Source organism: Coenobita brevimanus, chromosome 93, assembly GCF_032717465.1.
Source record: "Coenobita brevimanus isolate Jiangsu-jjx chromosome 93, ASM3271746v2, whole genome shotgun sequence".
Taxonomy (NCBI): domain Eukaryota; kingdom Metazoa; phylum Arthropoda; class Malacostraca; order Decapoda; family Coenobitidae; genus Coenobita; species Coenobita brevimanus.
In genome coordinates, this window is record NC_137046.1 from 46,177,625 (window position 1) to 46,321,803 (window position 144,179).

At 41.8% G+C, this 144,179-nt stretch overlaps 1 protein-coding gene across 1 annotated transcript; it reads left to right on the forward strand.

Moving 5' to 3' along the window:
• The first annotated feature begins 13,800 nt into the window (after nt 1-13,800).
• LOC145412423 (lachesin-like) lies at nt 13,801-120,108 on the forward strand. Its single transcript, XM_080282308.1, has 10 exons — nt 13,801-13,879; nt 44,836-44,954; nt 67,583-67,790; nt 70,855-71,031; nt 82,029-82,256; nt 86,124-86,261; nt 89,438-89,587; nt 93,645-93,746; nt 96,968-97,045; nt 119,909-120,108. Exons 1-10 carry the CDS (start codon nt 13,801-13,803, stop codon nt 120,106-120,108), a joined length of 1,479 nt encoding a protein of 492 aa, XP_080138434.1.
• Nucleotides 120,109-144,179: the final 24,071 nt, after the last annotated feature.

Sequence of the window (144,179 nt, forward strand, 5' to 3'; positions counted from 1 at the left end):
TATTATTTATCTTCCAACCAAATAATTATATTCTATTCTTTTCTCTCAGTTTCCACGAGTTGGCCAAATAGGAAGAGTAAGATTTTCATTTTTTTTTTTTCCTATTGCTGCCACATGATATTACTCGGTGCCTCTCTCTCAGTTCCGGCGCGGTTGGAGGTTGGCGAAATGTAAGCGAAGGAATATTTCTGTTTCTGTTATTAATCTCTTTGCTCTCTAGACATCTTTTAAATAATATTCTTGTTACGGTCAAAGGATTCTATTCAGTTTAGGAAAGACTTGGGGACCGAAAGCGTAAGGAACATCCTCCACCGACCCCCTTCACAACCAGTTTGTTGCTGGTGAGTGACGCCTTCCCGTGCTGGCACTGATATACCCGAGCCGCTCTGCTGCCAGGTTGTATAAACGTCCCTCAACTCCTCTGTCGTCTGGAAGGAGGATGGTGGACTCCGGGAGAAGGCAATTTCAGCCTGCTGTTCACCAGGCTGACATTCAGCTGAGCCTAGTGCTGCAGTAGAAACAACAGCAACAAGAGCAACAACAACAACAACAAAATATTTCTCCCCAACAGGTGAATTACATCGTCTGGGGAAAGTAGGTATTTCATTTTAAGAACTGATTTTACTGTACTGAGAGGGTAATTTAATCTAGTACAACCTAAATATACAGCGTAATATACTGAGTGTATGCAAAATAATATATATACCGGTATATATATATATATATATATATATGCCCTAAGTTTACAAACCGGCTGTTAAAAGTACCGGTAGTTCAAATTCCGCATGGCATCCGCAGTGTACAGTTGGTGATCAAATAAGTCTGACGGAACCTCAAAACGGATTTCTAAACATGCCAGTGGGTGGCGCTCCCCCACTCATATTATATCCTCTCACGTTTTGGATACAAAAATATTGTGAAGTTGGACGGATATTCCTTTGATCAGGTTATCTGTATAGTCTGTATTAAGACTCGCTCGGCTCGTATACGGGAACATCGGTGTGGTACAAGGACATGATTCTCTACACGCCCCACACGCTGCCTACTCTGTGCATGAAGAAAGTGTTGCCATCATCCAGTAATGGGTTTATCTCTCCTGGTTGACGGGGTGGCCCTCAACAGAATCAAATCGTGCAATAAGGTAACCTAAATAAACTTCGCAAGTGCCATCCCCGTACTCAAACACTTGATGGGGTCTGTATGGACTTAAACGAGATTACCCAAGATATATCAAGTAGATGTCATACTCAGATAATGTTGTTCCTTTCGAGGATGCTACCACCACCACCACCACTAACATCATCAGTATCGACACCATCACTATCATCATTAGTATCATCACCACCACTACCATCATCAGTATCACCACCATCACCACCATCATCACTATCAACAACACTTTTCATCGCCATCACTATCATCATCGAATCACTATTATCAACCTTCTGCTGTTGATTATTTCAAGAGATAAAATAATCTTTGGGTTGGTTGTCGTTTCTTTCCTTACTCTCCATCACGCTGTTTTGCAGCCTTGAGGTTCCTAGTATCGTCTGAGGGGCGCCGGCCAGACAGAGGGGAGGGGGGTCAGGGGATGGGGGGAGGAAAAGGAGGATGGGGGAGGATTAGTGGGCGCCGGTGATATACGCGCGTGGGAGGATCTAAAGGGGGGGGGGGAATAGAGGGGCTATAGGGGAGTCTGCAGGGGACGGGGAAGTGGGGAGGGTATATGGAGGATGGAAGGATCAGGAATGGATAGGTTACGTGTTCCAAAGGAGGAGAAAGGAGTGAACTACGGTGAGAGGTAAGCAATACAGGGATAGTATATGTTGGGGAATATGTGAGGGTATAAAGTAGTGGATACGTGAGGAAGCGAGGGAGAATGTAGGGGGTGGGAGTAGCGCAGGGATACAATACACAAGGCAGGGAAGTGTAGCGTGAAGGTGAGGAAGTATATACCGATGCACGATGGAGGAATATGTGAGGGTGAGGGTGAGGGTGGGAAGATTATGTAAGGTGGTGGAGAGGAAGGCATGATATAGCTGTAAAGGGCTGAAATAGACAAGTCTGTAGGATGGAAGTAGGTACAGGGGTGCAGGGTGGAAGGAGAAGGACTGATGGCCGGATTTTTTTTTTTTTTTTTTTTTTTTTTTTTTTTTTTTTGCGTGGGGGGGACTGTGACTGAAATATTCGCAAGCCTGAATGTTGAGTGGAGTTGTGGGTCATTTCTACTGGGCACTAATGATATTTCTTCTCCATATTTGCTGGACTTTTTGCTGTCTCTGATCATACAAACCTCATTTAGTACAGTGGGATTGTTATGGCGATGATGACGACGAGTGGGGACCGCAGAGAGAGAAAGAGAGAGAGAGAGAGAGAGAGAGAGGAATGGGTGAGGATGAGTGGTAAAGGCAGTAGCGAAAGGTAAGCAGTTGTAGGGCAAGGGGGATAGAGAGTATGGGACTTGGGCATTACGGAATGGGGCAGTATAGCCTAGTGTGGAGTGGTGTGGGGGGAGGTGGGAAGTACAGAGGGGAGGAAATATAAGGAGTATGAGCATGTTGGGGAGGTCGTGTAGGATGAGGAAGTTTACCACCAACATTAGCTATACATTACAAAGTGTGTGAGAAGGGTGGGGAAATATGTGAGGAGTGGGGGGGGGGTTGTATGGAGTAGGGAATATGTGAAGCTACTGGGTGACGAAATGTGTCAGGGGGTAAGGAAGAGTTGGATGGGGAGTGTGTGAGGGTGTAGGAGGATTTTCTGAGGGGTATGGGTATGGGGTGGAAGACTACGTGAGGAGGGCTGTGTAGGAAGAGGGAGTATATGGGCGGGATTGTGTAGTCTAATGCAGGGTGGAGAGGGTATTTGAGGGGGTGAATGCAGTATGGGGTGCAGGAGTACGTAAGGCAGAGGGAGAGTAGGATAGTGTGTGTGTGTGTGTGTGTGTGTGTGTGTGTGTGTGTGTGTGTGTGTGTGTGTGTGTGTGTGTGTGTGTGTGTGTGTGTGTGTGTGTGTGTGTGTGTGTGTGTGTGTGTGTGTGTGTGTGTGTTTTAGGGGGAGGGGGGAAGGGTTTGTGTAGGGTACGAATAGGTCAGCAAAAGGGACCAGTCAGCACCAGGACATGTCACCAGGAGCATCACCATCTGTCAGCCATAAACACGGCGACGTGGCCCCGATCACCAGCACCACCACCACACCACACCACCCGTCTCCCTATTTCCTAAACTTCCCGACTTAAGCATTCACCCAGCTCACTGAACCTGCTATTTACGTGACACCGGCTCCACACCTCCCCACTCCCTTACCAAACTCACTACCAATCCCCCTTTTCCGTCGGCAAATGTTAAAGGAACTAACTTGAAAAAAAAAAAAAAAAAAAAAAAAAGACAGTCCAAGCCAGTCAGCGTTTCTCCTCCTGTCAGCACCTGAAATACCACCTCGGTCAGTCAGGGAAATTAATTATATTTTTCTTACATCGTTACTATTACTACACATAAATTCTCTTCACCGCCAATGCCTCTTAATAATTCAATTCCTTCTTCTTTTATTATCACTGCATATAAAGTCTTCAAAATTAAACAACTATATGGTGTAAACAGTTGTTGGGTTACGAGGGGAAGATCGACAGTAGGATGGAAAGGTGAAATGCAGGAGTGCATGATGAAGGGAGGCTTGGAATGGCGAGAGGGAAGCCTGATATATATAATGGAGGCGGCTTGGAGTGCATGATGGAGAGGGTTTGGAGTGCATGATGAAGGGCTTGGAGTGCATGATGAACGGCTTGAAGAGCATGAAGGAGTAAGGCTTGGAATGTATGATGAAGGGAGACTTGGAGTAGCCTATATGAGAGAGGAAACCTTAGCGTGGCATGGAATTCTGATGGAGAACCTGGAGACATCTTTGCTGCGGTCACAGGAGTTGAAGTCTAGCGATGTGCGTCTGGCAATGAACAGATCGACGAAATATTGCTTTGACAGACGGGTATAATATTGCTTTGGGATAGACTGGTAGAACACTGGTTTTGGAGAGACGTAGAATAATGCTTTTGGACATTTACTCGTAATTTTAAACTCCTTCACTAAGAAAGGTCTTCCCTAAAATGAATAGTCTCTGGCGTTGGCTGCTATGGTTGTGAATTTGGTAGACCGTTCTAAATACTTCCCCATGAAAATGTCTCCTCCCTTAAGATGAAGATAGTATGTTGGTGGTGACAAAAACAGAATAAGAAGTTATCGTACTGAACGACTGAAGGAGTGAAATCTCTGTAATTCTACCACATAACTCATTTCAAAGGTGTATCAGACTCCATGGTATTATATTACTCGCCCGCGTCGCTAAATCTCTGCTGCCTTCCGTTTGTAGATAAATTTTAGCATTTATTCCACTTTACACTTCAAAGAATTATTAGACTTTGAGATGACTAAAAGAATGTACCGATGAGATGGTACAATATCCCTTAGCTAACCTATCAATTCCATCGATATCATTTTTTTTTCCCCGCCTACAAGTTATCAGCTTCGTCGCTATAATCCGTCCCTCCTTCCATCATTAACATCCTCCACATTCCAGTTCAATCTTTATTATCTTCAGATGTCTCCAAGAAAGCATGAATGATTAAGACGGAATGATATTGCTCACTCGATCTTTCTATCTTCCCGGCAAATCTTTTTCCCTTGGAGTTGATGGCCTAGGCGATCTCTTAGCCTAGCCCTGCATAATAGAAGACCCCCGGCCACCATCTCTATTTATATGCAAATTTCTTTACCTCTCGACCTCGCCAAGCATCCACATGTTGCTGGGAGGGACACAGAGTTTTTTGATGAGCTAATTTACTATTTTTACCCACATTTAAAAATTTACTCTGTTTACGCTTATTTATTCATCTACTCTTATTAATCTACTCTATTTACGCTTATTTATTCAACTAGTCTGTTTACGAGTATTTCTTAATCGATTCTCTACGCTTATTGATTCATCTACTCTGTTTACGTGTATTTTTTTAATTTACGGTTTGTACGCATAAATTTCAGTCTACCCCATTTACGCTTAGGTTATTTCTCACTCTACTCTGTTTAGGCTTATTTATTAATCGACTCTGCCTGTGAATATTTTTAATCCACCGTGTTTACGCAAATTTTTTAACTCTACGCTAATACACCTTTACTCGTACTTTATGTTACTCAGTCTATTTACATAATTTATTTAAATCCTCACATGCCAAGGGCAACTCAGATAATACGATGTAGCTAATGCCAGACGATTTATTCAGCTGAGTGAGAAAGGCCCGAAAGTGTTAATACCGCCCCTTTAAAGCTCTCACGGTCAAGACAACTCTAGTATTCTGTACCAACTTACCCCAGACGATTTTATTTAGCAGAGTGGTATATAGAAGCCCGAGAGTGTTAAGTAAGCGAACACAACTGGGTTGGGGTGATATTCTGACCTGAAATAAAGCGTCTGGCGTGGGCTGAAATGAAATACACATCTCTCGATTCTCCAGTCAAGTAAAACAAGATAATATGCTCTTTTCACCTTAACCTGGCCCAGATTTTCGTCCTGAGGTTTACTTCACGAGCTTATTAATGGTAAAAGATCATCCTGCGGCCCTACATCCTTTCCACAGCACTTCTTCGTGACAAACACCATATTTTTTCAAGATATGACAATTTTTTCTCAAGTAAATGTGATGCCAATTGTTCCTGTGGCAGGTTTCTATGAGCTCAATTGTCTGACGTTAGCTGGAAAAAGTCACAAGATTTGTAATTCGCGGTCGCAAGGTTTGTATCACTGCCTGGCCATAGAAGTAAACGTAGGCAAACAAGAGTTGTTGTTGTTGTTGTTGCTTTTGATAACCTACCCCAATCCGTCTGGCCGAGTAGACCCTTTAACCACATGCAAGCAACCGCTTCTGCATGGCCATCCCGTGTAGTGAACCGAAGTACCTTTGCGGCTTACAGTGCCTCGTTGCAGCGAATAATAAAAGTGACAAGAAGGAAAAAGAGACATAGGAAGAGACGAGATCAGACACAGAGACAGAATGATAAAGGTGAAGGAGAAAAAAAGACAAATATGGGAACAAAGAAAATGTGAATTATATAGGAGATCAATGAGAAACTTAAACAACGGTACAAAAAAAAAAATGGAGGAACAAAGAACTAGAAAAATAAAGCAACACACAAGAGGAAAACCGAAGAAAAAAGGAAAAATAAAGAAAATAGAGGAACAAAGAAATCGAACGTGAATAATACAGGAACAAAGGCAAAGAGCACAAAGCTGAGGAGCAAAAGTTAAACAGGAAGTGAAAATACAAGAACGATGTAAAAGAAAAGAAATCTGAAGAACAATGAAAAAAGAACAAGGAAGTTAAGTATGGCAGAGCTGCTACTTATGATTGGCCTTATTTTCATGGCAACTTTGTCCGTATTCTCGTAGCACCTCTTCCTTAGCGATTTATTTTTGGATACAGCTGGTTAATATCGCTTTGTATGACTATGCTGAAAATGGTGGTATCGGAATGATTTAAATGACTCTGAAGAGGATAGTAAGAAGTAATGAACAAAATAATTCGCTTAGAAAGAGGTGTTAGGGAGCTTCCTTAACAGACGAGACTGGACCTTGGACGCCTGTTTTCGTACCGTGAGAAATTTCGCCACACACGCTCGGTTTTTTCTCCCTAGGATGATAAGCTCACTCTGTTCATCTTCCTCACATCGTACCTAACATTCATAGCCTCACCTAACCCAACATAACCTAAACCCAACAGTCTCGTTTAACCAGACCTAACATAATCTAACATCCTAACTTAATGTAACCTAGCCCAGCTTATCGTAAAGTAACGTAACGTAACCGAACACTACCAGCCTCAACTAACTTAACTCATCCTAACCTAACCTAATCTTAACGGCTTTATTTCATCTAACTTGCCTAACCCAACAAAAATAATCGAACAGCCTAACTAGCTAAATCTAACCTAACCTTGCCTAACTTGACCTAACCTAACCTAACAATAACAGCCTCAGCTAACTTAACCTAACTTATCTTAACGTAACCAAATCTTATCAACTTTACTTAACCTGACCTAATTTACTTTAACCTAACCTACCTAACCCAAGCCAACCTAAGCTACAGCGTCTTCTAACCTCACGTCATCCCACCTCACCTCATCTCACTTACCCTGGCTTATCCAAGAGTTTCACCTAACACAGCCACACCCCACTTCGCTCCACCTCACCTAACCTAACAACACAGCTTTACCTAACCTAACCTAATGACCTCGCCCAACCTAACAGCCGCATGTAACCTAAACTAGACCCCCCTCAGAAAAGTAAATACATAAATAAAACCATAAATAAAATAAAATAAAGGTAAATACAAGATTAATCTCCTATCTCATCCACCCGGGGCATTCCGTAACTGTGAGAAGCCAGAATATAGCCATGAAACTGGAAGGAGTGCCAGGCGCCATCCCAAGACATTCATTATAGATTGAGAGAAGTTCACCATTAATGTTGTAGGACCCCCCAAGGCACGCCAGACTGGGTGTGCGGGGCGGGGGATGAGAAGCAGGCCAGGACAAAGGGTGAGATAAATATGGTAAAAATAATAATGTGTAGCAAAAGACTTATTCACTGGCAATAATTTGGGTGATTTTTTAGTGTGTGGGGGAGGGGTTTTGTGTGTGTGTGTGTGTGTGTGTGTGTGTGTGTGTGTGTGTGTGTGTGTGTGTGTGTGTGTGTGTGTGTTCTATCTGACGTATGTTATATTAAAGAACGACCGATTGATAGCTTAATACTAAATCCAATTGATAATACAAGTACAAAGGTATTTAAGAACCTTAGGTAACAGTCACACTTCTTATAACACCGACTGCCTTCATTTGTATTAGCACCACAAACGCAAGAAATTAAGAGTATACGAGCACACGCGAAGGTGAAAATCTTAGTCACTGCTATCATACCAATCCCCGGTGGATGGCTGAGAGAATTAACAATATCATTCAAGCTCATGAACAAAAAATAAAGAAAGAAAGCACCCCGACAAGAGAGAGTTAAGGAACGCGATGCTCTTGTTTGAATATAATGCACCTGAGCGTAAGCAAATGAGTAAAACGTTGCCATCGGGGGGCCAATAAGGGTTTACATCTGAGGATAGGTTGGGGGTTTATTGCTCACATAATGCCACTCAGGGCAGGGTGTGGATGATCAACTTTGCTTTAAAGGTTGGGACTGAGTTTCTAGCCGCGGACCCCTACGATTCTGATGAGGTAGAAAAGGCCTGGATGACGGATGGATGGAACTTCACGAGGATGATCTCTTTCTTATCTTTATTCATGTTGCTGCTTAATGATTTCACTCGGCCTGGGAGAATCCCGTCAAATGAACGATATAAAAAAAAAGTTTCTCCTTACCTGAACACAATCATGTACGGTAACTACAACAAGAAAAATATATACTGCAGACCATCGTACCGAAAGGTTAATATTCACACACTATATAGTAAAAAACAATAGTGACCTCTAAACCCACTATAACGAAGGAATTTCACATAGCTAAAACGAAGCTGGATAACCTAATACTGTATTATATATTATTTATTTATTTATTTATATTGACTCCCCACCCCAAGCAGTCTGTCCTTTCACTACAGTGATGTCTTTTTAGTTCCAATTTGCTGCTTCCAAACTTGGGGAAGACTCCCTTGCAGTGCAAGGTGTTGCCCTGATTTAAGTAAAAAATAATTATCTTATTGAAACTACTGAACACAAAAAGTTTGGTTCAGGTAACATTCAGTACATCTAATTAAAACAAGTATGAGGGTAAGCACGCTGGGAGAGAAACGGAAATGAGGAAATACAGAATTAAGGAAGCGGGGAGATGAAGCGACTGGACGTACTGTACAGCAGATAAAATAAAAACGTGCGTGTGTGTGTGTGTGTGTGTGTGTGTGTGTGTGAGAGAGAGAGAGAGAGAGAGAGAGAGAGAGAGAGGCGCACAAACTGACTGACTGGCGCACACACACACACACACACACACACACACACACACACACACACACGGTGTCCGAACAAAAGCTCGCGAGGAGAAAAGCGCCCTAGGACAAAAGCCCCCTAGGATAAAAGCCCCTATAACAAGACCTAAAACAAAAGCCCGTGAGGCTAGGTTAGATCAGTGTAAGGTTGCTGTTGGTTAGGTAATTTTACGTTAAGTTACATACGTTTTGATAAGTTAGTTTGATCTGGTGAGAGTGAGTTGTTCTGTAGATTAGGTCAGGTTAGGTGAGATAAGGTAAGCTTAGTATAAGTTAGATTAGTTTAGATTGTTAAATAGCCAAGGTACGGCTAGGTTTGGTAAGGTACAGTTAGGTTACATTTGGTATGGTACGATTAGGTTTGGTTAGATTAGGCAGGGTTAGTTAGGTTGGTCTAGGTTAGGTTTCATGAACGGAGCTTATTTCCAAGGGGCTCTCGCCCTAAAGGGTTTTTACCTTTGTGGGCTTTTGTCCTACACTCCAGACAGACAGACAAACGAAGAGACAAACAGACAGACAGACTCTGACACGGAAATGTAAGGAAAAAGAGAAACAGAAGAAGACAGTTAATTAGCGACACAGGGACACACGGAGGAAAAAAAAAAAAAGATAGACACAGAGAGCTAAGGAGAAAGAGAGGGAGAGAGAATGGAAAGACTAGCCCCAGGGGAGGGCCTGAGGCTGAGAGAGGGGCAAATCAAATTACTGGCCAATAAGGGAGTGAGGGGCGCTCTCTCTCCCCCTAGGCTTCAAGGGGGAAGGGAAAGGGGGAAAGGTGGGGGTTGGGTATGTGATATGGGGAAGGATGTGACAGGGGTGGGGTGAGAGGGGGAGTGAGTGGGAGGATGTGACTGGGGAAAGAATGAGGGTGTGTGTGACTGGAGTGGAGAGTGAGATGGGGGATTATGTGGCAAGTGGAAGGATTGGAGAAGGAACTGAAAGAGGTAGAGAGTAAGTGACATTAAGAAAAGGAATACCGTATGCCTGTATTTATTACGAAAAAAAAGTACTGTTCAGTGTTATTCTCATTTTAATCTATGAATCAGTAAGTTGATTTTGGAACTCAAACTTTAATGGAAAATGTTAAGTAAAACATGTAAAGCAGATACTGACCAGGCAGAGCAGATCATCCTTCCAACTGGTTACACAGACGGTCATTCAGTAGGTCACAGAGGTAACTCAGACAAGCGCGAGGAAGACAGAGAGCGACTGAGGTGGCTAGAAATTGCTGGTATTACATGAACAGGCTAACAGTCTAAAGTCAGTGTGGAGAAAGTATATAGATGATGATGACAGTGATGAAGATAATGGATGTGGTAATTGAGAGGGAATGAGGACAGTAAGAAGTAAGGGTTGGGATGTGGAGTGAGTAGGGGAGGTAAGTGAGTGATGGGGGCTAGGGAGTGAAGGAGGTAGGGAGTAAAGAATTATTTAATGAGGGAGATGGGCAGTGGGCGAGGAAAGGGAGTGAGGGGTAGGGAATGAAGGATAGGGAGTGATGGGTAAGAAGTGATGGGTAGGGAGTTAGGGGTAGGGTGTGAGGAGTAGGGAGAACAGGGGTAGGAAGTAAGTGATACATCCTCTAAGGTTCCAAGGAGCAGCAAGGAAGGCAGGAATGTGGGCGAAGGAAGCGACGGGATAAGAAGTGAGGGAAGAGTAAGAAATAAAGCGGGGGAAGGGATGAGAGAGGCCGAGGTAGGGGGTTGTGAAGCCCGGTACCTCCCGTGGGTTCCTGACGAGAGAGAGAGAGAGAGAGAGAGAGAGAGAGAGAGGGGGGGGGATGAGAATGGAAAAGAAACAGTGAAGGGGAGTGAGACGAGGGAGAGATGGTGGGGGGGGGAGGAAGGTGGAGATGAAAAGAGTGGGTGAAAGAAGGGCGGGTGAGGGTGTTGATTTCATTTCCATCCCACCACCGTCTTCATTATCACCGTCCCGACCCATTCCATCCCCCCTCTCCCGCCGGCTTGTTTCTCAGAGTAAAGCTTTGATTGATTCTGCCCCTTACTGGTTGCGAGGGTTGTGCCATTTTCTGCCATTACCTCTGGACAGCTTAATTCATACCGTACACATCGATGGGACACTCCGAAGCGGTGTAAAATCATCCGGCGGTAACCAAAATTATAACTATATACTATAAATTCAATCACACACACACACATACACACACACACACACACACATATACAGTATATATATATATATATATATATATATATATATATATATATATATATATATATATATATATATGAATCCCAATACATTCCTTAAAACTAAAGCAAACTAACTTACGGTGATTAGAATGACAGTTAATATTGATGAGAGTAACAACATTTCACGCTCTTTTATTAAAAAAAATGCGATACGATAATGACGATTTAAGAATAGGTAGTATAGAGTAGTTATGGTTATCAGGAATCAGATAAATATCGGGATTTTATAGTGATTACTCAAGAATTTCAGTACTGAAGACGTACCGGTATCAAAATGTCACGGTAATACACGCGAAAAACCGTTTAAAGATTATAATATACCACTACGGTACGTCCGGATTCGTCGCTTTAGCAAATTACCCTACATCTCTCAAATGTGACTCTCCATCTCCCTAGTATCCAGTCACTACCTATTATCCAGTCACTAGCTACCTACTACTCAGTCTGTTATCGAGTCACTACCTATTTTCCAGTCACTGCCTATTATCCAGTCACCGCCTATTATCCAGTTTTTATCTATTATCTTGCCGCTACCTATTATCCAGTCAGTACGGTACCTATTATCGTCACTACCTATTATCCAGCCAGTACGGTACCTATTATCCAGTCACTACCTATTATCCAGTCACTACCTATTATCCAATCGCTATTTTTTAATCTGCCTATTATCAAGTCACTACCTATTATCGTCACTACCTATTATATAGTCACGAAAGGATTAAACAGTCGACCGTGTGTGAAAGTGTACGATCGTGGATTAAAAATATTTCCCATAATAAGATTAGCACCAGGACCACAAAACACGGCTCCAGTGTCTCTGTTGATCGTCCACTTAAATCTGACAGTTTCGTATTTTTGCAAATCAGTGGCAGAATAAGACTTTTTCTGTAACATTTTCATACCCTTTTTTACTAACACCATACTTCCTTGATTTATATTTTGGTACAACTCAGCATTTAAGATAATGGGAAAGCAATGCTAGGTCAAATTAAAGTGGGCAGGGCATAGAAGAAAATAATGGTTGGTTAGTCATATTAAGGCACCCTTACACAAAAAGTTTCGAAGCATGTGTCGAAGCAGGATGAAGAAGATGCAGTAGCTCGAAAACCGGTCATACAGACACGTGGATATATTCAGCAATTTAAGTAATTCGACGCGTCCATATGTTGCACACACGCACCAGCACCACGCCTCAAAACTGACCTTGTAACCTGTCCTTTAAAGCTGGTTTACACGACCCGCTTGGAGGGTTGGTGTTGAGGCGTGTGTGTGGCAGGTGGTCGCTCTCGATTATTTATCTCACCGAACATCCCGCTCGAGCAGAGGTGTTGGTGGTTCGGTCCGCCTGCCCACACGGTCAGTCATCGGGCTATCTTCGTCACCATGCGTCAACACATGGTTCGCAACAGACGAAACTGATCGTGTTGGCCTATCTTTTAACTAAGATGGCGTATGCAAGCCCTCTATTACATACATGTATACATTTATAGCCAGATGCCTTAATCTATAAGACTGTCATGACCATCAAATCCATATCGTCCTGTCCTCCACCAGCAAGCAGTCCTTCCTCCAACCCATACCACTCATTCATAACTGTGATTCCTCCCATTATTTCCGCCTGACTAAGAGCATCCCGCCGCTTGCCGCACTAAAAAATAAAAATAAAATAAAATAAAAAAAGCATTTGGCTGTATGGTTCACACTGTGATTTAAATGCAGACACACCCTTGATATTATTTAGCACTCCAAGTCACTGCATAGTACAACACGGTACAAGATAGTATAAATCTGGAGATATGTGAACTGCGGTACCAACTTAATAGACCTACACATACAAGGTGCACACATATACACCATTCCATGACACTAGGATGGATACTTATGATTCCAGTATTCGTGAGTTCCATTCAATATCGGAAGTGTTTTTGTAAATGTCTTCAAACTTAACTGAAAGTCTACTATGTATCTACATACCTAAGCTGCGTCCCCCGAAGAAAGGGCGGTAGCCGAGACAAGACGACACACTCCCAATATACTCATCCACACACACACACACATTTATTCATATCTTAGCCCCAAGGGATGTATACGTGGTTAAAAATAGATTATACGATAAGGCATGGGCTAATTTAACTCTGGTCAGTGTTACCCAAGGTTGCAGTATATGTGTTGCTGTAAGCTGCACTTATTTTTTTTTTTTTCCTTACAGGACTGACGGGGCCTACGAGTATCTTTCAGTAAAATTACGGCAAATAAGGAAAGCAGACACGCAAGCTCTATGTCCTTCAAAAAACTACGTTGCGAGTCCCTGCATCACCACCTCGCCGCAATCCCCAGCCACAAGGATGCTACTCACGGAAAACAGAGAGGTGACGCATTCGACTCTAGCCCCAAGGCAGTGTATACCTTGTTTCTGTTGTGCCTAAAGTGGGACTGGGCTATAGATGAACACCACGGACACATGACGGACGTGAGGATCGAGGAGGACTCGTGAGAAGAGAGAGAAAGCGGTGAAGAACGGGGAGCGTGAAGCCAGGAGAACAAGTAAACAAACACAGACATGCGCAAGCCTGCACTGCGTCGACTTCCTGCGGCGATTTCGGCCTATCTCGCCCTCGGGACCATAGCATCTCTAGCAAGTAAGTCACTCTCAGTAACTTCATTATTACTGCTACTTTCATGAAAGCTACTCTTATGCACAGATCTGTACTGTATTTACTATGTATCTCCGATTTCTGTTGTATTGTATAGCTCTGTTTAAGAGCTGAATTCTTTCCATTTGATTGCGACACTCCTCAGACTGAATCGGCGCTTGATGTGAACTGACGACAAATTGATTATAAAATCTGAATTCGTAACTGTAGGTTTCTACAGGAATAGACAGTATTTTACAAGAATGTGTGTGTGTGTGTGTGTGTGTGTGTGTGTGTAAAATGTACCGCATAAAGTCTGAATTAGAACTTTTCTGACGACTGTAGCTTGACCAGGTTCTTGCTAGTGCGAAATATTGCTGAAAACAGAAAGAAATCGAAATCTATCTTTCATTGCTTATACTTTAACAGAAAACATTATCTTCGAAGGAGTATATGCTAATTGTTCTTACGAGTATGAGTGTTCGATATCTTTCCTTTATTATTATTATTATTATTATTGTTACTGGCAGTAGTCGTAGTAGTAGTAGTGGCAGCAGTAGCAGTAGTATAGATCATCTGCATTTATTGAAATACATAGGTTTTATTTTTCTGAGCTATTAACCTGTCAAACGAAAAAATATATATACCGCCTTCGGGCAGTCAATAAGCACTGATCCTAAGCCTTCTTCTCTGAGGAGCTAAATCGACACTTTCAGACTCCTTCACGACGAGACTTATTCCATAAGTTGATGGAATTCGTCTGGCGCCAGCAAAAATAAGATATAAAAGCACGACATCTTTGTGAAAGGATTTGATTTCCCGTTATTTTTTTTGCAATATATATTTTTTGCCATTTCTTTGTTTTTTTTTTATTTTTTCCTTGTTACCGCTTTGTGTCCTAAGAGTGGTTTTTCTCAGACATGTTTGTAGAATTTTTTTTGAGAATAATCTTTAATTTCTCAGACTCATTTACATTTTTTACTGGTACGACAAGGATCTCTCTCTCTCTCTCTCTCTCTCTCTCTCTGCCATTGTCCCTCGTCCTCCGTTTCTTCTCTCCATCCGGATTCGCTGTTTTTCTCACTTCTATCATTTTCTATATTCAACCGCTGCCAATTCTCTCTCTCTCTCTCTCTCTCTCTCTCTCTCTCTCAACTTTTCCTCATCTGTTTTTTTTTCATTCCTCCTTTTTTCCTACATCTGTTTCTAATCATTTTCTCTCTCTCTCTCTCTCTCTCTCTCTCTCTCTCTCTCTCTCTCTCTCTCTCTCTCTCTCTCTCTCAGCTTTTCCTGATCCCGTTTTTTTTCCCATTCCTTTTCTTTCAACTTCAGTTTTCTAATCAAACACTCTCTGTCAACTTTTCCTGATCCCGTTCTTTTTCATTCCTTTTCTTTCAACTTCAGTTTTCAAATCAAACATTCTCTCTCTCGCTCTCTCTCTCTCTTTCTCTCTCTCTCTCTCTCTCTCTCTCTCTCTCTCTCTCTCTCTCTCTCTCTCTCTCTCAACTTTTCCTGATCCCGTTTTTTTTTTTCATTCCTTTTCTTTCAACTTCAGTTTTCTAATTAAACATTCTCTCTCTCTCTCTCTCTCTCTCTCTCTCTCTCTCTCTCTCTCTCTCTCTCTCTCTCTACTCCCTGCCTCACTCCCTCCACTTTCCACTCTCTCTTCCTCCCTCACTCTTTCCTTCCTCTATCCCTCTCACACTCCTTTCTCTCTCTCTTTCCCTCTCTCCTTTCCTCCCTCCTCTCTCCCGCCTCCTCTCCCTTCCCCCAAGTCGGCGCCGTACCGTGTGATCAAGATGTGACTGGTGCAATTTGTATGAGAGAGAGAGAGAGAGAGAGAGAGAGAGAGAGAGATGTGTGTGTGTGTGTGTGTGTGTGTGTGTGTGTGTGTGTGTGTGATTAGAATTAGAAACAGGAATAAATGAGGAATGAAAAGAAAACCAAATGAGGAAAAGTTAAGAGAGACAGACAGACAGACAGACAGAGACAGAGACAGACAGAGACAGAGACAGACACATTGGGGGGTGGAAAGAATATTGAAGGGAGTGAAAAAGGAGGTAAGATGGAGGAGGAGGAAGAAGTTAAAATGGAGCTATGGAATTGAACTCTGACGTATGCAGACATATTATTTAAGGGGGCAAGACAATACCCTAGAATCTAACCTCGAACAGAGTCATAAAAAAACCATAAGACCTCCATATAGAGTCAAAATCTGCTCACCATCTTCTTTAGACACAAGAGACTCGGCTTTATGGTGAAGTGGAAATTGTGGTTGTACAGTGAAGGGAGTATTTTAGATGTATAGTGAGGGGGTTATATCGGATCTATAGTGGGTTCTTTTTTTATATATCTTTGATTAATCTCCCTATTTCGAAAAGCCTCTCATGATGGAAATAGTGAATCATCTGAGGCAGCAAGTCAATCAGATACTATTAAGTTCTTGGTCTGATCGGCTTAAATAAATGTTCATGCCACGGATTATGGTCATTAAAATATAAATTAACGCCCCTCCCCCTTCCCCACTCCCTTCCCCACGACACTCTTCCCCAAGCCATTCCACCCAGCTTCCCTTCCCCCACTCCCCTCCCTCCCCAGCCTCCTTTCCCCTTCCTACTTCCCTCCCCCAAGTCCCCCCTTTTCCTCCAGTCCTCTCCTCCCCTCAGTCTCCTTTTCTCTTACTTCCACTCCCCTTCCTGCACTCTCTCACACCTTGTCTCCTTTCCTCTCTTCTCCTCTCCCTCTCCCCCACTTTCTCCCTCCACACCCTTCCCTTCTCCCCTCCCCGTATCCCTACTCCCTTCTCCACAGTTTCCATCCTCCTTTACCTTCCCCATCCCTCCTTCCTATCGCCACAGAAAGGAGAGATGAATAAAGGGAGGGACGGGCGTATGTTTGGCTAGGAAGGGAGGGAGGAAAAAGCATGGAGGGAAAAGGGAAAGGAGAATAGTCGAGGGTTGGAGGAGAGGGAAGGAAGGAAGACAAGGGCAGAGAGAGAGAGAGAGAGAGAGCGAGAGAGAGAGAGTCTGGTTAGAAAGAGAAAAAGGAAGGAAAATGGAGAGGGAGCATGGAAGGACTAAAATATAATTCATCAGAAAACGGAAAAACAGAAAAAAAAAATATATAAATAAAAAAGAAAAGTCTGGAAAGGGGTTGCAAAGGGATGAGGGAAAGAAAGGCAGAAACTGGGAGGGGATAGGGCAAGGTGGAAATCACAGATGGTTAGGTGGGAGAGAGGGATGAAAATGGAAGGAGGAAAAGGGAGGGATTGCACGAAAGGGAAGGATGCTGGCAGGGAGAACAAGGAATGGAAGAAAAGGGAGAGAAGACAAGAAAAGGGAGCAAGTTGGAAAGGCAATGGGCTGGGAGTAAAGGAAGGGGAAATGGAGGTGGGGGGTATGGGGGGACGTAGGTATAGATGGTTAGGATGGGAGGGAAGAAGTGGGGAAAAAAGGAAGGAAAAGACGACTGGAAGGGAAGCAGGAAGAAAGGAAGGTAAGTAGTAAAGAAGGTAGGGAAGAAACAGAAGGTATGAGAGAATGAAAAATGGAGATTTACTGGAGAATTAAAGACGAGAGATGGGAAGGAAAGGTATATGGCTGAAAAGAGAGGGAGAAAGGAAAAGTGGGAGATAAAAAAAATAGCAAAAGAAAGGGAAAGAAAAAGGAGAATGATACAGGAGAGGAATGGAATAGGAGACAGAAAGAACGGAGGATGAAAAAGAAGAGGAGAAAATAAAAAGGGAGGGGTGACGACAAGGAATGAAATAAGGGGAGTGGAACGAGAAGGGGTGTGGTGAAGAAGCGCGGAAGGTTAGAGGGGAGAGAGTAAGCGAGTCTCTCTGTGTGAAAAAAGAAGGAAAGGAAAGAGGGCAGAGTGTGACAAAAGGAAAAAAAATATGAATAATGAAAGCATAATGGAAGGTTGGGGAAAGGGAGGTTAGAGTATGGAGGAAGACGGAGGGGTTACGTGAGAGGAGAAGAAGAAGAAGAGGAGGAAGAAGAAGAGATAGTAGTAGTAGTAGTAGTAGAAGAAGTTAAATATGAGGGGGTTTGGGGAAAGTAGGTAAGAACAGAGACGAGTATGAAGGGAGGAGAGAAGGAAAGCTTGGGTAGGGATGGTGATGGAGGAGGGAGGGAAAGAAAGGAGAGACGAGAGTGGGAGAAAGCATTGAAAAGGGATGGAGGGAGAGGAGGAAAGGAGAAGAGGGAGGTAGGAGGGGAGGAGAGGAAGGCGGTATGACTGATAAGGCGGGAGGAAGGAAGGAGAGAGAGAGAGAAAGAGAGAGAGAGAGAGAGAGAGAGAGTTGATCTGTAACACAGGGAAGAGAGGCAGGGGGAGAGCGAAATAATGTGTTCAAGAAGTAAAGATAATGGGAAAAAAGGGAAGACGATGGAGCGAGAAAGAGAAGAAGAGGGAAGCAAATGACAGGAGGGGGAGGAAAGGAAAAAGATAAAAAACTGGGAGAAGATAAAGGGGAAGAAAAGGGACAAAGAAAGAAGATGAGGAGAAGTGAAGAAATGAGAAGGGAGAAAGAAGTTAATAAAAGAGCGAAAAGGGAGGAAGAGGAGGAGGTGGAGGAAGAAGAGGAGGAGGAGGAGGAGAAGGAAGAGGAGGAGGAAGAGGAGAAGGAGGAGGAGGCATGCATACGAATCAGACAGACAGACACGGAGACCGACAGACACACAAACAGACAGAAAAACACAGGCAGACAGACAGACAGGCAAAGAGAGAGAGAGAGAGAGAATATGGACCCTGGAGGAGGAGGAGGAGAGGAAGATGGAGCGAGGGAGAGAAAGCATCCACCAAGACAAGTTATCAATCACACACTCCACAGAAAATCGCAATAACTCAAATAACTCGATAACGCCTTGCACGACCTCTCTCTCTCTCTCTCTCTCTCTCTCTCTCTCTCTCTCACTTCCTGATATAAACTCTCGTAAGTCCCTCTCATCAACCCTCCTGCCCTGCTCCTCACACACACACCATGGATCAGCGGCCAACTTACACACTTTGTTATATACCTCTCAAACTCACAAGGGAGTTTACAAATTTTACAGCACTGGATCTTTCTGTTGCTAAACTACACTTTTGGACTTTTGTGTTCTTTCCGTATTGACCTCATTTTTTTTTTTATCAGAGACACAGGAGTAGATTGTTGATGATGATGGATGACGGATTTATTTATCTTGACTTTTTAATGAGGCAAATGATTCTACTCTGCTGTGAGAATCGCCTTGCTGTCCAAAGAAAATAAGTGAAGAACGAATAATTTAGTAAAGCCAAAAACTTCAACTAAAATCAAAACAAATACTTCCCTCAATTAAAAAGCTCAAAGAAAAATGCCAGGAATCATGCTTTGTAACTAGGAGGATTTTTTTTTTTTTTTCAGTTTAGTTGGCCTTTGGGAATTACTTCTTTCATTCTTCAGTATTAAGTGAGAGGTGGGCTGAAAGTTCGTACTGTAGTTCAAGATGTTTTTCAGAGTATTTTCCATTTTTTATTACCTATTTATGTATATATGTATGTATCCTGGATTTGTTTTTTGTTACGTGCTGGACCATGTAATACAATGTGTTGTGAGAATGTGACACTTCAGTAACATGAAGAAAAGTTACTCTTATTGATGAGTTCCTTCTTGATGTGGTAGGCCAGTGACTTCAATACTGACCTACGTGTGCACAGAGAAAATGACACACACACACACACACACACACACACACACACACACACACACACACACACACACACACACACACACACACACACACACACACACACACACACACACACACACACACACACAAGCCAAGTGGGTATGTTCGTATGCCATAAAATTTCACGTATTTCCCCTCACGGACCAGGATTCCAACCCAGCCCCTCCGACCGATTACAAGAGCCTCCTATTGTCCCTTTATCAGACCACGCAAAACCACTACCCTGAGAGAGAGAGAGAGAGAGAGAGAGAGAGAGAGATGGTTAAGCTGATACACAGTAACTTAGATACACAAATACGCACTTATTATTCTGGCGAGGTAATCTGGTCTCACTCTGAAAGAAAACTCATGTCCATGTCACGGGAAAAGAAATGGTAGAACGGAGAGAGAAAGAGAGAGAGAGAGAGAGAGAGAGAGAGAGAGAGAGAGAGAGAGAGAGAGACCCCACGAACGAACCTTACCTACCGATGTCACGATAACTTTATCATTGCCCACTTGTAAATGTCGCCTCGACCTGCTGACCTCTTGACCTATGACCCCGGATTAGGTGGGGTCAAAATCCACATCATGTTAAGAGGCTGGAGGACACGAGGAGCACATTTATCTCCGAGTTCCGGATGATATTAATGGCAAACTATTCAGCGGATATTTCTCCTCCTCGCGTTTCAATTGTCCCATATTAACCCCTTCAGACTCAGGACGGCCTTTTGTTTTTGTTGTTATTCAGACCAGACTGTTTTATTCATCTTTGGAGACGCTTCACCACTCCATACCCTCATTTAAGGAAGGTGTTAATGATGACTACATGTGAACCCTTTAATAACTCTTATTTCGAAGTGTGTTTCCAAAGTTAAATACAGTATAATCGTCTTTGGATAGCAAGATTTGGACAGAATTATGTGTCGTCGAAGGAAGGAGGGTGAGAATGGGAGTGACTCAGAGCCGTATTTGTTTATCTATATAATGCAACTGAGAATGACATAATAGTAGGGGAAATGGCAAATAGATATTAACGATTCATAAGTTGTGCTGATGTGTGGGGAATACGATTTCAGTGTTTTTGTTCCCTCGCTTTGTTGATTTTCTAGGTACTGACGAAAAAAAAAAAATCAAGGTCATCGAGAGGCAGAAAACGCTCACCTCTCTCACGGTCACAGTTTTTGCGATGGAATGTGTATGGGTAGACTTTTCATTTTTCTTGCATATCACTGGGTTTATTTTGAGCTAAATATGTGAGTGAATAGGGGATGCTGTAACGCTCCTGCTGCTAGAGTCATAGAGTTAACAGAAGCAGCATTTTGGATTTCGTCAGCATATGATGATAAACTGACCTCCTAGGATAAAATGACTTCGTTAGAATGTTACTTTTTTTTTTATTATGGCCTCATCAGCCTTTAGCTTTGAATGACCCGCTTTGTATCATGTATCTGGGAATGCCACGTAATTTTACTATGCCCGGGAGAAACCACAGAAAAAAATAATGCAACAGACTTTCACACCTAACGTTTCGGTTGAGAACTCTGCATTGTATTTCAGCTTACGACGGACAATTTTATTCAGCTCGCAGAACTCACCGCGACCAAAAGAGTGTAAAATTATAGAGCTATCTGGTAATGCTTACAATGGTGTTCATGTCCCACTAAATGCTGTGTCAACTATCGTAACGAACTATAGCATGTTCATTGGAATAATTAATTTGATCTTGCACCACAACCACCACCCCACAATAACAAACATCCTACTGCAATCACCATTCCACAGCAACCATCCTACCGCAACCATCACCCCAATAACAATCACCATTCCACCACAACCACCAAACCACAAGAAATATCATCCCACCACAACTATCATCCCACCATAACCACCACCCCTACAGCAATCACCATTCCACCACAACCATTAAACCACAGGAAATATCATCCCACCACAACCACCACAGAAACGCAACTACATTCTCACCACAGTCACCACCCTACCACAATCACCACCACCACAATCACCATCCCACCACAATCACCACCCCACCACAATCACCACCCCACCATAATCACCATCCCACCACAATCACCACAGCACCACAATCACAACTCTACTACAATCACCACCCCACCACAGTCACCATTCCATCACAACTACCACAGCCACCATTCCACCACAAGTTCCACCCCACCACAACTACAACCACTGCCACCACCACCACCACTACCATCACCACCACTACCATCACCACCACTACCACCACCGCCAACAACAACAACAATAACCAGGCAAAGAATTTCATCACCACCACCATAACCACACTTTCACCACCTCCACAGCCACAAAACCAAAATTTCATTACAACCAAAGCTTAGCCACCAATGTTAATGTTGTCTTTAAAAAATCCCATAGCTACCACATATCACCACAACCACAACCAAAATTTAACCACAACAACTAGAATTCAACCACAGTCCTATACCAACACCACGGCACCCCAAAATCACCCACCACCACAACCAGACTCCCTAACGTATAACCATCTCTCAGCATCCACCTCACCACCATCACTAAAACAATCCAACACCCATACAACCAAAATTCAGCCATTATCACAACAAACCCTCTAACAATAGCCATTTTACAGCAGCCACACTATCAATATCGCTCCAGTCTCACCACCACAACAGCAGTCCCATAAACACCACAGCAAAATTTAGCCACATTTACCACAACAGTCTCACTACGTCCAAAATCCCACCAAAATCCCAGCATCACCACAAGAACCATAATCTCACCACAGCCAAAATTCCACCACAGTCTCACTACAACCAAAATCCTGCTACAATTCTGCCACCACCACAACCACCACATGCATACAACAAATAATTCCACCACAGTTCCACCTGCAGCAAAACAACCACAATCACACTACAACCAAAATTCTACCACAGTCCCACAAGCACCACAGTCAAAATCAATCCCCGCCACAACCACAATAACACCACAACCAAAATCCACCACAATCACACCACAACCAAAATTCCACCACAATCACACCGCAACCAGAATCCGACCACAATCACACCACAACCACAATTCCACCACAACCAGAATCCCACCACAATCCCACCACCACCACCACACTAATGCGTCCGCTGAACCTCCCAGCCGACACACAATTCCATCAGCACATTTCCGATCCGGGGCCCATGTGTTTTTCTGAAGTTTGGCTGAAGTTAGGCGAGGTGTCCCTGAGAATATCTGAGGTGTTTGGTGCTTGTTCTGAGTGTGTGTGTGTGTGTGTGTGTGTTTGGGGGTTGTTTTGTTAATGTTCATAATTTCTTTTACGTGTCTTTGTGTATGTATGTTTGTTTTGATCTTGTTGTTGGTGAGTCTATGTACCGGTATATCTGAGAGCCTTAATGCATCTCTCTCTCTCTCTCTCTCTCTCTCTCTCTCTCTCTCTCTCTCTCTCTCTCTCTCCAATAATTGAGAATATGTTAATACGTGAAGGGTCGAAAATCCCGAAGCTGAACTATTAATATGAACTCTCTTTCTGGCAGTTCAAATATGGTGTCGAAGTTTTTTATTTTTATTTTTTCCTTTATATTTTTGCCACGTAAGAAAGTAGATTCATGGGCCATATATACTTTAAATTTGCAGTCGGCCTCAGAAGTCATGTTACCTGCCCTGCCGTTTTTTACCACAAACTTTTGAAAATTGGTGTTGTGATTCGGCAGGCGACAGTGATGACAGTAACCAAAAAAGTTATCAGTGTCGCCTGCTTCTCATCATCCATACTTGTTTTCGAAATCCAGAGAAAGAAAAGCTGGAGATGATGACGAGAGAACTTTTGGTGACGACCGTACATGCTTCATAAAAAGACACGATTCTTTGTATAGTAATGTCAGTTTCTTATGTTCTCCTTGTTTTTCTTAGTATTAGCGGGCAGAGTTTTGCGAGTTATTATTATTATTATTATTTTTATTATTATTATTATTATTATTATTATTAGCATGACGTAAAGGCAGGTTATAGAGCTCGATAGACCGGGATGTAGGTGTGATATTACCATGCTCCGCTGCGTAATAAATTTAAGGCAGAACAAACTGGAGTGTGTGTGTGTGTGTGTGTGTGTGTGTGTGTGTGTGTGTGTGTGTGTGTGTGTGTGTGTGTGTGTGAGGGAGAGAGAGAGAGAGAGAGAGAGAGAGAGAGAGAGAGAGAGAGAGAGAGACGTTTCTTCATTCTCGAGAAGCATAGGCAGAGGTTGAGCAGTCCATCTCGGAAAAAAGGAAGTCCCCTCCCTCCACACTTATCGAGGGCCTCCAACATCTTTCTCACGTCACCACTTTGGCACTAGTACCCACCGTCTTTACCGTGATATACTAATGTAAGTTATTAACTGATGATAATTATATATGAGGATGTGTCTAGGATGTATTGGTTGAGCCTTGTGGAAGAGATAAAAACTGCTTTAATATAATTTTTACTTCCCTGTTATTCAAATCAAGGAACCCAAAATCTTATGAACAAAAGTCTTCTGCTTACCGAATTTTAAAGATTTCACTATACCTATATTATTCATTTGGTCTCACTTTCATGTCAGTCTTATGATTTACCTTTGCTTATACATATACTGATTTTAATAATTTCAGTGTTATTCCTCGTTAATATCAAGGGACATACTAAAGTGCAACATATCTACATCATCTCAGAGATACGTGTTCATTATTAAAAACCCAACTTGACGGAAATGACAAACTTACGCTAAACACCAACAGGCGTCAAGTTTCGCCATCCCCAAGCAAAGTAATTTGTTTATATGATACAACATACGAGCGGCAGTAAAATAAAGAAGACTAGCTTTAAAATAAATGTCGTGGGTACGTGTCATGAAATGTTTACAATCAGACGCCAAAGGAAAATGAAAACCCTAATAATTTTTCACGTACCTGACGGAGTTATTGGAATGACGAGGTGTAACTTTGGGCGGATAGGGTGAAGTAGTGGGAAATGGGGGGTCGGGAAATGGGTTTGAGGGTGTGAAATGGGGTGGGAAAGATGAAAAAGGGAGGAAGTAGGGACTGGGAAATAGCATGGGGTTTGGAGAAATGGGATGAGCAGGATGAGAGGGTTAGGGATGAGGGATTGTGTAATGGGGAAAATAGGATGACATGGGAATGGATGAGAGACTAGGAAATGGGATGGGATTTCTAGATGGGATGAGTTGGGCGTAATGGTAAGGGATGAGGGCTACGTAATGCTTTAGAGGATGCGATGTGGAGTGGGTGGGATGATACGGGGAGAACTATTGGGCTGTGAAAAGGGTGGGGGTTGGGTAGGGGGGGGCGAAAGAATAGTGGGAGAATTGGTTGAGAAATTAGGCCGAGGAATAGAAATCTGGAAAGGGTAAGAGAAAGGCAGTGAAATGTGACGGTAACGGTGAAATTGATGGGTTACGCAAATCGGAAAAATATGGACTAAAAATTGGGATGGGAGTGCAAAATAGGGATAAGGCTGTTGAGGAATGAGATAGTCTGCTGCAAATTTGGTTGGATCTGCGAAATGGTGTGGTGGTCAGCTAAACAGTAGGCTGCTGGAGAATGGTGGAGGAGGAAGGGGGAGCGTGATAAAGGAAGGGGGTGATATAGAGATTGGAAGAATAATGGAAATGGGGATAGGAGTTCTGGGTAATGGAGAGAGGGCTGCGAAGTGTTTGGTGGGGCTGGGAAGAGGGAAGAGAAAGGGCTGTGAACGGGAGAATGCTGTTAAGTTATGTGGATTTTGTAAAGCGGAGTGGGATGAGTGAAATGAGGTCATGCGATATACTGAAGGGGTTGGGAAATGGTGTGGGTGAGGCTTGGGGAATTGTAAAATGGAATGGGAGCTCCGAAAGGGGATGGAGGTGTGAAACTGGGTACGGGTTGTGAAATGGGTTGAATTGCGAAATGGGATTAGGCTGAAGAAATCGGTTGGGGTACGAAATGGGCTGGGAGCTGCGGAATGGATGGGACTGCGAAATGGTGGGGGACTGTGAAGAGGTCCGGGCTGAGAAATGGGGCTGAGAGATGGGGTGGGAATGTAAGTGGTGTGGGTCTCCGAAATAAGGAAGTTGTTAGGAAATGGGTGGTAGGAGAGCCTTGAAATGGGCAGAAACAGAGGACTGAAATGGTGGAGTCCCTTTCCCCAGTTAGAGGGATTAGGGTTCAGGGAAATGAGGACGAAAACGGCCCACTCCGAAACGGGTGTGGGAAGCTGCGACAGTGTGAGAAATGAGGGGGAGGGTTGAGGGGAGGGGGGGCTGGGAAATGAGAGGGGGTAGGGATGGGGGGTAGATAGCTGCGTGTTGACATAATATAGCTGGGATATAATTTAGCTTTAGAGTGGACACAGCAGGCCAAACTGGGAGTAAATTTTAACGAAGGGTGTTTTTGAAGAGAACGGCAGGCCAGGTGAGACGGGGGTAGTGAACGGGGGAGCAGGCTGGATTGTTATTTACCTTTTTTTTTTTTTTTGCTAATTACTTTTATGCATATCATCATCATCATCATTTACTTCTATGCATATTTTTGTCATCATCATCATCATCATCATCACCATCATTTACTTCTATGCATATTTTCGTTATCATCATCATCATCATCATCATCATTTACCCTTTTCCCACCTAACAGGTAAGTTTTGTATATTACTGTACCTACATTCCTATTAAACTGCCACATAGCTGTATCATTTCATTAACTTGCCTTTGTGTATGTCTTTAATGATTCTCTCTTTCTCTCTCTCTCTCTCTCTCTCTCTCTCTCTCTCTCTCTCTCTTCGAATACCACCATAACCTTCAGTCCAGTGACTTCATCTTTTCGCCCTAATTCATCCAATATATCTCCCACTCAGTATGGCTGTCAGTATATCTTCACCCTTTCACTCCGATGACGTCTTTTCAGTTGTATTCATGCTATCTCTAGACGATTTAAGCAACCTAGGAAAGACACTACATACAGAAAGGGGGAAAAAATAAAGCTATCTCTAACTTCCAAAGAAGAAAGAAAAATCTGTCTGCCACTGAAGAAAATCGTCTGGTGAAATAACGGTGAAAATATAAAACGTCAATGGCCTGAAGGAGTTACAGGTGGGTTGATTAATCTGTGCCCGCATGCTCTCTCGTGTGATTTCGGGAAGAACTGATCGTAATTACAGGATCACGCTAGTCTTTGTGTGTGTGTGTGTGTGTGTGTGTGTGTGTGTGTGTGTGTGTGTGTGTGGTTTCATAGCTTTTTTTCTTTTCTCTTGTATACCTTTCTTAGTACAGGTGTTTCTGACGTAGGTGATCATGCCTCCCACTTATGCAAGATTTTGCTTATCAAAGAAGTAGACGTCTTAAGGTTTTTTGCCGGAATTATCCACTCCTTATTTATGATTCTCGAAATCCTGTACACAGATCACCCAGCAGCTACGCCCATTTCCGTATTTATTCGTATTTAACTTCATAGCATAGAGTACTGTAGAGTTTCCTAGTGTTATAAGGTAAATGAATACCTTAATACAAGCTACTGTATACATAGACCGATAGTGTAGACCGCACCCTACCCTTGTCCTCCTCTGACTCTGGCATTCATCTTTTTTATTCTCTTTGGCCTGTAAGTCGATCTGTCCTCCCACCTGGCGTAAAAGTCCAGAGATTTACCCCGCGTCCCACACATTTTTTCCCTCGCGTTTTCAGGCTAGCCCCACACTCCAGATTCTGCTACCGTTGGGTTCGTATGTACGTGTGTGACCAGACTGATCTATTTCCTCTAATTTTATTCTTTTTCGATTTTTATTATCACAAGGTATATGATGTCTCTCTGTCCTTGATGTAGAATTATCATGCAATTTGTTCAGAAGAGAGAGAGAGCGCGCGCTAACCAATCCGTCAAGTGAAGCTCAACTGTACACCTAAGGGAGAGCGGCAAAAGTTGTACAGAGGGGAGCAGTGACTGTGCAACCCCCCTTCACCTTTCACTCAACCCAATATCCGTCTCCCATTCCTCCTCTCCGTGATTTCAGCCCATTCCCCTTTCCCCTAAACTCCCTTTTCCCCTTCATCTACACTCATCTCTCTCCCCCTCCCCCCTCCCCCTCTTCCCCTCCCTTTCCCCGTTCTCCCCTCCTCACCTTCCCCTCCTCTCCCTTCCCCTGCCCTACACCAGCAACCTGACACAACCCATTACACTCCCACTGAGCTGGTTTTTCCCCAGCCACTGCCATTTTTGCAATCCAACTACCCCGACCTGTGACTGCAACGTGAAGATGTGAAGATGCCTCATTTAAAAATACGTGGAGATACGAGTACATACACTATACCGTACTGAAAGCGTGTTACTCTTATAAGCGATGTTATACACACACACACACACACACACACACACACACACATATATATATATATATATATATATATATATATATATATAGAGAGAGAGAGAGAGAGAGAGAGAGAGAGAGAGAGAGAGAGAGAGAGAGAGTTAAGGATTTATATTCCGTACAAAATCATGTCAAGGGGTGGCTCGGAAAGATGGCCCAGTGTCACAAGAGCTGTGAATTTTACACAGTCAGTCATACAAGATGCCCTCCCTCCATCTGGTAATGAAGGTACCTGGAAGTGAAGTGAATCAAAGGGTAAGCGGTGTGGGAGAAATGAACTGTGAGGTTAAGTGAAATAAGGCGAGAGAAGATGAAATGAGATGAATGAAGAAGAATTTGTGACACAGGAGAAGTAGGTGCTGGAGGTGATTTGATGTAAGTTTAGGTGTGGAAAATGAGGTGGCGAGTGCATAATGAAGGAGAGGTGGAGCGTGAAGTGAAATGAGGTGAGATGAGGTAAGAAATGCCGTGGGATGCAGACTATGTTATGCAGGAGAGGTGGGGTGTGAGGTGCATTGTCGTGAGGTGAGGAAAATTGTGGTGAAAATGAGGCAAGACTGAGTAGTATGTGTTCTAGGAAATGTGTGAAATGGTGTGAGAAATATAAAGGTAACGAGTATGTTCTGTAGGTAAGAGATGAGATGAGATGAGATAAGAAATGAAGTGAGATAGGAGGACGTGATGTGCAAGAGGTGAGGTGAGAATTGAGGTGAGATGAGGTGAGGAGTTTGTGATCTGAGAAGTGAGAGGAGAGGAGCTGTGGTGAGATGAGGAATAATAAGTAAAGCAGGGCAGGAGTGAGATGAGGTGAGGAATAAATTGATGAAATGATTACGTGATATTTGAGAGCTGGAGTGGGAGGTGAGGAAAACTTAACGCAGGAGAGAAATGACGTCTGATGTAAGATAAAAAACAAAGTAATGGGAGAGTGTTTCGACTTTTAGATGGAGTAGAAGATAGATGAGGTAAAATTAGGTGAGCCAAAAGTATGATGAAACAGAAGAGATGTACGGTAATATTGGCAGGTGAGACATGAAGTGTAAGGTGAAGGTAAATTGTAATGATGTGAGAAGTTGATGAAAGAGAAGAAAACGAGACATGATGTGAGATGAAAACTGAAAAGAGAAAAGGAAAATCAGATGCGTTGTGAAAGAGTGAAATGGAGAGGCTGGTGAGATGAAAAATGAGGGTATGTGAGAAGTGATGTGTGTGTGTGTGTGTGTGTGTGTGTGTGTGTGTGTGTGTGTGTGTGTGTGTGTGTGTATGATGTAAATGTTGAAGTGACAAGTGAGGAATGAGGTGATTAGAGAGAATAAATGAGGTATGCATTACATTGCTTAGGGAAATACGAGGAAGGCATGAAGAGAGAGAGAGAGAGAGAGAGAGAGAGAGAGAGAGAGAGAGAGAGAGAGAGAGAGAGAGAGAGAGAGAGAAGAATGAGGCTGGAAAGGGACAAGATAACGAGATCAGGCGGAAGTAAAGCATGACTGACGTATGGGGAGTGAAAATAAGCAAGAAGAAAAAAAATTGATTCGAGAGACTGGAGAGAAAAAAGAACTGGCGATTTGTGAAGAGGGAAGGAACAGGAAAAGTATGGCATGTGAGGGAAAGATAGTTATGAGGGAAAGTATGAGTGGCGATGCGGGTATTTCAGACAACAGAGGAAGTGTGAGGAGTGAGATAGCTTGTGTTAGAGGAGATGGGGGGTAAAAATGAGGCTTGAAGCAGCGGGAGGAATAAATTAAGTGAGAAGGTAAGAACGAGAGGCGAGAGGTTGGGGTGGAGGTCATTACTCATCTGACCTCCCTGCTTGCATCCCTGCCTCATTACGAAGAGCACGCACCGCCGGTCTAGCTACACACTCTTATCCCTTTTCTCTCCGACTCTCTAATGCAGGAGTTTAACGATACTCTCTCTCCCAGTCTTTCATGTTTGCAACCGTTCATCTCAGGTATTGTCTTTCTTAATCTGTCGTTTCTTTCCTACTGTCTTTGGCCTCCAATCTTTAAATACAATCTTTTATTTCCGTTCTTTTTTTCTTTTTTTTAAGGGATATTTTTTAAGGCTCTTAACCTTTTCCTTATTTACAATGAAAAACCGACGTGAGGAAGCCTAAGTTGAGAAGGGATTGGCAATATATGAGATGTGAAGGTTCAGAATGAGATGTGACGTGACGTATAAAGTATGCAGTGTTAGGAATGAGGCAAGGAATGAGGAGTAAAATACTGTAAATGAGGTGTGAAGTGAGGTGTGAGTGAGGTATCAGCTTTACACTGTGACCACCTCATTACACCGCCTGTCTGACGCATAATACACTCCCTCATGACACCCACACCTGCTGCTGCTGCCCTAGTCGTGGTGGTACCTGGTAGGGGATAGTGGTAGATGGTGAATGTGGTAGCTGTTGTAGCTAGTGGTGGTTGTAGTTGTTGACGATGGCTGTGATAGTAGTCCTTGGTAGCGTGTGGTGGTTATGATTGTGGTAGCAGCTGATGGTGGTAAGCTATGATGATAGGTGGTGGTGTTTGTGCCAGCTGGTAGGGCTGGTAGGTGATAGTGTTAGACGATAGTGGTGGTAGCTGATGGCGGTGGTAGGCAGTGTTGGTAGATGCTGGTGGTAATTCTAGTCCCCTACTCACTGCTCAGGTCAACCCACTAGTACCAGTAGTTATCTGAATTGTGGTAGATGGTAGATTAATACAAAGGTGACATCAGGTAACAAAAAATCACAATAACAACGGTACAGTTACACAAGCTCGACTTATCCAAAAAATAATAAGTATATGCAAAATCCCTCTCATTTCCAAAGCTAATATTTTCCTCTAAGTTCCCCCTATTAGAAGCGAATCAGCGTCCGCCTCCCTTCTTTGTTTTCTGACTTTTTTTACGTGACACATTTTCTTTTTTTATAACTTATTTTTGGCCGGGAAAGGAAGTGTTCGGGCTAACTTCTGCGGGCTGGTGTCACACGCAGTAGCCTCTCTCTCTCTCTCTCTCTCTCTCTCTCTCTCTCTCCCTCACACATTTATTTTCCTTCTCTTCATGTCTCCCTTCTCTTTGCGGTGCCTCTCTTTTTCGACTTGACACTCCTTAGATTTTTCGTCTCGTCTCCTTTTCTGGGGGTTCTGTATCTCATGCTTCCTCGGCCCGTCTTGCTCTCTTTCTCTCTTTCTCTTTTTCCTTCTCTTTTATTTTCTTTTATTTCCAGTGCTATTATCCTCAACGTGTTTTTATGTGCATTTTAATTAATCCTCATTATGCTCTCTCTCTCTCTCTCTCTCTCTCTCTCTCTCTCTCTCTCTCTCTCTCTCTCTCCATCTTTTTATTCTTTTATTCTTTATTTTTTTTATTTTGCCTCACAGTTATTCGTCCTGGGCTTTTATTATCTCGCTTTAAAAGTTTTCACATCAACAGAGGTGGTGAAAGTTTTTAAAGGTAATTTTGTGTTCGCGGGTATTTGTGTGTGTGTGTGTGTGTGTGTGTGTGTGTGTGTGTGTGTGTGTGTGTGTGTGTGTGTGTAAGCCAGCTTAATTCGCACCCACGTCAACTCGGCATCACGCGGGATTTAACATCTAATTTATTTTATTGTGGCCATCAGGGTTTGGGAATAAATTGAGGCCTACTGAACATCAACCCATGCACAACGACGACCTGATGTTCCTTTTTCGCTCTTAATATCTCCTACTATTTTTTTTCAGTTTAGGAGAGACTTCGAATTGGACGAAAGAGTTACGGTGTTCTTCAGTTCTTTCACCTAGAGAGACTTTTGTTTAAGCTGGATAAATATCTGGATAAGCTAGCATGAATAAAGTATGGAATGTCATTTTGGGGGGACGAGGGTACCTGTTTAAGGACATGATACATTTCCTGGGTTCATTTAATTTTGTAGAACGATAGCAAAACTTTTATTAACGTGGTAAATGGAGATGAAATGTAGGTAAGAGTGTCGGCTTCGAGAATATTGCCTTTTTTTTTTTTTTTACTGAGTTCGTCCTCTTCATGTTCATTTTCCTTATCACTCTTGGATCGCCCTGTACTCCATTTCCTTTGTCACTCTCAGCTCGTCCACTCTCAACTCTCAGATCCTGTTAAAAAAGTCTCATAGTTTGCACTTTTGGGGTTTTATTTCGCGCTTGTGGCTCGTCCTCTTCTAAATTGTCTTCGCCTCCTACGTCGTCCTGTTCCTCATTTTCTTCATTGTTTCTAGTTCTAAATTTTCTTTACCACTCCTCATCCTTCATGTCTCCTCACATCTTTATCCTTCATGGTTCATCTTTCACCAGTCTTAGTTCGTCATGTATTCTAATGTCTTTACACTCCTACATCGTCCTTCTTCACACCTAATTCATCTTGTCCTCCCAGATCCCTAATATACCCTGTTCTCCAAATTCTTTACCACTTCCAGCTCATCCTCTGTTACCACTAGCTCACCCTGACCCCCACACTTTGTACCACTCCATTATTGCCCTTCATCACGTCTAGTTCACTCCATTCTACAATCTCTTTATACCAGGTCTAGCTCGTCTCTCAAGGCGCCAAGTCCTTCCTTCCAAAATCTTTAACACTTCATTTTTCCCCTTAAGTCGCACCAAGTTCATCCTGTCCTTCAATATCTTTACCATTCCTAGATCATCCTGTTCCCCCAGTAACTTCCCCTACTCCTTTAACATTTCCAGTTCACCGAGGACTTCAAACTGTTTACCTTTCCCAGCTCGTCCCTCATCTTGCATAGCTCGTCCTATCCCCCTGATCTCTACCCTTGTTTCCCCAGTTCGTCCTGTCCTCCAAATCTTTACCCATGTTCACTCCCAGTTCGTCCTGTCCTCCAGATCTTTACCCTTGCCCCCCTAATTCGTCCTATCCTTCAGACTCTGTACTGTAGTCCTCCCTCACGCCTTATTTCTCCTATCCTGCTGACTCTTTATCACTCCTTCGTCCTACCCAGCTCTCTCGCCAGCCTCCCCGCGAATCTTTGAGTCGTATTCTCATCGGTTTGGGAGCTTTCGTAGCATCTCTTCCATGGCGATTTATTTTGATTATTACACCTGACTCCTCCGATACGATGACGAATTTTGTATCATAGTCGTGCAACCATCAGATGATTTTTGTCTCAGTCCTGGAGAGCCCGCCTGTTGTGAAGGGTTTAGAAAACAAGTCTTCAGTAAAATCAGTCTTATGTGGAAGTGGGAAGAATATACTAGGAGAAAGGCGTCGTCGTATTTAAAGGGCTCATCTCCTCTATTAAGCCATTTAAATCTTAACATTATCAAAGGTTACACGAAGCCCTTTACTGCTATGACGTCTGTTTCATTCGATTCCATGCCTGCAGACGATGTAGGTCAGCTCAAGTTAGACCTCTTCACCTGGACGCATTAAATACAGTCTTCATTAACCGCTTCACAACTAGGGTGAACTAACCTGAATAAAATAGCCTACCAGTAGCTAAATTAATGGAAAAAGACGCACTCTGGTTGAAGGCGGTATGAACATGTATGAGGAAAAAAAAAACGTAAAATATGTGCAAAATAAACTGGTAAGGAAAGGGTGATAGAGCCTCCTAAGCCTAAGAAAATTTAATCCACCAATCCGAGGACAGATTTTTTTTTTTTCTTTATTATTTTCGCTGGCTCCAGATGATTGTATTTTTCTCACATTTTGGACACATTATTAAAAGTTGTATCTAATCCCACCAGTTAGAAGAGGCGTCCCAGAGCTGAAGAAAATCGTCTGAAGGTAGCAAGAATAAAAATAGAAAAATGGGGTTAACTGGGTAAAAGACTAAACATGGAAAGGTAGACTAGTGAGTATGAGGTGCTGCTTACTTCTGCTCCCTAACCCACTACACACACACACACACACACACACACACACACACACACACACACACACACACACACACACACACACACACACACACACACACACACACACACACACACACACACACACACACACACACACACACACACACACACACACACACACACACACACACGCAAATCACAGCCTTAATTACCCACATCCCCGCTAAGAAGAACAACAAAAGGAAAAAAAAAAAAAACGAAAGCTACAAAAATAAAGGAACTAATCTGATTGAGCCAGCATCCCTAATAAAAAAGGAAAAAGAAAAAAAAAAAAAAAAAGAATCTCCCTGGCGTTTGATCAGGCTTCGGGCAGATCAGCTTTGCATTTGACTATTCATCCTCGGCGTCGTTCTTGTCTTTTTGTTGCTTCATTCCTTGCTTTGCCTCTGAATAAACGTTAAAAAAAAAAAAAAAAAAAAAGATCTGAGCCGTGCGTGTTAGAAAAATCTGAGTACAAAAAATAAGCAAGAAAAGACACTGAAGCAGAAACATTTCAAGAAGTTGTCTTTTCCAGGAACTTTGACTATAGGAGCGCCAAATTCAAGATCCGTCCATTTTGAGATGTCTTGACACGTCAAAGTTAAATAGCTGGAGGTCATAGGCAGAGGGAAATGAGGATTAAGGATGGAAAGTCCAGAGTTTTACCAGCTACACACATGAAGGAGAGTATCTGTTAACTTTTACATATGAGTGATGGAAAGTATTCGTATACTGATTGATGGGTACAGCGCCCGCCGTAACGGGAGAAGAATACAAGCGGACAGTTGAAAAAAAGTAACGACCATTGAAACAGTGATAATAGTGGGTGATAGATGCAACACTGCGGTAGAGAGAGAGAGAGAGAGAGAGAGAGAGAGAGCCTAAAGGGAGTTAGTAAGAGAAGGGTGGTTGATGAGACAAAAAAACTTCGACTCCACCCTGTTTAGAAGAGCTGCGCAATATGTAATGAGTCCCCGCACACATACATATATCAAGGATCTGTATTCCACTCACGGGCAAATGTGTTCCCTGTAAAACTGAGCAACTATGCAAGGTTCAAGAGAGTATGGAGTCGGTTAACCACATCCAATTTCTTGAAAGCAGATTTGAAAAGAGAAGTATTGTTATCACCATGGGTATTTAGCGATGATAAAGAAATGAGTTACGTGTTGTTGAAAATTAAGGGATATTCTTTTGAAGGATATTGGTAGGTTGAAAAATGGAAGATTTGACTTTCTGATGCATAAAAATAACAAGTTTTCTTTTACCCAATCAAAACAATAGAAAGGTCAGAAACCAGGTGTGCCGTGGCCTCATTCTGTCAAATTCTCGGTCAATGCCCTACAAGTGCATCTGTAAAATGACTAGCAAGAAACTTGAGGTGAATGCACAGATAGGAGAGATGCGGTAAGAATCTGATAATGAACGACTCGTACTAGACTCGGTCAAATGCCCTTGAAGTCATATACACGGGCAAACGCTTTCTCTCCAGTGCCGAAAGGAGGATGACCAAGAATCTGAATGGAATACGAGAAAATCGCCAGAGAAAAATTCGTGACAGTCCTTGTTGGAAAAAAAAAAAAGCAGGTTATGAGGAAGTGCCAGAGGTTACAGCCGTTAGATGATAGTTAGACTAGGGAACGGGTACCTTTCTTCGAAACAGACTGCATGAAAGCAAAATTTCAGCTAGACTGAAAGGTGCAACTTGACAGTGTAACTTAATAGACAAATGCAAAAGAGCGGCTTAGGCAAGGTTACAGCACGGAAGTACAGTTCTTGAAAACAGCAGGAAGTACCCCATCAGGATCGTACGCCTTGTTAATACTGAGGCCAAATGGGGCAGATTTTAAATACAGGCATAAGGAAGTCAGAGAGGGTAAGAGCTGGAGGAAGAACATTGGCATTGTTCAGAACCACGATTGATATACAATATATCTGAGAATAATTGTGATCCAATATTGCTGAGAATAAAGTTGAGGGGAAATCTGATCCACGTGTTATTACAATAAATCTGAGTCAAACTTTGATTCACTGGCAAGTTGAGATAATTTGAGAAAAAAGTTTATGTTTTAACTGAGAAAATAATTTATGTGCAGGAATAAACTTAAAAAAATAAAAATCACTGTCCAATGAGATAAGGATAAATTTAAGGTAGAAAGCAAATCCAGAAGCAAATGAAACAGATCAAGAGTAAATTGGATGCATGTGCAAGTAGAATAAATTTAAGGAAAAATAAGAACAAGGAAAGAAAGAAGTCGAGCACTTAGAAGTACAGTAGAATGTAACGAGCACTGGGTAGGAAATCTGATTCACGAGGATGGTACCGGATATAAATTTCATCTATCCATCCATCCATCCATCCATCCATTCATCCATCCATCCATCCATCCATTCATCTATCCACCATCCAATTCTATGTTGCCCCATCGGGAACGTAGGGGTCCAGGTCTAGTTTACTCATTCCAGACATGCAAGACGAGAATAACCAGTTGCTCTATATCGAAGTAGTACAGATTAGAGAAGAGCATATCTACGTGCAGTTAAATATATTTGAGGAACAAACTGGGATATGTAGTCAAAATACCTGTGAATGGAAAACCAGTCCCGTGAAATTTGTTGAAAAAAGAAAGAAAGAAAAAACAAAAAAACTTTAACAGCCGCACCCATCCAAACCGTATCCACCACCCCAACACAACCCAAAAGTTGTCCGCTGCACCCTTCAGACACACCACAGAGACACACCACGTTTTCTCCAGACACCCTAAACGCACACCAGACACACCACCACCCCCATTCCCTAACACACACCCCATTAGTGAGACGTTTGGAAAATTCAATGGTTAAAATTTACCAGATATAATCCTTCAAAAAAATGAAGTGAGTGAGTGAGTCCCATTGTTTGGAGCATACTTTGAATTTGACCGACCCTGATACAGCGGCAAAAAAACAAAAAAAGTTATTATTTTTTTAAGTATACAAACAAGCATATCCACGTGCATTCAAACGAAATTTTCAAAATGAAAAAAAAAATTCCGGTGTTCCTTATATTACCCCAAAAATGTGAAAAAAGAAATCCAATCCCTGTTAACTATTTCAGCAAGAACCTTTTCATTGTGTTTATTTTCGGTGTATCTGTAGAAAAATCCGTGGTGTGTACTTATAATGAATGTAAAAAAGATAAATAAATAAAATCCACCCGTGTTCAGACTAGACTTGCAAAAACTCCAAATCCGCACTGAAATTTTACACAGCGAATTTCTCCTCCCCTCCTCCCTCCTTTTTTTTAGTACTGTATATTATTGTGCTCCATTCCTGATCTTGTCACTGCAGAATGAAAATGGGTGGAAAAACATAATGGAATCGCATCTGTTTACATAAATCTGTCCTGGAGTTGTCCTTTCTTCTCTCTTGCCACTCAGTATATCTTGTCCCATTTTTACGAGCGATGAAGAGCACGTACAAAAGCAAACCCGATACCTGCCCGCTTTGAAAAAAATATAGGAGAAAAATGCAGCATATTCATCTTTCTGTAGCCTGTCCTTTTTTCTCTTTCTTTCTTTTTTTTTTCCAAGTCGAGGAGAAGTAAAAAAGTATTATCGAATCCCAGTGCACGTAAAAAAAATATATACGCAGATCGGTAGCTCTGGAAAACAAAAAAACAAAAGAAACTCAAATGCCAATACCAGGCCGGCGCGGTGCAGGTCGTTCTCCCGCCAAATTCCATCACTCGACGCAGCCCCCGCGATTACTTTCATTACGATGTTCCGCGGTTATTGAGCAGTACCAGCCGCCTCCTCATTTCCCTCCCACCCTCCTCCCTCCCCTGAACAATTTTGAGGATAATGGGGAAGAGAGGGGAAGCTGCGGTGGAGGGGGAGGAGGAGAGGTCAAAGGGGAGTGGATCGCAGTGAGGAATCACAGAGGGATGGATGGATGGAAGGGGGATGCGAGGTGTGTTTACGTTTTGTGTAGGGGGTACGTGCATACTTATAGTGGCAGATGTTTTTGCACTTAACGGAAGGCCCTTTATTGGACATCATCATCATCATTATCATCATCATCATCATCATCATCATCATCATCATCATCATCATCATCATCATCATGACTTTTATTCCCACCTAAAGATGGAGTGGGGTAGCACCGAGAACAAAGATGCAGGAATTTAAAAAAGTGGTAGATATAACACACACACACACACACACACACACACACACACACACACACACACACACACACACACACACACACACACACACACACACACACACACACACACACACGCTGGCGTCAGCATAAACTGGGAGTTGAAATAAAACGTGACTGGATGGATGGGTAATCTTGAGTGTATGCTGGAATGGCGACTATTTGTGTGTGTGTGTGTGTGTGTGTGTGTGTGTGTGTGTGTGTGTGTGTGTGTGTGTGTGTGTGTGTGTGTGACCAGCTTAATCAAAATTCATGCATTTAGTGTTTCATGTATCAGGTATTTTATTCCCAGTTCACAGTTGAATACTCTCACATTTACATAAAATTTAAAGCACAGAGGATGGACTTGCAGTGATGGGTTAGTTGTTCAAGCTTTACCCTGCGATACCAACTCTTCTCCTCCATGGCGATTTGTAAATGGAAGAAAAATTTACCCTTCACCCTACCAGTGTTTATTTTATTCCTCTTTTATTATCTACTGACGATTTTATTCAGCCTTTGATGCACGTCGAGCTGGAGGGGTTAGATACAGCCTTCATAAAACGCTTCATGTATTGGGGGTTCTCCTGTGCTGAGTAACGTAATCTGGTAGCAGCAGGAGAGATAACAATGACGCCCTCGAACCGAAGAGATACTTAAAAATTTGCGAATAAGGTGCTTGTGTGTGTGTGTGTGTGTGTGTGTGTGTGTGTGTGTGTGTGTGTGTGTGTGTGTGTGTGTATGTGTGTGTGTGTGTGTGTGTTAGAGAGAGAGAGAGACAGAGAGAGAGAGAGAGAGAGAGAGAGAGAGAGAGAGAGGGAGGAAGGGAGAGACTGACCTAAACAAAAACTCCTGCACTTTCAGAGCCATACCCAACATAACACTTGTTTCCACACCATCGCCCACCGAAGCTAATACCACCGAGATTACTCACAAGGACTTTGACACCATATCCCTGGAAAAGCCCCCCCATCCTCACTTCCCCCCCCCCAAAGAGCCCTGAAGCTCCAGAATTAATGTGCACTAGTTGGCTCACTCTGTCCTCGACACTCGTTCTCATCCACCTGGGCATTTTTATTTTCGTTTTTCTTTTCGGTTTCTCTTTTTTTTCCTGCCGGCCGTGATGTCGAGGTTAAACGTAGCAGCTTCGCACTTATGCTAATTTTCGTGTCTGGACGGAGTGGTGGCTGGCTGATCTTATTTGTGATTTTTTTTTTTTTTGGAGGGGGGGGGGGTTGTATTGGAAGGGAAAGTTTGGATGGTCTGTTTGCGAGAGAGAGAGAGAGAGAGAGAGAGAGAGAGAAAGAGAGAGTCGGAGATATTTTTCTAGCGTGTTTGACTATTTTTCTTCTTTGTTTGCGAATTCCCTAGATTTTATCTTCCTTTCTCTCACAGTCCCACACTTTCTCATACACCCACTCTCTCTCTCGTACATTCTCTCTCTTACTCACGGACTCACTCTCACTCAGAAACACTTTCTCGCAAGCATATTCCTGCACTGTCTTACGCACATTAACACAAACGTACATTCACACACACACACACACACACACACACACACACACACACACACACACACACACATCGATACATGTCTCCTGCCTCACATTCTCTTTACAACACATCCACGATCACTTACATGCAGTTTCTTTGTCGCTCACACTTATATTCACTCACATTCCAATTTTGACATTTGTCCACTGTCAGACACTTATCGACGTTCTAATTAACATGTCCTCACTCTCTCACATATTCTTTTTTTCTTTCTGATAATTCTTCTACCACACACATTTTTTACGGAACACACACACACACACACACACACACACACACACACAAACACTCCCTCCCCCCCTCTCTCTCTCTCTCTCTCTCTCTCTCTCTCTCTCTCTCCCTCTCTCTCACCGTGTATGCCTGATTTACTAATCTTCGCACACTCTACCCACCTTCAAGGATTGCATGTGGCATTGGTGATTTCCTAACACCTCTTTCCTTAGCGATTAATTTTGCACATTACACCAAGGTATCTTCTTGTTTTGTTTTGTTTTTTAAATGTGTCGATATCAAGGCGATTTAGAACAACACAGAAGAGAAAAAAAATCGCTTAGTAGAAGGTGCTGCGATGCCTTCTATGTCACTTAGTACTCGGCCATCATCATCATCATCATCATCATCATTTGCCTTTTTCTTTTACCTGGGGATGGCGTGAGGTAGGGTTCAGAGAGAGAAAGTGTTGCTGTTGTTGTTGTTGTTGTTGGTGGTGGTGGTGGTGGTGGTATTTATGCAGAAGTAGTAGCAGTAGTTAATTTTATCACTGTCGTTACCATGATTGCTATTGCTTATGTTGCTTTATTTAATTATTTCTTAAGGATGCATCACCACCACTACTTGACTTTTGTACATAACTTTCATTTGTCTTTTTCTTTTTCGGTATCTTGTTACGGTATACCAGACTTCTTTATACCTCTTTGGGTCTCTTTATAACTCTTTGCCTTCTTTATAATTGATTGAGAAAAGACTGTGTGTTTTTTTTTATGTTTCGTCAATATTTCTTTGTCACTACGCTGGGGCAGAGGTGATATTTTTAGGATATTGTTGTTTGTGGAAATAATGCTCGGCAGAAGTGAACGGCCGCGGCAAATAGTGCACACACACACACACACACACACACACACACACACACACACACACACACACACACACACACACACACACACACACACACACACACACACACACACACACACACACACACATAATGCTCGGCAGAAGTGAACGGCCGCGGCAAATAGTGCACACCCACACCCATACACACACACACACACACACACACACACACACACACACAGTACGCAGAAGGCAGATGAATGGAAATATAAACTAAAGCCAGTGCTGTGAGAGAGAGAGAGAGAGAGAGAGAGAGAGAGAGAGGCATACAAATAGGGATAAGAGGATTAAGAGTGAACGACATGTGTAAAAATCATTCCTATTTCAGTATCGCCTCCACCCACACCATCAGTGCATCATACATCCGTGTGCCTCGCCGCTCTCCCACACGTTCACCCACGCACTCTACTTTTTTTCCGCATCATCCTCCCACATTTCCACATTCTCTCAGTATTCGTTTGCACTCACTCATAGTCCAGATTCACTAAGTTACGATCAATCACTTGTCGCAATTGTAATATTCATTTTCTAGGAAGGATGACGAGGGTGTAGGATCTTGCCATGGCCCTTATTCCTCCCACAAAAAGCACAGATGAAGTTACGACCGGAGTGATCTAACGTTATTTTCAGCAGGATTGATAAGGAAAGGGAATGCTTAATCTTCTCATGTCTGTACTTCTTCCTGCACAACCAAATCAAAGTTACGCCAGGGAATATTTCATTACTATGCTTAAGAATCTCTACCCGGCTATATTTCTACTCTTGCCTGTTGACTTACACATTTTTTCCCTTTTAATTATCTTTTTAACTTCTTCAGCCAAATGAGGTGATGTTTGTTAGTTGCTTGCTGCTAAAAGACGATTTCATTCAGTCTAGGAAATATCTCTCGCACTGAAGGGGTACTGTATATGAACCCCGTATGTGACCTCTCCATTCCCAAAAATATCACCAAAAAGGAGTATCATCGCCTGGAAATATAAAGGAATAAACTGAATAGCATGTCATCGGACTGAAGAGGTTAACCTGCCACACGCACTCACACATTTCTAGTATTGTCTTCACTCATAAACGTCTTTTTTTTTTCTGTACTTTTTTTTTTTACTTGTTTACGCACCGTTGCACCCAGTCCGTCATGGCTGCCAGTGTCAACTCGGAAACTGTTTTCCTCAGCCTGTATTTCCCTCTGCCCATGTCCTGCAGTCTTTTAAATGGAACATGTGCAGGGGTCTCGAAAACGATGTCTTGAATGTGTCTCTTTTTGGTTTAATTTTTCCTGGCAATAGCAACTTTTCTTCACGCATCCTTTCTTTTTCTGAATTAGAAAAACAGTCATTCTCGTAATAACTCAGTAATTATGTGAACCTGCAACATTCACCCTCTTCCACAGCCACACTTCTTTATACACTCTTTTACGCACTCTGTCGTATTCCTGCTCACCCCTGTTCACCCTCGTATGCTTCCCACGCTCACTGATTTAACCTGCCTCACTCACCCACTGACCCTTGTTTATCTGCACTCACAGATGTACTCATTCACTCAGACATGCTCTCTCACTCTTACATCCTCCTTCCACGCCCACATATAGAGTCTTACCCACTCTCCCTCACTCACGATTGACATCCTCATAACACACTCGCATAATCATAACCTCACACCCACTGCCTCTCACTCACTCTTTCATCCTCCCCCTACGCTCACACATGTACACACCCACGCCCGCTCACGCACCCTTATATCCTACTCCCACACTCACACGTGAACTCAGGTAAGTTCTCTCACTCACACTTACATTCTCCTCTCATGCTTACACGCCACTGTTCACTTTCTTTTACGCACTTTCATACCTTTCTACCGTCACCAAGGGACACTCAGATACTCCAGTACTTATACATGTTTTCACCACTCACACTCACTCACTCACTTTTACGTTCTCCTTCTTCAGCGTATCATTTCCCACTCACTCAAACAAACTCATGTCTTTCTACACCTCACACCCTCATTTTCCTACATCAGCGTAACATTTGTCACTCACTTAAACACACTCATGTCGTTCTACACTACACCACACACCCTCATCCTCCCTTATTCTAACCCACACGCCCTATTATTATCCCTTACTCGCACACGGACTTAACAACATGTGCCCACTCACTCACTCTCTTTTACCCTTCCGCACTCGCACATCTCACTTGCTATTTGGTGACAGCTAGAGGGTTTGGGATGATCATTTTTCTTAGGGACTTGCCGAATAAGACCAAATTTTCAGCAAGAAGGAAATGTTTAAGTTAACAGACGAAGGTGAACAAATTTGCGTAGGTAGGATGTCATCACGGAGGCACATTCCTTGAGAACAACAGAAGTGACCTCATCGGAACCTCATGTTTTATGTTTTATTAGTATTGAGGCCAGTGGTGGAAGGAATTATGTGTTTTGAGGTGATTTTAATAACCGACATGTGAAAATCAGAGAAGGAGGAAATGGAAGAAAAGCACTGGAATCGTCCAAAATAGAGCTAGAGGAGAAAGTCTAAGCAAAGAGATCAGAAAAAGAAACAGCTACAGGGTCATCTGAGTGGAAAAGAGGAGAAAAGCAAAGAATTACAGTTACTGGGGAATTTTTTGTTACGATGCCAGATGGAATGGGAAGAATCTGAACAGGAAAAGTTCATTTCACATGGAATGGAGGAAACTTTTTTAAGTAAGACGAAGAACAATCATAACAGCACCCTTCCAGACAAAATGTAAAATACATTCTCGCGCTATCACTAATGTATCCTCCCACACTCAACAGCTCTTCCCTGTGCCTCTGTCCTTTCAAATTCACCAACACACACACACATTGTTGACACATTTTCACAATCTCACACACATTGTTACTCATACATTTTTACAATCTCACACACAATTTTTCCCACGTACATCTCCCGCTCATTCAACATCACACTCCTACTGTTACGATGCCACCACGCACACATATCCTTGATGTTCCCATACTCAGCAAATATCCGTCTTGTGTAGTAAAGGGCCTCGTGTGGTAGGTAGTTATAAATCAAGGCATTGGTCTCCTTCACACACGTTCTTTGTACCCTCGCACTTAAAACCCCAGCCACACTTTCATACCCTCACACTTACAACCTTTCTCACATCTTCACACACTCACTACTCACTTCATGCACTCACTGATCCTCATATCCTCACACTCACACTTTCCCACTTACACTTATATGTTTGCACGCACATTTTATACCCTCACACTCACACATTCATACTTACATTGCACCCTCGCATTTACACTCACATCTTCGTAGCCGCACACTCACACCTCATACTTTAATCTCATATCTTCACACTGTCACCTTATACCCTCACAATCGCTATCCCACTCACACCACACCAATCAACGCCTCCAGTCTTGGGTAATCCACATCACTAGGCTACTATTCTACATTCCTCCCTTCCCATCCTCATTATCACACTATTTTCGCAACATGCAAAAATAGTAAAATTTCGTGTGTAAAAAATCTCTCTCTCTCTCTCTCTCTCTCTCTCTCTCTCTCTCTCTCTCTCTCTCACACACACACACACACACACACACACACACACACACACACACACACACACACACACACACACACACACACACACACACACACACACACACACACACACACATGACAGCAGTGGTCTGTTGTCCAAAAGGAAGTGGGTTCGATCTCATGGTGGAGCCCAGAACATTTTGTGGATCTGAATGCCGCTACAACAACTTCTACTCTTCTTCCACAGGACACATCGGCGTGCCATAAAAACACCCCTAATACAGTAATACCACGACGTCATGCCCCAGTGAGACAATCTTAGTATGCATTCGGTGTGGACAATAGGCATTAGGGCCGATGCAATGACTTATGAAGGCATGGGTCACGTATAGGAGGACTGGTGGACCTCAGAAAGTGGATTGGTCAGTCTATATATACAAGAAAAACTAAAAATAACAACAATAATAACAACAAGGATCCCTCACTCTTCTCACCTTCCTCACCTATACCAAGCCTCTCCCCCCCGCACCCTTGTACCATTCCCCCTTCACCTCCCCCCCCCAAAAAAAAAAAAAAGTTTAGTAGGAGTTTACCCCCCATTAACCCCTCTCCCCGTCTCCTCCGCAGGCAGCCAGGAGGACGCAGGGACGCTTCCCAGGTTCCCGGAGATGGTGCCCAACATCACAGTCACGGTGGGCAGGGACGCTCTCCTACCCTGCACTGTCGAACATCTTAAGGGATATAAGGTAAGGAGGCAGTGTTGTTGTTACAACCTCGTTCGTAAAGCAAGAGCTGGTGTTTTGTCTTAACAGGTGTGTGTGTGTGTGTGTGTGTGTGTGTGTGTGTGTGTGTGTGTGTGTGTGTGTGTGTGTGTGTGTGTGTGTGTGTGTGTGTGTATGTGTGTGTATGTGTGTGTGTGAACAAAATAATTCAAATGATTGTCATCTCCAAACTTGGTGGAAGTGTGGAGGGGTAGCCAAGGGGTTGGCCCACTGTTTTTTAAAACAATAGGTCAAAGGTCAAGGCCACAGGGCTAGGTCAGAGTTTGACTTACCGAGATCAGCTTAATGTTTTTCTCCGATTTAGATGAAACTTGTTAGAAGGATTGAGGGTAAGGCAAGAATGCAATATATGTATTTTGAGAACAATCAGTCAAAGGTCAAGCTTACACAGCGAGGTCAACTTTCGACCAGTGCGTCGGTGTGTGAATAAATAATTCAACCAGTCCGATCCGATCTGGACCAAACGTGATGGACGGGCTGAGAACAATAGGTCAAAGGGCAAAGTCACATGACAAGCTCACCTTAAAACAGTGTTTGTCTGATTTAGACCAACCTTTTGGGAAGGGTTTAGGTGCTTTCAAATATAAAGGAAACAAGCAATCAAACGTCAGGCTCACAGGCAAAGCTCAAATGCCAAGGCCACAGGGCAAGGCTAACCCACTTTTTAACTGATTTTGACCTTACCTGGTGACAGTGTTACGGGTCAGGCACGAATGACGTACTCTAGTTTTCAGAACAATCAGTCGAAGGTCTAGGTCACAGGGAAGGCTGATGTTGGGTCCATAGACTACTTCCTGTACCATCATCATCATCATCATTGTCATCATCATCATCATCTTTATTATTATTATTATTATTATTAGTTGTTGATTTTGTTGTTGTTGTATCATTATTTTTACTGTCATTATTACCATCCGAATCATCAAAGTGCAAACATTGGTGCACTGAAACCGATATACACAGCATGTCGCTTTCCTTTTTGTGTTCTGATGATAAATTCCATACACCTCCAGAACAAATAAGAAATATATATATGATACATCCTTTTTATCAAGTTTAAAAAGGAGATTCTAGATTTTTTTTTTTTTTCAAGTAAATGTTAGCACTACAGACAGTGAAACTTGGCCAAGAGAAACCGTAGAGTTTTATCTCTATTTTATTTACACTCATATATGGAATTTCGGTATTTATGGCCGGCTTAAGGGAAAAGTTGGTGAAGAGAGATGGCGTGTGGGGATGAGACGTGTGGGGATGAGAGTGTGGGTACGCTGGAGTAGGGGTCGGGGTGGGTACGTGGTGTGCAGAACTGAGAGAGAGAGAGAGAGAGAGAGAGAGAGATTATGTTACAGACAAATGCACAAAGATACAGACTTTTAGGCACTGAGACACACAGACAAGCAGAGACACAAACAACCAAGCACAGAGACACAGATAAACAAAACAAGGTGTCACAGACACTCAGCCACTGAAACGCATACAATCAGACAAAAACACAGACTTTCTGACACAGAGACACAGACAAAGAAAAAAAAAAACAGAGATTCAAGTAAACAGAGGCAATAAATTAAACAAAGTAGACAATCAGAGACACAGACATGCAAACAGAAACGCAGGAATTCAGACACAAAGACAAAAGAAAAATGATGCAAACAATCAGACACAGAAACACAGATGCCAAACGTGAAATTAATAGAAAAAAAATCAGACAGAGACATAGACATAATATACAGACAGTGATAGAGACAAGGGTAATAAGAGAAAGACACAGACAGCGATACAGATAATCAGGCAGTCATTACCAGACAGATAAAACTTCTTTGGACCCTAGCTCACCCCATCCTCAAGTGGAAAAAAAAAGGCCAAGATGATGATGATGATGATGATGATGATGATGATGATAATGATGTTGATGATGATGATGATGATGAGACAGGTAGTGAACAGCTCCGTTTCACAGTATATTGGAATTAATTGTTTGGCGTGCACAATGAACAGGATGTGCAACTAGAGATGTGCCGCTTTCAGTGCTTTTGAGATTTTGAGGCTGCAGATACACTTAGGAGAGCAGGTTAGTGGCGAAGGAGTTAATGAAGAGTGCATCAAACATATCCAGTTCGAAAAGTCTCTCCTAAGCTGAATCAAATTGTCTAGTTATAGCAGAAAAGAAACATATAACACGTCGTCGTAGTGATGCAGTTCAAAACACAGTCAGGAACGATACGGGCCAATAGACATAAAGACAAACACTAGAGGCCGTATATACAGACCTACAGACATATATATACACAACACAATCACAACTTAGCTCCATGTAATCCCTCCACAGAAATCAGTTCCACTCGAGACAAATAAATCCCCTTTTCATTAGCATCCACTCCATTCTTACATCACCTCCGTTTTCTTTCTTCGCTTTCCGACAGCTATGCTCTCTTCACTATCCTTTCTTCCCCTCTTCCTTTCATCCTCATTTCTGTGCCCCTCCCTCTCACCTTAGCACTCGTCAATTCGCAGTTTCTCCAATTCCTCTACATATGAAAATCTCAAATTAACTGTCCTTACATCATAGAATATAATTAGCTCAATATCAAACTCTTTAAGTTTTCTATACCTGCATGTGCACCCTGACAGAATATAGGTATAACTTTAATAATTTTCCAGCGTACTCCTAAGACACACTCCTCGTGCCCCTTCATTCTCTCGAGTCTTTTCATCCCCTTTATAGATTCCTTCCTTCCCGGTTCTCCCTTCGTCTGTGGTATCCGCAATAAGGTATCTGCTGACACTCGGTTCTTTGCCTTAGTCTTTAATAATTCACATATTTTCGCGCCTCTCTCGTTCTTACTGCGCCCGGCTTCCCCTTTTTCTTGTGACTCCAGTTCCTTTTTTTTTTTTTTTTATGTCTCTATTAGTTTTCTTATTAAAATATAAAATTTTAAACTTTTCATTATTCCTACAGAGTACATGGGCTGTTTCTCGGTGATTTTGAACTCATATACCAATTCTGATCCGAATCAGACCAAAATTATATTATTTATTCTGTTCACATACAGACACACAGGCCGAAACTTGACATTGTCTTGTGACTAGACGTTTAACAGATTGTTCTCAAAATTTATTCTTTGCAGGCTTGCTTGACCCTTAACACTTCCACCAAGTTTGGTTTAAATCTTATTAAGATTGTTTGAGTTGAATTTTCCCTGTAACCTTAGCATGTGCCCTTACCCTGTGACATTAACCTTCGACTAACTGCTCTCAAAATTGAACCCTTTTATTTTTCCCTTGTCCTCAACCCTTCCACAAACGTCGCATGAAATAAAACAAACACTTTTCAAGCTGACTTTGTCGTGTGACCATGACCTCTGCCCTATTGTAAAAAAAAAAGTTTTTCTCGTTGGCTGACTGTCAAATCTTCCACCAAGTGTGACTACACTAGGATAAACAGTGTCTTATTTGTTCACATCCAAACACCCACCCACACTCACACGTACACGCGCGCGCGCCCGAGCGTCGCTCATAACATAGCGTCAGCTCTCGCTAAGCAAGTCATGGTATAAAGAAGCAAAAATTAGGTCGGAGTTGGCAATCTACATAATTAGCGAAAAAAGTAGGGGTATAAAATTTAAGATGAATGCAGTCAGGGACATTAGTGGCAATGGGTACGAAGGAAAAAAAAAGTCCGAGAAAGTGGCAGCGGTGGAAAAACAAGCTTAATGTAAGAGATTCCAGCTTAATGTAAAGGATCCTGGCTTACTTGAGAAGGGGTCCACTTGAGTCTCTTAAGTGGCCCGGGTTACACAGGAGGTTAAGTCCACAGTCGTGTTAGGCCATCCAAGTTGCTTCCTGACCCATCCTGTCTTTCTTCTATATTCTGTTCCTACCTCCTTCTCCTATTTTCTCTCCTCTTCCCCCTCCATTCCTTTCTTTTCTTCCTCTTCACTTTCGCGCCTCCTTTCATCCCTCTTCTTCCTTGTCACTTCCTTTTCTTCACCTTATTTTTGTCCCCCTGATTCTCTCTCTTTTCTGTTTCTCCTCTCTCTCTCTCTCTCTCTCTCTCTCTCTCTCTCTCTCTCTCTCTCTCTCTCACCTCCTTTCTTCACTTTTTTTTCCTCCTCATTCATCCTCCCACTCTCTCATTCTTTTTTGTGTCTCCCCGCTTTCTCATCTCTCCTACTCTTTCGCCAAATTAATTTTCTTTCTCTTACTTCTTCCCTCTCTTTTTTACTATTCCTTTTTCTCTCTCTCTCTCTCTCTCTCTCTCTCTCTCTCTGTTTTTTCCTCTCCATCCAGATAAAGAGATAAAGGAACACACACTTGAACACACACACAAGCAGAACTCTCTCTCTCTCTCTCTCTCACACACACACACACACACACACACACAAATAAGCCATATATGAAGGTACAGAACAGATTGTAGGCTAAAGGCAGTTCGCTAAGAGTTCAACCCCTGCAATGGCGTCCTCTGAGCTAAGTAACACAGACGTACAAACACTCACATATTCACAAATTCATACATATTTTCAGGGAGAGGCATAAAGATACAGAATTCATACATATTTTTAAGTTGGAGACATAAAGATACAGAATCACATATAAAGGAGACACAGGCGCAAATTCAGAACATAAGAGAGGACACAAACTCAAACTGTTAAATGTAAAAATGGAGAGAATAAACAAGACGCATGCACTGAGAGATTCACGCATTATCAGGCTAGACACAGGGGGCAGATATAACATGAATGGACACATGCATTCAAATAGATACAGATGATAAAGCTTTGGCACAACAGAAGCGGACGCAGAAGTGGGGGCATAAAAACACAGAATCATAGACCACGAAGCATAGACTCGGACAACACTGAGACTGACTGACGGCCCGATAAACAGAAAGACACCCACACAGAGACATTCATATTGGCGAATACAGACAGACAGACAGACATGCTCTCTCTCTCTCTCTCTCTCTCTCTCTCTCTCTCTCACACACACACACACACACACACAAGCAAATGTGTTCAAACAGGCACGACAACCACTGGACAGGCAGATAGAGAGGCAGAAAGCAAAATTTAAGATCCCAGACAGGATATGGAGGCACAGAAATAGACACAAGATAGGGCATACTCAGACAACCAGAGGAAGCCACATTTAGTATTCACATCACTCACCATGCACTATTATTTTCTCTTCTTGCTACCCTCAGACGGTTTTCTTCAGCTTAGGATAGGGTTTTCGAAGAGGAGGGGTTGGGTAAAGACTATTAACCCATTCGGGGCGGAAGGTCTTTGCGAAGCTAGTTAAAACTGTTAGGAGATAGAGAGATAATAGAAAGACACTGACATCCTCTGGCTGCGTGGATCAATACCTAACGTGCATACATTATAATTATAGAGATATGAACAAAAAGACACATGGACACAAAAACAATGGCTGACATACAGACATACTTTTAAAAACAGATAAACCCAAACCACAGAATAAACATACTGACATAGACAAAGTTTCTTGAATAGGTCAGACTACAAAAAAGGAGATTTTGTTGAAGAGACAGCATCGAAGAAAAGAATGACAGATTAGACATGATTGTATGAAAGGAAAATCTTCAGTAGCCAGATTGTAAACATGTATCAGAAGTGGCAGGATTGTGAGAGCGATTGGTAGAAGAGCTCTAAACACCTGTAGGGCTGTGTGGTACCAGTAGAGCTGTGTGTGGTACTTGTAAAAATGTGTGGTGGTACCTGTACAGTTGTGCATGGTTCCTGTAGAGCTCTTAATACCTAATACCCGTAGAGCTGAATCTGGTGCCAGTATAGCTGTGCCTGGTGCCTTTAGAACTTTGGATGCATACAGAGCCTGAATACATGTAGAGCTTGGTGTGACACTGGTAGAGCTCTCAGTGTTTGAAAAGCCGTGAAACCAAGCTGTCGATTTATGGTATTAATACTTCCGGTAGTTATGGAATTTTCATGACTGTAGCTTAAACTGAGATGACAGAAAATAAGGAGAAAATTGAAGTGAGTTGGTTATGTGAAAAGGTGGATGAGAGAGAGAGAGAGAGAGAGAGAGAGAGAGAGAGAGAGAGAGAGAGAGAGAGAGAGAGAGAGAGAGCATATAAGAGTAACTGACGTAAGAGACAGACTGAAAGGGGATGAGACAGAAAAAGTCCTAAAAATAGAAGAAAGAATAAGAGAAATAGATAGATAGATAGATAGAGAGAGAGAGAGAGAGAGAGAGAGAGAGAGAGAGAGAGAGAGAGAGAGAGAGCAAAGTTCCTTACGGCTTCTCAGTCATCGTCTCCTCCTCGCACTTCATGTGGAAAAAAGATGCTGAGTTGAGTTGTCGTAAGCCGAGATAATTGCCAGGGAGAGAGAGAGAGAGAGAGAGAGAGAGAGAAGAGGGGGTAGGGAATTGGGGGTCATGGAGACGAGAGGAAGGGTGACTGGGGTGGCAGTGGAGAGGGGTGAAAGAACAGAGTGAAAATGGTATGGGGTGGATGGACATGATGGAATGGGGTGAGGGTGGTAGTAGAAAAGAGTAATGGAGGGGGGAATAAATAGAGGCAAAGAGAGATAAGGGAGGCATGGAGGGGGTGAGAGGGAGCGGTGTCTATGGTGTGGTCGTGGGATGAGAGCGAGGGCGAGAGGTGGGCGAAGAGGGATGAGGGGACAGGGTGAAGGGAGAATGTAAAAGGTGAGGGAGTAAGGCGATGGAGGAAGGGGTTGAGAAGGGTGGGGAGGACTATAGTGGAAGAGGAAGATGTGATGGAATGGAGAGAGGGTGGGGGAGGGAGGGGAAGGTGATGGAAGAACTTAAAGTGCAATAGAAGTATGAGAAGTAAATGAAAATGGGTGAAGGATAAATGAATTCGGACTAATATAGGGAATGAAAGGTGATGAAGAAGAAAAGAAGAGGAAGGAGTAGAGAAGGAAGGATAAGGTAGAAATGGGAATGAAGGAGTGGGATGAGGAAGATGGAAAATGAATAAATGAAGAGACAGACAAGACAAGCTGCAGTGATGAAGTGAGGAGATATGAAGTAATGGATAGCGGAGGAGAGAAAGATAAAACAGATAAACAACCTGATATCGTAAAAGGTTGACGATAAGGGGGATAAGGAGAAGTGATAAGGGAAAGGAAAGGTAAAGTAGGAGATAGATATGAAAGAACGAGATATAGAAGTAGGAATGAGGAGATAAGATAACAATGACAGGGAAGAGGGATGAAAAATGAAAAAGTAATCCTGAGGGCGAAGGGCAGTAACAAAATAGTATAATAAAGGAATGGCGATGAAAATTTAAAAGGAAAAAGGACGATGAGGCAGATAGACAAGATGAAATACCGAACTAAGAATAAAGATGTGGAGTAAGGAAGAAGATACAAGAATTACACAGAAGAATATGATGAGGAGATGGGTAGGAGGTGTAAGGATGCGGAGATGAGAAGGAATGAACAGAGTAGGAGAGAAATGAAGGAGAAAAAGGGCAAGTAAAAAGACGATGAAAAGAGGAGGGGGAGACGAAAGAGGTGAATAAGAAAAGTTTAAAAAATACATGCAACTAAGATGAGGGATGTGAATGGTCAGGAGTGAGGCGAAGAGAAAGAATGGTGGTGTTAGAGAGAGAGAGAGAGAGAGAGAGAGATTGCAAGAAGACGATAATGAAGAGGATACACTGTGAAGGTGGAAGATGAAGAAGGGGAAAGAAAAAGCTTAAAACAGAAGAAAAAGATAAAGAAGATGGGATGGAGATATAAAACTGAGTCTAAGAAAAATTCCTGACAATATAGAAGAGATGAAAGAAAAAAAAAAAAAGGAGAGCGTAAGATAGAGGTAAAAAGAGGAATACCTGTTGAAAATATTAATGAGGAAGATGCGTAAGAAACAGAAAATTTGTGTGAGAGTGTAAGTGTAAGAGATATAAAGTAAGTAAGAAAGATGAAGCAACAGAAAGAAAGGTAGGAAGAGAAAGAGGAAGAGGGAGCAAGAGGGGAACGTGCCGAGAAGGATATAATTGAGAAAGATTAAGTAAAGGGAAAGAGAAATTAATGAAGGAGGAAGAGAGTGGCAAGAAGGGGAAATTGGTTAAGTCGGGGTTAATGAGGGAGAGAGAGAGAGAGAGAGAGAGAGAGACAGAGAGAGAGAGAGAGAGAGAGAGAGAGAGAGACAGAGACAGAGACAGAGACAGACAGACAGACAGACAGACAGACAGAGACAGAGACAGACAGACAGTCAGACAGACAGACAGACAGGCAAACAGATAGACAGACAAACACACAAAGTAAACGGGGAGATACAGAAAGTCAGGCAGACAGTTTTACACACACACACACACACACACACACACACACACACACACACACACACACACACACACACACACACACAGCAACAAAATCAAACATAAATTCCGCACATGCAGCCATAATAAACATGTCAGAAAAAATAATATAAAAAGAACATAATAAAGAGGATATGGAGAATTAAAGAAACTGAAAATGAAAACTGAATTAGGATCACTAGCAAGAGTAAAGGAGATAGTATCATGGGCGAGTTACTGGAGAGAGAGAGAGAGAGAGAGAGAGAGAGAGAGAGAGAGTGTGTAGGGGACTGCGGAGGTGGAGGAATGAAAGTTAAGGAGGGAGTGGGAGAGAGAATTTATGAGGGGGGACTCTACTTCTTCCCGGCGGGCCACGACAACCGCTACAGATTATTGGCTTTATATGAGAGAGAGAGAGAGAGAGAGAGAGAGAGAGAGAGAGAGAGAGAGAGAGAGAGAGAGAGTCTAAACTAAGAGAAGTGAATTAAAACTTAACCAGGAGGAGAGGAAGGCAGCGCTGTAAGAAACTGGGATGTGAAAGACTTACATATAAAGAGTAAGAAAAAATTAGGAGAAAAATATGATGAAAGTATGTGAAAGAGAAAATAGACTCTAAGAAAATTTGGAGTGGAAGAAGAAGTGGAAGAAAGAGGATGTGAATTGGAGAAAGAAAGAAGGAGAAAATGAAGAAAGAACTAGAAATAAAAAACGGCTTTATATTTAGTGGAGAGAGAGAGAGAGAGAGAGAGAGAGAGAGAGAGAGAGAGAGAGAGAGAGAGAGAGAGAGAGAGAGAGATCAAACACTGGAAGAAGGACTGAAGAGAATGAAAAAGACACTGAATCCAGGAAAGAGATAAACTGGAAAAGAGTGACAGAGAAACAGAAAGACTGGAAGAGACTGAGAGAGAAAAATTAAATAAAAATGCATGAGAGGCTGAAAGACGCTGCATGAGGGACTGCAAGGAAGAGTGGATGATAAACTGGAAAAGAGCCTGGAAGAGAGACAGCAAAATAGAAACTGGAAGGGACTGCAAGAGAGAACGAAAGATTACAAGGCAGTGACTGGAAGACGCTGCAAGAGAGACTGACTTGAAAGGACTGTAAGTGTCTAAGTGACTGGCAGGGAGACTGAAAGGGATTACAGAGGAGACTTGAAGAGACTGGATGAGAGAATGAAAGAGATACTTAAGACTGGAAGAAAGGCTGCAAGAGACATAAAAATAAATTGGAAGAGGAACCGCAAGAGATCGGAAGAGACTGAAAAAGATTCGAATGAAGACTAGACAATGTTGGATGAGAAACTGGAGAAGCGACTTCAAGAGAAACTGAAAGAGATTCTAAGAGAGAGACTGCATGAAACTGAAGCAATGGAACAGAGTGAGAGAGAGAGCACGAGAGAGATTGCATACAACTGCAAGACAAACTGGAAAACAGTGGAAAATAATGTAAAAGACTGGAATAGAGACTCAGAGACTCTGAAAGAGATTGCAGTAGATTAGATATTTTGAACGAGTAAGAAAAATTGGAAGAGATGGCAAGAGAGATTGTACGAGAGACAACAGTAAGAGCAGTCTAGACGAGAAACTTGCTGGGGGCTGCATTTCTCTCTCTCTCTCATATATATATATATATATATATATATATATATATATATATATATATATATATATATATATATATATATATAAACTAGCCTATTCATCATTTTAGTTATCTACTACATCTATCTGTCTGTCTATCCATCTATCTACCTAACTGTCTTTATATGTTAATTTGTCTATCTACCTATATGTCTATCTACTTATCTCCACATTCTATTGAACTTTTAATAAATCTGTAAATTAAAAAATCATACAGATAACAGACTTCCCATTACGAATAAATACGTTCATTTAATCTCCATTTAATTATTCATTTCATTTTCCAGTAAAGGTTAAATTAATGGTAACCTGGAAATAAGTCAAGCGTTTTTATCGTCAGAGTTGTTTAGTTTTTTGAGTAAAGATAAAGAAAAAAAGTGTATACTGAATCTGATAACATCCTCACTACCGGCGATCTCAACATTTTAGAAGTAATTACCTTTTTATTTTTATTTCATTCTCGCTGGCTTCAGACGATTTTGTTCAGTTTAGGAAATACGTCTCGAATTGAAGGGGTTAAGAAAGGCTGATTATAACTCCTCAGGTTTGGAAAACCTATCTTACCTGACTTAAATGCACACACACACACACACACACACACACACACACACACACACACACACACACACACACACACACACACACACACACACACACACACACACACACACACACACACACACACACACACACACACACACCACTATACTTAATGAAATGACCGGAACAATAACATGTGGGGGTAGCAGGAATGAAATATTTTATACGTCATTTTATTACAGGAAAGCTTCTCCCTAGGCTACATAAAATCATCTAATGCAGGCCAAAGTGAAGTTATACGCCATCGTAATGAAAGATTAAAAGAGGTTAACATAAGGGAATGAGATGATGTAGTCTGACAGAAGGAACAAGGTTAACACACTCAGGCTCTTATGACTCACTCCCAACTGACTAAAATCGTCTGACAGAAAAACAAAATTATCAGAGAACGAAAGAGGCAAGCAACAGTGAGAAGGAAGGAAGGAGGTAAGCAGGAAGGAGAGAGAGGGAGAAGAAGAATGATTTAAACACACTGAGGGAAGGAGGATGAGAGAAACAAGAGAGAAGGAGAAGGACGAGGAGAGGTGTTCAGAGATAAGGGAAGAAGGGGAAGGTAAAACAGAAAGAAGAAGAAGAGAAGGGAAAGATAAACAAAAGGAAGGAAGAAGGAGGGTAAAAGGAGAGGAAGAAGTGAAGAGAGAGGCAATTCAACATCATCATCATCATCATCATTCTAACCCAGTTTCACATGTTCACATAGGAGAGAAAGTACAGGAAAGATTTCAGATCCAATTAGGGACACGGACCCGAGAGAAAAAGAGGTCCCTAGTGTAGTACCCTCCTCTCTTTTTGCGCGGGAGATTCAAGGCTGCTTCTGACACAAGTGCTGGGCAGTGGAGTCGTCACATCCCTGCACTATACTCTTCAACTGCCTTGGCCAAAAATGTCATATCACCTGCCTGAATGCTGGGTTGTATTATTAGATTAACACCAGAATATGATGCTAGTCAGGAAGAAGTGCTATAGAAAGGATGCAGAGCCGTGGCAATGTCTATTCCTTCCACTGAGCAACATGAAATAAGCTGCAAACGGACGAAAATTTGGATCAACTTAGAGTAAACCAAGTATAGTACACAAAGACGTATGGGAGGGGAATCAAGGAAAATATTCGTGAAGGATATTAACCGATATTCGCCACAGCCATGTCTCTATAGCAGTGAATTATCATCAGAAATATTATTGTTTGGTAGTATTCTTCACGCTGATATTCTCTTTGGTTTGCCTGTACAGCGTTTCGGAAGCTAGGAGTGAAATTTAAACGCACATACAATTAATCTTATACACAACTCAAGCATGGGAGAGGTTGTAAATAGGGTTGCAGTCCTTCACTCCCTGGCACTTAAGTTGCTTTTTATGACACTTAGGGATTACTTTACGACACTCGGGGATTACATTGGTAGTAGTAGGAAGCACTAAAAGAGGAGAGGAAAGCTAATTACGGGCCAAGGAGCTTCATGAGAGATGGGAAGAAAGGATAGTAGCTGGGAGAAAATAGACGTAAGCGAAGGAAAAATGTAGCTAAGGGAAATAAGCAATAGAAAACTTGAATAAAGCAGTTTAAAAAAGAAAAACAATGATAACAGGAGGTAGGAAAGCTAAAAAATAAAGGACCTGTTCATGGGAAAAGCAAACCATAAGAGAGGGACAAAAATTATTCAATATGAAGGTTACACACACACACACACACACACACACACACACACACACATACACACACAACACTCGTCAAGGGTGTAATTAATAACATACAAGAGCAACATAAGGTGTAGCATACAAAATAAATACTTAAGAGAAAAGCTGGTGGATAGTGGCCCAAAGTTTGCCGTACAGGAAGTCATCGGTATGAAAGGGTCGGTGAATTAAACGAAGGCTGTATCTAATTTCTCTCTCTCTCTCTCTCTCTCTCTCAAGCTGAATAAAATCGTCCGGTGGTTTCAAGAATAAAGTGTAAAAAAAAAAAGCGTCATGGGACTGAAGCGGTTAATCCTTTCCCTTAGGCAAAGGTCAGATGTAGCCAAACTGCAGGGTTAATTTTGACTAGTAACCAAGGAGATTCCATCCCGCCTCATACCAAACGCTCATGGAACTTCACACAACCATAATATAAATTTTTTTTTTTTGAGCTGTTAGAGTCGTTCAGTTCCTTCAGATAAAAACAGATTACAGTATCAAAAATAAAGTTGAAAAAAAGCCTCCATCTTTTTTTTTTTTCCTGTGCTGAGTAAGGAGCTTTACTTATCCCCTTCACTGCGATGACGTCTCTTGATATTTCTTTCTGCGGTAAGACGATTTTATTCACCGTCTCTCTCTCTCTCTCTCATCCTAGTTTCCTATGGCCATCAACACGTCAGAACTGTTTTATATTGCACATAACGTGATCTTAGTAAAAGCTAAAATATTAGAAAAAAGTATAGTAAGTTAAAAAAATGACATTCCAGTCAAAATATGCTAACCTGAGTGGGAGTTTTGGCAGAGGGAACCCGAGTAGGCTGAGGAGTGGGTCAGGGAGTGGGTGTGGGTCGGAGTCGAGCGTGGTGTGGGCAAGTGGGCAAGGGGGAACCAAGTCGTGTGGGTCCAGGGGCGACCTGACCCCCATCGAGCGCAAGATTGGGAGTACGCCGGAGTTTTACGCCTTGTCGGATCGCATTCAGGTGCGGCAATGGAGTGAGAAGACGGGTTCCTCCGCTTCCACCAGCCCCAGCGCCAACGCCACCCTTGCAGACTACGCCCGCATCTCCTCACCCTCTGTGGTAAAAGGAGAACGTCCTCCTTCCTCAGCCTCGTCCTCGGCCACCCCACTTCTTCATCTTCGCCGTCTAATCCCTCGCATTAAACTGAGGGGACCCTGTCGGAAGCGTCAGCGTGGTCCATCGAAATCCTCGTCTTCATCGTCAAGCCTCTCCTCCTCCGTCCTCTCCTCCTCCGTTCCCTCCTCCTCCGTTCCACCCTCTGCAGGTCCCAGGACCCCAGTCTTCGGCCCCGCCAGGGTTAGGAACGTAAAGCAAATGCTTAAGGATGCGGAAGAGAGAAGGCTGGAGGCCGAACGCAAGCGGGATGCTGAGCTCGAAGAAAGGAGGAGGAAGGCCCAACAAAGGAGAGATGAGGCCCAGAGGAGGGTTGAAGAGGAGCGGAAAAAGAGGGAAGATCAGCTCAGAGGGGATATCCTACGCCATGAAGAAGCTGCTGCTGCCAGACTGGAGGAGCTGGAAAAGAAAAGACAACAGGAGGCTGAAAAAAAGCGTCTTGAAAACGAAAGGCGGCAGACGGCGGCGGCGCAGAGACGGAAGGCATTAGAGAAGGAGGGGTTGTGCATTGAGAGCAGCTTGTCTCGAGACAAGTGAGGAAACTAGTAAGTGAAGATCCTGAGACCCCGTGTCTCTCACTTTCAACTGTTTTCTTTTTCCTCACTCGTGTGCGTCTCCCCTCATTTTGGAGGATAAGTCTAACTATATTGCTCGACCCCTCATTCTTGGGGACAAGTCTTCCTGTACTGCACTTTCCCCCATTCTTGATGGTAAGTGCACCTATAGGCTACTGTTCCTCCACCCATTCTTAAAGGTAAGCCTGCTTATACTGTCATATAGGACTTTTCCATCCTCCCTTCTCGAGGGATGTGACAGTCTTCTTTAAAGGAACACTGCCTTGTTGTAGCGGAGAAACTTATACATCCCAGTGATCAGGTTTGCTAATAAGGTGCAACCAAACAAGGCAGGTTCACTGGGATCTGACGAAAAGCGTTCCTCTCAAAATAAACGAGTGAGATGACCTTGTGCGAGTCCTAATTAAGCCACTAAGACAAATCCTACCAAACCAACTACTGGGAACTGTTGAGGAAAGAAGATTAAATTTCAGATGTATAATAAGATTCAAAACAATGTGAGAGTCTGAATGTTTCCTGGCGGACAATGATGGCCGTTTAATTTGGCTATTTATCAAGCTTGTGGCCACACTTCACTCAGGGAAGTAGCCTACCGTACTCTCAGGATTTCCAAGCTGAATAAAATCATTTGGCCGTTGAAAGAGTGACATAAAAACGTCATCGTCCTTACAAGATCATTTTATTCACTCTGGGGAGGATATCTGGTAACCAAACTGATATCGTGTCGGTTAATAAAGGGGTTCTATTGCTGTCTACCTTCCCCCCCCCCCCGTTTGAAAAGTCTCTCGTACGCTGAACACCAAAAATAAAAGAAATATTACTTCCTCAGACTGAAAGGACTCACCATTTCTCAGGGATGATGTATCTAACATTTACTCCCGCTGCTAAGGATTGGCCTCCCGTAATGAAGAGGTTAATGAAGACAGTTTCTAAGGTCATCAGTTAGAAGGTCTGTCATAGGCCCGAATTCTCGCTGGGTAAGGAGGCTCCCTAACACCTCTTCCTTAGTGATTTGTTTTGCAAACTACCCATGAACATCCTCTTCTTTGGCTTCTAATAGCTTTTAATACCGACGTAGATTGCAAAAATAACACGCGCGAAAACAGTAATGGAGCAGAATCAGAATCGGCAAAAATTCACCCTCTCATAGTCGGCACGATTCTAGCATTGTGTTCCTTACTTCACTAAACCGAAGTGGCTCATAGGAGCTTGAGAATTACAGTTTAGCAGTATATCCGTTTGTTCTAACTTGGCCTAGAATTGACATCTCCATACTGAATGCTCAGTTATAACAATTGCATCAGCACTAGAATATGATGTAAGTCACGAAGAGGTGCCATGGAAAAGATGCAAAGCTGAAGTATCGTCTTGTTCCACAATCGAGGTATGTAAAATAAGCTGCAAAAAGACAAAAATCTGGACCAAGTTAGTGAACAGAGTATAATAACTTCATGGTCCAGACTCCCCATTATTCTGTTCTAGGTATTGGCAGACGATTTTATTCAGCCGAGAGCAAGTCACAGGAGCTCGAGTTTTCAAAAGACGTCATCGTATGCTAAACTCTCTCTTAGGATTTCGTGATACCTCTACCTTAGTGATTTATTCTTCTTATTACACCTCAGTATCCGTTTATGTATGCTACCATTGCAAATTATAGTGATATCTTCAATGATGTCAATAGGAAAGGTGAGAATGTTAAGGGGCATTCTAAAATGAAATCGCAGAGGAGCAGGTGTTACGTTGCCGCCTACAATACAGCTCTAAATCACTCTAACTGCTCGGAAGGTTAGTAAGTCAGGAACTGCTTAGCCCCATCAGCCAGACACTGTATTGTTTACTTTATTCTCTCATTCTCCAGACTGTCTTATTACATCCCCATTAGCGAAGCGAGAGTGGGTTATTTCTGATCTGCGTGTGTGTGTGTGTGTGTTTTACAAAATAAAACAGTTTTTCTCCGATTTTCACTAAACTCAGTGGAATGTTTGATAGTAGGGCAGTGAGTAAAGCTATTGTTTTTGAGAACAGAAAGTAAAAGGTCAAGGTCACAGGACTTGGTCAAACGTTGACCTTGCAAAATCGACTACGGTAGCATTTATGTAGTTTAAACGAAGGTTAAGGGAAGTGCTGAGGGTAAGGCACAAATGGAGTGATCCAGTCTTGAGAGCAGTCGGTCATGGGTCAAGGTCACAGACCAAGGTTAAGTTCAACCCATGTCTGTGGTTATTAAAATAATTCAAGTAGTTATTATCTGCTTTTCACAAAATTTGGCGTAAATGTTGAGGGTCAGCCAAGGAGTAAACCAATTGTTATATGAACAAGATCAAAGGTCAGGGTCACAGGGCAAGGTCAGCTTAAAATTTTTTTCCCTATTTAGACGTACCTATGTGGAAGGGTTAAGGATACGGGAAGGATTAAAGAATTCAGTTTTGAGGGCAGTCGGTCAAAGGTCAAGGCCAGAGGCCAAGGTCAGTGGGTAGGGTCAACTCAAATAGTTTTGATCTGATCTGAACCCAGCTTGATGGTAGGGCTAACGGTCAGGCGAGATAGAAGGCAATCAGTCTTGAGAACAATCAGTCAGACACCAAAATCACAGGGCAAGACCAAAGTTCGATTTGTGTGTCAGTGGAAAAAAATAGCTAAATCCGGTTTTATCTCATTTGGATAAAACTTGTCGGATGGGTTGATGATCATTCAAGGGGTTGACCTACTATTTTTTAAAACAATGGGTCAAAAGTCAAGGTCACTAGGCATGGTCAGCTTAAATTCTTTTTATCTGACTTAGTCTAAAACTCGTGGAAGGGCTCAGAATAAACAAGACTAAATATATTCTATTTTGAGATTAGTCAAAAGTCAAGCTCACGGGGAAAGCAGGAAGGCCAAGATCCCTGGGCAAAGGCAATTCAGTGTTATGAGCTGACGAACCAAACTTAGTGGAAGTGTTAAGGGTTAAGCAAGAATAAAGTAATTCGATTTTGAGAGTAGCCTAATATGTCGTAAGTCAAAGTCACGGCAAACGCAAAATATTCTGTCCTTAGACCATTTGTGGATGCGTGTGTAACGCTTCATACGACCAGACGGTTTTAATTGGCTTATGGGGATCTATTGCAGGGATGGGGGTTAACAATGATTCTATTTTTTCCCTTAATAAAATCGTCTGGTGGCAGGAAAAATAAAGTGAAATAGAAACCGTCACACTGGAGGGGTTAACAGTGAGGGGAAGGGAGTTTTTTTTTTTTTTTTTTTTCGTAAAGCGAGTCCGGGAGTAAATTATCGCCAGACGAGAAAATTAAAATTAATCTCAGACGCCAGCCTCTTTCCTGTAGGGTGGAGAGAGAGAGAGAGAGAGGGAGAGAGAGAGAGAGAGAGAGAGAGAGAGAGAGAGAGAGAGAGGAGAAGAAGAAGAAGAAGAAGGAGGAGGAGGAGGAGGAGGAGGAGGAGGAGGAACAGAAAGAGAGGACATGAGGAAGAGACCGTAAGAGGTAGGATGAGGTGCGGGAAAGGAGGAACAAGAGAAGGATGGGAGGGAGAAGAGGAAAGTGAGGAAGAGGTAAGAGGACGGATAAAGATAGGCGATATAAGGCGTGGGTAAATATCAGGGTAGGGAAAAGGAAGAGGGAAAATGGGAAAGAAAGAGGAGAGGAGGGAAGACCAAGGAGGAGGAGGAGGAGGAGGAGGAGAAGGGGGAGAAGGGAGAGAAGGAAACAAAAGTGGAAAGGAAGGGGAGGCGCAGAGGAAGTGGAAGGGGGACCGAAAGGGGAAAAATGAGAGGGAAAAGAGTACAACGTAAGATGAGAAGAGGACTGAGAGGGAAAATAAAGTGGAGTCAGGAAAAGAGAGCGAAGGATGAGAGTAAGGGGAGACCTGAAGGAGAGAGAGGGTGGGCGAGGAAAGGAGGAACAGAGATGATGGAGAGAGGGGAGAGAGAAGGGGAAAAGGGGGGAGGGTGAGGGGGAGAAAGAGATGGTAAAATACGGGAAGAGGAAGTAGTGTGTATGGAAATGTATAAAGAGGAGAGAGAGAGAGAGAGAGAGAGAGAGAGAGAGAGAGAGAGAGAGACGGGAGGGGGGACAGTGAAGTATGGGCGAAGCAATGCAGGAGTCGAGGATATGGAAGAAGAGGAAAAAAGAGAATTATGAACACCGGTACCAAGAAGAAGAAGGAGGAAGGGGAGGAGGAGGAGGAGAAAGAAGAGGAGGGGGAGGAGGAGGAGGAGGAGGAGGAGGAGGAGGAGGAGGAAGTAGAAGAAGAAGAGGAGAGGGAGGAGTAGGAGAAGGAGGAGGAGGTGACGAAGAAAGAGAAGGAAGTATGATAAATGTACAATGAGAACAAGATTGCGAGTTGATATATAGATCCAGAACCAGAAGAAAAACCTGATAATAAGAGAAAGAGAAAGAGAGAGAGAGAGAGAGAGAGAGAGAGAGAGAGAGAGAGAGAGAGAGAGTTTAAGAGACACGGGAGAGGGAATTTCAGTGGATAGATAGGCAGGAGAGATGAGAGATAGGAAGCAAGAGGCAAGGAGGGAGGGAAGGAAGAAGATAGCCAAGAGATTGAGGGAAGAAGGAGAAATTGGACGCGAATAGAATGTGGGATAAGATGAAAATGGAGAGAGAGAGAGAGAGAGAGAGAGAGAGAGAGAGAGAGAGAGAGAGAAAAGAATGTTTTAAGTAGAAGAGAAACTGGGCAAAGCAATGGAGGATTAGGCGGAAAAGAGGAACGTAATGAAGATGAAAGAAAAATATGACAAAAGATGAAAGCAAGAAGCAGAGAAATGTGGAGGCGGAAGAACAGCAAGAAAGAACGCCTGAAAGGAAGTAGAAAATAAGAAAAGATGTACACAAGGCAGGAAAATGGAGAAAGAGGAAAGGGTGGAGAAGATAATGAAGATGATATAGGATGAAGAAAATAAAGGGAATGTAAAGAAAATTAAAGGAAAATGAAAGAAGGAAGGATAAAGTTGTAAAGGAAATGAGGAAAAAAGTAGGAAGATGAGTGAAGGCGGTAAGGAAGTATGGAGGAGAAAGCACAGGGAAGATAAGGAATAAAATAGTGATAAAAAGTAATAGGGTACGAGAGAGAGAGAGAGAGAGAGAGTGAGAGGGGGGGGGGAAGGCAGAATGAAGGAAGGAATGAAAGCAAAACATATGGGTAAATGATGGAATAAAGGAATGATAAAGCGAAGAAATGAGTGGAAAAATAAATAAAGGAATGAGTGAATGAAGCCGTTAGTGAAGGAGCGAAGAGGTGACTGAATAAGTGAATGAAGGAATGAAGAAATGAGTATATGAGTGAATGCATGAATGAAGAAAGGAATGAAGGACTGAGTGGATGGAGTGAAAACAGTGGGCGGGCTAATGCCACTACCACCAGCCACAGTCTAGACCTGGAGACTGGCCAGCTCACTCACTATCTCACTCACTCACTATCTCACTCACTCCCTATCTCCCTGCCGGCCCACTCACTCACTCACTATCTCATTTACTCACTGCCTGACAGCTTACTCACTTCCTCACTTCTTGTCTAATTGGCTATGTTTCACTCACTTACTCACTCGCTTTCTCATTCTTTCACTTCTAGCCAGTTCACTAACTCATTCACTCGCTCCTTCCTTCGCCATACTTCTTTTCCATACTCCTGCCTTCTGTCCTTCTCTGTTCCTTCGTTTTTTTCCTAACTGCTTTATGCTTGTCTCCTTCGTATTTCTGTATAATTTTGTATGCATTGATAAAGCTTCACTCCATCTTTATGCACCTTAATGTTCCCTCCTTCATACTCCTTCATTCATACTTCATCCTCCATTCCTTCATACTTTTTCATTCAGTTATTCATTCTTCATCCTTCGTTCCCTCCTTCACAATCCTTCACACTCTTTCTTTTCATAGATCCCATTCTTACTCTGTCATTCATTCTCCTTGTTGTTACTTTCTTCATTGATCCATTCTTCATCTTTCACTCCTTCCTTCATACTCTCTTCTTTATACTCCTTCATTCTTCCTTCATTCTTCACTTCATAGCTTATGCCCTTTCATATTCCTTCCCTCACACACTTACATGCACCTTTCCTCGCACTCTTTCATTTATCATTCATTCTTTACTCCATCCTTCATACTTGTTATATTCATAAGTTCATCTCTCATCCTTTATTCACAAGTCAGTCTTTTATCACTCATGCTCCGTAATGCTTCTTTCATCAGGCTTGTCATTCATCCTTCGTCCTTCATTATTTCCGTCATATTCCTTCAGTCAGTTATTTACACTTCATTCTTCACTCCTTTCCTCATACTCCATTTATTCATTCGCCCTTCAACCGTCACTCCTTCTTTCATACTCATTCAATCCCTCATCCTTCATTCCTTCCTTCATTCTCCATTCATTCATTCATCCTTCATCCCTCACCCCTTCCTTAATACTCCATTCATCCATTGATCCTTCATCCCTTCACTCTTTTTGGTCATTCATTCTTTTTTACTTTTTTTAAGAGAGACAGCATCCTGCATTTCCTTGAGAATATTACAACCTTTATTATTTATATTAAACTCCGTAACTTACACAAACTTTAACTTTTATAAACTCTTATTTTATCACAAATTTCCCTTAACTTAAATTCTCTGATGATGGAGTAAGTATTCTCCGTAAACGTCGCTGAATGTTAAAGAGACACGTTTTATCCAGTGCTGTCTTTATCCCCATTTCTCTGTCTGTCCATCTGTTGTTCACTCAATCCATTCAGTAAACTGATTATCATTCAGTCATTCTACATTTCCTTCTATCTGTTCCTGTGACTATTAGACTACCTATGCGTCTCAATCCTTTCATTTTTTCCCCCTGCACATGGCATGATTCAAAATTTGGTCATCCCGAAAAAATGGTGTGTTATGTGCTGTCCCCTCATGGCATACACCACACGCTAATTATACTCGCTGATAACCTGACACAGCCATACACACAATTATTCACACCCTGCCCATCCACCTACACCCTCGTCAAGCTCCGATAGCCGAGTGTGAGATGCGGAGTTGCCTGCTCTTTACTCCCTCAGTCCGATGATGCGTATTATTATTTCATTGTGGCTACTACCAGATGGGTTTATTAAATATCAGGAGGACGCAAAGCAGTAAAGGGGTTAGTGAAGGCTAAGTCTAATCCTACCAGTTCCAGAAATCCGTCCTAACATGAAGCAAATCGTCTTGATATCGCAAGAATAAAATAATTTCACTACGATGATGCAGCTTTCTTATATAGTACATCACTCATTAAAGGTAAATTTAGATTCTTGGGCTGTCTTATGTGGTAAAATTAGGCTCTTCATCCCACTCCTATAGTAAATCCCTCAGTGAAGGTAAAAGTTAAGACACACGGCACTGCACAACTCTCTCTTGGGCCTTCTCATCCTTAACCAAGTAAGACATCATATTCGACTGGCGTAACTTGTATGAGATCTTGCCAGGAATATACTCTACATAGGATACATCAGAAAGAGATCAGTAAACAGATTAAGTTGAGCTAATAAACTGTAAGAAAACTACAAATGGAACACACACACACACACACACACACACACACACACACACACACACACACACACACACACACACACACACACACACACACACACACACACACACACCTATACATATAGATAGATTGGTAGATAGGTAGATAACGAATATACAAGATTACTTTAATTTCAGGCCAAGTTGGAGTTTGGACTTTCGAAGGATTGTTTGGTGGGTGAATGGAGGTGAGAAGGTGGTGATGGTGATGTTAATGATGATGATGAAAATAATAATAATAATAATAATAATAATAATAATAAATACTGTGCGGTATTGAGACCTGGGCAGTAAAGAAAGAGGATGTTCTCAGGCTCAGACGAATAGAAATGATAATGATTAGGTGGAGGTGCAGTGTGTCCTTGAATGCGAGGCCTGGGGGAGGGGGGCTACGTTTATGATGGAAGAGTTAGAAGGAAGAATAGAAATGGAGTGTATTGGAGTTGTGATGAGGAGAGGTAGACTGAGATGGTTTGGGAGTGGTTGGAGTTGTGATGAGGAGAGGTAGACTGAGATGGTATGGGAGTGGAGAGGATGGGAGATGACAATTGGGTGCAGAAAATGAAAAGTATGAACGCTAGGGGTAGGGTTGCAAGAGGCAGACCGAAAAAGACCTTGGACGAGGTCATAGAGTGTGACTTCAGGGATAAGGGACTGAATAGGGAAGCTGCCAGAGATCGAGCAGAATAGACAGCCGCCATCAGGTGACCAAGGCCGACGCATGCAAGCATGTTGGAGCCTCTATAAACGAAACGAAACGAAACGATCTTCCTATTTTTGTGCTCCACTGTTTTTTGTGATGTTTCTTATTCCATGTAATAGTGGGAAATAGGATGAGGATGATGATGAGAAGGACGATGATGATGATGATGATGACCGTCCCTTTTTACTTGCTAGGTAACTTTGCCAATAATGATAGTAGTAGTAGTAGTAGTAGTATAAGTAGTAGTATTAGTACTAATAATAGTAATAATAATAACAATAATAATAATAATAATAATAATGACGACGGTGAAGATGATAATGATAATCATCCTAGAAAATTTCTCGTTTTCTCAGTAATATCGATGTCCTTCCAATTCAACTTCCCTCTCTCATCCCCCATGCAGGTGGCGTGGGTGCAGGTAGACACACAGACGATCCTGACCATCCACAAGCAGGTGATCACTCGCAACCCTCGCATCGCCCTTCTGCACAACGACCACCGCTCCTGGCACCTGCAGATACGCAACGCCAGGGAGAGCGACAGGGGGTGGTACATGTGTCAAGTGAATACCGACCCCATGCGATCCAGGCAGGGCTACGTCGATGTTGTGGGTGAGTTGTGGGGAATCTAGAGGGTGCTGAGGTTTGTGAGAGAATTATAGAGTTGGGTGAAGGAGAATGCATGTCAAGATAATGCCCATCTCATTTTTTTTTTTTTTTTTTTTTTTTTGCCAAGGCTTACTCGACTCTGTGGGTGAGTTGTAGGGTTGCAAAGAATCTAGAGGGGGGGAGTTAGTGAAAGGACTGTAGAGCTGGTGAAGGAGACTGCATGTCAAGATAATACCTGTCCATTGAGTTTTAGGAAGGGCTTCGTTGATGCTGTCGATGTACAGTAGAATAGGTCACCGCAAGGATCGTAAAAAATTCTGTAAGGAGGTTAAGTCTTGTGATCAAAAGTTAGTACCAACCCCATGAGGTTCAGGCAGGGCTACTTCGATGTTTGGGTATGCAGTGGAGAGGCTGAAGGAATGACACTGGGAGAACTGTAGAGCAGCTGTGCTCGGTAAGATACATGTATCAGATGGATTCCGACACCATGAAGTTGTGGGTGAGATGTGGGATTGTGGAAAGGGTGTAGGAAAAGTTGTGAAGAGGATTAGATCTGAGGGGATTGATCAAACGTCTGGAAGAATATAAGTGTCCATTCCAGGAGATTCAGAGTTAAGTCGACGTTCTGGGTGAGTTACAGGAAGGTTTATGAGAGCTGTGACGTCGCTAACTCTCTCGGTATAATAGCGTCTTTTTCGGCCTGACTTATCACTTATATTGCCAGAGATATTTCCAGAGTGAATTAATATCATCTGAACATAATGAAAATGAACTGTAAAAAAACGTCGCCGAACTGAAAGGGTTAAGGAATTGTGAGTCCTTGGATTTTAAACCTTACAAAGCCAGACAGACCGACATGGGCTGATCCCGTTGACATGTCATTAAAGGTAACGTCATCTAGACCTTTTTTAATGCAAAGAAGAAGGAACCAATGACCAGGAGTCCGCAAGATTGTTCCCTTCAAGAAAAACAAAACAAAAATAAGATAACAGAAAACAAGATAACAAGATAACAGGGAGACCTGCTGTCTGCAATACTAAATATGTTTTAGCTTCCTTCCGTAAATCCTTCTTTCCCCTGTTTCATTCATCTTCATTTTGCCTCTTGTCCTTCTCCATCCCTCCCTCGTTTTTCCTTGCATCATTCTATCCCTTACTCCATTTATCTTCATCCTTCCTCCTGCTCTTCTCCTCATTACCTCTTCGATTCCTGAAGCTCTTTTGATGAGTTAATGGAGCTCAGACTTGAAATGATAACCAGATAATACGATTTTTTTTGCAAGCTAATTAGACTGGAACATTTGAGATTTATGAGCACTTCTACTTATTTGAGTGAGGGAGTTTTCGCTTGTCTGCGCATTTGACTTATAAAACGCTAGGAAATTGTAGCAGAACTTAAAGAAATTGTAGAAAAAGGAAGAGATTGTTGGAGAAACTGAAGATGTTGTAGGTGTAGGATAAAGTTAAGAAATTGTAGCAGAAATTGAAGTAGTAGAAACTATAAGAGAAAGTTAGGAAATTGTCTGAGAAACAGAATAAATGTTAGAAGAAACCTAGACACGTGATCAATCAAACTCTTATGAAATTGCAGGAGAGACAATAATTTTTGAAGGAATTTACGTATTTGTTGAAGAAAAATGTAAATATAAAACAAAACTAAAAATTATTGCAAAAAGCTTATGAAATTACTAATAAACTTTAGAAACCTCCTAAGCTCATTCTTTTTTTTTGCTTTTTCGTGTTTTTTTTTATTTTCTTTGTAGGCGAGAAAACTCCAGACGATGAAAAGATTATGTGGTATCTTTGAAGGAGGTTGAGTAGTGACATTTACTTTCTTGTCTAATAGTCAGCTGAAAATTGATTCTCTCTCTCTCTCTCTCTCTCTCTCTCAGCCTTTAACTTGCTCTCCTTCTGCCTCTCCCTTCATGGTGCCTGGTTCATCATTCTCCAACGTCTTATATAGATTGCTTCATTTGCATACCCTTGGAGACGAGTAAGATTTTGAGTTTTTTTTTAAAGATTTTATAATGGAACTGAAGTATATGTCCTTGGTTTTGGTAAAGTTTTAATTTTATGGCATCCCCCAAAAGTTGCTTTCCAGCTAAAGTATAAGATCGATACTATTTTCTATATTTTTCTTTCACTCTCTCTTTCTTTCTTTCTTACCTATTTACTTTTTTTCTACGACAGTTGCTTCTTCTTCTGTCGGAAATGGGTGCTTTCTCGTGATGGCACCGATATAACTGGACATCTGCACAGCCCGGTTATACTGACGTCCCTTCATATCCCTCCCAGTCCCCCGAAAAGAGGATGGTGAACTGCAGGAGACGGGCTGCTTCGGCCTGCAGTTCACTGGGTTCACGCCTAGATAAACTTGGGGATACGACTACATCTAGTACTGTATTGTTTTCTTATGATTTTACCGTATTTTTTCCTCTTTCATGCGTCAGAGTTGTCCTACTGAAATACTCTCAAACCTAACCTGACGCAACCCAACCTAACCCCGATCAAACAAGGCATAATTCAACCTATTCTGGCCAGAGATCAGTAGGTTAATTGATAACCAGGCTACAGGGTGTTTTTTTGTTTGGGATCCATCTAAGCTCCTTTGTAAAAACGCATGAGAAGAAACTGGAAATTATCAGGAAAATAATAAAAGCAGGAAACAATCGTCACATAGGAAAATGAATCAGAAAGATATAGGAAATAATCAGGCTATGCTATCAGTTTACGTCAGAAGCTACTGATGGTGATGCCGGTAAAGGTTAATTCTATCTTAATGTTTACGTCTTATTTTTTAGCAGGTCTTGCTTAATACGTTAACATTTACGCTTGCCGGTCTTTGATTACTCAGCGTGTCTGTCCGTCTCTCTCTCTCTCTCTCATATATATATATATATATATATATATCCATCTGTACCTATCTCATCTATACGTCTATCTGTCTATCTACCTATCTACAGTATCTATCCATCCAGTGCCAAAATGCCATAACTCTCATCATCATGATCACCACCATCACCACACCAACCTCTGCTAACTCCCCTCTGCCCCTCTCCACCCCACAGTGCCCCCCGACATCATCGACCGTGAATCCTCCGGTGACCTGACGGTGCGGGAGGACCAGGACGTGAGCCTGACGTGCAAGGCCAAGGGTCACCCGCCGCCGAGGATACTGTGGAGGAGGGAGGACAATTCGGACATCATCCTTGCCCCGACGAAGTCAGGTCAGAGAGGTGAAGGAGGTGTGTGTGTGTGTGTGTGTGTGTGTGTGTGTGTGTGTGTGTGTGTGTGTGTGTGTGTGTGTGTGTGTGTGTGTGTGAGAGAGAGAGAGAGAGAGAGAGAGAGAGAGAAGGGGGGGGTGAAAGCAGGGTAGAGGAAATGTAATGGAATATAGGTGAGTTTATTATTAGGTGAAAGGATGAGAGGTAGGAAGAGCTCAGTGAGGGAGACTGCGGGTTCTTACAAGCAATCTCAATCTGTCCCTCAGTCTGGCACGTCCTTCAGATTCCAACCCCAGACAGATTTATTCAGCTTAAGTATGACGTCAGGGGTTGCAGAAGTCTTAAAGGTTTTAGGATATTGAAACACTGTCATATATCGGGTGAAGGGGAGGGAAGAGCTCTGCATCACTGTATTCCATATTATCCGGGCATTCATATCAAGTGCTTACATTTTGCTAAGGAGAGGCGGACAGAAACAAAGACATATAATGAACAGTGTGATGATATATTACTGCGTCTGCATCTGCTCTCTGTCAGTCCATATGAGATCCACTACAAAGTTGGATCATCTCCTCGGTGGGAGAGTGATAGCCAGAATTAACCCTTCCTCATGCTGGCGAAGTTCGTATGGGGAAATGAACTGGTATGCTGTGAAATATTTGCATCGAGCTAACATTTTACCTTTGTTGTGCTGTATTATCATCCTCTCCGAATAGTCATCCCATTAACCTCAACTTACATGTACCCTGCGATCCAGCGAATAACAAAAGTTTTCAGTAAGATCCAAGTAAAAGGGATTTGAAAGTGAAGTCTGCCTCAATTAACAAAAGCTAGCAACAAAGTGCGAAAAGACAGATCTAGGAACCTCACCAAATCGTGGTAGTTTGTCCACAGTTCTGTCAACACTTCCTTGTTAAAGTTTTTTTTTTCCCACATTACACTTACCACAGTTTTTCACACCGCATCATTTTAACATTTTCAGTTCACAAGAAGCTTTTTTTTTTTTTTTTTTTTTTTTTTTATTATTAAGTGCAGCAAACAATTTCCCCTCATTCAGCCATACCTGTTATTTATTATTACAGTTTCCATATACTGTAAGTGTTCGATACAGACTTAGAGTAATTATTACAGTTATAAAGATAAGTTCGTTCTGGAATACCTGAGTTTGCTATTATAGAACTGTGATGAGCTCAGGCGCGTGGGTTGTGGGAAATGATACGGCATTATTGCAATAGCAGAAGTGGAAAAGTGTGATGGAAAGGTTAAGAGTCCCTGGGTGAAAGGAAGGGGAAAGGAGTTTAGTGGAAGTGGGAGGGAGTCAGAGGCAGGGGAAGAGGAAGCTAGAAAAGGAGGGGTTAGTAAGGGAGGTTAGTGGAAAGAGAAAGGGAAGTTAGTGGTGGGAAAGTTACGCTAAGGAAGGGGGGAGAGAAGCCATAGAGATGGGATGAGTAGACTGTTAAGAACTGGTGGAAGAGGGGATGTCAGAGAGAGTGAAGGAGTAGACTGTTACGAAGGTGTAGTGTTTTAGTTTAGGGCAGAAAACTCTCGCTAGTACTGGAGATGATGTAATGGGGGACAGGGTGACAACTGTGATTTTACACTTCTGTTTTTATTGTTATCGTCAGCCCACCTACACACACGAGAGAGAAGCTGGCTGATGATGATATTGGTAGGTTAGAACTAGTGTCATCAGTTATGTTTATTATTGCATCGGAAGTGACGGTAGATGTTAATAGCTGCTACCTTCCAGTTAAACACCTATTTGCAAAATCTTCCAGATTAAAAATACCAAATTATAATGTGATAATATATGATATTAGTAAACCGAAAGAATCACTGGTCGAGTTCATATTTGCAGGTCTAAATTTTTCATTAAAACGACAATCACACAACAGATATTTCCAAAAACGGTTGAGTAACCTTTGCTTTTCTGAATTTGAGCAAACTCTTCTCGACACCATGATATCTGTACTACCTCTGCCCGCAACACCACACTCTTAATTCATTGCGTCTCAAGAATTCTGGGGTAATTCTCAGTATCGGAAAGCAAGGAATGTTGTTGGAAATGTCTGGCATGAAGAGATTTCTGAGCATGGATTTGAATTTACTTTGTGTTCGTGATTTATTTTTCAATTTTGATCTCGTCCTTGGTTCAGGCCTCTGCGTTCCTTATGAGACAAAAAGAGATTAGATGATGGATGGACTGATCTTGAAGGAAAAGTTAGACTCAGAAAAATGCTTTGTCGTGGTGCTCATCTCCGTAACTAAGACATCTGAACATGTGGCGGGATTCTCACCCACAATCCTGGGCTACATGTCCACTTCCTCATCCCGGTTACCACACTTTCCTCTCCTAAGTGTTACTCTAAGTGGATGGATAGCCGAGTCGAGGGGCCTCAGCTACCTGCACCATGATTCGAACCCTAGGGCTATCGGGCCGGCAACTTCGCAACTTGCAATGTTAACTACTCAGCTACTGAGACCGAGCGGCTGACATTGTGATTACAGGCTTTAAACCCAACACTTCAAAAAATATATATATCCCTCCTTAGCCGAATAAAATCGGTTGGAAATAACAAGAAAAAAAACTAAAAAGTTCCTTGAGATGCAAGATTGAGAAGAAGAAGATGCAGTGAGAAGCGAGAGAAGGTTTGAGTGACAGGGGGTGGGCGAGCTGGAGAGGTTTAGAAAGCAAGGCATGACAAGAGAATGGCAGGGAAGATGTAGTTAAGGATGCATGAGGCGGTGATTACGCGTCTTGATTCAACCAGAAGATTACACTCAGCTTAGAAATACGCTGTGTTGCCGAAGGGAGTGACAAAAGCAAGATCTAACCCCACCAGTTCGAAACCCCTCCCCTAACCTCTAGCAAAATCGTCACGAAACACAGAGAATGAAATACAGAATACATCCTCAGTCTGAAGGGTTTAAAAGAGGAAGAAAGAGTGAAAAGTGAGAGAAGCTTGGAGTGAGAGGAGGTGGAGGGGGAGGGGGAGGGGGACATGGTGGAGGGGTGGAGAAAGTAAGGAGTGACAGGAGAATACCAAGGAAGCTGAGTTTAAGGATGCATGAGACAATGATTAAGCCTTTCCTCATGCACGGAGAATGACCACCAGACACGGAGAGGGAGAGGGAGGTGGGGAAGGGGGGGTCGGATGGAAGGAGAGCATCATCCCTTCAGCCCAAGGACGTCCTATTTTATTCTCATTACATCCATACAATTTTCATTCAGTGAAGGGGAGGATTTCTTGTAGCGAACATGTTTATGAAGGCTCTGTCTGTTCCATAAATGTCTCCTTAGTTAAATAAAGTCTGGAGAGAGCAAGAATATCCCCAAAATACGTAATCGACGTGAATGGTTTAAGGACTGAAGGGGGGCGAGATGGATAGTGTGCGTGATGAAGGAAGGATAATGTAGATAAGGACAATGTAACGGTGGGAGGAAAGCTAAAATGTTAGCAAGGAAAACGCGATTCTAAACGCCAAGACGATGCAGAGACATGAAAAGGTGAAGAAGAAGATGAAGAAGAAGAAGGAGAAGAAGAAGAAGAAGAAGAAGAAGTAGTAATAGTAGGAGTAGAAGTAGAACAAGAAGAACAAGAGGAAACTGCCACGTTAGTAGGCAAGGAATCCGGACACTGTTGTTACGAAAACGGTAGACTTGTGTTGTCGTATTAAGAAAAGGTCATTTGGAACGGGTGTCGAGGCAGAATAGTCTGAGTAACAAAGACTGTGAGCGGGAAGAGAAGCAGTGTGAAGGTGATAAAAGGTCCTGATTATTTTCTTATGTGCTTTTTGTTCTTCCAGCTCAGTCAGATGCTTTTGTTTAGGATAGAGCACATTGGAAGTCACTGGATTGACAAAGGCTGTCTGCAACCCCCTTCACTTCGAAAACTATATCTTACGTCAAATATAATCGTCAGGAGCAAGAATGATATCAGAGGGTGACATTAGATTAAACAGGTTAGATGAGCCAGAGTAACATACAGTACACCATGGAAACGAGATGCTAAAAGGGTTACGACGATTAAGCCTGACTTAGATTAGGTATGTTGTTAATTTATTCTTGGTACCTCCAGATGATTTTCTTCATCTTAGCAGAGGCCTTTTGTTGCGGTCAGTGGAAGCACATATCTAACCCTTTGTGGTTGGAAAGTATCTCCTAAGCTTAATAAAACCGTCTGGTGGTAGCAAGAATGAACTAAAAATCGTCTGAAGGTAGTAAAAATGAAAAAATCGTCTGAGGGTAGCAATGACGAAATATGGCTGTGAGGAGGTTATAAAATGGAGGAAGGAGGAATAAAAAAAGGAGAGTTGAAGTCAAAGAAAGACAGAGATAAAGGGAGAGAAATAGGCCAGGAAGAAGGCCAATCAACGAGAGGAAATCTGGAGGAAAAGAGAAGATAGTGTGGAGGAAGAAGGAAGGATTAAGACATGAGATGATGGAGAGAGAGAGAGGTGAGGAGGAAGACGAGGCAAAGAGAGACGGAATAATAAGGAGAATAAGGAAAATGTTAGGACAAGATGGATGGACTGAAGATAAATGGTAATATGGAAAGATAATTAACAGATGAAAGAAACTGGGCGAAGGAGGTTAAGAGTACGTAAACCCCCTCATGATCGGCGCAACTCAGCTAACCCGAACGATTTTATTCAGTTGAGAGTGCATCACAGGAGCTTAGGAGAGTCAGTACTGGTGCTGTAAACCCTCTCATGGCCAGGACAACTCTTGGATTGTGTTCCCGCGAACGCCAGACGATTTTATTCAGCTGCGAGTGAGTCATTGGAGCCTGGGTGTGTTACTGCTGTCGCTATTAACCCTCTCAAAGTCAAGACAACTCTACTTTTTTCTTCCAGCTAACTCCAGGCGATTTTATTCAGCGGAGAGTGACGCATAGAAGCCTAAGACTCGTGTTGTTGGTTAAGGAAGTTCCCTAACACCTTTTTCTTAGCGATTTATATTTGATTATAGGTGGTTAATAAATTGTGTACATTATTTATGCAGAGCATGACGACAGTGCAAGGATTTATATAACACAGAAGTGGACAATGAGGTGTAATAAACAAAATAGATCGCTTAGGAAAAGGTGATTGGGAGCTTCCTTAGCCGACGAGTATGCGAGCCAAAGATTGTGAACGCCATATAGCAGTGAGGAGGGCTGGTATCCTTACCGGTTAAGGATGCTCCCTATCACCTTTCCCTAAGCTATTTATTTCGTTTTTTACGCCTTACGGTCCTATTCTGTGTTATGAAAATCCTTTTATTATCACAATACTTTGCATAAAAACGTACAAAAGGATATTAACCACCCATATCGCAAAATAAATCGCTGAGGAAGATGTGTTGGGGTAAAATAACAGACATCCAAGACTGACACTACTTTTCAGTCCCCAGCTCTTGATATAATTAAACGCCATCCCATCCGTCACTCATTGACTAGGGTAATAGAGGCACAATTATCTTTACTCACAGGGTCATTAGTGTTTATTGAGTGGGGCTAATTGATTGAAAGGAAAGAGGCTTTTTTTTTTAACCATAGATAATTCTCTCTCTCTCTCTCTCTCTCTCTCTCTCTCTCTCTCTCTCTCTCTCCAATTGCTAGGAGGCTTTCGTAAGTTGAATAAAGTCGTCTACAAAAAATTCATCATAGCAGTGAACAAATGGCCCCTCCTCTGAGCTGAGTAAAATCGTCTGGTGACATCATGAACAAAATATGCGAGATGTCTGGGGACACTTCGTTTCACCTCGACTGGACTTTCGTAAGCTAAATGAGGACATATGGCGGACGTACGATTAATAATTTAAAAAAAAAAAAGGAATAAGAGGTCCTCGCATTGAAGAGACTCATATATCCTTAACCATACGACTGCATAGGAATTCTCTCTACTAAAAAAATAAATAAATAAATAAATAAATAAAATAAAATCCCTTATATTTTGTAACATACACACAAACAATCTAAGTTCTACGATCGAATGGAAAGGATTAGAGGGCCTACTTTTACCCTTTGATTGTGGTGCCATCAAACCGTGCCGTCTGTCAGTGTGCCAACAATCAGTGCCATCAGCTAGTGCCACCAGTATGTGCGCTATCAGTCACAGCTGTCAAGCAATGCCGTCAGTGGTACCGTCAGTCAGTGCCGCCAATCGATGCCATCACCCAGTGCCGTCAGCGAGTGCCATCAGCCAGTGCCATCAATAATTATGCCGCCACCAGTCAACATTGAAGGTCACATTTTCTGCAATCATCCTCAACCACTTCACTCCGATGACGCATTTTTCGTGTTATTCTTGCCCACTTCCTATGCTTTTATTCGGCATAAGAAAAACTCTTCGAACTGGAGAGGTTAGATACAGTCTTTCGCTGCTAGAGATTATTTCTTAGTAAAATCGTCAGAAGGAAAGTAGAGTGAATTATGAAAAGATGTCACCGTATTGGAGTTAATATCACTGGGCCGTCTTCATCTGCCCTTAAAAATGCAAGGCCTGTCTCTCAAGGGTTAGTTAAACTCTCCTCTCTCTCTCTCTCTCTCTCTCTCTCTCTCTCTCTCTCTCTCTCATATGAATTTCGTCCTCCCTTCACCGTTCATCCGTAATTCATCCTACAGTCCGCATCAACCACTCGTCATATTCTTCTCATTTATTCATCTCATTCATCATTTATCTAGCCACCTGCATTCTCGGGCCTACTTCTTCTTTTTCTTCTTTTCCTTATAATCTCCTTTTTTTTGCTAGGGAGAGGCGTTTTGATATGAAGGATGTCAGATATAGCCTTCATGAAACCCCTCACTAGTAGGACACTCGCCCAACCTGAGTAAAATCGTCTGGTAGTGGGAAGAGTAGGATAAAACTTCGTCGTGATGAAAGGGTTAAAGACACTCGCTATACTCTGTTCACATTAACTGGAAGGAAACATGCCGCATCTCCCTCTTGAATGCTGAGCTGTAATATGGGAGTATGGTGCTAGCCACGAAGAAGCTGCGTGCAAAGGATGTTAAGCCGTAGCACTATCTTACTCTGCCAGTGCACTGTGAGGAAATAATATGCAAAAGGGCGAAAATCTCTGCCTAGTTAAAATGAATAGACCATAACTGTGTATTGATCTCAGTCACCCATACCTATCCATCCTTAGAGTATACGGAAAATATCTCTCAAGTAAATGTTCTGCGTCCTTTCATCAGTTATCAGTTATCTACAAATTTATCTCTCATTCAGTCTTCAGGTTCTGTCGATCTTCTCATCTCTGCTCAGAACCGAACTTAAAATATCTGTCAGTCACATTCCATCCATCCATCACTTTTCCATCACTGAACCAGCTTCCTTCACTCACCTGCCTCCCTCTGACCTACCTGTTTTCCGTCACTCACTTTTCTTTAAATATCTGTCATTTATATTTCACTTATCACTTTCCGTTACTCATCTTCTATCAGTCCAATCTTCCGCCCATCCCTCATTCTCCATTCAGTTCCTGTCAGTCATGTATCGTTTATTCTCCTCCCCAAATCCCTTACTTATCTAATCCTTATTTCAGTTTCCATCATTCATTCACCACTCATCCATCCCCGATCCATCAGTCGACCCTTATGCCATTCATCTCTCACCCATCACCCATCCATCCCACACTCATTAACCAGCCTTCATTTTTCGTCCACTCACCTCCCTTTTCTATCACCCAGCATCCATCCACCCTTACCTCATCTATCAATCGCTTCCTAACCCATCCATCAATCATTCACCTATCTGTCCTCCACCCATCAGCCATCCATCCATCCATCCATCCATCCGCCATCCATCATTCGTCTGTTCACCTATCCATCAATCATCCACTCATCCATCCCCCACCTGCAAGTCATCCATCCACCTATCCCTCATCGTGTTCTGTTCACCTATCCATCCTTTATCCACCCACCAGCCATTCACTCACCTACCCATCAATCATCCACCACCCATCCACCCCATCTATCATTCACCACACACCATGCATCCCCCGCCACCCATCCATCCACCCTTCCATTACCCACCCATCAATCATCTATCCATCCATCCCTCACCTGTCAGTTATCCACCACCCCTCTTTCGTCCACCCACCCATCCATCCATCCACCCATCCACCACCCAGGCATCAATCTTCCAGCAGAGCGACAGTAATATTTTTGTGTTGCGGTGTGCGAGCGGCGGCCGGATGATCTAATTATTAAATCCGACTTGCAATATGGATGAGCCGTCCTTACCGCGGGGAGGAGGGATTTTTTTAAAGGGTGATGGCATGAGAGAGAGAGAGAGAGAGAGAGAGAGAGAGAGAGAGAGAGAGAGAGAGAGAGAGAGAGAGAGAGAAGAGCGAGGGGGTACGTGTGATAAAAAGAAAGATGGAAAGAGAAGTAAAGATGGGATGGGGGGTTAGGAGTGGCTGAGAAAGTTGACACAGAAACACGAATGACAGCTGCGCACAAATAATCACGCTGAAAAGGAAGGAACGAAATATATTACGTAAGAAAAACATTTATATATCTATCTTCTGAAAGAAAAATACAGAAACTAGAAATGCACTCAGTAGCGTGGACAATTACGCCACACGAAAAATTCATACAGGAGTTTCAGGTCGAACTTCTCGTATGTTTTATTTTTTCCAAAGTGGAAGTGCGGCTGTGTTCACGGAGTTTATCGTTTCACACTCACAAAAAAAATATCACTTAAACCCTCAGTTGATATGAGCAACACTACTAATTTTCTGCAGCATCCTCACTTTGTTTTCTTTTTTTATCTGGTTGAAAGACACACAGGAAGACACGCAGACAGGTAGAAGGCAGCAGCAAAAACAAAGCATACTTTTCCTACTGCTCCCCTTTCTTCAGTGACACACGTAATTGTCATCCTGTCTGTCACACAAATTCACGAACACAACCTGGAAAACAGCCACCCACGACGAATCTTAAATCAACACACAACCCCAGAAAAAAAAACACTACATCCAAAAACACCTCGACACACACGTGCCCTTTGATCCAGGCTTACATATACATCAAGCTCATCAATACCCAAGTGGTGGAAGGGCAAGGACGGGAGCTAAGATATGCCATGAAATCTGTATGTTTACCGGATTCTCAAATATCGTTCCCCATTCCCCCCATACCGCCCGCCCTCCATCTTTGTGTAGCAGTCTTCGAATATTTTCACCTCGTGTAATGTCGTTTGAGTGTGCAAGAGCGAGGTTATGACAGTCACAGTTCAGTATTTCGTTCCTTAGTTCTTTCTTTGGATCCATTCCCTAGTGATTTCTTTTGATCCAGCCACTTTTGTCTTCCTCTTTTTTTTTCTTTTTTTTTATTATTATACCGTCTTCTTTGGAATGGTTAGAATCTGAAAGAGCGATGCTGTACCATGGATCGTTAATGCCAACCAGATTCCTATATTTCGTTCCCCACTGCTCTCTGGCTCTGATCATCCTGCGTCCTCTTCGCATAGCAACCACCTTCTGAGTCTTGGTCGGGAGGTACAGGGGAAAGATAGTGCTAAAAGAAAATACAATTAATGCTGTATGTGGAGCGAACTTCCAAATATCGTTCTCAGCGCTTTCTTCGGACATGGTCACCACCTCGAGACTGGAAGGGTGCGGGTGCTTTCTGACCAATGTCAAGAGTGTTGTTTCATCCGGATTTCAGAGTGACGTCTCTTTGACCTTTCTTCGAAGCCACTTGCTTTTTGCACCCTTGCCATTTTAGGATGTGGTCATCCTCTGGTCGCTGTCGGAAGGTACCTGGAAGCGGCGTGTTGTATTGAGTGTCATGAATTTTGTATACCAAGCAAACTCCCCAGAATATCATTTTTTAGGGTTATCTTCGAATCCGATCACTATTAGCCCTCCTTGGGCCTTCATGGGCCATGGTCACTTTTTAGGTGGCCGTTGGGCGGTGGAAGGGAGTAGGTGCGTTAGACTTCAGAAATATTATATCGCTCTCAAGCCCTTTCTTCGGATCCAGTCACCTCACATCCCCCAGACGCCTTTCCGGTAACACTCATAGCTCTTTCTTTGGATTAATTTCCTCGCAACCCTTTGGAGCCTTTTCGGTATCACTCCTAGCACTTTCTTCGAACCCTGTCATATCACTTTCTCTTTGCTCCTTTTCGTCCTCCCCCCACGTCCCCTTGAGATGCGGTCAGCCTCACGCAGCGCCGCGCCGTCGGAAGGTGGTGCATGATTCTTTGATGGACCAATAATCGCCTTCGCAGCGGAGTCACATCTCGGCTATCCCGCTGACATTCTCTCGCTTGCATGTCGGTATTGGGTGTTAGTATTCGTCTTCCTATGTGTGTGTGTGTGTGTGTGTGTGAGAGAGAGAGAGAGAGAGAGAGATATGCGGGGGAGGGAGGATAAAAGAAAATGAAGTTTCGGGGCAGAGTGTGTTATTTGTCCCTAGACTTAAAAATCAACCGTGTTATTTAATCATTTCCCTAGAATATTGATTGGCCATAGATAAGAAAGCTTGAGGGTAATAGGGGAGGGGTTACTGTTTGTTAAGAAGGAAGGAATTTAGAGTGAGGAATATTGTTTGTCTGTATAGGGCGAGGGTATTGGGAGTAGTATGCCGTCTGTCTGTTAAAGAAGCGGTGAGGGTAATATGAGGAGTATTGTTTGTCTGTTAGATAGGGGTTGGGGTAGTGCGAGGAGTATTATTTGTCTGTCTGTGTTGTGTGTGGCATGGGGTGAGATAAGCAGACAGACTATCCAAGAGAATTATACAAAGCGCTGTGTCCTCGTTGTGTTAGGAGACTAGTATAGTAATTTTCTCTCTCTCTCTCTCTCTCTCTCTCTCTCTCTCTCTCTCTCTCTCTCTCTACATGATTATTAGTCGGATTAACCTTGGGTCCCCTTCCTAACTTAATGACATAATACCTATTTCCTCACCCTAACGTAATGGCTCCCACCTCATATCCCTTTTTCTGCGTTAATGACAGTCTCACTATTGCCCCTTTCTCCAACACCTTTTGGCCTTTCTAACGTGATGGCAGACTCCCCACAGATAGCAAGACAGAGGGCAGTGGCAGCAGCGGCAGAGAGGAGACGGCAGGGGGCGGTGGTGGCAGAGGAGGGGTGGTGGCAGGCGGTGATGGTGGCAGTGCTCAAGTGGTGGAAGGCGAGACCCTGGTGCTGAAGAAGGTGTCGCGGCTACAGATGGGGTCGTACCTGTGCATCGCGTCCAACGGCATCCCGCCCTCCATCAGCAAAAGGGCACACCTCAGCGTCCAGTGTGAGTCCGGGGAAGGGAGGGGGGGAGGAAAGTGATGGGAGAAGGAAGGAATGTGAGAGGTGATGGGATGGAAATGGAGGAAAACTGAACAAAGAAGGGAGGAAAGTGAGGGAAGAAAAGGAAGGAAAATGAGGAGAAAGAGGGAAGCGAAGAGGAAAGGGAGGAAAATGAGGGGAAAATAATGGATGAAAGTATGAGAAGAGAAGGTTGGAAGTGATTGAAGAAAGAGAGAAAGGTGAAGGTGAGGAGAGACTTTCGAGTATAGGAGAGAATGGACGGAGGTTGGGGGGAGAGAATTAAGGGATATGAGCAGTCTGCTAGGGGTAAAGAAGAAAAGATGGGAAGTGAACGAAGAGAAGGAAGGGGAAGTGAGGGATGGGAGAAGCGGGGAGATGAAAGGAAAATGTAGGGAGAGGAGAGAAGGGAGAAAAGGGAAGGGTGAAGTATGTTGAAAGGATAGAAGGGATGTGAGGAGTTAAAGAGGGGAAGAGAGAAAAAACAGGGAAGTGGAGGGAGGGAAGTGAGGAAGAGAGAGATGAAAAAAAAAAAGGAATATATTTTTGTATGTGTTTAGTTACTGTTATGGCCTCAGGTATATAAGAATGTGAACACAGTGGACTTCAAGCAGAAAGTTACCCCTCTGCAGTGACCACCATCCTCCTTGGGTAGAACAGGAAGGAAGTTAAGGAACGCTTGTACAACCACGATGCTCCCCCGCCCGAATATATCAGTCCTACCACAAGAAAGCGTCTCTCTCCAGCACCATATACTGTGCACTGTATGTATAAAAATGGAAAGCATTTCTGTTGACTGGCGAACAGAGTTGCTAATTTACCTTTCTTCGCTCGATTTAGATAAATTTTTTCCATAAACGATAACTTTCTGCGTCTAGCAACGAGACATCTAATAGTATTCCAGAAACATTTACAGTGTTTTAGTGTGAAACTAGAAATGTCAGCACATTTTGTAACCACTTTCTGAAGCCTTTTTCACCTTCTTTCTAGAGATTATTTACAGCGTGTTCAGCGATATTCGTGAATTTCATTTTACAACTCAGGTCAGGAGTAAAGGAAAGTACAAAAAAGAAGAAGAGATAAGTGAGAACAAGGGAAGATGGTAAAAGAAGTGAAGGATAAGAAGACGTTCATGGGCCAAAGACGAGAGAGAGAGAGAGAGAGAGAGAGAGAGAGAGAGAGAGAGAGAGAGAGTTGGGGGGGGGAGAGGATATGATGGAGCTGCCTGTATAAGAGGGATATAAAAAAGAAAGATCTTATAATATACATGGAGAGGGAAAAGGACAGCTCATCTAGACGTGCAGTATGAATGAGGGAGGGAGAGAGTAGGAAAGATGGAGAAGCGAGGGAGAGAATAGAAACGGAAATGAGGAAAGGAGACTAGGAGATATGGAGAAAAGGGAGGGTGGGAGGGAGGGAAAGAGAGAAATCGAGATATGGAGGAGGGAGGAAGGGAGAGCTTAAGAGAGATGAAAAGGAAGTAGGAAAAGGAAAGGAGCGACTTAAAAGAGGCAGGTAGGGAGGGAGGGAAGGAGAGAGAGAGGCAGTGGTACAAGGGAGGGAGGGAGAGAGGGAGGCAGAGGTATAAGGGAGGGAGGGAGAGAGGGAGGCAGAGGTACAAGGGAGGGAGGGTACAAGGGAAGAGGAGAAGCTGACACAGGGAGAGATAAAGAGGCTTCTGAATATGTAAGTATGAAAGAAATATGAGAGAATTAGGGGAATAGAAATATCTAGCGGGAGAAACAACATTTACTGCGAGATTTAAGTAACGGGAGAAAAATTATAGAGGAATGTTATATCTGATAGAAAAATAATATGTAGGGTACACATACCGTTAGTATCTGGTAGGAGACATAAATATCGAGCTGGAGAAAAAAATATGTAGCAGGAAACAAATATTGCTTGGCAGGTGACTCTTGTTACTTAACGAAATAAAAATACAGTAGCCAGCAGGAGAAAAATAATATCCAGTGGGAAAATACGTAGATGGAGAAAAGTATACAAAATCTCGCAAAAGAAAAAACAAGAGAAACTGAACAGCTCGTCGGAGAAATATAATATCTAGCTGTAGGAGGGTAATATCTAGCTGTAGAAGAGACATATCTTCCTGGAAAAGAGTAATATTTAGCTGGAGAGGTGATATCTAGCTGGAAAAGAGTAATATTCTAGCATGAGAAAAGTAATATGAATTAGAAAAAACGTAATATCTAACGCGAGAAAAGTACGATTTAGCAGGAGAAAAATAATATCTACTTAGAGGAAGGTAAATGAAAATGAGGACGACTAATATCTAGCAATATGAGATTAATATTCGTATCTAATAAGTGGAGACAGATTTTCAGTAAGTGAAATAAAATATTTAATAGGAGAGAAGTTATGCTTAATCTTAGCCTCCAGCGTTAAGGGAGAGAGGATAGAGGGAGATGAGGAACAAGGGAGGAAGAGGAGAGATGAAGTAAAGAAAGAAGGGAGAGAGAGAGAGAGAGAGAGGAGGGGAATATATTAATGTGAGGTAACCTGATATTGAATAAGGCAGACACTGAGGCCTATTACACATGAAAGAAGAATATGGAGGAGAATATAGGAGGACTGGAAGCTCAAGGACTTTGTAATAATTATAAGAAGGATCAATATTAACTTAGAGTGGATTAAGTCAGGTCAGGTTAACTTAGCTTCGATAGTATTACCCCAGATCGAATTGAGGGATTAGATTACATTATTTGCATTACGAGAGATTAAGCTAGATCAGTTGTAAAGCTTAACCCTTTCTTTCCGGTGACGTATTACACCCAGACGATTTTTCTCAGCTTACGAAGGATTGCTGATGGTGGAGGGTTAGTCAGGTTTGATATTGGATTTCGCTAGTAACCAAGGAGACTCATTCCCAGCTAGTAACCAGGGTCCATACAATTTCACATAACCACAACGTAGTGTTCAAGATCTGGAAGTCGCTAAGGTCCGCCAGATGAAAATAAACCGATTATAATGAAGGGTATATTTAACTCCTTCAGTAGAAAATGAAAAAAAGAAAAAAATGAGAAAGAAAAAAGGAAGAGAAAAGAAAAAAAAAAGTTAGATCAAATCGGCTGGGGGAAGCAAGGGAAAGATCAATAATACGTCAATAAAAAGAAAAGAAAAAGATTTAAGAAGTTGCTAAATCAAAACTGTTGGAGAAAGCACGAGTAAGATCCATAATACGTCAATATATCAAATGGGTTAATATGTTTTGAGTTTTTCTGATAATATTTGATTCTGGTGAACTTTCAATCTCTTAATAATACACACACTATGAATGTCTGAGCTGGTGAAATCGTGCTCTGTGTAGTTCATCATTTCTTCACCGGAGCTTTTACTAGTTTCAGCGTTGTTCTTCTGCTTCACAATTCACCTGTTTTTTTCTTGTTTTTATAATACTGCTCTTCTTGGTATGTCATCCACCTCAGTATCCTACAATACTTAATCTCTCTATCCTTGATGTCTCCTCTTCACTCTATTTTCTTCCCTCATCTTTTTCTCGCTTTTTTTATTTTCTTTCATTTCTCTCTCTCTCTCTCTCTCTCTCTCTCTCTCTCTCTCTCTCTCTCTCTCATCTTTGTCATTTTCTCTACTAGTTAGAAGAGTCCAAGTTAATGAAGTAATTAATAAATGCTATATATAACATCTCTACCTATAAATCTCTCCAAACCTGAATAAAAATCGTCTGGAGAGAGCAAGAATAAATTTTAAAACACTATACACGATTTGACTGAAAATATTATGGCCTGATCACCTCGCAGGGACCATGATGTCTGTGTGATCTATGTAACTCTATGTAACTTTAACGTCTACCCCTCTCTTTCCCCCTGGCCAACAGTCCCGCCTATGACGTGGGTGCCGCAGCAGTTGGAGGGTGCCTACGTCGGGAGGGAGGTGACCCTAGAGTGCCACACCGAAGCACACCCCGCCACCATCAACTACTGGGTCGACCCTAAGGGGGATATGGTTGTGTCTGGTGAGTGGGTAGTTACGGGAGGGTGATGGGGGGGTGGGGGTGGTGGGGAGCGGGGTAGAGAAGGTGTGGGGAGATGGAGGGAGTGGGTGTAATGGGGTGGTGTAATCTTGAAGAGGATGTGAAGAGGGAGGGAGAGTGGATATCGGTGGACAGGAGGGACTGGGTGTTTGAGTGAGGCTGTGTATGATAGAGAGAGAGAGAGAGAGAGAGAGAGAGAGAGTGTTGAGTGACTGTAATTGGCATAGAAAACGGAGTGAATATCTATAACAAGAGTAGATGAAAAGGGAACAGAAAAATGAAAATAAAAGATCATAATGGATGCGGAAGAGAGTGAATATAAAGGTTAGGAAGAGTGCATTTTTGAGACAGAATGAATGAGGTTGTTAGAACGAAAGGAGGGGAAATAGAGCGTATGACAGCAGCAAGAGTGGATGTAATAGGAAGAATGACAGTGGAGGACAATGTGGATGTGGAGAACAGAGAGGGGACGTGATGGAAAGGAGTGAACAGAAGTAACAAGTGGATGGGGTTGTGAGTATGTGAGGATGGTAATTAGTTTGACATTGACGATGAAAGAAGACTGGAAGGAAACAGTACAGTAAGAATGGATGAGAGGGACAGAGGTACTGAGTGGTTGTGTGGGAAAATGTGGAGTGGTATGTGAAGTGTGGGAGACTCAGTGGAAGGTGTGGGAGATAAGAATGTACAGGAAGAGTGAATGAATGAGGTAAAGAAATTTGTTGTGGGGAAAAATGTGGAGTTACAAGGAGAATATAAGAGTGACATACGAAGTAAATATAGGAGTCTGCGTGGGAAGGGCAGGGATGCGAAGGAAATAGTGGATGAGTGGGACACAGAAAGTGGCTGTGAGGGGAATATGTGGAATTATGGGAAGAGTACATTATAAGGGTAGAATATGTAGTGTGGGAGTTTGAGAGGAAGAGGGGGAGGAGTAGGGACATAGGTACAGTGAGTGAGGATGGGCTTCTGTGGTACATACTAGTGACGTAAAAGTGTTGTATACGAGATGAGCTGTAATCAGTTTTAGGTCTGATATCTAAATGTTGTCCGAATGTCCAAAATGTTCCCAAGCCGAAAATTGTAGCAACCGGATCAACACCTGTTGATATTTATTATTTATTTTTCACGGCGAACCACAGTCATTCATACATAACTCATTTCAGAAGGATATTTTTTGTGTTATGTTTCTTACCACCAGATTGTTTTATTATGTGTAAGAGAGACTTTCCGAACTGGATAGGTTAGATAGCCATTACCCCATTGTAACAGATCTCCCGTAGGATGAATAATATCGTCAGGAGGTTACAATAATAATAAAAAAAAACACAAAAAAAAAAACGCCGTCGTACCGAGAGATTGAAAGTCGTTACCAAAATATTTCGTCCACTGCTTCGCAACTCAAAACACTGCAGATATTAATACATTGACTTCTTATTTAAAAGTACATATAAGAGATTTTTTTTTTTTAATTTTTTACATTTCTCTTTTCAGCCGTCTCCCATAGATTGATATTTAACCCCATCAGCCTTAGGACGTCATGGATTCAGTACCGATTTTATTCTTATCGTTTTTGTTGTTGTGACCCCTGCTTTATCTCGAACGTGAATCCACTGGGGTGCAGGCTTAAGTTGCTCATCTCGTGCAATGCACCATCCTCCTTTCGGGAAATAGGGAGGTAGTTAAGGGACGTTTGTATAGTAAGGCAGTGGAACCACCCGACCATATCGGTGCCACGACACGAAGGCGTCCCTCTCCAGCGCTATACATATTATATTCTTTTCATTAAGAAGTACAGCATTTAATCAATACTGTATCTATGTCCCCTAGTTCGAAAAATCTCTCCTAAGCCGAGTAAAGTGGAACTGGTAATAGTAACTCTGATAAATACGACTTCATAGTGCAGGGGCTAATGCCAACAGACTCTAATCCATCCCTGCCCGGTGCCCTCCATCCCACATGCAGTAGCGCCTGATTGTGTTGCATTATGTATGCGAACAGTGGACGCAACTGGCCCTCTATGTGACCCGGAGAATACGCCAGTGCGGTGGTCGAGTGCAGTGTTATCTGTGCTGGGTGTATCAATGATGGCAGAGTGAAAATGTAGGAAGCCCTTGATAAACTACACTCTTTTCACCTTTATTTGGTCTAAAATTGTCTGCTTTCCATCTTGAATGCTGAGGTGTAATGATTAAAAAAAAAAAAAAAAAAAAAAAAAAAAATGATGCTAGTCACGAGGAGGCACCATGGAAAGGAAGCAGAGCCATATTATTATCTTTCTCTGCCCGTCAGCTACATGAAAGAAGCTGCAAAAAGACGAATATATGGACCAAGTTAAGGCGAAAGGACTATATTACGGCATCTAAAAAATAATGAGCCACTAAGAAACTGATTTTTACCCTTTTGTAATACCAAGACGTCATTACATTTTGTTCTTACTGCCGCCGGAGAGTTTTACTCAGCTTCCGATGGAGCTCTGGACTTAGAATAGCTAGTAAAATTAAGATGGAGCCCCGGAAGTGAAGGAATTAGAATCTCCATTAAAATTAATGCCCCCAGTTATGAGCAGGTCACTTTTACTTAACTATTTGAGTACTATTATTTCTCTGAAACAAAATCGCCCTGTGTTAAGTGAAGAAGATATGTAAATGTGCGTCCATATCACTGAGCACGGTCTTTTTCTGAATATACAAGTGTTTGCAAAAGTGGTCTAGAGTTATTGATGGATCGGTTTTCTGAATCTGTGTGTATATGGACAAAAACTGTGAATACATTCACTTTCTGAAAACTGAATTTATATACAGTATATAGACAAAAAATGTAGGAGGATATGAGAGTCACTAAACTAACACCCGAAAATTACTAACCATGACCTGTCTCTCCCCTTACCCAACTTTCATCCCTGTCTTTAACACTCATCCATCTCTATTCCTGCCTTTCATCCATCCTTATCCCTGCCCCTCATCCATCCCTATCCCTGCCCCTCATCCATCCCTATCCCTTCCCCTCATCCACCTCCATACCCTTGTCCATGATCCACCACCTTTTCTTCGCATTTTACACCCCACCCATCCCATTTTTCCTCACCACCCATCCTATTCTCTCTCTCTCTCCTCATTCCTCGCCTCCATCCCATCTTCCACCCCTCCTCCCTTCAGGTGGTAGGTACGAGACCCTGGTGGCTGAGAGCTCCTACAAGGTGTACATGAAGCTGAGGATCAAGAATGTACAGCCGCAGGACTTTGGCACATTCCACTGCCTGGCCAAGAACTCGCTGGGGGAGACGGACGGGACCATCAGGATATACGGTGAGTGATGATGATGATGATGATGATGCTGGTGATGATGATGATATGATGATGATGGTGGCGGTGGTGGTTTTGGTGATGATGGTGGTGGTAAAGATAACAGTGAAGATGTTTATGTTGGTGACGATGGTATGATGATAGTGAATGTGATAGTGAAGATGATGTTGGCGATGATGATAATGATGATGACGATGATAATGATGATGATGACCAGCAGGAGGATGAGGAGGAGGATGGTGGATGAGGAGGTAATGATGATAATGGCAATGGAAGACTGGGATTGAGATGTTGCTAATCGACCTGTCACCGTCTTTTCCGTACTGGTGACGTGGTGTTAATTTTTCATCCCCGCTCTCTCCCAGCATCATCCATTTCATCTACAGGGCGATAGAAAGGTCACAGGGGCATTGGTTAGGGCGGTAGGGAGGGTGGAGAGATGGAAGGGGAGTGAAGGGAGTAGAGGAGTAGAGATATAGTTGGTGGGGCTGGCAACTTCTTTTCCTTATGGGTGATGCAGCGTTCATTTCTCATCCACACTCACTGTCATCTTCGTCTACTAATACATCAAGGCACTAGAAAAGTTACTGTTGAGCTGAAAACATCATCACAGCTCACATCTCACACTCCCTCACATCATACACATCACACTGTTACAGTCACACCACAATGACTCGTATTGTCACACCTCACATTGCCATACCTCACACTGACACACTTCACTCTCCTATATCTCACCCAGCTCGCTCTGCCACACTCCACTCTGCCACGTCTCACACTTCACTGTACACATCACACTAATACCTCACACTGACACGTTTCACACTTCCGCACCTCACACTTCTACATTTCGCACACCACACCACATACTGTCTCAAACACACACACACACACACACACACACACACACACACACACACACACACACACACACACACACACACACACACACACACACACACACACACACACACACACACACACACACACACACACACACACACACATATCCCATCTCCAACTGCACGGGGGCCTTCCTAACACCCTCTACATTTAACGCATGCCATTTTTCTCCTTATGAATATTTAACCTTATGAATATTACCTACTCTATGAACCCCCACTCCAACCCCATTTACATTCATTATCCATGCCCATTAACGACCTCAATCCCAAACCATACTACCCATTACTTTACCTGTTAATAGACACCCCATTCTTTTTTCTCGCCATATATCCTAAAACTCGTTCACCCATTCGTCGTGTTGTTTACATATCACCATCAATAGAAGGCCAAGTTTTTATCCATACAGACAAAAAATCATATACAGTTTCATCATAATACGCATAATCCGATCTCAATTACCAACCCACTTTTATTTTTACCCATGCTGCCTAAAATTTACTTACAGATCCATGTCAGTACTCAAAGTCCGCTCTCAGTAAGCAATTCATTCGTTTTACTCATTCAGCTAATTAATTTTACTCATACTGTCTGAAACTAACCCACAGACTCATCACACTACTCACTACTTTCAACAGACAATTCATCATTTTACCCACACAGCCTAAATCTCATCCACCCATTCATTTATTACTTACCCTTCACTCTCAACCCATTTTATAAACCATACTGCCCACTCACCCATTCATCCCATTTATAATCAGTTATGCCTATGCCTCCCATCCGTCACTCACTCCTCACCCTCTTCCTAACCCATCCTTTCAATAGTTCATATCCCTCACTAATTCACCTTCTTACCTGTGACACCTTCCTTTTAATCACAGCCACACGATTTCTGTATTCTCGTCGCCGTTCTCTGTTACTCCGTTTGTCTCCCCGTTGTCACTTTTCACCTAACAGTACACTTGGGGACCTGGGCATCGAGTGTTGTGGGTCGTATTCAAGGGGAAGGCTGGGACTTGGAAAATATTGGTTCTTTGGCTTAAGGACCGCCGTGTAGTTGATTGGTATTACTTTAAGCCTCTTCCTCTTCCTCCTCCTCCTCCTCCTCCTCCTCCTGTTACTTCAGCCCGTTCCACACCCACATTTAGTTTATACCACATTAAACCCCATCAGTTATACCCCATTAGCATCTATAACTGTTTCCTATAATAATCCATGATAATCCACAGCTGTATGCATAAAAGTAACCTTCACTCTCTTTATCCTATCAGTTTATCTCTATTGTCATATATGTCCTTTTCCCACAGTGTCCTATATAACGCTAGCAAAAAATATAACCATCATCTCAATAACTGCACCATTAACTAAACTCCAATCTCGCCAAGAATTACTCCTTAATTAACCCATTATAACTTGCATTTCCACCTCTAATTTACCAGTTTTAGCCCACAGAGCCCTAAAACAAACTTCACCATTTCTCGGTAACGCCCCCTCCATACCACACTGACTCACAACCCTTTATCTGGCTGAACTGCAACCACACTTCCTACCATCACAGCTGCCGCGACCACCACTACTACCACTGCTACTACAACCAACCACAACAATTACAACCACTTCCAACACACCAACCATTACATTATATTCCTACCATGATACCCCATCTAACCCCATCCCAACCACAACTCTCCACCGTCACTAACACTGCTGCCTACCACCGTCACTACCACTGCCACCACCATTAACACTACCGATACCGCCAGCCACCATAATCTTACTCCTGTTATATTATTAGTCTTTCACATGCATCATTCCTCCTACAGACATCCCTTCCCCATTCGTAATTCGCCAGTATATGGAAGGGTTATTTTTGGCGGACACTCTTCCCCCGAGGAGAAGATCCGATCCTGCAGTGGACCTCAATTGGATATACATATATACAACATTCACTTTGCCCGCTCCCTCCTCCAGGCTGCACCCCAAGGACACCTTCGTTTTTCCCACCACTGCCTCTACCAGTACCATTACCACTACCATTATAATTACCATTATCACCACCCTAACCATACGTCCTTACAATCCTCACAGTTACAGTCACGACCATTACAGCGGCTGCCTCCACCGCCACCACCACCACCACCACCACCACCACCATTATTCCCGTTCTATAATTCCCCGTTGACCTATAACCCCCTCCCCGTCGCCCAATCTATCTATGAATAACAGAGCCTGGTCTTCAATCTGTGGCCAGCCTATACACGCCTTTCAATAATGCACTATCGTACCTCCACTGATATTCTACTATTATTCAATTGTTTTATTCATCCTCCGACTCTTGCATGGCGCGCGCGGGCGCGTGCGTGCGTGCGTGTGTGTGTGTGTGTGTGTGTGTGTGTGTGTGTGTGTGTGTGTGTGTGTGTGTGTGTGTGTGTTACTGATGTGGGCTTCTTTTAGTTACCCTTGGTATTATTATGGTAATGTCAATGGGATGTCAAAAGTAGATGTGGGCGTCGGGGGTGGGGTTGCGAGAGGCAGACCGAAAAAGACCTGGGAGGAGTTCATAGAGTATGACTTAGATATAAGGGAGAGAATAGGGAGGCTGCCAGATATCGAGCAGTGTGAAGAGCCGCCACTGAGAGACCAAGGCCGACGCCTGCAAGCATGTTGGAGCAGTTATAAATGATACGAATGCTTAGGGGAGGTAACTGTTGTAACTTAGTCTTATATACCAGGACAATGGATGAATCATCTACCAGAGGCTCAAAGGCCTAAGTTATGGATATGAGCACCGTGCATATGCGTCGCACCGCGCTGCTCCTTAGTCACCTCTGCCAGTGGAGTTGGAGGAGGTTTTGTATTCATCCCCGTTTACCTGTTCTGTGTTCGCTTGTCGACAATATATCTCAGTAGGTTATTAATGGATTTCAATTAAATTTTTTGGATATTGAGGGTCATGGGCCAAGGAAGAGTCTATCAAATTTTTGTGGTGATATGAGTTGAATGGTACAGTATAGGCGTTATCGGAGGTATGCACTCTCTTAGTACTGTAATCTCATTATTATCATTGATATTACTAAAATTATCATTTATTATCATCATTTTCATTGTTATTATAGTTGTCGTTTCTCTGATTTTCATTCACTGTCTTTCCCAGAAATCGAGCCCCCCAAAAGCCACGGCAATGGCATCTCAGGGGGTAGTGAGGATGAGGAAGGAGGGAAGAACGTGGAGGGAGGCGGGGAGGACTCACAGACAGGTAAGCTGATGAAAGAGTTAGTAGTTATGGAGATGATTATAGTGGTAAGTGAGTTCTTGATGTGAGGTGGGAATGGGTAGTGAAAAGGAATGGTTTGGAAACTATACAGTAAATAATGGGAGGGTGAGAAGAATAATGAGAATGAGGGAGGAACAGAAAAAGAATATAGCTAAGGAAGAAAAATGTGAGCCAGCGCTAATAGAATAAGCAGAAGTTGTAGCCCAGGTTTACATGGATGTGAACCCCGTGGACTACAGGTCGAGTATTAGCTTTTCCTACAGCCCAACATTCTCCTTGGGGGTAATAGTGAGAGAACTGAGGGACCTTTGTATAACCTAGCAGCTCCATCGGCCAGTTATATCGGTGCCACCACATGGAGGCTTCCCTCTCTAGCACCCTGGGCATACAATTTATTAGCATAAATGGTGTGGATAATGTAAACATGCATTACAATACTTTAATGAGGCACAGTTTGATGAGCCTACCATGCATGTCATACATTTACATGAACGTAATTAAGATAATGAAATGTGGCGTTATATTTGATACCGATTAGTTGGTTGTGAATACTGGATACGGAAAATATGATTCTGTACCTTTCATAAAGTGATTCGTGGGTTAGTAGATGAGGATCGGTGGACGACAGACAAAAGTAATATGTGATGAAAACCGTAAAATATAAAGCCTTATCATTCCCAAATCACTAGCTTGGGTAACCGCTGCGCCAATCCACTGACTATGGCAACCCCAGCATCGAAACCCACAACCACCCCAATGCCCTAAGATGCCATAAATCCCACAGTGGTTAGCGGGAAGGCATAAGGCGGTCCTGGCATTGGCGGCGGTGACGGGAAGGGAATATGGGGGCAGAGAAAAGGGTTGTGCTGTCGAGTCAAATGGAGGGGAGAGTGATTGCTGAGGGGAAGTGGGGGAAAGAGGGGAAGCGGGTGACGGGAGGAGGGGCAAAAAGAGCAGTGGCGGGGAGGAGGAAAAGCAAGGAGTGTGGAGGGAAAGTGAGAGGAGGGGAAAATGGAAGTGGAAGGAAGAGGGAGTAGAGAAAAGGAGGGAGAACAGAAGGAGTGGAGGGAAGGAGGGGGAGTAGAGAAAAGGAGGGAGAACAGAAGGAGTGGAGGGAAGGAGGGGGAGTAGGAAGGTGGAGGGAAGGAGGGGGAGATGGAAGGTGGAAGGAAGGAGGGGTAGTAAGAAGGCGGAGAGTTAAAACGGGATTGTGGGGGAGGGTAGTGAAATAACAGTGAATATAAAGGGGAATAATGGGGAGAAGAGGGAGAAAAGAAGGGACTATGGAGAGAGGTATGAGAAAGATAGATAAATGGATGGAGGTATGGGATGAAGAACTGAAAGAGGTAATATAAAAAAATAATGGGGATGATGGGAATGAAAATCGAGGGTGGTTAGGGGAGAAAGATAGGGGTGTAGATAGAGGGTAAGATAGGGAGTGATGATGATAGGGAAACTGATACCGGTGTGTTCATGAGAGGCTTCAAATTAAATAGGAAGTGAACAGGAGACACGACAAACAAAATCTGTATTTATTTATTTACTACTCCAATAAATTAAAGCACAAGCGTTTTAGAGATTGTTCACTTACTGTCTTAAATATTTCATTCAGTAGCACAAAGTCTGGCCACGCACTAAATTTTTCCAATGCACTGAAACACGCGTAGACTTTTTTTTTTTTTTTTTTTTAGTTTTTAGTTTATCTGAGAGTAGTGTTGTATTAATTTGACTGTAGTTACTGCTGTGTGTTTTTCTCACTTCTAGGTAACAAATGATAAGGTCACTGTATTTTTTGAGATGTGTTGTAGGTAAAGATGTCTGTTGCTTTTCTCACAGTTCTTCCTCCTTAACCCGGCGGAGATTTTTGTCGTTGTTCAACATGTCTCTGCAGGTCAGTGGCAGAATAAGGGATTACTGCGGTTCTGAATCGTCGACATAGCACTTCCTCGTGACTTGAACCATAGTATAGTTTCAGTCTCATATTACAGCTCATTGTTTAGGATGTAGGGTTGGCAATTTTACGCCAAGTTAAGGTGTGCGTAGTATAGTCTGGAAGGAGAGAAATGTGGACGGGACAGCGAGAGAGAAACATGGTGGGCGTTCAGGAGTGACTTTTGGGTTGTTACTAAAGAATGCCCATTCCCAATTCATTGACAAAGAACCCTTCACCTTTAGAACTTTCGGGCACAACATTAATGGGTAAACTTCAGTGGGTTCAGAGGATGGAGACTTAAAAGTATGACAAAGACGAGGTAGAAATAATTCTTTCGCAGCTGTTGGTGTACACTCGTCCCAAAAAGTATTTATAATGAACATTTTTGTGGTCCGTGTTGTACTTATAGCAAATACTTCTGATCAGTAGTGTACAGTATTTCACATGGTATATAAAGTTCCTTCTTTACGCTATACTGATATAAACTTGAGGGATAAGCGTTCATGATACGTCACTGGAGATTATTTTCAAACACCTCGTTCAGTGTTTCAGATTGTAAAGACGGAAAAGTTTCACATACTCTTTGGAGCGAGTCGTCTAGGAAATCGTATTCTGGCTAACAATGGGAGGTTTTACTTAACACTGAGAAATCATCGCAGTCAGAAGCTTCAAAACCTAACTCGATTAACCTATTTCCTGTTACTGATACACCTAAGAATTCCATTTAGACTAACACCGTAAGATTTTGTTCAACTGGGAAAAATCGTAGCAGTAAGAGAGTCCGAGGAGGCCGGAAGACAGTGGAAGGAGCTGAGTGAATGGTGATATGGGCAGCAATATAGACAGTTAGGACACCAGCCAAGGCGCCCCCACCCCCTCTCAACCAAAATCATTCCACCCTCTACATTCCGACCCTCAGCCCCACAACTTCCTTCACTCAGCTCCCTCACCCCTCACTCTGCCCTTCTCCCCTTCCACCCGCCATTCATTCCACCCCATATTCACTAGGCTTCATGTTCACTTTGCCCCTCCCTCTTTCATTCCACACACTCTTTCACCCCACCCCCTGCCCCTCTCACTCCGCCCCCTTCCTTCCAAGTCACTACTCCCATACACACACTCCTTCTTTTCTCTTCCATTCCGTTCCATATTTAACTAGCCCCGTCTCTTTCGATTCACTAAACCCGCACCCCCCCCATCTCTCTCTCTCTCTCTCTCTCTCTCTCTCTCTCTCTCCGGACTCACAACACCCGCACCCCCTTCCTCCCAGGTGGCAAATACCCTGAGGCGAGGCATCCTAAGGGCATCAACGACATCACCCAGGGCAGTAAGGACATCACGGACGCAGGTAGGTGAGAGAGAGAGAGAGAGAGAGAGAGAGAGAGAGAGAGAGAGAGAGAGAGAGAGAGAGAGAGAGAGAGAGAGAGAGAGAGAGAGAGAGAGAGAGAGAGAGAGAGAGAACAGGTAAAAAGACCAGTAGACAGATGGTTGGACAGGTACAGAGTGAGATGATATGTATGCATAAATAGTTTCAGTGGATGGACATGGAGGGGAGAAAGACAGGTAAAGTAGACTGATAAATAGATAGACAGAAACACAGATGGACAGACGGAGAGAATGAACTGACAGACTGAGAAATAGATTTAATGGCTCCTTGAGATTGACGGCTAGATAGATAAATGGACAGAAGTTTACAGTGTGCGACAGATAGATCAGATGGAGAGGACGAGACAGACATGATAGATAGTTTTATATATACGAACTGATAGACAGGTATAATGGAAAGATGCGAGGGTCATATAGGCAAAAATTATATAATTGACGTGAAGAGTTATATAAGATAGATAGAATAGCCTAATAGGTAGATAAAGCTATTACTGAGTGATGGGGAAGGAGGTTTACGTAGATAAGAACATGGAATAAAAAAGAGCAGACTTATACTGGGATAGAGCCTAGAGTTTAAGTTAGAGATATATAATTAGAGTCAAGTAGATTTACGTAAACTTGCCTGCTTCTTCTATCTTGCTTATATTTGTACTGTACGTGCATGGATGTAAGACTGCATTCTCAACTACTGCTTAGAATGCAAGTCGGACAGCGGTAGTAATTGCTCAGTTGCTTTGTTGTTGTATTAAAAGCTGCATTATTGTTGTTGTTAGTTGCTGTTGTAGGAAATGGTGTTATGAGCTATATTTCAAGCTGCATTATAGCTGTTTTAGTTTATTGTAGTTGTTGTTGATGTATTTCAGTTTGTGTTTGGTCTTGGCTGAATTGCTGTTGTTGTATTTTCACACCCATTGGGCCCACCGGTCTTGCATTTTAACCTACATTGATGTCTTGGAATATGCTTATACTGATGTCTATTCTGGCACTATTGTTAATTTTCTTGTACCCAAATCAAGAAACTACAAACCTGATCTTTAATTTTTTTTTTTTGTCTTCCTGCCTCGTTCTAATTACATCATTTCATTATAGGTATCTCTGCAGAACTTTTCATAGAGTATTACCCTTATTACTCTAGGTGTTATAATGTGATCACCTTGTTGGGTTTTGCTTTTTTTTTTTTTTTAGTCTTTATTTTTAAGCGTTGTTGGAAATTTCAGTTTTGTTTAGGTAAGGAGAGTCTTCGAACTGGAGGGATTAGATACAGCTCTCACTGACCCCGTCATTGCCAAAGATCTTGCCTAAGCAGAGTAATGTTGTTTGAAGAGAGGAAAAATAAACAGAACAAAGACATCATAGTGCTGAAAATCCTCCATGCTGAACCTTACCGATTTTCCTACAAAGTAGAGTAATCGGTAATTGATTTGCCAAAGCCCTATAGATTTTTAAAAATTCTTTCCATTTCCTGATTTTCTTTTTCATCTAGCTCCAGATAAAACTTTTCGAAATGACGGAATAGCTAAAGCATTCCTGAACCCCTTGGCCACCAGGTGGTTCACCGATACTGAGTAAAATTGCCTGGTGTATGCAAGAATTATATGAAAATGACCTCCTCAGGCTGAAGAGCCGAACTCCTTTTAACTCGGTGACGTTTTTTCATTGTTATTATTATTATTATTATTATTATTATTATTATTATTATTATTATTATTACTACTGCTACTACTATTCCTACTACTGCTACAGTACTACTACTACTACTACTACTACCACTACTACTACCACTACTACAGCTTCTATACAATTTTTTTCATCAGGAAAGCCTCTTCGCACTGAAAAGGTTAGATATAGCTTTCGTTAGCATTAAAACCACACAAACTCTCCTGTGCCCCCCCCCCCCAAAAAAAAAAAGTCTGTGAGGAGCAAGAATGATACAAAAAAATGGCGTCCTCGGGCTGAAGATGCAAATAAGTTACGGGTAAGGAGGAAGGAGCATAAATATTCCCAGACCTCATTAATAAAGGAATGGGGTGACGAAAAGTTGCCGAGCCTCTGAGTAACCCAAGACGTCAATCAATAATATCTTAAGACCCGCGTGCTGGTTTCTTAAGTGTAGGTGGAAGGAACGTGTGGATCTCGGGCATCTTCTGTAGTGTTAGGTTTGTTCCCTTCCACCTCAGTTTAATCTAGTGTGCTCTATTTTTTCCGCTTTACCTTGTCCAGGTCTGCTTTACTTTACCCTGTTCTGCTTTATTTTGTCCTGGTCTGCTTCACTTTGTACAGTACCATATCATCCCTTCCTTTTTCACAGATGTTCCACACCATTCCTCTTCGCTTCATCCTGCTCTGCATCACTTCGTTTCGTTCTGCATCAGTTTGTGTCATTTAGGTTCATTTTGTCCTGTTCTGCTTTATTTGGCCCATTTGGCTTCCCTTTGCCCCATTCCACCTCAGTTTGCCCCATTCCGCTTCACTTTAACCCATTCCGCTTTACTTTGTCCTCTTCCACCTTGTCCTTTTCACTTTGTACTGTTCCACCTCATTCTCCACCACCCCATCCCGCCATCTTTGTGCTGTTCTACCCTTTCCCGCTTTATTTTGTGCCATTCCACCCAGTTCTGCTTCACTTTGCACTATTCCAGCCCAATCCTTGCCACTTTGTATCACTCCACCACGACCCACCAAACTTTATCCCTTTCTTTACTCCGTTCCGCTTCATTTTATCCCACATCACACCATTTCACCCCAGCCTGTTCCTCCTTCCCCCTTCTTTATCCAAAATTGGTCTATGGCACCATAAGGAATGAAGGTTAGTCTCTGCGTAGTGGTTCGATTCGCTTAGAGGGGGTTTAGGTTTTTATCATTTCACTAAAGTTATTTCATCCTAACATGGCCCAGATTTTCGTCTTTGTGCTGCTTATTTCACGTAGTTCTGTGGAAGAAAAACACTACTGCGGTTCTACATCCTTTCCATTGCAGTTCTTCCGTAACTGGAATTATATGTTAGTGTAATTTATTGTTGCAATTCATCTTGCAACGGTGGGAGATGACAATATTGGGCCAAGTGCGAGTAAAAGATGTATAGGAGTGTAGGCCTCTCATCTACCCTCATATATTCTGGATTAAGGTAACCAAGCCATGGACCCTGATAACGGTAGCCAGGCCTTGGGTTCTGTCAGTTCGCAAGGAGTAGTATCGGTATGAAACTGACTGATACCATACTTTTTTTTTTTTTTTTTGTCGTTTTTATTCATCAACCTTCTTCTACCCATCTTAATCTGATTTACCCCACTGTTCGTCTTTATTTTACAGTCTTCCTTTCCCCACAATGTCTACTTTAATCCTTCAGCCTGAGGACGTCATTTTTTTTATTCTTGCTAATACCAGACGATTTTATTCACATCAGGAGAGACAAGTCGCAAGTGAGGAGTTACATGGAGCCTTCACTAACCCCTTCACTACTAGCAAGCTTCCCTAAACTACCTAAAATCATCTTACAGCAGCAAGAGTAGAGTATATTTTTAAAGATGTAGCCGTATTGAAGGGAATATACGTGCATTTTTATTTTCATCTCTTTCTGTCCTCCTTCGTCTCCTTTACGCTGTTCTTCTACCCTTCTTCCTCTTCTGTGCCATTTACTTTTCTTTTTTTCCTCTCTCTGACACACTGCCTTCCTCCTCCCACTTTTCCTCAGCCTTGCCTAAGTAATCAGGACCTACTTGGCTTTTCATGAATCTGTCGCACCGTCTTCCTCCCATGTCATCATTCTCTCTCTCTCTCTCTCTCTCTCTCTCTCTCTCTCTCTCTCTCTCTCTCTCTCTCTCTCTCTTTCCCTAGCTACCTACTTCCCTACCAGCACTTTATTCCCAAGATGTCTTTCTCCTTATCCTTTTTTTTCCTCTCCACTATTTTCTCTTCCTCCCTTCTTCCTCTACTTCTTTCTGCTTACTCCTCCCTTCCGTTCCGTCCACCCCTATCCCCACTCGGCCCTCCCTAGTTTCTCTCCACCTCTCCCTCTACTGGCCTCTCGCTTCCTCTCTTCCTTTCTCCTCCCTTTCCTTTTTCTCTCTCCTAAATGGTCCTCCCTTCGTGGCGCTTTTTCTCCCTATCCTCTTATCTTTTCCTCTACCGTGACATTTATCCATACTCTTAACCCCTCTCCCCCTCCCAGGCGTCTCTCCCCCTCTCACTGACCATTCGCTCTTTTTTCTCCCTTCTTGCCTCCCCGTCACGTCACCCCCTATCTTGCTTTTTTCCCCCTACCCTCACCACTACCCCTATCCCCAACCTTCGTTTCTTCTCCCCTCTGCCATGCCTTTCTTTCTTCTCTACGGCATCTTATCTCCTTCCCTTCCTCCCCTCTTCCTTCCACTTCTGCCCTTTGTTGCTTTACTGTACTTTCCCAGCCTGTACCTCCCTTCTGTCCTCTAATCTGTTTACTTTTTCTTCTCAACGCTCCCTCCTCTCCACTTACTGCTTGTTCTACTCGCCATTCTCTATTTAACCCTTCTTTCTTTTCGAGAGTGTTACAGAGAAGACTACTGGTACCTTCCCTCCCTTTCTATCCCTCCCTACTTCTCTCTGTGCATTTGAATCATCTTTCTCTCCACTTTTTTCTTTCTCACTTTTGTGGCATATTATCCATACCTCTTCGTACCCCCCAAACTCTCCTATCTCCTCTCCTCTCCTCTATCTTCCTTCCTGCTTTCTGTCCTTGTCCTCGGCTCATAGACTAGTTACCATAGTTATAGCTTTGGAGGAAAGATAGGAGCCAAGGCATTAGCCTACCCTATATTTAACAGCCTCGAAAGGACGTATAGATACTAGTGTGTTGTTTCTTCCTTTCCATTGTACTTTATGCTCTACCCTTTTCTCCTTTCCTATATTTTCCTTCTACCATCTTTTTTTTTTTTATCTATACGTTTCACCCTGCCCCTACCTACCCCAACATCTCCCCTACCCCATCTACCCCCTTCCACCCCATCTACCCCCCCCCCTCTCCCACTTCTGCCAACATGAAATAAATTAAGTATGGGCTGCATTAATCATGAGAGCCCAGCATACATCCCCGCCGCTCTGGGACCCCACCTGAAATGACCTGACCTGTCCTTGTGGCCCCCAAACCTCCAGAGCCCACCCACCCTGCCCTTCCCGCCACTCCCCCACTCCACAACCCCCATACATCCACCCGACCACCCCTCTTCACGCACAACCCCACCACCCCGCTTCGCCCCAGCCACATTCATTACCAGCATCCCACCTCATCTATTTTCCCTCGCCTCTCATTCTACCCACTTCTCTTCCCACGCCCCCCACTCCACCCCACCAACTCCCCACTCATCCCACCCAGCCGTAATTTAATCTCTTCTCCACTCCTCCCACCCTTCTCACAGTCCACCCATCTCTCTTCTCACCCGTTCTACAACTTTTCGCACCCCGTCCGACTATACCCCTATCCAACCTTCTCATCATCTCCACCCTTCTCTCCTCCCACACCTTCCACTTCTGTTCCACTCCACATACTCCTCCCACCACCACCTACCTCCCCTCCTCTTCTCCCACCACTTCTCCTACTCCTCCTCACCTCATCTCCCCAGCTCCATCTCTCACCCCACCCAACTCCACTTCATCCACCCACCTCTTAAATACCCAGTGAGCATAGCGGGCACCCGAATGAGGCAGTGACACAGACAACAATTGCTCGGTAATAAATGGTAACTCCCTCGCAGATTCACATGATTTCTTCCACGTTATATTAGGCCACTGCAACGCTGCCTAAGGTAACTGTCTTAAATACGGTGCTCACATATTTACTCGAATTATTAATTTTCGAAATTGTTTTTATTTTTACCTGAGAAATTTTCGTAAATGTATTGTCCGTAAAGCCTGCCCTGTGCTGCGACTGGCATAATAATAATAATAGTAATAATAATAATAATAATGATAAGTTTGTCTGAAGTGATATACTCGTAAATGTTATTAAAACCACTTGACTTGACTCTGTGTGTGTGTGTGTGTGTGTGTGTGTGTGTGTGTGTGTGTGTGTGTGTGTGTGTGTGTGTGTGTGTGTGTGTGTGTGTGTGTGTGTGTGTGTGTGTGTGTGTGGTGTGTTTTACGTAGATTAGACAGACTTAGAAACAAACATTCGAGATAGATGTAAGGACGTCTAGACTGTCATAAAAAGGTAGAAGAGTGTGTCTCATGTATGCCTCAGATGATACAGTAGGGTCATGGAAAGAGACTGGGTGTAGGTAAGGTAGTGGAAAGGGAATATGTAATATAGAAGGTAGGAAAAGACGTGAGAGGCCAAGAAGACGAATTTATAGACTAAATTAGTGTGTGAGAGAGAGGGGACAAAAGACAGGCGAAGCTGAGAATTAACAGTGAATGGAAATGAATAGATGAAATATGCACGGACGAGCGCATGACAAAGGATTGGAACTCCTTTTTATAACATGGCATGGAACGGCTTTAATCGGCAGGTGAACGTGAAGCGTATGTATAAAAGAAAAAATACAAAATAATGTGTCGGATACGTTTTCTTATGAGGTGGAGCCATGATTTCGAGGGCTTGAACGAAATATGAATGACTGTGTGGCCCTTTTCATAAAGCATGTTGTTTGATAGATCCCTTAACCTTTGTGCTTTCTCATCCTTCGTATCTGGATGCCACCTCATCTCATCTGTAGGGTCGGAATTTAGGTTGGAATGATGATGATGATGATGATAATATCTAGGTTCGCTGTAATATTTTTATAGTTACCTGTGTTCACTCAAAATCTAGCTAACTATAAACATCATAATATTCCCGAGGAGAATAGTATGTCTGTGTTTCATTTTAGTTATTGTTTTAGTGCTGGTTTATTCCACTGTCATGAATAATAATGATTCTCTTAATATTATTGTCAGGACTGTATTCATCAGCAGTATCAGTATTTCTAACAACCGCTGTACTAATATGATAACAGCCGTGGTAGAACTGGTTACCGCTGTTGCTTCTCTGTTTTTCGCCGATAAACAGAGAATTACATAAACACAAGCAAAAAGACAGGCAGGCAGACACAGAAATTATATGAGCAGACAACAGACATATAAAAACAGGCAAACAAACAGACAGGGAATTGGAAACATACCGCGAGCGAGAAGCAGAACCATATGACAAAAAAATAAAATAAAATGCAGACAAGAGAGAGAGAAAGACTTGCAGGCCGAGAAACAAATCAAACGAACGTGCATTATCACCATCTCGTGACCCAACAAATAACACACAGCAAACTCCTTCCTTCCCACCAGTGATAATGACACCCACTGGATAAGAATCAGGTCATAAGCAATAATGGCACGTATATACAGTTGCCAGCAAAATTGTGGACTCTCCCGCTGTGCTTCAAGTTTTCGCAATCCTACGTCTATTATACAAACAAAACTTCGTGCTCATCTTGTTATCAGTATTCAGTAAAGAAGCGGTTCACGTACATCTGTGGAATAGTGTCATGCCGTCGACAACCAACTTTAAATGAGATGCCGAACCCTTACCTAATTCACCCATCCATTTCGATTTTCTGTCATTTCTTTAAGCCTTCCAGTCCTCACATCCTATACCTTGCTTTCTCTCACACAAATTCACCATACGAGTGTTCATCCACGTTCCAGCACCACTGCGTCATTTTAACACCTTTTGACAGTAAGATTAGCCACATTCTAAAACCTTGACACAACAAGTCTAGTAGCATTCTAACACTTTTGCAACTCCCTGGGAACAAGTTTAGCGACATTTTAACACCGTCTGAGAGCGAGATAATCAACAGTGGAGAATCTGGACTGGTAATTGCATGGTGTCCGCCACGTTGCCATACTCCATCATCCTGGCATCACACACACACACACACACACACACACACACACACACACACACACACACACACACACACACACACACACACACACACACACACACACACACACACACACTGTCCTGCTGTCCTCATCAAAGGTTAGCTGCTTTCTACTGGTGGACTGAGTACTGAATTATAGACTACTAATACCACAAAAGCAGAACTACTTTTCTCTCTCTCTCTCTCTCTCTCTCTCTCTCTCTCTCTCTCTCTCTCTCTCTCTCTCTCTCTCTCTTATACATCAAGGAACTCGCCCACTCCCATAACCATTACATATATATAAAATTTGGTTGCATGACATTCAGTGAGCACTAGCTAAGTGATAGGAATGAGTCTCCTTGGTTACTGGTCAAATTCAGTCTGACTAGCGTAAAGAGGTTAGGGATTTTTGTCAGGTTATAGGAAACGCACGTAAGTTCCTTTCATTTCTGCCATTCTTTTATCTTTAGCTGTACCTGCCATCAGTTATAACAGGTAGACAGATAGTTAGTCAGTCTGTTAGGCATCGTCGTATTTCATAAAAAGCCTTGTACTGTGAACTAAGCGTATACCTGAAGGGATTGAAGATAGATAGATAGATAGATAAATAGGTACGTAGGTAGATATGGACGAATAGATAGATAGGTAGATAGATAGATAGAGTTAGATACAGATATGGATATAGATAATATGGTACACATAGATAGACAGATAGACTTAGCTATAGATATACCGGTATACTGTACATTGACAGAGAGATAGATTTAGGTATAGGTGTAGATATAGATAGACTGGTACACACAGATAGATAGAGAGAGAAAGAGAGACAGACAGACAGATAGATGCGGTTTTTGAATGTCCATGAAGTTAAAGGGTACGGTATTGTCTAAAATATAATATACAATTTATGTTAACGTCTAGCTGGCTAAATGTTTTGTGTAAATAATATACTAGCTTGAATTTCACCAACATAATTTTCAGTTTAAATTACGAATTATACATACGTCTGCTAATATATCATCAATTTCATTAACTACAGAAGCAATTACAAGGCTAATGGAAAATCTTGTATATCAACCCATTTTTCATCAAGCTAACCATCCCAATGATTCAGTTGCCATATTTTCTTAGTAGCTGTATCATAATTTACCAAAAATTGTTTGAGACATAAATATTATTTCTTACCAAATAAACGCAGATGCCTTGAAACTGATACATAAGATATGAACGTGTTACATATTTCTCGAAAGATTAAATTCATTATTAGCAACTCCAAAGGCGCCACTGTTGTGATTTCTAAGTACGTATCTAACTGTTTTTTCTGTGTATATATTTATTAAATGCGTATATATGTACTGTACGTATGATGTTAACAAAATACCTCACAAATGCCTGATCCAATCTCAATCAAAATAGGAACATATTTTGTGTATGGGTCTGGGAAGAAGTGACTCGATTTTGGTGTACGAGTCAAGGTGAAAGTCAGAGGTCATGGGTCAGAGTTAAAGTTCAAGGTGCCACGTTATCTCATCCATGCCTTATCGACAGCACACATTCGTGCGGGTCCAGAAAGAAGAGATTTGATTTTGATGATGATAGATCAAAGGTCAAAGACAGGTCATGGGCCGATATCAAAATTTAGAGTGTGGAGTTATTAGTATTAAGCCTGATCCGATGTGAGTTAAAGTTCTTACACATAGTAAGCCACAATGTGGGGAGAAGGGAATTGAAATAGGAAGGTGATTCGATTATTGGTGACGATCGATAACAGGTCAAGGTCATGAGTCAAAATTCCGGTGCGGCTTTGTTGTGATCTCTTAGCATCCGCCAAAATTTAGATCATTCGTCCATCCTGTATCATTCTCACAATTATGGTCAGATACAGTAACGAATGCAAGATGTGTCTCTTCAGCAAGAAGCTGTAAATTTCATTTTATTATTAATTTTATTTTTGCTTTGTAATATAATTGCATTAATACTTAAAAATTCATAATGTAGGAAAGAAGAGGATGCAAATTGGAGAAAGGGCAGCCAGATGGTAGATGACAGCCTGACATGGAAAAGATTTATTTGTGGTCACCCTTTATGGGATTAAGGCTTTGGGCGATAGATTGACAGTGATAGGATTACGTTTATACTGAAATTTATATTTGCTTCTGTTTTTAAAAGTATTTGATAACATCCGTATGTGTGCAAGTGAAGGGTGCAACATATTTCATCGTGTGTATATGCAGTTATCAGTGCTCAACGGTAACCTGACTATGCCGTTTTGTTATAAATTTTCTGTCTATTCGTTTAGAAGGTGAAGGTCACCCACCATCCACTCACTCCACCTTTAGATGATTCTACACTAAGTGACAAGTCAAATTGTTTCCATTCACCCAGAAAATGATTTAATACGTTCAGTGGTAATCATATGGCCAACAAAAGGATGTCTGGTGGTCTAGTGGGTTTAGGCGCTCCAACCAGACCTGTCCCATATATATATTTTTTTTCCAAGGGATGGCTGGGGTTTATTGCTCACATACTGGCACTGTGGGAGGTGCTACCTAGTCATTCTTGTGTGTGGGAGTAACACACACCACACATCTGATGCGAGTTTTTTTACTTGCACACCCGTTAGTGACTGACTGCTGAGAGTTTTAAGAGACCGTGTGACAAATAACGCAAGGTAATGGAAGATGGAAGGTAGAGGAGAATCGAATACTTTGTGGTCCATATTCTAGTGAGTTTAGCAGGTTTTCCACCAACTCTTCCTCAGCACTTTATTTCTTCATATTAACTTTTGAATATGACGCATTAATATTCCTGTCTGTGATATTTATGCAAAAGATGTCAGTATTAAAGATTACGTTCTCGGATTGTACGGGTTAACTGCTGCCACCAGTCACTCGATTTAATGCTACTTTCGGGTGACTCTGCACTGAGTGACAAGCCAAATTGTTTCCAGTAACCCAGGAATCCTTTTGCTACGTTTGATGATAACCATATAACCATGTGACGCCTGGTGGTCAGTTAGGTTAGGGCGTCCCAAGAGAATGGTGTCCGTGGGGGTTTGTATAACGGAGAGGGTTGAGGTCTGTTGATCACGTAATGCCACTCAGGGCGAGAGAATCCGGTCGCCCTCGCTTTATACGTCGAGATTGAGTTGCCTAGCCCCGAGCCTCTACGTTCCTGATGGGGCAAAGAAGGATTAGATGATAGACTGACAGATTAATCTCAACTGATCACTATGGCTTATACATTCTGTGATTCCTTCCCTGTAATCTCGAGCGTCTGATACTCTGGAGGGGAAATAATCTATCCGGATGACGCACGAGAGGGGCCAAAAACGTCGTGGGTTATTCACACACACACACACACACACACACACACACACACACACACACACACACACACACACACACACACACACACACACACACACACACACAAGCATGCACGTCATCTGTAGGCAAACAATGAAAATCAATAGATATGTTTCAGGTGGAGAGTTCGCACCTTTTTAGTCAGTGAACCCCTAATTTTCATCAGAATTTTCCATCATGGTGTTCAAATTGTAAGTCGCTGGAGTGTTACGGGAATAATCTCTCTGACTGCACCTTACCTTATTTGAGCCTCTGTACCACGATTCATCACTATTCTCACACGTTATTCTGTGCTACACTCCCCTCTGTGTAATCATTCACTTTGTACTCCCTACCTATTATAGTAACTCGTTCTTCCTGTTTTCATTCTCGTATAGTTAAAAAAAAAAAAAAAAAAAACAGCCCTAGTGACCTTCAGAATCAAGTAGCATCAATATAATAATGCATATGGGATAATAATGTAATGGTCTGACGGATGGGCAGGTGGAGAGGGGTAGATAGATCGAGAACTGATCAGACTGTAGGCTAATATCGTACTGGTGAAGAGATGGAGGAAGACAGATACACAGAAGATAGACTTTTAAAAGGGAAAGTCGTACCAGTAGACAAGTGGCGACAGAGAGTTAGACTGAAGGTAGATTGAAGATACATGAAAAAGTAATATCGTAACTAGTGGACAGGTAGAGAGATAGACAGAAGACAGAGTAAATAGTAGTACTGTATCGATTGAGGGGTGGAGAGACAGACAAGTATAAAATCGATAAGATAATAATAACATATCGACAAACAGGTGAAGAGACGGATAGAAGACAGAGAATTGAAAGTCGAATCGGTAGCCATCTCCTGATACATCCAAAACAGGTCTGTCCTCGATCAGCAGTCAGTATGGGTAAAATCTTCATAATCATCATCGTCATTATTATCATCATCATCATCATCATCATCACCCCTTTTCACACCTTGGGATGGGGTAAGATCTCAAGGGAAAATAAAGAAGTTAGCACCTTCAGTTCTGTGACGCATTTGATTTATTCTTGGTATTTCCAGGCTATTATATTCATCCTTTGGAACAAAAATTAACACTGAAGAGGTTAATGAAGGCTGTATCTAACTCCTCTACTTTGAAGTCTCTCCTAATATGAATAAGATGGACTGAAGGTAGCAAGGGTAAATAAAATAAAAATAAAAAACGCCACCGGAGTGAAGTGCTTAAAATCAACCCAGCAACTCCTCCATAATCCTTCCTCCCGACCGTCGCCTCGATGAATAGCCGATACGATCCATATAAAAATGCATATGGGACGACGTCTGGAGCGGATCCGGCCATATCACCGTGTGGAGAGGGTATTGGTTACTCTGTGATGAAGACACATTTTATTGATGTCCGAGACGCGGCTACCTTAAAGCGAATGGTTCTGAACTGGGCCCCTCGTGATCGCCTTGACTGAACGCTGGTCTGGCCTTAAACAATTTACACGCTCTATTATTCCGCGCGGTTGGAGAGAATATAAAAGCCGGAGTTGACTGTCTATCTCTCTAAGTTCCCCTGAGTCTGTATACTTTATTCTTAACAGAGGGATGCCTTCATGTGGTGGTACTGACATAACCGGGCAGCTCAACTGCCTCAGGTACGTCCTTGTCACCTTTGAGGAGGATCCACTACAGAAAAGGAACAGCTGAAGCCAACATTCCTCTGGGTTTACGTGTCAGATGAGCCAGAGGCCACAACAACAACAGGCATCTGCAGACGATCCATTCACTACGAGAGGTTTCATAAATTTAATAAGAAAGGCAGAATGGAGCAAAAATAAAATACAAAATACTGTACAAAGATATCGTATTAAAAGGTATAAATATAACTAGACTCGGCTTAATCTTTGTTTCTGCTTATCGTTTTCACCGTTGTGGGCGAATCTAGATGTTTTATTAATTCCAGATGGTTTTATTCACTAAAGAGGAAGCCTTGTTAGGCAGAGGTTAACACTCTCGGTCTCCTGCAATTCACTTTCAGCTGAACAAATTAGTTTAGCGTCAGATAGAACAGAATACTCGAGTTGTCCTGAGCACGAAAGAGTTAATTGTACCATTTCATCATTACACATCTCGTTCTCCTATAGTACTCACACTTAGCTGAGTAAAATCCTCTGGCGTTAGCTGGGAGAGAATACCAATGTTGATCCGTTCACGAGAAGGTTAACGCTTGACGATTATATACCAAAGGAATAGTCTACGCGGTCAGAGATTTGCATACAGAGGGTTCATATATTGCGCAACCCAATTCTTACGGCTCAGCGCTACCAGTTTGTACCCTGCATCATTTTCCACTTCCCATAACCTATATATCTTCTGCTGATTAAAGTTAGTTGATGGCATTGTTGATTAGTAAGTTCATGAAGCAAAAAAAATATGCTTGTTCTTCCCACAAATAGACACAGTGAGCCGTACCCGGAACACACAAGACTAGAGAGAGCTGAATACTGACCACCCTGCATATGTTGTCAGATCTGTACACTGCTCCGCCTATGAATAACCGCTTTAGCTAGACTGTCGAACCTGAACAATACAACTTTGTCCTTTTTAAATGTAACTAAATCAGAGAATCTCGAAGGCTTACACCATGAGTGAGTGGATGGTTGATGCATTTCACTGGCCACTGTGTTGATAGTTCTGTTTTTACGTTCCTCTTTTCCTATTTCCGGACCCCACCCATCACTGTTGCTTGTGGGATATGGGTGATGATGATGATGATGATAAAATTGGGTAAGTTTGTGGATAATTTCATGAACAGCTCCGTACTCGTGTGATGAGGCATATTAGGGTACCTCTTTGTCTTTATTATGCAAACCATCCCTTTGTATTACCATCCGTGTTATTTATATCTTGGGACTGATAGGGTGTGTCTAATTACCGTAAAGTAGAGTATTTGTGTACGAGTCGCAGAAATACACTGTAAAGGATGAGGTACTTTGGAGCTTCCTGGTTGTTGATGTTATTTATAATTATTATTATTATTATTATTTTTGTATCCATGGGCTCATCTCAAACGTGAACCCGGTGAACTGCAGGCTTAGGCGTCCTTTTCTTGGCATCCACCATCCTTGTTAAGAAGGCTAGGGAGGGAGCTAAGGGAAGTTTATATGACACGATAGGATATCTGCTCAATTAAACAAACGCCACAGTGTGAAAGCGTCCCTTTCCAGCACCGGAGCCTTCTTACTGAACGACGATGCGGTTCATAATCAGATATCTCCATCTCTTGATGTTGTTTTTTCTGTGAATTGTTATCTTAGTTCAACCAATACACTAGTCCTTTATGAGACAGCCCTCGCATGTATTCAGTATGGACGGTGGGTGTTAGTGGTGATATGTAGAGATGTGTGGTACGTAGGAGGACGGCCAGGCTCGTCAAGTCTATTCTCAGAGTCGGACAGATAAAAAGAAAAAAAAAAAGGGGGGGGGGCCTTCCTTTTTGAACTATGACTAAACTTTCTTCAGCCTGTTCTTCGTTTCTTTTTGTATTAGTGTGATCTTTATATTTCTTTGCCTGTGAGTTGTCAGTTTAGTAAATTCTGAGTTCTCCCGATCCTACTTCTCTTCAAAGGGAGAAATTGATGGTATCGTTGTGATGTGCTTCTGTGGAACGAATTGATCACAATTGTATTATACCTTTACTGTCATATTACTACTGTTGCTGCTGCTGTTGCTTTTATTATTATTATTATTATTATTATTATTATTTATTATTATTATTATTATTATTATTATTATTATTATTATTTTGATCCTTGGTTATTCCAATCATATCATATCAAGAAGGAGTATCACTAGCTGCGGCAAAACTAAGCACAAAACTGGAAGGATTTTATAGGCGAATAAATCGATTTCAGACGCCATGATGTCTTGTAAAAAAATAACTTGACATGTCGAGGCACCGAAATAGAAAATGGTTTTTATTCCACGAGCTAACTCTTGTCAGATATTTTTGTAAGACAGCGAGTTTCTCACCAAAAAAAAAAAAAAAAAAAAAATGTATATGAACCGTACAGGAATTTTTCTGCCAAGTTGTGGGAGATAAATTCTAACTCCTTCAATTTGAGAGGTCGCCTGAGCTGAAGAAAATCATCTGTAGATAAACTGATTAAATTCTTATAGGTCTGTGTTGTGCAATGTGTTATGAGTGAGGCTAATGGGTCAAAGGTCAACAAGGTAGTGTGTCAAATACCACGACCCACAGTGTAGGCTGAAGGGAGTGGGGAGCACCACACGAGCATGCCCTCGCTGAAACATGCACATAAAAGCCACTCCACGGAATACTTATAGGTCACTGTTAGGTTACCTAGTGCCACGGTGCCTGAATAAAATAACATAAGTTTGTGCATCGCGGCCAAAAGATTAATCAGACATGCTGGATAAGATAGGTTAGGTTTGGTGTACAGTAGGTTTGCTTATTATGTTCACCCTCTGTACGAGTAGGTTCTGTCGATGGAATATGCGGACTGTGACTCATGCAGACGTTAACAATACTTCGCTTCCACTTTTATGTGCATCACTCTTCCTGTAAACTCCCCTTCCTCATTCGTACTTCTCCAGCATAGTGGAGAGTTAACTTTAGCTATCACTCTCCCTCAGAAAAGATTGTCTGGCCCCGTGGCAGACTTAATATGGACTGGAAGAGCTATAAATGTTTACTGTGTCTGTTTTATTAACTCCATTAGCCTGAATAGGTCACACGTTAAGGTATTTCATTCATGTTTCCGAGAGACGACTTAATTCAACTTAGGAGAGCGAAATATCAAAAGAATTACTGATGGCTACGTCCAAGCCATCCATTGTGAAAAATCTCTCCAAGGTGAAATGTCATCGAGCTAGTTAGAGCCAGTTATAGGAAAAAATACATAGTGGTAAAGGACTTTATGATACAATAAAAACAGCCTTACATAAATTTATCGTAATCATATTTGCTAAAGGTGATAATTTCCGAAGTTTATGGACACTTATTTATTACTACCGTGTTGCAATTAGCTCCGCCAACACATCCGATAATATATAATCGTCTTTTACTCGTTCTTTTATAGGAAACCCAATTTTACCCAATATTATTTACATCAAAACAAATTGGTGATATTTTTTAGCACTATCTCACTGTAATTTATTGTCAGCACATGCGAGAAAAAAATGTCAGTATTTACTCATTTTTCATCGGAAACTTTTTTACATAGCCATTTTTCTTTAATGAGAAATATGCTGCTGCTGATGATGATGATGGTGATTATAATGATGATGATCATGATCATTACGATGATGATGATGATGATGATGATGATGATGATGATGATGTTGATGATTATTAATATTATTGATGTTTTATTATTATTGTGATGATTATTATTATTGGTAATAGTAGAAGCAGCAGGAGTAGTATTAGTAGTATTGTTATTATTATTACCATTATTATCATTATTATTATTATTATTATTATTATTACTACTACTACTACTCAGAATGACATTAGTGCTGCAACGATGAATTAATGTGGTACAACAGCAGCTTAACCACAAAGGGTCAGTTCTCTTCAGGGGCGAGTAGGGAAATTCAGAGTAAAGGCAATAGAGCCAGGAGAGTGAGAATGGATTCAGGAGCGTCACTATAGAGTCAGGAGAGTAAAGAGAGAGTCAGGAGAATAAGGAAAGAGTCAAATGAAGGAGAACGAGTCAGGAGAGTAAGGACTGAGTCAGGAGAGCGAGAATAGTCAGGATACTGGGGAGAGAATGAGGATAGTTAAAGGGGAATCACAGTAATAGAAATAATCCAGGTAAAATTAGGAAAGAGTAAGGTTTTGAGTTGATCCACGAGAGAACATGACTTAATAAGGAGAGGTTAGATCAAGTTAGTAAGGTTAGAGCAGAATTAACCTCAGTATTATGAGACCGTTATATATATATTATTTTTTCTATCTTAAGACGTTTTTTAAGAGATTCTTCTATAGCTGAATAAAGTCGCCTGGTGGTAGCTTGATAAAAAAAAAAAAAATGTCATTGTTGTGAAAGGGTTTAGGAGGCTGGAGAGTTGGTTTAATTAGGACAGTTAGGACAAAAAATAGTTACAATGAAGGTAGGACTGTGCGGGTTAAAAAGTTAGAAGTGAGTCTGCAGGAGTGAGGAGGATCTAGAGAAAGGTGAGAGTTAGTAGTTAGCCAGGAGAGTTAGGAGAGTCACAGGCCCGTCATCTCGTAGGTTGCGGAAGCTCCCTAACACCTCGTCCTTTGCGATTTATTCTTGGATACGACTGGCTACTATCGTTTTGGACGTTATTTATGCCGAGTCTGGTGATACTGGAAGGATTTATGTAACACAGAATAGGACAGTATGGCGTAACAAATAAAATAAATCTCTTAGGAAAAGGTGTTAAGGAGCTTCCTCACCAAACGAGCATAAGGGCTAGACATCAAATCAGAGTTAGAATAGAGAGAGAGAGAGAGAAAAAAAAAAAAAAGTGAGGATAGGACAGTGTAGCAACGTCACAAAATTTAGATCAAGTGTGGAGTAGGGTGTGAATAGTGTTAGGAGTGTAGGAATAAGGCGGAAGAGTTGGGATGAGTATGGGTGAGGATAGTAGTAGGGTAGTATAGGAATAAGCCACGGGAGTTGGACCAAACTGAGGGTAGAATGAGGATAGTGTGTGAGTTCAGGATAGGGTGAGGATAGTGTGTGACTTGAGGATAGGCTGAGGAAAGTGTGTGAGTTGAGGATAGGGTGAGGATAGTGAGTGAAATGAGGTAAAATAGTTAAGAAGTCTTCAAGGCGTGCTGGTCCCCTCATAGCTTGACCTTTATCATAATGTCATTGACGGCCTCTTCCCTCACTTAACCTTTCTTCTCCCTGTCATCCTCGCTTCCTCTCTCTCTCTCTCTCTCTCTCTCTCTCTCTCTCTCAGTAAATAAATGGACCAGTTTTCCACAATAGGCAATAGCGAGCAAAATCACACATTCTTTTAACACTAACTAAGATCTGTAGGTTTGAGACTCTGATATTAATATTTTTTTTTATCAGGGTTGGATGCAGACGCCACCCTGTTACTTGTTGGGAAAACTATTCAGTCTGGTTACACAATGGGTACCTCGCAGGGAATTTTACGAGGAACTCTGCTATAATCGTTTTACTCTAACTTTGGCCCACAACTGCCCTCTGCCCCTAGGGGGCCCTACTACATCAGCTCCTCACTTCGAAGTGCTCACTATATGAAGGACCTTGAAATTACCAGGTCCAGCGATAGATTGTCATGTGATAAATTATTGAAATTGCTAATGGCAATATCCGTTTTTTAATTATTGTTATTATTATTATTATTATTATTATTATTATTATTATTATTCATTTATCATCTAATCCAGTGTTGGCCCAGGAGGAGCATAGGAGATTATTATTATATTATTATTATTATTATTATTACCTCCGCCAAGAGGGTCATGTTTTCACCCCTGCCCGTTTGTTTGTTTGTTGATTGGTTGGTATGATAGCAAGAATGCACAAATACTACCTGACGGATTTCCACGAAACTTGGTAGAAGAATGGGCCTTGGCCCAGAATAGACTCCATTAAATTTTGGTGCGGATCCGTATAAAGGTGAGGATACAGGATTTTTCTTTTCACTTTCTTTAACATTGCGAGATAGGGCGTTTTTCGACATTTTCGTAAATTTTTCAGTGAATATTGCATGGATCTTGATGAAAAAAACAAAAAAAAAAAAAAGCAGGCATATTTAGGATGTTGGTATCTACGAATGTGTACAGTTTGGCGCGGACCCATATAAAATTCCGGATCTAGCGGATTTAGATATGCTTTTATAGGGGGAATAGTCTTTTTCCATATTGGATTAGACTTGACTGAATTAAAAGGAACCGCATGTTGGGCCTTGGCGGAGATATGCGCTCTACTGAGTGCCATTCTAGTTACTGTTATTGTTATGATAATGATGATGATGATGATGATTATGATTTTTATTATTATTATTATTATTATTTTCATTATGCACGTAATTTCCAACCCTCCTATAAAATATCCCAGCTCCATAGAAAGTTTATTATCCTTTTGGGTAATTTTTCCTCTTGTATTCATCCAGACCTAATTTCCAAACATGGGCATGGTGCCGGTAAGCAGAGAGGTCCTTTATTTATCATTTTCTGTGCCTTTAATAATTGGGGCAACCTTTTTCTTCTTTATTGTGAAGGTTAGATCATCTCACAAAGATCAGTAGGTCTGTTCTCTCTCTCTCTCTCTCTCTCTCTCTCTCTATCTGTCTATCTATCTATCTATCTCTATCTCTCTTTCTCAGCTCAATTCTTTTCTATTTCTCCATTCTTCGTTCTCAGTTTCATCCTCTTTCCACAATTCCGTTTTTCCACATTTTCCTGTTCCCAGATATGCTTCCGTCCACCAGAATATTAGTTGTGTTGTTTTCTGTCCTGCATTCCATTTTCTGTGCATGTTTCTGTGCACTGTAAATAAAATCTGATGAAATTTAAGTTTTATTTGAAGATGAGGTAATTTTTTGCCTATTATTTGTGCTAATACATTTCAAGAATACATTATTATTGTTGTTGTTATTATTATTATTATTATTATTATTATTATTGTTATTATTGTTGTTGTTGTTGTTGTTGTTGTTGTTATTATTATTATTATTATTATTATTCACCGTAGTCTAGTCCTGTATTGTCCGTTGCTACAGCACAAAAAGGTCGATTATTATTATTATTATTATTATTATTATTATTATTATTACAGCAAAAAAAAAAACAGTTGATTACTGCGTATCATTAGGAAAATTAAACTAATATACAGTTAGGAATAGAAGTTCATCAACTATTTCACTGCGTCTGCTTTACACTTAAGGCATGTCCATCATTTCAAATTTAGTCACTGGTGTTCAGAGAAAGTAAAGTTTTGGCCAGCAGAGGAAAGTGACACGTACAAGAGTTAATACTGGGTAAGCTTTTGTCCTCGACACTGCATCACTCTAATACCAAGAACAGTTAAGTACATTACACCATTACATCACACAAGAGATGGTTAGTGTCCACTCTTACGCCACGTGAAGTTAATCCACCACATTATACCTTTTTGCCATCCACATCTCAAATATGTTGGCTGGGATAACTCTAGTATTCCAACCCAGCTAACGCAAGACGATTTTATTAAGCTGGAGTGAGTCATAGGGCCCTAGGGATGTTAAAAATAGTAGTCGAATATTAACTCCACTTACACCACAAGAAAGTGTTAACAAGCGCTGTACATGTCCTTTTGCCCGGCCAGGCCTTAAAGGTGATGGGAAGACAGGCAGTGATGGAAGGCAAAATGGAGAGCTTAAAATAGAAAGGGGCAAAGGTTAGATCAGAAAAGCGGTGTAAATGTGTCTGCTTAATTGTTGGACGGGAGTCGAATCCTGTTTACGCATACTAGTCTTGCCAGTGTGGGATTTTTTTTTTTTTTTTAGCCTTTTCAGTCCCGTTAAATATTCTGGACTCTATTCTTGCTTGCCTCATATGATTTTATTTTATACAGTTTAGGGGAGAGTTTTGGAGCTGTAAGGGTTAGATATTGCCCTCGTTACCCCTATAGTACTACAGCTCCTCCCCAGGCTGAATATAATTGTCTGCATTTAGATACCAACAGAATTGGTCACCTAAGTCAAGGGGTTAATAGCCTTGAAAGAGATTCAGTATTAAACGATTTTTTTTTTCCTGCAAAGTATGTAATGTCTCTGCCTTCAACTTTTTGTATTTGCAAGGCCATAATTTATTGCCTTGCCCTTGATGCTGTCCTTCTACGTTTTAATTATAGGCTACTCGTTTTACTGTCATTTGGTCTACCACTGCCCTCATTACATGTTGAATGCTGAGTTGTAGCAATAGATTAACACTAAAATATGGTGCTAGTCAGGAGGAAGTGCTATGGGAGAATGCAGAGCCGCTGTATTGTCTTATTCTGCCACTGAGCTACGTGTAATAAGCAGCAAAAGGACGAAAATCAGAGCCAAGTTAGAGTAAAACCAGAATAGTTCACTCACACAGCCCGAGGACGTTAGTATGCTGTCTTCAGACGATTTTGATTAGCTCGGAAGAGATATTTGGAGCTGGAGAAGTCAGATTCAGCTATCATTAACCCTCCACTATCAGACGACTCCCTTCTCTTACACTAAGAAAATTTCTTCTGAAGGTAACAGGAATAAAAGAAAAAAGTGGAATAAAAGAAAAAAAGAATATCTGTAGTTGATCCTTTGCAACAAGTGGAAATGTTGGATGGAAGAGAGACACAGGTTAGAGCTTGAATTCTACATTTTCTCTAACGCATCTGGCTACACAGATCCCTTCTTGGGTTCTGTGTACTCCGAAATTTTACAGAAAATAAAGAATTCAGCTTCTAACTTGTCTCTCTCTCCAACACAACATTTCCAGAAATAGACATCCTCTGCCTGATGGGGTCAATCTCTCAACCTCTAAGACGCATAAATGAAAGAGAGAGAGAGAGAGAGAGAGAGAGAGAGAGAGAGAGAAGGATTACGTCGACGAATGGAGAAAACTAGTATGCGGTACCATTCTCAGACATTTTACTTCATAACCTCCGCCAAGAAGGTTATGTTTTACCCTGCGTAGCTTTGCTTGTTTGTCTGTCTGTCTGTTAGCAGGATTACTCAAGAAGTTACGAACGGATTTTGATGAAATGTTGTAGAAGGGTCGGCCTTGGTCCAAGTAAGAAGTAACTGAATTTTTTGGGGGGATCCCGCACAATATCTCCAAAAGTTCTCAATTAATTTCAATGAAATTTTGTGGAAAGGTGGGCCATGGACCAAGAAAGAATTGATTAACTTTGGGATCCTATATCCACTGATCCGGATCCGAATCCTTTATAACAGCAATGACATTGGCGAAGGTATTCGCTGTCTGAGCGCTTCCTAGTTTTCGCTTGGTTTCCTCTCATCTAGTCTAGTGGCTGTTGCGGGATAAGGCTCGTATTTTAGATGGTATATAAAGCTTCGTGGTGTCTCTTTCTTAGCTATTTATTTTTGCACTTAAGTATTTTCTTGTGCTTTTTATATTGTTTTGATATCGGTAGACAACAAGATGAAATTGATGTATAACGTGCAGGAAGATGTGTCTCGAAATCTCCCTTTCTGCTTCGGTCATGTTAGTTGTTCTTGTTGTACTGTTTGGCTTCTTTTCCACAGATGCTGGAGAGGGACGCCTTCATGCGGTGGCACCAATATACTGGGCATCTCTTTTGCCGGGTATACAAGCGTCCCTCAAATCCCTCCCGGAAATCCACCATCCATCCAAAAAGGGAATGGTGGATTGCCAGAAAAGAGCAACTTCAGCCTGCAGTTCACTGGGTTCATGTTTCTAATAAACCTGAGACTGCAGCTATATTATCATTACTCTTTTCCGAAATTACTTAGCTGCTTTCTTCCTGTCTGGTGTTTCTTTTCTTGTGAGAGTTTCGAATAATGACAGATTAGCCAAAATTTCTTTGGTGTCTTCTTGATAAGGTTGTTGTAGAAATCTGTAGTTGATCTTTATATGTTTATCCACAGAGGCTGGTCATCTCGGCCCCACGGTGCGCCTCGGCTCTGGCCCGGGCTACCACTACCCCTCCTACGACCAAGACGGCAGTGGGACGAGTTCGCCGCACCCCTCCACTAATGCAACGCTCCTCACCATCTCGGCTCTCTCCCTCATAGCACACTACTGGGCGGCCTTGTGTTGGCGGTTTCGGGTTGTACTAGTGGCGTGATAAAGGAAGAAAAAACTTACTAAAAAATAATTAGACATTTCATTCAGACATTTAAGGAAACACGGTGTATAAGACGCGAAGTGTTGCTGACGTGATAGAAACAAAATATATAGCCTATATGTAAACATACCATTTACATGTGAAAATATACCGAAAAATGGTAAGCATACCATTTGGGCATTTGAAAATGCCCAGAAATAATGAATACACCAATTAGAAATACGAAAAAAATGCGAAAGAATAAGAAACATGCCATTTAGATAAAAAACGAAAAAAACAATAAGTATACTATTTTCACATTTGAAAATATGGTAAAACAAGAGACATAACATTTAGATGTTAGGAAAACACGGTGTATAAGAGAAGGATTGTTTTATAACTATATTTTTTTGAAAAGAGGACATAATTTCCCCTCCCCCTTTGGTGTTTACAGGTGATGCTTAAAAGTTTACTCCATTGTAAATATGTTAAGAAAAAAAAAAAAAACACACACACACACACGCAGAATACCATAGCCAGATTTACAGTATTCTCCAAGTCATGGTCTATGGATTCACAGACTTTCGATCATTTCCCACTTTTAAATGAGATTTCTTTTGAAGGCAGAAGAAGACAAAATGATTTTTAAAAATCTCTGCTGTACCACTCATTACCGCAAAAAAAAAAAAAAAAAAAAAAAAAAAAAATCCTCGTGATAATTTTCTTCAGTCTTAGTTCATGTTTTTGCTAGCAAGGAAGACACAAAACGAGAGATTTCTGCACTCTCCTTTCCCTCTCATTCCAGAAAAAATCATTGCCTTGTTATCATTTTCCTCTTGTAACTAATATTTGCTTTTGTTTTTGCTTTTTGAGGGAAGAGATCTGGGGAAAAGTCTACATTCTCCTTGACCTTTCTGCAAGAAGAAATAATAGCTACGACAGGGAGGTGATCGTAAGTGTGCTGGTGAATCTTCCTCCTGATATTTCCAGTAGGCAATATAGCAAAAAGGATAACATACAGTCAACATAAATTCTTGTCGCCTTTCCTGCTTTTCTCTCAATGGTCTTTAAAAATTAGTGTGGTATTTCCGCGGCAACTAACACTGGTGATTATTTGTTTTTTTAACTATAAATCATCATTGTACAGTAATTTGCTGCGGATTCACCACACTGATATTTCAAAGACCATGGAGAGAAAAACAGAAGTGGCGATAGGACTGTTGAGGCCGACTGTACATTGCCACAGCCCTTCCTCTCTCCAGACGTGTGTTCGTGACGGCATTATCTGCAAGCCAATGTTTACTGGTCTGGCTCTAAGAAGTACGTGATATTAATCCTAACATAACCTAACATTATCACATATAATCTAATTTTACACAGCTTTATCCTGTCTAACCTATCATAACCTAACCCAGCATGACCTAAACTAATCTAACTTACCATAACCTAACCTACCCCAACTCAACCTAAAGTAATATAATAAACTACAGCTCAGCTTAACCTAACCTAAGCCAGCCTCACTTAATCTAACAAAATTTAACTCAGTTTAACCTTACCTAACCTATCATAACATAACGTAACCTTACCCAGTCTAATAAAATCTAACTCAGCCTAACCTATAACCTAACCTAACCTAATCTAATAATAATTAACTCAGCTTAGCCTTACGTGACCTAACCTTTTCTAACTTCATTTAACCTAATCCAGCCTAATCTACTTTAACCTAAACCATCCAAAACTAACCATATATATTATAACCTAACCTCTCCTCTACCACTACACTATACCTGCCCACCGTCTCAGCTCCACACGCATGTATAAAAACAAACCTCTCATGGTGTTGTTGGTGGTTGTTCAGTGTCTTTTTCAAACCTTCGCCGGATTTGCCAAGTTTCTATGGTATACGTGTTCGTCTGTGTGCCTAGGTGTGTATGTATATAAATTCTTTGACGTCCTCCAGTAACTATAAATATATATAAGTATGTGCAGACTTGTGGTCCATTATATACTGGGGAAAAAGTTGGGAGATATTTGTTGCTGAAGTACTGCAAAAATTAAAATATTACTTCTGTACTCCATCGCATTTATTTACCTTATTATCTAGGAAACTTTATCTAAGTAAACTAATATTAATTGTAAGGACAGTCTCCTTATGTAGGTTTGCGATTTTTCAAGAAAGCACGTTAACAAAGTTTGTAGCTGTAAAAAGTAAAATATTAATTTTTCTCCCTTGCTCCCTATAATTCTTTAATAAAGTCTAATGAACTATCTCCTAATACATGCATGACAAAAATTAACAGCAACAGATTATGTGACTGAATTTCTGAAGTGTTAACGCACAGTACACTCCAACATCTTGAATCCTATGACGTATTTTTGCAATCATTCTTATTATCTCCAACTGTTTATTTTTCCGCTGTAGGAGAGACTTCGATTTAGAGAGGCCAGATAAAAACCATCACCACCCCTTTACTCCTATGGAACTCCTCCTAAGCTGAATAAAATTGTCTAGTAACAGAAAAACCGAAAGAGAAGTGACGTTCTCTGGCTGATGGAACAGATCAATAGTTGTTGATGCCCTGTCTCGTGCATCGGTACATAAATATCCAGTGGTTTCTCTTCCATAAAAGAGATTGCTCAAGGTTAGGCGTGTGTGTATGTGGAAAAAGATGTAAAAATACAATATAGCCTTAATTAGAGAATACCAATGAGGGAAACTTATAAAATTCTGGGCGTAAAAAAATCACTCTTCCCTTGTCAGTGTCAAAACGTTGCCAGACTATATACTTTTTTAGTGAGAGAGAGAGAGAGAGAGAGAGAGAGAGAGAGAGAGAGAGAGAGAGAGAGAGAGAGAGAGAGAGAGAGAGAGGGAGAGAGAAAGAGAAAGAGAGAGAGAGAGAACAAGTGATGGCCAACCATATACACTCAACAGCTTCTCAGAATTCACCATGCGTTTTGGAAGTTCCTCAGCGGCTGTATTACGAAAGGGAGTGGGGCGGGAAAAGTTCATAATAAAACTTTTCATAAAGCCAGGGAGGTGGACAAGGCATCTGTCTGGCTTGGCAGTGGACTGGAATGAGCCAGAGAAGGAGAGGAGAAAGATGAGGTGAAGGCCCAAGAACGTCTTCATAAAAGGTTAGAAAAATGACGAAATATGGTCTCTTCCGGCTGCCGTCTTTTACGTCACGAGGCTATTTATTTGAGGTGCCACGTCTTGTTTTTGGACAAATGTTTTTATTTCTGTTTTTTGTATTTCCACGGTGGTGGAGACGGACACCTTCCAGTTTCGTTTATACCCCTTATCTCCCTTGATATCCCCCGAAAGGTAGACGGTGGACTGCAGGAAAAAGGCTGCTTGAGTCTACGGTCCAGTGAGTTAACGCTCAGATAAGCCTAGGCCCTAGAGTCACATGAACAACAAGGATTTCTACCGTTGTATTATTGCGTCGAGGGATGATAAGCGAGCATCGATGGTTTTGGGGTTATTTGCGCAGTTTAGTCCATTAACAGCTTGTACTGATGGACGCTAAAAAAAAAAAAAAAAAAAAAAAAAAAAGGCAAATAATTGCATGGAAGAGGGGTGATTGCGATTTACACTTTCGATGCACAGACAGTGAGGGACAAAAAGATGTTCCTAGAAGCCTATATCAATGTTTATATTTACTTTGCTTATTTAATTACGTCATCATTTTAAACGAAGAAAAGGTTGCTTGTAGTAAGAAAAGAAAAGGTGAAATCTCTACATTTCAACGGAGTGATACTTCGACGTGTGAGGTGCGAATGAGGTGGGTGTTATGAAAGAGTATTTTGTGCCAGTAAAAAATATTATCAACAAAATGGGAAAGTGTGAAGCAGGAAAGAGGAAAGAATGTAATGGACTTATGAAGGAATTTTTTGTGCAGATAATATGCACTCTGAAGAGACTGAAATCTATAACACAGAAAAGAAAAGAATGGTGCCAGAGTAGCGATGTTCGTAGGGATTTGTGAAGGTAGGATGAAATATATTGCTGAAGACAATTTTCATGAGAACACAAATACCTGTAAAAATATGTGGCATGAGATGAATATTACAAGTATAGGCTCAAGAATGCGATTGGTGAATTACGAACAGATGAAGTATTTGTCGAAGCGATAGGGTAAACATTATGGCTGATGAAATAAGATGAAGTTATTGTTCAAAGAATTAGCTAATGAACATGACTGATGAATAAAGAAAGGATGAAGTTATTGTCAAAAATGTAAGTTATAAAAGAAGAAACTATTTTTTGTTTACCTCTCAAGTTAAATTATTTTTTTTATTCTAGCTTCCCCCCCAACATTTTATTCAGCTTAAGAAAGGCCTTCTACACTGACGAGATAAATGAAGGCAATACTATACGTCTATATGCGAAAATTATCTTCTAAGGTGAGCAACAGAGTTTGACAACAGCAAGAGTACGGTAGCAGCAGGAACAGCAGCAGTAGTAGCAGTGGTAGGAGTAGTAGTAGTAGTAGTAGCAGTAGTAACCACAGGCTCATTTGGAAGGGGAAAAGGATGAGGTTGAGGGACGTTTGTATACTCAGGCAGCAGAGCCTACCACTTATACCAGTGCCACTGCGAGAAGGCATCCCTCTCCAGCACGAACGGCAAGAGAAAGATATAGAAACGTCCTGTGGTCAGAGGGGTTAGGGATTTATAGGAGTGGATGGACGTGTGTGGTAGAATAAACTATTTACGGTGGATGGAAGGGACATGGGGAGTTTAGAAAAAAATATAAATCTAGACAATAAAAAAAAAAAAGAGTTAGATAGCTGAAGCATGTAGAGAGTTCAAGAGGAAAAAAATTGATGGAAGCAAAGGAAGGCAAAGATGATACATAACCGAGACAAGGAAATATATATATATATCTTATGGATCAAGCAGATGATAAGTATTTGTGTACATATGTGTGCAATCAGTGCAATGCAGTTATGTTTTCTGTGGTTTATCTATCTCTATCTATCTATTTATTGCTAAACTCATTAATCCCGAAAAGGATGGCCACAAATTCTTGCTGGGTTCTAGAAGATTTTAACCAGAAGAGAACTGTCCGACTCTGTCGCTACTCGGGAGCTCTCTGAAGCTGAATAAAAACGTTTGTTGAGAGAAGCATGAAACAGAAACAGACGCCCTTGACCCGAAGGGGTTAAGATGGCAAGATATGAGAAAACAGGAAACAAGACTCAATCCGGCGACGTCTTTCATTTGGTTAATATTACTACTTCCAGACGATTTTATTCAGCCTGAGAGGGATTTGGGGTAAATTTGCCTTCAGGTTATTATCTAACCCCTCTAGTTCGAAAAGCCTCACTTAAGCTGAATAAAATAGTCTGGCTGATGCATAAAGGAAAATATGAATGACGTCCTGGGACTGAAGGGGTTGAGTACTAGAGACATCATCGTCATCATCACCATCCTGACACTTGTTCTCACCGAAGAAATGAATGAGGCAGCCACCAAGATACAGAAGAAGAGCAAGAATGATTGTGTTGTAACTCTGAATTGCATGTCTGTAGGAAAATGCCATACAATTACGTATACATCATTTAAACCACGAATGTAATGGTCAGACCGTTAGTAAAAGAGTGACACCCATCCCAGAATTGAGATATTACTTTTCCATGGAGCTACAACTTTCCTTTGCCTCCCCTAATGCCAAGCTGGCCTCTGTGGGTGGCCTCTGTGACCCTTATGCTTACTGTGTGGGTGTTGCATGCACAGAGGGTTGTTGTTGCTGAGTGGGTCGGCATGGCTCTCACACGCTCCCATCGGCCTCCACTGTCATGTCTGTTAGCACATCACAGAGCTCGAAAGCAGTCTTGTGGGTATGACGTACTTTCAATCAGGCAAACCAGGAAGTAGTAAGGAAAAGAAGCGCCGCATCCTCCCCCGCTGACAGTGTGAGACAGCAGTGAGAGTTTTTCGTGCATCAGTGGAGGGTGTTACTGGCATTAGTACCACACTAAGTATTTTAGCGTGTTTTTACCTGTTCCTGGTAAATGATATAATACTGGGAGCAACATGTATCATTACTATTACCATGATGTACGAAAATGTTTCACCTCACTCTCATGTACAGCAATCATTCTTACGTTCTCTAATATATACAGATCGTACATTGACCTGCTGTGCTAACATTCATTACCGGCCGATTCTAATTAAAGTTTGCGCAGTACGCCCTCGTAGACACCTAATTAACCTACAAAGTTTATTAAAATCGAATCATATTTCCAACTACTTCCTCATCGTGGGTTGAGGCCGATTTGGAATGTTGAAGGGCATACAGCTGACAGCTTTTACTGAAAATTGTTTACAGGACTGAGCCAGGCGAGAACTATTTCTGTGACTTTTTTTTTTTTTATAATGCAGTTATTCTTATTCGTGTGGTATTCATCAAAAATTTTAAGCACGTTTTTCTCAAAAGTAATTTTTGGGTTGGCTCCTTTCTTCCCAGGGGCCTCAGGTGATGACTTTTTTGTGATAGTCAGACAGACTATGACAGAAGAGAAATCTCTTAAAATCGTTTAATCTCTTTAATATTGTTTGACGTCAGCTGCAACAATTTCTAAAACCTAGGAGGATTAATAGGTTGTGTCCACCTTAAAATCTAAAATGTAAACAGTGAAGAGGATGGCACAAGCAAACTATATCAACTGATGTATGAATTGTACCTAAAAGAATACTCAAAGTTACATTCTAAATTAAACTTAAAATTAAACCCAGTCTTACACTCGAGATTTCACCTGGATTTACACCTAGAATTACACTCAGAATTACATCTATCGTAGAGTTACATCTGGAATTGCACTCAGAATTACATTTCGAGTTATACTCAGAAAAACAGCAAAATTTGCATCCAGAATTACGCCCACATCTGCACTCAGAATTACAACTAAGAACTACATCCAGGATCACGCTCAAAATAACATTCATAACTGCTCTTGATTAACTACACTCAGGATAACATTCAGAACCATCCCCCAAATTACGTACAGAACAACACTTACTTAACTGTTCCCAGCTATAATTACAGCCAGAATTTCACTAAAAAAGTACGTCTGGCCTTACACCCAGACTGAGGCCGGGACCACCATTTCTGTGCCCACCTGAACGCCCTACGCCTCTGACACCCCCAAATGTCAGGGCGGCAACTCCTTGATCCCACGAGCCGCACTGCATAACTTACACGCCTCCTCGCACCGCCACCTCTGTCCTCGCCTCGCTTCACCCTCTCTTGTTCACCTACACCTTTTTTTGCCGTACCCACAGAGAAAGCCAAACCTAGTGCTTGTCCCAAACTGTGTCACTCACTCACTCACTCACTCACTCACTCACTCACTCACTCTCTTTTTACCCTACAATATGCTCCACTCCCTCAAAGACCACTTAGCGTTGTGAACTGGCACCAGTGGCGTCACCAGGGGGGGACTAGGGGGGGCTTAGCCCCCCAAATCAAGGACTCAGCCCCCCAAAAATTGCAGCCCTCCAAAATAATAATAATAAAAAATCACCAGCTTACATACAGTAGTATGCTTGCAGCTCGGCATTGACCCACCTAGCTTTCCCCCAACCCCCTAAAACCACTCCACTTTTATTCGTGCATCCATATTAGTTTAATACAACATTATTTATAGCTATATAATGTGATTAGTTATTCACAATTTACGTAAACCTATGACTCAAATCATAATAGTTATAATATATTAGTTTCCCATATACTTTTTCCAAGCTTGGTTTTCTTTGAAATATATTAATTGCACAAAGAATGCAAGAATGTATTACATTTATCAGATTTATTATATATTTACCATATATAATATGGTATATATTAATCACGGAGCTTTAAAAGTGGATTTTGCAGTCTAAAATATCTGATCTATGCAATTTTTCACAAATTCGAATGTTCAGAGTATCGGAACTCGGAATGTTTGTTTACATTGAGAAGCGTCTGTGAACTGTGGCTAAATCCTGTGTTGTTTTCGGTTTTATTTGAATGTATTGGTTTCAGTGGCGGTATAGACGTTACTACGTTCCGGTATATTGCTAGCCACAGATATGAGATCTAGCCTATGCTCTATACAAAGAGTCAGTAGTACTTAGTTGGTTCAGTCGACACTCGACTGTCAGAACTGAATGTCATTTCCCTTTTATAGGCTATTCTACAATAATACATTTGCGGATCTCAGCCAGCAGCCACTCAAGTGATGAAAAGGTCATCTAAAAATCCTCAGGGACAGGGTGACATAAGGAAATTCTTTCGCACCCGCACGTCCAAAGATGACTCAGATGAGTGCCAAGAAAAAGTGGCTGTTATTGGGAATGAGGTGCCAGAAGCAACCCCAGATAACCCCAAAGCTGAACCCATTCAGACATGTGTAAGTAACCCTATATCAAACTATATCAGTAGTCATTTTATGAAGCTTAGGCCAGGATTGTTTTTTATTGATTTATTTTTAAATTGGCTAGGCCTAGGCTATTTCTCATAGTTGCAAATATACTGTCCTAAACGTACAGAGTGGGAAAGTAGGCTAAAACTCTCTCTCTGCAATGAACTGCAATTTTAGTTTACATTCATTGATAAGTAATACTGTGAAATAGATGAAAAAAAAAAATCCACATTGCATTATATCACTGTATGGGAGGATATCAGTTTTTATAGAATACAATTTTTTTTTTAATTTTGTTTTATCAAAATGGTTTTATAATGTAATTGCTTTATGAATTGGAGTAACTTGTTTTAGAATAATATTTTATAATTTTTGTTTTTTTGTGAATGGCTTTGTTTTCCTATCACAATACCGGTAATGGAAGATAAATCTTGGCAATTATAGCTATATATATACATTGAATAAAGAGCTTCTTTGAATTATCAAATTTAATATGGTAAGACTAAGAAACCGTTATGATACCACATACTACCAGCAATTGAAGAAAAACTGTTATCTACAAAAAAGCTTTATACAGTTACCTTGTACACGTTATATCATAAGGTTTACTGATGCCTGGTATTAGGCCCATCAATATTCATGTGTCCTATAAGTGTCTGTGAGACCTTATTTTACTTTTTCTTCACCTATAGGCCTCTAAAATGCCCCTAAAGCTGCTCAATTTCCAAAAAAATTTCCGGGGGGGCTTACAGCGCCCCCCCCCCCGTACCCCCCGGCTGCATAGGCTCGCTTCGCTCACCCCCACCTTCTACATACACCAGGGCTACAGCCCCCCAAAAATCTAACCCCTGGTGACGCCACTGACTGGCACCACCACCAAGAAGAGTGAACTTCAGATTCCAACCATACAAGGTGAATGGAAGGAAGAAGAGAGGACGGTGGTGAGGGTAGTTGTGTGTGTGTGTGTGTGTTTAGCAAAATAACTCAGTTTTTATCCGATTTTAATCAGACTTGGTGGAAGGGTTGAGGGTCAGCAAGTGAGGAAATTCGTTGTTTTTTTAGAACAATAGGTTAATCAGGGTCATAGGGCTAGGTCAAAGTTTTACCTAGCAAAATTAACTTATGCAGTTTCTAACCAAATTTTGACCAAATTTAAAGGAAGGACTGAGGGTAAGGCAAGAACGAAGTAATTCAATTTTTGAGGCAATCAGACAAAGGTCAAGATCAGAGGGCAAGGTCAAAGTTCGACGCATGTTTATGCATGTTAACAAAATTCCTCAAACATTAGTCCGATTTCAACTAAATTTGCTGGAAGGGTTGTGGGTCAGCCGAGGATTATTTGTTTATATATTTATTTTTAACAGTGGATCAAGTGAATCGAGTTTAAGGAAATTCGGTCAGAGGTCTCGGTCATACGGCAAGGTCAGATGTCGACGCTTGTGTGTTTGTTTGAAAAATAACTAAAACAGTTCTGATCTGATCTGGACAAAAATTGGTGGAAGAGTTAGGGATTAATTAAGGGCTTGACCTATTGTTTTTGAGAAAGGTTTGAGTCAGGAAGTCCAGCGAAATTAATTTCATCCAGTACAAATTTGGTCGAGGAGTTGAGGAAATTATTATTATTATTATTTTGTATTCGGTATTTCACTACGGTAAATCACACATCTTTGAGGAAGTTATATCACTTTTGTTTTCTCACATTTTCTTCCAGCTTTCTCACACGTTCTCTTTTTCTTTTTTGCTTTATTTCTGTTGTTCTCACATTTTCTTGCTCTCTCACATTATGGTATTTCACAGTCTCCTTTTCGACTTTTGCATTTTTTTTCTTGTTCTCCAATTCTTTTATTTTCAGAAATGTTGTCTCTTTCTCTACCACTGATTTCCACACGCTGTACCTCAGACTCTCTCTCTCCCTCTCTCTCTCTCTCTCTCCCTTTTTTTTTTTTTTTTTTTTACGGTCACCTGTTTCACAACATTCCGTCTCTTATGTCCCTCAGCCTTTCGCTTCATGGCTCACTCTCGCTAACTGTCACTCACTCACTCTAGCTCACTCTCACATTCTCTCACATTATCTCTCATTCTGGTTCCAATTTCTCTCTGCGTAACTTTAACTTCAACACCGACCAAAGGTTACATTCTCTAGTTCTGGAAGCGCTGGCATATCTGAGGAGGAGGAGGAGGAGGAGAAGAAGAAGAAGAAGAGACGAGGCATGTGGTGGTGCCGGATGATAAAGATATGGAGAGGGAAGAGGAGGAGGACTGAATGTGGGGGAGAATGAGGAGGAGAAGGAAGAGGATGAGAGAGGAAGAAGATGAAGAGAGGAAAGGGAGGTGATGGTGGATGACAGAGGATTGGAGGAGAGGATACGGAAATGAGGAGAAAGGGGAGGATAAGGAAGGGATGAGGAATAGGGGGAGGAGGGGAGGAAAAGGGATGGGAGAGGGGAGTTGACAGAAGTGGACGATTAGTGGAATGGGAAGGGGAGGAGGGTAGGGGAATAGATAACGGAAGATGGTGGGGTGGAGTGGTAAAGGAGGAGATGAGAGGAAAAGGAGAGGGGAAAGGAGAGAACGTGATGGTGGTGAACAATTCAAGAATGGAGGAGGGGGAGCACGAAAAGTGGAGCAATAGGGGTAGGGAGGGATGAGGAGGATGAGGAAGGGCAGGAGAATATGAGAGAAACTGAGGAAACGATGAGGAGTTGGAGGAGGAATAGTGGTGGAGGAGATCTGGAGGAGCTGGAAAGTAGAGAAAGAGGAGCTGGAGGTGGCGGAGGAAAAATTAATACAGAAGAAACAGGATTCGGAAGAAAAACGTGACGATGAACGGAAGGTGAATAAAGAGGAGAGGAGGAGAGGATTACGGAGGAGGAGGAGAAGGAAGGGAGGGAGGATTGAAGAGAATGAGTGAATGAATGAATGAATTAGAGTTTTAGAGCCGATTCTGCCAACACTTTCGATATCACAAGGTAGAAGATAAGAAAATATGAGAGAGAAGGAATAGATAGATAGATGGAGAGGAAGAGAAGAGACGCAGAAAAAATGGCAAAAAAACGTAAATTGTACACAGAAATAAAAACTAAGAGAAAATGAAGATGGTAAGTGATAACCAACCTTCGCTGAACTCAACCCTGTTAGGCCGAGTACGTCTCCATTATTTTATTCTCGCTATCTCCAAACGAGCTTACTGAGATTACAGGAGACTATTCGAGCTGGAAACGTTAAATATAGTCTTAAGTTTCAGTCCCTTCAATAACGAAGTTCAATAAAATCGCTGAATGAAATCGCCCAGTGGATCTTCGATTGCTACAAAAAAGACGTCATCGGCTAAGGAGGTTAATAGTGGCCTAGTGTGGCAGGTCATCCTGTTTGAGGAAATATTTCCAAAACCTCGTTTTCAGCTCACCATAGGTCCGTAATTACAGCACCTAGAACTTTCAATTAAAGATCAGAGTACTCACCAATCCTTCGTTTCTCCGTTGCATGCGTCTCCAGGTCTCTAGGTGGAGGCTTCTTATTGGTAGGAGGTGATGCACGGAGACAACTTTTGGGTTCGCTCCGAGTTGCGTCCTTACAAGCCAACTTGTTGTTGGCTAAGGCATGCAGCTGGCCATGCACCTGCCAGGGTCAGACGGGGCTGCACCTCTCGCATTCGCTCACACTCTCTCTTGCCCCACTAGACCTTCCCACTCCTCTTCACCTGCCTCTGCCACTGCCTCATGACATCCGGCTGCTCTAGGGCGACCTTGTGCCATACGGTGTGTGGGAAGGGAGATACCAAAGCTTATACATTACTATACACAGTACTTGCCGCGAAAGATGACTTTCACTTTCACTGTAGCCCGTCTTCTTTACATGTGCCAAGTAAGGTCACTTTCATTTTCACTCGAGCTCGTTTTCTATATCAAGGTTTATACACAAAGATACAAAACCACTGTACAGTAGTTGCCCCAAAAGATGACTTTCAATTTTAATTCAAAACTTGTTTCTGCACCATATGATACAAAATCACTTTTACAGTATACAGTAAGGCCACTTTCACTTACACTTCAACGCGTTTCCCATTTCCCGAGGAAGACTGGCAGTGACGTACACCTGCCTCCTACAAGCCTACGTCACACACTGGGCACCATAGAAAATGGGTAAGACTTCAAACGCTGGCGGGAAACGCAAAGCATAACGATGGCCGTCACCAGAGCCGCCCCAAAACTCTGTTTTATGACGGCTATGTCTGTCATCCCAACTTTAGGGGATAAATGTCTGAGCCAGGTAACAAAGCCCCACACCCTTACTCTCCTGATATGGCACAAAACCAAATGATGGATGGATTATTCCTACATACTCCTGTTTTTATGCTGGACACATTTAATGGAATTATACACCGTCTCCCTTTTACCAAGGTGTGTGTGTGTGTGTGTGTGTGTGTGTGTGTGTGTGTGTGTATATGTGTGTGTGTGTGTGTGTGTGTGTGTGTGTGTGTGTGTGTGTGTGTGTGTGTGTGTGTGTGTGTGTGTGTTGATTCGTGTGCGTATGTAAGCAGAATTTATGTTGTGCTGAATTAACCTTTTCTGTCTTAAATCAGAAAAATAAAATAATTTGTGACTACTTATACGATATCTATTTTTCCTACGTTTTCCAAGAGTGTATTAAACATATTTTTTTGTAGCTAAGTCTCTCAATTTACTTGTCCAAGTACTGTATTCTGTTTACTCTCAAGCACCATACCCCTTCATCCTCCCTACCTCCCACCCCCCACATTCCCCCAACTGCCCTTTCCCCCTCATCACTGGGGTCTCGAAACATGAGTCGACTCAGGGTTCGCATTCACGGGGAGGTGAGATTGACAACGCTGACGGTAACAGGTCATATTTGAACTTCTGGTTTTCAATGTATTTCACTGACTTTTTTTTTTTTTTCACATCTCATTGTTTGTATTTTGTATATTTAATTTTTCGCTTGAATTTCTGTCACATTTCACCATTGACTCCCTGGTTGCGATAACTCTACTATATCCAGACTACCAAAAAATAATTTAATTCTGCATAGAAGTGACGTTTCGCAGTGAAGAGGTTGAAAGAAATGAGGAAGCGCGAGATGAAAACACGGGAGACCACATTAACCTTTTGAATGCCAGCGATTCACTTAAGAATTTATTTGGTTTACACAGTCGGCATTTTGTTCAGCTGAGAAGACTCCAATAAAGACACATGAAATAGAAAGAAGGAATGTTTAAAATAAAAAAGAAAGCTAACCTACAAATAAAGAAGAGGTATATTCTGTACATTTCAGAAGCGAGAGGCATTGAAATTTATTAGAGAGCATAAACAAAGGGGATAGAGGTAATGTTTAAAAGTCCTAGATAGATGCAGGGCCACTAATGCCGTAATATTTGGTTTCCGGGGCTTGATGGGAGTGAAGCATCTTGCGTGCGGAAATCCTTAAGGAGTAACTGACTGACAGGGGGATCCAGGAGATACACTCATATCTAAAAATATCTGAAGGAAGAGACAGAAATTGAAACAAATAACAGAAAAAAAAATCGAATACAAGGAAAACACAAAAAGATTTTACGGCGATGCGGAAGAAACTAATCAAGAAGATGACACGCACAAAAAAAATGGACTGAGAACAAGAAGGAGAAACAGAAAGAAATGGCTAACTGAACAAGGAAGGAGAGGCAGACTAAAACGAAAAAGATGAGAAAAGAGAGAGACAGGAAGACGGTAGAGATCAAGAAAAATAGAAATCTTAAACACAAGTGAAGAAAAGACGGAGCAACAAAATAAAATAAAGAGAAAGAAAACTAGAAAGGAGGGAGAAAACGAAAGGACTAAAACGACTGAGACAAGCAGAAAGTAAAGACGAAAAATTTTTAGGTCATTCACAGCATTAACATGGAAAAGATGAGTGAAGTTACTATAAAAAAATATTTTAAAAAACAAACGACGAGAAGAAATATCCAGATCAGTAAGAAGACTAAAAATATTCTATGTTTGAGACAATCTAAAGGAAGCAGAAATAAGCACAAATAGCTGAATGAACAAAAAGAGAGACAAACAAGCCGGTAGGAGACGATGGCCAGCTCTAAGCGGGCCGTTGCTAGGCAACGAGTAGTTGCCTAGCAACCAATACCTTACGGACACAACTAGGTCAAAGGCTGGTCATTGTGTCCAGGATTGGTCGGAATCGGTTACTTCTGAAGGGCAGAAGTGCCTGCCACAATTAAACAAGACTGCTATGGGCGCTGAGGCCAATATTCGCAGGGTTGCCACTTGAAAACTGGGGGAGAGAGGGGAAGAATGGATGGCACACTTCCGATAGGGAATTACCTCAAGATTACACCTAACGAATTCAGTGCTTTCTACGCCCATTAATAATGCATCTACAGTTCAAAACGTGAATATTACTAAAAAAAATGGTTTTTCGACCGTTGCTAGGCAACGAGTAGCTGCTAGTAACAAATACCTCGTGGACACAAGTAGGTTATGGGTTGGTTATTGTGTCCAGGTTTGATAGGAATCGGTTAATTCTGAAGAGTAGAAGCGCCTGCCACATTTCAACAAGATACAGTATAAGAAAGAAAGAAAGAAAACGCGACTAACAATGAGGGCAGCATTGAGCTGGCCAAAAGAAAGAACGCAAGAATACAAGAAAGAAAGAAAATGCTACGAACAATAAGGACAGCATAGAGCTGACAAATAATACAAACATAAGGGGTTACGGGCAGATGGGTTAGGTAGAGAAGAAAAAGAAAAGATTAAAAACAAATGTAGACGAAACGGATCAAGATAAATGCAAACAAGAAAACAGAGAGAAGAAAAAAAATGTCGATGAACAAGAGAAGGGAGACGGTTGAGACGAAAAAGGAATGAATGGGTTAGCTGAACTGACGAACAGATGAATCATAATAGTAAGACGAAATTATTTAAAACCATCTGAAAAGAAAAAAAAAAAAAAGGTCCATGATCAAGAACGAAAAGGAAAAACAGAGCAAACAAGAAGGTAGAGACAGGTAGAGGGTGGGGAAAAAAATACACACAAATGAGGAAGAGATGGATCCGGAAAAAAAAAAATCAAAATACAAGTGAAAAGAATTAATAGCCCGATGAACCAAAAAGAATGAAGATGATAAAATGGGCGAGGCAGTAAAATGAGCAAAGATGCATAGTTATCGAAAGAATGACTATATAAATGAGTTAAGTATACCATAGAGAATACCAGAGATGATGAGAATTTAAGTACCTTATTTTTACATTTTTTACCTTCATTTTTGTATTATTTTTAACAGCACCACACCGTTTTATCCAGTGAAGGGGAAATTCTTCGAACAGGAGGAGTTAGATATAGACTTAAAATATAAACTTCACTATTAAATGTTCCCCATAGTGAATAAAATCTTGTGATGGTAGCCTGAGAAAGAATACATCATTCTAGTGAAGTAATTAGCAGCAGTAAGAAGCACACTAAATGGTATTCGAGCAACGAGACAAAAAAAATTAACAAGAAGGACGACGCATAGAACAAAGAAAAGGGAGAGACAGCAAACGACAAATAAAAAGTTACACGTTACAACATATAAATACAAAAAACAGTGTTTATAAAGCTGACGGAAAATACGAATAATAACAGGAATACTGTATAACAAAGACAAGACAGGTAACAGATACGAAAGAATAATATGAAAAAGCATCTATCTATCTATCTATCTATCTATATCTATATATCTATATCTATCTATCTATCTGTCTATCTATATATATATATGTTTAAAATTAGTAAGAGAGCGCATGGTAATTTTTTAAAATAAAGTAAAATATGTAAATGGCAAACAATACAAAAGATAAAATAGACAAAAGAGAGAGAAGAAACGTCGCAGAAGAAACCGAAATAAGAGAGGGAGGCGAGGTGTCGGAGCGAGAAGAAAGTAAGAATAAAGGTGGATTCGATGCCGAGCCAAAATTCGCCTCCAGTGATGAAAAATCAAGAGTACTGGGACCAGGGTTAGCAGTGCGGCCGAGGCATCTAGGAACTAGGCTATACTAGCTGCCTGCGGGTTTCGTCTATTGTTTTTATTTGTGTGTGTGTGTGTTTTTTCATTTTTTTTTGGGGGGGAGGATGGAGGCAGATAACGATATCACTCTTACTTTAAGGAGGGGCCATTTAAATGCTGTTTTTTTTTTTTTTAGGATAATACAAATGATTTGATGATTACGGAGTGACGGTGTTAGTTCTCTCAAGATAGATAGATACATAGATAGATAGATTGATATAGATATATATATAGATATAGATAGATATATAGGGGAAAGTTGATAATCTTATCTCTGGAAAATGGGAATGGTGGTGATAAAATAGTGTTATCATTATGGTGGAATTGTTCATTTTCCTATTGCACTCATTTTTAGGGAAGGTAAAGTATGGTGTTCTTGCTGTCATATTAGGGTGTATAGTGGTCTTAAATTTTGTATTGAAGGTATTTTGATATTTTTTATGGCTGTATGATAGGTCAGCACGTTAGGTGAGTGATAATGGTTCTGCCTAAGGTTAGAGTAGGGGTAAAAAGTTCTATGGTTATGGTAATATACGTAACACTTTTTTTTGAAAGCGAGGGAGGGTATTAATATTTTTTGGATTTTTAGTAATATCTGTCAATGTTTGATTAGTTATGATTTAGGTAGATATTTTGACACTAATCTCTGACTGTAGCATATTTGATGAGGCTTTGATAAGTCTGTAAATATATGATTGGGAAGAAAATTGCTTTTGTATTTGCTGTATCTGTGCAGTAACTTTTTTTTTTTTTTTTTTAAAGAAGAAACATTTTTAACACTCATCTTCCAGTCAATTCATTTATTGCTTTTTCTGCAGACTTTGTTTTTAGAATGTTTTACTGATTTTCATCCCACCCTTTGCGGAACTGACGTTGTGGAGTTTTGGAATCATACGTTTCCTATAACCCATTCAGTATGATGACGGTATTTTGCATTTCATTCGTATTAATACCAGTCAATTATTCTTTTCGAACATAGGGTTAGTTAATGCCTGTGTTAACCTCTTCACCACAAGAGGTCTCCCCTAAAATGAACACACTTTTGTGGAGGTACCAATAATAACCTACGAAAAAGACATCACCGTACTGAAGGGGTTTAAGCAAGTTCTAAACTTTCTTGCGAGGGAATACACTACTTGTCCATTCTTCCACCCACTGCATCCTTCTTTTTAGCACTAAAAGACTGGTTTCTTGTCCAGTGCTGGAATAATTTACGGAGGTATTGTAAAGGTACTGACACTCAGCAAGAGTGGCACCCAAAACTTTGGTCTAGGAAAAGTTTCATCCCTCTTTGGAGAATTTATCCCTAGAGTTAATTCTTTGTCTATTCATTTGAACAGACAGAGTCAGCCATGGTGTCCCACATAGCATTAACTATGAGAGAGAGAGAGAGAGAGAGAGAGAGAGAGAGAGAGGTGGAGAGTCAACGTCACATCCATCGGAATATTTTTTTATTTCTTTTATTTCTTTTCTTCTCTCCTCTTGTTTTCCTCCTCTTCCTCTTCCTCTTCATCCTCAGTATCTTTTTAGTGCCAAATCTTCATGTAAGAAGATTGTGTTAATTATGCGTGATTATAAGTCGTATTAACAAGAGAAAAGAGGGTAACGAATATGAGAAACAAGATGAAAGACAGGTATATATATGAAGGAAAAAGAGAGAGAGAGAGAGAGAGAGAGAGAGAGAGAGAGAGAGACGAGAAGGCCAAAAAGGAGACAGAGGGAAGGGAGTGGAGAAAGTGAGGGAGAAAGAAAGGAGAAGAGAAGAGAAAATCTGAAAGAAATTTAAATGAAGTAAGGGAACGAGGAAGAAGTGGAGACGAGAGAGAGGGAAGGGAAAATAAATGGATGACAAAGCAGAGTAAGGAGAGGAGGAAGAAATGAGAAAAGAAGAAAAGAAAAAGGAGATAAATGAGGAAAAATGGAAAAACGGGAAGGGTGACGGGAAGAGGAAAGGCAAGATGACAAAAAAAAAAAAAAAGAGAGGGGGTAATGAGAGAAAATGGAAAGCGAGAGAGACGGGGGGAGGGAAGAGGGATGGAGTAAAAGGAGGGGAAAGAACAATGAATGAAGAAAGGAGGAAGTGAAACGACGTAGGAAAGAGAGGAGAGATATGAAGAAAAGGACAAAAAGAATGAGGATAGAACCGAGCAGAGAGGAGGAGAGAACGATAAAGGAAGAAGGGAAGGAGAAAAGAGGAAGAGAGGGAGGTATAGCACTGTACAAATTTCCTTTTCCACAGATTAAAAAAAAAAAATGGTCTTGCATACCGACATTGTTTTGGACTTATGAGGACCGCCGCCCCCTTTGGACTCGAGTGGAGGTCTACCACTGTGCAAAATTTCGAGAAAAAATTGTGTTTCTAGAAAGGGGAAATATGGTGCTGCCCCTCCCCCCCCTCTCCTCACTTCGGCAACGCTTTCTCTTAAAATCGCCTTCTACGTCTTCTCTAATAGCATCTTCATTACCCTGGAGAGATACCGTGCCTCGCCTGCCCTGTGAAGTGGGAAAAACAGGAGAATACGAAGAAAGTACTGAGGGAAGTAAGAAGGAAGAAAGAAAATTAAAGAAAGAAGAGAGAGAGAGAGAGAGAGAGAGAGAGAGAGAGAGAGCAATGAAGGAATACGAGATGTAAAAATGATTAATGAAGGAAAGAAGGAAGACTGTAAAGAAGGAAGGAAGATAGGAAGAGAGGTGAATGATGGAGAAAAGGAAGCAGAAAATAGAAAATGAGAGAGAGAGAGAGAGAGAGAGAGAGAGAGAGAGAGAGAGAGAGAGAGAGTTAAGCGGATTTTGCTTCATTTGTCGAGTTAATGTGCATTAAGAAGCAAGTGTGTGTGTGTGTGTGTGTGTGAGAGAGAGAGAGAGAGAGAGAGAGAGAGAGAGAGAGAGAGAAAGAGAGAGAGAGAAATGAATGAAAAAATAAAAACTGGTTGACAAAGAATAAAAAGATTGAAAAAAAAAGACATCTGGATAGAAAATGCGAGACTGAGAAAAAAATACAATGATAGAGAAGAAAATATACGAAAAACAAAAACAAAATGATATGAGAGAAAGAAAAGAAGATATAGAAAGAAGAAAGAACTGATGGAAGGAAATGGAGACAGAGAAAAAGCTAAATGAAAGAGATGCACAGAAACAAAAACAAAAAAAGATAGAAAGGGAGACAGTGACAGATTGTTGGAGAGAAATAAAGGCAAAGAGAAAGGTGGAAAGAGGAGAGAGAGAAATGGACAAAGAATAGCTGACGGAGAAAGACAAAAAAAAAAGAGAGAAAGAGAGTCAGGGAGGGAGAAAATGGAAAGCAGAGAGAGAGAGAGAGAGAGGAGGAAGAGGAGGAGGAGGAAAGTAGATAATAAAGAAGGAAGGAAAAAAATGGAAGATAGGAAGGAGGAAGGTTGGTAAACAAGAAGGAAGGAATATGTGCAGGGTAGGAGGGAAGGAAGGAAGTAGGTAAGGTAGACAGGAAGAGAGAGAGATAAATAAAGGAGAAAGGCAGACATGAAGGAAAAAGACAGAGAGGGAATGGGGAAAAAAGAGACAGGGGGTGAGATACAGGAAAAGAGAGGGAGGGGGTGGGAGGTGAGTGAGTGGGGAGGGAGGAAGTAGGGAGATAAAGGGGAGGAAGATATACAGATGAGAGAACCGACTGGAGCAGAGAGAGAAATTAAAAGAAAGGGAGAAAGGAGAGGGGAAAGATGCAGGTATGTGAGAGGAAAAAACTGAGAAAGGAGGGGAGAAATGTGAAGAAATGAGGATGGAAATATAATGAAAGGAGAGGAAAGAAGAGGGAAAGGAGGAGGGTTGGAGAAAGAAGGGAGCAAAAATGGAGAAGGAAGTGAGGAAAGATCATGATGAGAGGGAGAGAAGAGGCAAAAAGAAAAAAAAAATGGGGAAGGAAGAAAAATTGAAAAGGGGAGGAAAGACAGATAAAGAGGATAGAATAAATATGGAGAAGGTAGAAAAAACAGGCAGATGAGGGAAGAAGGAAGGATAAAAAAAAAGAAAAAAAAAAAAACAGAAAAGAGGTGTGCAGTGATGAAGTAAAGTGGTATGAGAGAGGTACATTAGTGTGGTATAGTGGTGAAGTTCAGTGATGTGATATACTGATATGGCAGAGAGGAACGGTAGTGTAGTACACCTGTGTGGCACAGTGATGTGGTACAGTGGAGTAGTACAACTGTGTGGCAGAGAACCACAACAGTGTGGTATAGTGGTGCGGTTGTGCAGTTCAATGATGTGATATAGTGGTGTGGTTAGGTGGGGTGTGGTGTCGCGGTGTGGTTGTGTGGCGCAGTGGTGTGGTAGACTGGTTGGTAGATATAGTAGAGGTATGCTGTGATATGGTAGGCATGCAGGGAGGAAGGGAGGTAGACAGGCAGGCAGGTGAAAAGGCCCGGAGGAAGCGACTAACAGAATATATATATTGGGCAGGCCGCGGGATCAAAGACACGTGGGCCGAGGTCCGTGTAATATCGTTTGCCGGGGCCGAGTTGGACGTCAGACCGAATGCCGTAGCTGTTGACTCCTTTCCCTCTCTCCCTCCCTGAGTCCCCCTTTCCTCCTCTCCTCTTCCCCTCTCAACCTTTCCCATCATCTCCCCCTCGTTCTCCCCTACTCTCGCCTCTTTCCCTGTCTATCTTTATTTTCCTCCAGTCTTTCTTTTCTTATATTTTCAAATGAAACGAGTTAGTGTGTCTGTGGTTTTTTTTTAGATATATTTATTCCTTTCTGAGCTTGTTTCGTTTAATCATCACTCTCTTTACTCTCTTTACGAGGAAGCAGTAAGAGACTACTGTATTAATACCATCATAATCTGCCATGTCTTATTCATAGTTTTCCATGCAGCGAGTTTAATTTCATCTGGACACCAGTAATACTTCTAACGCAAAACACGTGGGTGGATGCATTAATTATTCGGCTGGGAGAGGAGCGGAAATGGAACCGAATCGCCTGCTCTTTTTGTTTACGTTTTGCAGTCAGTGGACACTGGCAGCTGTCATGCGAGGCGAGGGAGAGGCGGGCAGGCTGTGTGTGATGACATTCCTTGGAGCTGAAGCGTGCAGCCCAGGGCGTTGCAACACATAGGAAAACGGTGCACTGTGCAGCACACTACACAGTACACCAGGCACACTGTGTACCGCCGGAAGAACCACTGCAGTCTGTAAGTAATCATTAACAAGTGTGGGTACATAAAAGGGACATGCATTAGTTTGCGAAGCGTCACCCCATATGGACAAATATGTTCGAACTCTTCGTTGTACAGTACATAGCATTACACACAGGTGACATCTACAATATCATGCCATATCGAATATAATTAATTATTATGGACAAGTAACTCGATTTCAAGACCTCATTATATTTAGTAAGATCAGGTTATATATGAGAAGGAGGGAAGGCGTAGAGAGATACATGAGAGAGGGGTGTGTGAGTCGGAGCGAGGGCAGTCAAGGCAAAGGACAGGGGGAATTAGAGGCGATATGTTTGTGATCACCCCTCATGGAATCAAGGCACCTGGTAATAGATAGATAGATAGACATAGGTTTTACGTCCTTTTATGTTTTGAGGCAGATGACTTATATGAAGCAACTGGCGAGGCTTGAACTGTCTCACATTGTTTTCGTAGATCATTACAAATAAGTACGAGAATCGAACACAATAATCAGTTCAGCATTTAAAGGCACACTCTGTCGTGCAATTGGTCTGACTTAAAGAATGCAGTATGTGTATTAACTCTTTCACTGCGATGGCAACTTATTACTCCCATCCAGGTTGACACCAAACTGCTTAACAACCCAGTGACGAAATTTACAAGGTCTCATCTGGACGTTGAGTGAGAACCCTTGAGAACCGTCTGATTGAGTGGCATCGCTGAAACTTGCAGAAACCACCATAATCTTCACCAACCAGCGGTCTTCTTCTACCAAGTACCCTCACTGAATGACGGAAAGTTCTTCATGCGGCGCTTCCCTGTGTAAGTACCAGTTTATTGACAGTCAGAGCAGTCACGTCACAAATTAAGGGCCAAGATGAAAGAATGCAACAGACAGACATAGGAGGAGGGAGACAATCAAAGTATATCTACCTCATTAGTGTAAAAGCTAATATTAAAGTACACAGGGCAAGGATGGGACCAGAAGAAGATTATGATTACTAGTACAAGATATACAAGGAAATACAGGGCAAAGCATAGGAACATGATTACTAACAGAAAATTAAACAATGAAGAATATAAGGCATGGATTGGACCAGATAATGATAATGTATGATTAAGATTTAATAACGAACAAAGTAGAGGAAAGATGAAACCAGGTGCTGCTGTTGACGAAGATTAGTACAAAATCAAATCACACCTAATACAAGAAAGTAACGAAGCATGTAGGGATGAAACTAGATAATCGTTACGACAGTGGCTAAATTCAAAATAATTATAATCTTGGCTTTTTGTTAAGATCTAGGGTGGAATAGGGTGAAGGGTGAACAAGAGGGTCCAAAACACGGCTAATGAAGGGTGTGCTAGTAATAAATGGTTAGCTAGTAATAAGGGGTGTGCTAGTAACAAAGGGTGTGCTAGTAATGAGGGATGTGCTGGTAATAAAGGGTGTGCAAGTAATAAAGGATGAGTTTGTGGCGTAGGGGCTGGTATTGCTAATGATGTTGTCTCACTCCTGCTGGTATTATTGGCTCTTGTTATAGTCTGTCTCGCCCTCACACCTGCTAATGAGCTCCGCGATCATTGTTCACCCCTTTTATTCTTGGTTATTAATATTTATATTAATAGTTTTGTTTTAATTTACAGTATATATATATATATATATATATATATATATATATATATATATATATATATATATATATATATATATATATATATGCCTATTATTATTATTACTATCATTATCCTCTTCCTCCTCCTACTCCTCCGTCTTCGTCTTCGGCTTCGGCTTCGTCTTCGCCTTCGCCTTTGTCTGTCTTCTTAGAATTTATTATTTTGTACGGAATTTTTTTTCTGAAAAGTTTTTCCTGATTTTCATTTTTTTACTTTCTCTTTCATTTCATAGGCTAAATTTTAGCTGCGTTCTTCTCCCCTGACATATGATATTCGCTTAATTCCATTCTCTTATATATATTTTTTTTCCTGTGCGTTCTCTTCCTGGACTCCCCCTCCCCCTTCCCCAGCCATTGTGAGACCTGAGTCGATACATTAAACACACACACACACACACACACACACACACACACACACACACACACACACACACACACACACACACACACACACACACACACACACACACACACACACACACACACTGCACCAACAGGACTAATTAGGACTGATTGTTTTTTTTATATTTCCTGGACATGACCCAAACGGATCTGCACTGACCTAAAACAACCTCCTGGACTTCAAGTGACCTGCAAGAATTGAATATCATCTGTTGTGTGATGAATACTGGATCTGCCATTGCTTTACATCCCCACTTTTCCCTCCCATCTCTCACCTCCTGCCCTCCCTTACCCTCCCCTCTCTCACTTATCTCCTTCCCCCCCTTCCCCTCTCTCACTTCATCCTTCCCCCCTTCCCATATCCCACAGGTCGATAACATACTTTTATTTCATGCATGTTATTT

What these genes read in the sequence shown, in the direction of transcription:
- LOC145412423 (XM_080282308.1), top strand. Translation starts at nt 13,801, where the DNA reads ATGCGCAAGCCTGCACTGCGTCGACTTCCTGCGGCGATTTCGGCCTAT. An exon ending in AACATCTTAAGGGATATAAG is followed by an intron (nt 44,955 to 67,582) that starts GTAAGGAGGCAG and finishes TCCCCCATGCAG; the next exon opens with GTGGCGTGGGTGCAGGTAGA. An exon ending in CGGGGAGGACTCACAGACAG is followed by an intron (nt 93,747 to 96,967) that starts GTAAGCTGATGA and finishes CCTTCCTCCCAG; the next exon opens with GTGGCAAATACCCTGAGGCG.